Source organism: Chaetodon auriga, chromosome 10 (genome assembly GCF_051107435.1).
Source record: "Chaetodon auriga isolate fChaAug3 chromosome 10, fChaAug3.hap1, whole genome shotgun sequence".
Taxonomy (NCBI): Eukaryota; Metazoa; Chordata; class Actinopteri; order Chaetodontiformes; family Chaetodontidae; genus Chaetodon; species Chaetodon auriga.
The window spans coordinates 1,255,792-1,393,783 of NC_135083.1; the positions used below are offsets into that span (position 1 = coordinate 1,255,792).

A 137,992-nucleotide genomic window follows, 5' to 3' on the forward strand; every position below is an offset into this window, starting at 1 on the left:
AATCAGCTAAAGTTTAACTTGCAGCTAGTTAACTGATCGGTGTGGTACCTTTACGGACGCCTCGTAAACTCTTGTTTCGTCTCGAGTTGTTTATAAACGTTCAAGTGGGTTTAGAGAGAAGTTAAACAAAGCTTTGAAATAAGATTTCTCTACTGTGGAATCAGTAGAGAAAATATGCTTCAGTTGTGAAATCAGCTGACTGTCAGTTAAAAAGAGGTTTAAAATAAAGTGTGAACGATTTATTAAACAAATATCACCATGATAATTCTGGTCATAATATAAGAATAGATGATGCATTAAAATGTACTTTCTGACTTGTCTGGAATAAATCTGACGTTATCACCAGGTGTTCTTGCAGCTGCTAATTTGTGATTTAAAATATCCTCAAATTGACCCATTTGTGTCATGAAGGTGATGATAATGTGGCCTCCCCTGCAGAAAGCCATTTATTTGGCCACTTGCACTATAGATAATGTGCATTGTCACTTTTCGGTATGTCAGCAGCCGTCCTATTCCTGTGGCTTTAGTTTGTTCAGATTTTAGTTGAATCTTTGTTTCAGCCCGTCGACGTCGGGTCACGTCTGTTCAGTTTCCTGTAGATTGAACTGTTGTCTCAGAGTTGGAGGGGAGATGAAGCTTGCTGATGACTTCCAGGTGTTTGTCCTGGTAAACGGAGACACCTGAAGACGCTGAGTGTATGACTCGAGGATGGTGTGAAGCTCTGCGGGTTGAAGCCTCGCTGTGCGCTTTGTTTTCCTGGCTGCAGGCTTACTCAGCGAGCCGCTGCATTATTAATGTGTGACATGGTTTCCATTCAGGGAGGCTGCCAGCTCCGAAACTGGAGCCAGCTCCGAAACTGGAGCCAGCTCGGCCTGCTGCCATCTCTGCCGGGTTTGTTTCGGGTGTGGGATCAGAGCGTCCGCAGAGCCGAAATGTGACCGGCTGCTTTTTTCTAATGACCTGAATTGTGGAAGTGACGCCCCGTTGATGCTCGCTGTGGGCACTGAAAGGATGCATCCACGCTGAATCACCCAGAAACATGTTCCTCTACCTGGAACGTCTTTCTCACAGCGATGTGCACCTCCAGCGTCTCCTGGAATAAATCTCTCTGTATCGATTTCACAAAGCTTTAATCAGGAAACGGCTCCCTGCAGTAAATATCTGGACAAAGGCTTCTCCTGAAGGCAGCGCCTGAAAGTGACTAAGTACATGTACTGAGGTACAATTTTGAGGTACTTTATGGAAGTATTTCTATTTTATGCTGCTTTCTACTTCTACTCAATGAAATTTTAGAGGCAAATACTCTACTTTTTACACAAAGCCTATAGTTATAAGTTAATTTTCAAATTAAAAATGTGCATAAAAAGCAATGATAAGCTTATAAAAGACGCGGCTGAGTGTTAAGCCAGAGGTTCCCAGGCTTCTGCCCTGTGACCTCTCAGAGAAAACCGTGTTTAGTTGGTTCCCTTGTCTTGTTTCAGATGCCTGACGTGAGAAGTTCCACTAAAGAGACGTTTCAGTTTCATTTCAGCAACTGTTCAAATTATTAATATTCAGTCCAACAGATTCCTGAAATCCTGCACATTGAATACTGTCTGACAGCTTCTGTGACTCTCCTGCTTCACCCCGTGATTCGTAGAAGAATGACATGAACTCCTTCCTGTTGGTCCTTCAGCCCGTCCCGTCTGCGGAGGCCAGGCGGCGTCATGGCGTCCCGGCTGCTGGACCGTTTGAAGCGCTCCTTGTTCAAAGACGGACAGGGGGCGGGACCTGAGCAGGAAGTGGGAGGCGTGCAAGACGAGGAGGAGCTCAAAGAGGACGGCTGGGAGGCGGAGCTGGAGGAGGAGGACGAGTGCGTGACTGATCGGCTCGGGGGGACACTGTGCTTCGACAGCGGAGGAGGAGGAGGAGGAGGAGGCGCGGAGGACGGAGCTGAGGCCGACGGCGAGGGCTCGGGGTTCGACAGTGACTCCGACTTCCTGGGAGAGTCGATGGAGGAGGGGCTCAGCAGCACAGGTGAGGAGGTGTTTAGACTGTCGTGACTCACAGGGTCGTTGGAAACTGTTCTGTGATGGTTAAGAATGATTGACGCTAGAGGTCAAAAGCGTCCTGCGAAAGGAAAACGAGTCCTCCTCCCGTCTTCAGAAACTCTCCACTAACACGTGTGTCGCAGAGTCTGGTCACCTGAGCTCTCTCTCACCTGTCCTGTGCAGACACCAGTCCTGTGGGCGTGTCTCCGGCAGCCCCCTCTCCCTCCTCCCTGCTGACCCGGCAGCTTCAGGAGAGCTGGAGGAACCTGCGTGGACTCAGCGGAGGAAGCCCCACCCCCACTGGGAGGCGACTGACGGACAGCTTGTTGTTCGAGGTGACGGACGCCAGCGTGGTGCAGGACGGCTCGTCCAAATATGTGGTGAGTTCAAACATGGTGCTGCTGCTGCTGCTGATGATGATGATGATGATGATGATGATGATGACGATGACGTACGTGACCACAGAGACCATTCAGCTGCTCTGTCTGTCTCCAGCTGTACACCATCCATGTGATCCAGTCCGGCGGCAGCGATAAGACTCCAGCCATCATCACCCGCCGCTACTCCGACTTCCAGAGGCTCCACGCCACGCTGCGCCGCAGCCATGCAGACCAGATGGAGCGCGTCTGTTTCCCACGTAAGTCCTCGTTATATCGTCTGTCTTCGTTCACGCTTTTAGGTTGTCGGTTTGAGTCCTCGGCCTTTGCTGTTTCCTGCTCGCTGAAGCCTAACCGCTTCCTGTTTTAACCTCTGCAGGGAAGAAGCTGCGCAGGAACTTCACGGCGGAGACGATCGCCAAGCGCAGCCGAGCCTTCGAGCAGTATCTGTCTCACCTGTGCTCGCTGTCCGCCCTGCGGGGGGCGCCGTGCGTGCGACAGTTCTTCTACCTGACCGACCTGCAGGCCGGGCAGCTGCTCATCAGGTAACACGCGCGCCGACACACACGTTCTCTCAGCCTCCAGCTCGTCTGAACACTGATGACGAGAGGAAAATGTCAAAATGACGACGATGTGACGCTCGCTTTGATTGGCTGTCACACACAGGGGTCACAGGTTTCTGCTGATGCAGCAGGAGAGCAGAGGGTTGAGTGATGCTTCAGGGCGACACACAGAACACAGAAACAATAAAAATGAATATGAATGAGTTAAACATGGAGCTGAGCCGCGATGAAGTGGCGTCTTAACGGCTCGTCAGGGTCTCGCAGACCAACCTGCCGAGCAGAGAATCACCTCGTTCTTAATCCTCTCAGTCTCCTGCAGAGTGTCCAAAAATAACCAGCTGTCAGTAAAGAACCACAAATAATAAAACTCATTTGATGATGATACTTTTCTACTTTTTCTTCAGTAAACATTTGACTGCAGTACTTCCACACAGTCGTACTCTGACTGTGGGGCTCTGTTACCTTCATACATTCATTTCTAAAGAGTTCACACGATGATGATGGAGCCCATCATCATCATCATCATCATCATCATCAGGTAAATCACTCCCTGTATTGACTTTCCTGCACTAGTGATGCATTTTAAATGAACCAGCCGTGATTGGTTGACCAGAGTAACCATAGCGATGGCTGCTGCAACCTGAACTATGAGGGAGTCGATGGCGTGACGAGCTCGCCGACAGTGTTTGTGTAATTCCTTTCACTGCCTGAAGGGGGAGACAAGCGAGTCAAAGAGTTCTTCCTCTTCCTCTCAGTTTGGTTTGTTTTTGTTTCTCTTCTGTCTTCTTCTCGTCTCTCTGATGATTAAATGAGATCAGACTTTCTGTTTTTCATGCGTAGACTTCGTCTCCAGTTTCGCTGTTTTGAGTCTGTCTTGTTTCGTTGAGGGTGGGACGCTACCAGGAGGCCTTGGGTCCGCTGCTCAACGCCAAGAGACTGCAACACAAACTGGGCTGGGCGAGGTACTATGACAGCCAGGCTCAGGCCCCGCCCCCGGGCTCCTCCCATTGGTTCTACACCCTGGTGGGGCTGTCGAGCTGCTTCCAGGAAGTGGACCAGCTGGAGGAGGCGCGGGATCACTGCGACCACGCCCTCCGTGTCCTGACCCCCGCTGAGACTCACACTGATGCTGAGGACAGGCCCCTCCCACTCGAAGATAAGCCCCACCCACTGACTGAAAAGCAGGACTCATCAAAGCAGCGAATGGACAGGCCACACCCCCTCCTGTTGCCGTTGTTACGGGCGGTGGTCCGGCTGTCGTGGCAGACAGGAAGAGACAAGCGGCAGTGGGAGGAGCTTCTGCGGCAGCTGGAGGAGCAGTGGGCGTGGCTCGACAATCAGCCAACCATCAAAGAGTTTCTGGTCAAGCACAACCTGGAGGAGAGCGAGGGGGAGGGCTAACACACACACACACACACACACACACACACACACACACCGCAGGGGACAATCACTCACAGCGTGAATGTTTGGGCCGCTGTGCAGAACAAACATCTGAGAGTTCAGCCCAAACATTTGGAAAAAAGTTGGCTAATATGTGCAATGAGACAAGAAGAAGAAAGAGGTCACAGAATATTTTGGGAATAAAGTCCTAATTTCAAAAAAATTAATATTTCAAAAGCAAAGTTTCAGATACTCTGAGGAAGAAGTCGTGATGTTGGAAACGCTGCAGCGTCTCTGTGACGTCTCATCAGATTCTGTCTCCTCAGCCTGGCTTCTTGCTCTCAGGTGTTTCTTCCTCACGTGGTCATCACGCTCTGTCTTTCTATGCATCCTCCACGAGCTCAGTCGTGCTTTTAAAGCCTTAACGCAGGTTTTTATTCCAAAGCGTGATTTTCTTCTGACTGCACGATAATCTGAAAACAGTAATAAGAGTCATAAAGGGACAATTTCAGTCCAGCAGACGAGACTGAAGTGAAGGAAAGACGCTCTCAAAGCACAGAGCTGTTTGAAGTGGAGGCGGCACAGCAGCATCACCACTAGATGCCACTAAATCGTGCACATCAACACTCAGCAGATCGGTCAGATGAGATGAACGTCTGGGTCTTCGCAGTGAGCTCAGTGAGCGCCGGCGTCCTCAGAGCCGCTTGAAGCTGCTTCGTGCTCTCGTAAACAAACAGTGTTAATCATCAGAGGTCAAACAAACATGTCGGCTGCTTTTCCTTCCTCATGTCGATTATTTAGCATTTTAAGTCTCGCATTGTTTACATTCACCTTCACTCACTTGCAGCCTTCTTCTTCTTCTTCTTCTTCTTCTTCTTCTTCTTCTTCTTCTCTGCCTTTGCTGTTACGTTGTTGTATTGTTTGTATTGTTTGTTGCTTTGCTGCCACCTGCAGGTCAGTGAATAGCGTGGAACCAGTAGCAGGACGTTCATGTGCATTTGTTTCAGTGCAAAGACAAACAGGCACCATAAAGTCATAGAATGCTGGTTTGAAGCTGTGCGACGTGTCAGAAACTCCTCAGAGTCGCTTCAGACGGCGTAAAGACGATGAAGCTCGATCAGATTAGACACTCTGCAGTCTGCACAGAGAATCAAAGAATTCAAAGAGACATGAAGCACGAATCACCAATCAGCACCTTCCTGTCAAATCTGAGAGAAGCTGTTTCTGAATGTGGCCACTTTTATCTCTTCCTCAGATTTCAGGTTAGATTTCGGAAACAAAGTTGTTTTACTGCACTTTTTAAACCATAAATCAGCCGATCGGGTGTTTTCACCTGCAGTGGACACTATGAATGAAAGCTTTGGTCATCATCATCATCATCATCGTCATCATCATCGTCAGCAGCACCGTCAGCTGACCCTCACATGGCTGCACAGACTTCATCCTGATCAAACTCTTCGTGTTTTCATAGAAACCTGCTCTTCAGACATGAATGTGTGTTTCTATGGAGAGCGGCGGCCTCGGCGGCTCTGCGACCTGCGGCGGGTGACTGAATGAGGGATAAAAATAGACGTGAGCGCTTGGTGAACATCTGACGTGTGGAGGCTTCTCTGGTTCCTCTGAGAGGAAGTGATCAGAACCACGAAGCTGCTGCAGAACGAGCGACGTCGTTGAGCCCGAGCGAGCAGAGACGTTACGGACGATGAACACGTGTTCGCATCAAGCTGCCCGCTGCAGGAACGTGTCCCATCACCCCTCCAGACGTGATTCTTTCTGCTCAGTTGTCCCCCCGCCGCGACGTGGACGGACCAGATGTGGCTCCAGCAGCCGAAAGCACGACGCAGCATCAGAAGTTCCGGCTCTGTGACCTTCAGCCTCCTTCAGAGCAGCTCCATCATCTGTTCGAGAGCGTTTTCCGTTTCCGAAACATTAAGGTTTTATTTATTTTTAGGCCGCATTCCTTCACATTGAGGTGTTTTAGTTTAGTTTTTCCCTGAGAAGCGAGAATCAGTCTGACTCAGCAGGTCTGATCTCCTCCGTCATTCGTCGTCACTGAACATCAGACCTGTCTGTGAGCTTCATGGAGCCCAATCATCTGATGTGTTCTGTCCCGTCTGAGCTGCATGTTTGTGTTCGTCTTCAGCGACTCTTCTGACGTCGGTCACTTCAGAAATGTTCAGAGTGTTTTGAAGCTGTTTGAAATGCTCGTTCAGAATTATCCTGAACACGCACATCAGGTAAAGTCACCTGTTCAGGTGAAGCATGTGATGCAGCATCAGACGCTCTGACCTTTCAGCCTGTGAGGTGTTTGTATCTTTAAAAAGCTGTTTTTCAGTCTGTTCGGCTGCTTTTCCACTGACACAAACAGTCAAAGGTGAAGCTTCAGGTGTGCTTGCAGTGGAGATGCGGCCGTCTGCGCAGGTGTAGCAGCGCTGCTTCATAGAGCGACGTACAAGTATATTTTATGGAATAAATTTGTTACAAACCGCAGATTTCTGTCGTTATTTCTTCATGTTTGTCACAGAAGGTTTCACGAAGCAGGAAAACGTCTGTTTGTGGACACGTGAACGTCGTCTCCTGCTCAGCTGATTCATTCGACCATGTGTTCGGTTCCTGAGCAGGTCTCAGGTCTGTTCTTAGAAGTAATTCTAATCCTCATCTTCATCTTCATCAGTCCGCCTCAAACTCATAGAAACATAGAAAGACGCAGGCAGACTGGAGTCTCATGGGTAATTTTATGATCCTAAATTTTCAAGTTACAACTAAATTGGTTCATCTTGAAATTGTGTTTGGCTCTAATTATTGCGATACCCATAATCCTCAGCTGGAGAGGTCAGCTGAAGGCACCAGGCACGTCAGAAAGCTGACTTCACTTTAATAATCACGTTCCAGCGTCCCAGTGAGTCAACATGCAGTGACACCTGAAACCATAGCAGCTAAATGGAACCCAGCCGTCGTTCATCCGATCACACCTGTGCTGTGACTGAGGCCTCCAACAGTGATTATTAGAGTTATCAGGTTTGCAGACTGAGCTTTAATTTGAAGCTCTGTGGTTGGAGTTGACTCTTCTTCTTCTTCTGCTGTCTTTTCTGCGTCTGTTTCTGTCGTCTGTGCTGATGACTCACCCCGGAGGGTTTCATAAACACGAACCAGACCTTTGCTTTCACAACCGTGGACGCCCGAAATACGTCCTCCTACTTTACACCTCTATTTTTATTCATTATCCTTCAGAGCGGTGACATAACGCCGTCCTCCGGGCGGAAGGTGGGACAGTTTCGTAGGACAGAAGGTGATTCGACCGCACCTGGTGGATGATAAAGATTAAAGCTGCTTACAGGTGGGACAGGACTGCTCAGGTCAGGTGAAGAGCTGAAGGTGGACCAGGTGTGGCAGACTTTCAGGGAACGCTGCAGTCGCTGCTTTGGCTCATTTCATCAGCCGGTCACTTAATTCAGTCTTAGTTTAAACTCGTCTTTCATCCAGCTGTGAGTGTCTCACGTCCTCGTTAAGTCCTGAGTGGAACCTCTCGTCTGTCCTGATGTCCTTTGTCCCTCACAGTTGCCGCTGAGTGTCTTTTTTAAGACTTTCTGTGCAGCTGTTGTAATTCCATGTGCCGACCAGCAGAGGTCGCCCCGCTTCAGCCACTGATGCGATGACGCAGTTTGCAGTCAGAGTCCTCAGGTCAGATGCAGACGAGCAGACAGACGGTGGACTTTAGTCTTTTGTCCCAGCCTGAAGACAGACTGTAAGACGTGTTTTGATGTTTTCTGGCTGAACTGTCTGAAATCAGCTCAGGACAGAAACATACCTGCGCTCAGTCCAGGTGCTTTAAATGTTACTGCTGCTGCTTTCAGCTCAGTCCCATCGTCCTCCACAAAACATCACCATGGTTACAAGGCCAAGAGCTGATGGAGAAACACCAGTTGCTATAGAAACGGTCACGGAGCAGGACAGAAGAGCCAACATGGCCGACAGAGGAGAGCGCTGTCAGTCAGTGTGGACGGTGAGTTTAGGATGAAGGAGTGAACAGGCGCTGATTCAGGATCAGATTTAGAGAGTGATCAGAGCCGGAGGAGGCGTGAACGTCTGCTCTGTGTGTGTGTGTGTGTGTGTGTGTGTGTGTGTGTGTGTGTGTCTCCAAACTCTGTCCAGTGTTCTTATTATTTCTGGAGCTGCGTCCTTTGAAGTCAGCGTTTGTTAGTCTGACGGTGCTTTTCTGAATGTTTTTCAAAGTTTCAGGCCGGATGGTAAAAATCATTTTAATCTGATTTAATGGAACAAGTCTGTGTTTACATCCTGAATTCAATCAAACGGAAAGAAATCACAGCAGTGTTTAATAAAATGATTTAGAGGTTCATAATTTACTGCAAAGTTTCTGGAAAAAAAAAACTTTTTCTGTAATTTGATTAACTTCCAGTTAAGAAATTCCAGTTAATTGGTTTTGTAATCTGTAAAGTATTTAGTCAGTGGACAGAAAGTCAGCAGAAAAAGAAGAAACTTGTTTGTATAAATGAACTGATATAGAGAATAATAAATTATTAATATCTCTTTGGTTTTAAATGGAGCTTTTCTTTTATGGACGTTTGTGTTTCCCCCTGTGATTTGTGCTGAATTAGAGGTTTTTCTTTTCAGGAAATTCCTCAGAAATAATTTCTCAAATCATTCCAATCATTAGGAAACTGCAAATATGAAATAATGTTATTTGAACATTAGAATTTAATGGAGGACAAACTGATGTGTTTTTTAATGATTGTACGTAACGATGTCGTGATCTGGAAATACGCTAAGTCTTAAATGAGAGCTCGGCCCTCGTCCAAACGTCAGTCTCTCAAAAGTAGCTTCGTCAAGTCTACGATGCCCCTGATGACATCATGGTGATGTCATCAGGGTTATTCTCACTTGACCTTGAAAACTTTTATATTTCAGACAGCCAGAGCTACAAACTGGAGTCTGAAAGCTGTTGACCAGGCAGGAGTCTGATGAAAGGCTATCCAGTTGCATCATGGGGAATGTGGGACTCAGTGTTTGTGGGTCTTTGACCAAATCCTTTGGACAGACAGCTGAAGACACACGAGGACGTTTGAAATGTTCACAGTTTACTGACAGCGTTTACATCAAAGGTCTGCTTCTGCCGCTCAGAGCAGCTTCCTGGACGTCAGGATTCATGTACATTTGTGAGGTCACAGGGTGCATGAGATCACAACAGAAATACAAAAACCCAAAGCCAGTCGCACGACGCTTCCTGTCTCATCACACACACACACACACACACACACACACACACACACACACACACACACACACTCCCTCCCTGACATCATACAGACACAAACCTGAGCACAATACGTTAACGGCGTGGTTGTACAGAAGGACTCAGTCCCTCAGAGCGGACCAACCACAGACTGCAGGCCAGTACGCCAACCAGACCTCTGATTATTGCACACAGCCCTGAAAGACACCAAGAGTCCAGAGCGCAGACTCAGGACCAGATTGACCAAACCTGAAGACCTCAATCATCTCACGAGCCTTCAGGTTTTCAGAACCTGAAAAGAGTTTCTTTAAAGACGTGTCTCGCTTTTTACTTTCCAACATTTATCTTCAAGACCAAAAATGTTTTACAGAAATCTTTAAAGTTAAGCTTGGTTTATGCTTCTGCGTTGCGGCGACGCCGTACCTACGGTGTACACCCGACGCCGTCACTGAGCATTCATAGTTCTGCGTCGAGGGAACGCGTTGCTCCACAATTCACCGCCAAGCCGCTAGGGGGGTGCAGCTGTGTCTTTGTATGGTTTTGGGGGGCTCTTGCTGCCGCGAAGAGGAGTTGTAGAGGTGGTCGTACTTGCGTACCTCCTCGATAATTCTTTCTTCGGCTTGGTCCAGTTTTTCTTGTAGCTCTCACCACAGAAACTTTGAAAATGGCGGTGTTGTTGTGCTGCGACCATAGGGCTGCGACTGAACCGGAGATTACGTTTTGAACGGACCAATCACAGTCCTCGACGTTCACGTCACGACGCATCGACGCGACGCGTATTCAGGATTTTTTGGAGGTGCACGTCAGGCTACGGCGTAGGGTCCGCGTAGGGGTCTGCGCAGAAGCATAAACCAGGCTTTAGATTTGCAAACCGCGACAGCCTCAAACCCTCTTTCATTGATTATTCGACATTGTGGGTCACTAACGTACTCAGTTTTCTTGAAGAAGTGAATATTTATCTCATGTCTGTGTGTTAAATACAGAACTGGAGACAGGATGTAGTTAGCCTAGCTTAGCATAAAGACTGGAGGCTGCAGGTTGACCTGCTAAAATAAAAAAAATACATCCAAAAGTTCAAAAGTCAAGTCAACACGTCGTGTCTCATCAGTTTAATCTGCACATAAATGTGACAGTTTGTGGCTTTAGAGGGAGTTTCATGCAGGAACTGCTTCTTGTTGGATGGCAGCAGCTTCCTGAAGTCTTGGCCCAGAAACGGCCCTGTACCGTCCTGCCAGACCAACGCCAGAAATAATTCCCCCTTAAAACCACAAACTGTCGTTTTTGCCTCTTTGTGTCAACGTTGAATTAACAAGGTAAACATTTTAATCAGCACCGTGTTCACTGGTGTGATTTTGGGCTGTGGTTGGTGCTAGGCTAGCTGCTAGCTCCTGTTTTCAGTTTTTATGCTAAGCTAGGCTAACTGTATTCTGATTCCAGCGTCATACTTAACACACAGACATGAGGTTAATATCCTAACTTTTCATTTGACTTTCATAAAGACAGAATGAGCACGTTTCCTCTTCTAAGTTAAGAAATATGAGGAATCACAGTTAAAACATGAAATTTCCCTTTTTAAGAACCCTTTTAGGTTCGCGTCAGTGGGGGCTACGTTTGGAGAAGGACTTTGGCCTCGGACGGACGGACGAAATGAGCTAAGAGAAATATCAGCTAGCTGCATGCTCACAAAGTTAATTATTTTTTCATCCAGCTCTTGTTTGTCAGTCAAATTGAGTCAGTCAGTTAACGAGCTGCCAGCCTGCGCTGGTGAATTGGCTCGTCCACGAGGGTTCATAAATGAGTTTCTATGCAGTTTTACAGCATCTCTTCCTCTGAGATATACTTGTCAAAATAAAAGCTCAGGCTGTGAAATAACAAAGTCTTCACCGACTTCAGCACTTATGACACTTTGGGCAATCGTTGAAATGCTTGTTCTGTGCTATCAGGAGTTAGCATGCTAGGTTTAGACTGTAATAATAAAGCTTCTTTATGCTAACAGTTGATTGTAAACATCTACGTACAGACACTAGCATAGCAGGATGTTGGTGACAAACAGAATCTACTGGAGGCGAAATAAAGAATAAAGTATATAAAAAACTAATATGATTATAAAATAGACTTTTACATCATACAGTGATCATTTTTCTAGATTGTCCACAAACCAAAGTTACACAATATCTTTGGCTAAACACTACTAACAAGTTAGTATCAAACTTTATATTATCTTTCTTACACACACACACACACACACACATACACACAGTTTAGAAAAAAGAAAATTAAACATATTCATTCGACGAATTCAACTTCGTGACCTGAAAACTGTCTTCAGGCGTTCATTTCTTCCTAACTTTGACAGAATATGAAAATAAATGGACATCTTCTCATTTTTAACAAAATTGCATTGAACAGTTTCATTATATAACACATTATTACATCATAACGTTTAACCCTGATTAACATTTCTCAGATTAATCCGACCCTTTCTTTTCAGTAGTGCCTGTAATCATATTGGCTTGTTGCAGCCCTTTTGAGTCCCACCAACAGTATGAGACTGATGTTCTGCTGTTGTGATGTTGTACTCCTTCACTCTTCACACAGAACCAGATGACAGACTGGATTTAAGAGAATCTGATCTGGATCCAAGTCTCGTGGTTATTGAAAGATTAGAAAGTACCATCATTTGGCTGAATTTGCTGCTTATGTCTCATTTTGTAACTAACATGGTGTTGTGTGTTAACACTTCAGGGGTCCATTTCGTGTTTGCACAAATGTCAGGAACTGGAACATATAGACAATAACGTCAAGTCTAAGTCTGGACTTCGACTTTATTGATCTCAGTTTTGGTAATTCTTTCAATTTTTATTAAAAGAATAGTTTGACATTTTATGAAATATACTGTTTTCTTCCTTACTGAGAGCATGTATCCATTAAATAGGAAGCTACAGCCAGCAGCTGGTTAGCTTAGCCTGATATAGGTTGTTTGCAGATGATGTCACATGGCTCTTCTGTTGTGGCGTGAACTGCTGATGGAGGGCCAGAAGTGATTTTCTGCACAGGACGCTCTATAACACTCACTCAAAATGCTGATGTTTTGTGTCGTTTACAGTTGCTCAAATCAAATCGATCAAACCAAAAAACCAGGAGGCACTTTTATTGAGTACCAAAAGTTGAAAAATGCAAGAAATTGAACGAAAAACAGCAGAAGAAAATGTCTTGTTAACTGTCCACAGTTGGGAGGAGTCGAGTTGGCGAATGGTGTAACATTAGCTATTGTTTTAAATCTGTGGTGAAAGATTTAAAGTAACAGCTACAAACAACACGACAAACACTTGTTAAATCAGTGTGAAGTTTTTCATAAGACAGCTGAATGTTAATAACGTACTCTGTCTTGTTTCGCGACGATCCATGTCTTTAGCGGCGTTTCACTGGACCTTTGTGAGCGGTTAACCAAGCAAACAACGATAACGTAAACGTCAACAGTCATCTCGGAGCACTTTGGTATCGAGGTCGTGGACCAACCGCTAACAGAAAAGTTTTTTGCCTCCAAACTTTTGTCTGAATGAGCAGCTAGTTGTTTTATCTGCTGCCTCAACAGCAGCAAATCTTTCAGGTGAAAAATCGCTCGTATTCATAACGTAAGAGTCACATCCAACATATGTGATTTTCTGTTTGTACCTTTCTCTCATAACTTTATCTAAATTAGCCCAGTAAGAACTTCCCTCCATCTCTTCCACTGCAGTTTTCATTTCTGGCCCTCCGTCTGAATTTAACATCACGTGACTGAAAACAACCTATTTAACGTACAGACATGACTCTGCAAGAAAGCAGATATTTCCCAAAATGTCAAACTATTCCTCGAAATTTAATGTAGAGTGATGGTTTCTGACATGTGGGACAATCGGCCAACTTTTATTTGCTGAACAGATCTTTAAATCCACTAAATGCAGCAGAATACTGGGAAGCCGATAGAAGTCTTCTGAATAGAAACCCAGGTGCTGCATGGAGACTTGTGAGCCCTCTCTCATTTATGTACAGTCTGTCTGTGTCAGTGCGTGGAAATTGAAATGGTAAACCAGTCAGGACAAACCAGTGAAAGTGGTGACTAAAACAAAACGGTCTGGTGAAACAGCTGTTCGATCATAAAGGTGCAGAAATCCTCCAACACGCTTACAGTGAGCAGAGCGTCCCAACAGTTTTATGATTTCAGAGAGTCGACTGTGACGTTTTATGGCACAGAAACAGAAACAAAGGCAGTAAAACCAGACAAGGCAACCGAACCGATTGTGTGATTTTTCAGGCCAGTCGCAGGCGATCTGGTGCATGAAGAATCCGACCAGTTCATCCCGTGAGTCTGTTAACTCTGCAGAGTCTGAAGCCGAAGCAGCGACTGGCCGGAGCTCATTTCTATAGTGTTGGTTCAGAGGTCCTGGTCTGACTGTAGTGTTGGTAGTTCAGACTCAGTCAGTTTCTCCAGGGTTGGTTAGATTGTCAGATTCTGGTCATTTCATCTTCTTCTGCAGAGAGCTTGTCGGTAATTTTCCGCCTGAGCTCCAGTAGAAGCTTTGGCAAAGTTTTTCAGTTCTCCCATTGTTCTTATGATTCTCAACCCATTTGAAGAGATTTGACACGTCAGCAAGCAAAAGTCAGATCTTCCTATCAGACAGGAAATACCATGACTGAGATCGAGATTCACTAAGATTGCAGCATTAAGTCCAGTTTAATTGGGTTTTTGTAATCAGCTTCGTAAAAGCTTAAGTTGTACCAATTCCGTTATTGGCTCTATGTCAGAGTATGTTTTTTACATTGCAATGCAACATGAAAAGGACATCGGACATGAGTATAAACACAGCAGTGTCACACAGCTTTTACTGTCCTTTAGCTCAAATTTTGGTTGTCCAGCTTCACATTGAGGGTTGATTCCCTCAGGTTCTCACCAAACTGCCCGCATAAAAAAACATTTCTAGCTAACAAGCTTGCACATGATGTTTCTTGAACAACTTTTTTTTTTATGTTTCTGGACTTCTTCAAATAGAGATCTAGATTTCAGTAAGACTGCCTGATTAAATTAAGTACGTTTTTGAGCTTATGAGCTAACTACACTGCAGGTTTGCCAGTGAACAGCTAACCATCTGAGCACTAAGTTTGGTGTTGTGACATCGAAGGCTGTGGACCCAGTAGATTCTTGGACGACTGACAGTAAACATGATAGTGTCAAAGTGTCTTTATGAGCATCTGCAATTAACTGCTGTGACAGTAAACCTGTTAGCACAGGTGGGAGGCCAGGTGCTAGTGACAGGTAGGTTACTGAGTTGTGTTGTTTAGTGAGCTTGTTGATTGGCTGCGTTCTTAACGTACACGTACATTGCCTACAAATAGATACAGTGTTCAACATAATGTGATCTATATGTAGACAGACGCATGACTGTGACCTCGGTCGGCACAATTCCACCTTAAACATGAACGCGTTTTTCTGATTTGGTAATTTTAGTGCATCCGCCCACCTCGATGCACCTCGGATGAATCTGGACCTGAGTGTTGGTTTGAAGATTTCCATCAATGAGCAGAAACCAACCGTGGAATTGTGTTTCAGAGGTTTTCCCGTCAGACCGTTGTGACCGACAGCAGAGGGCTAGGACACAGCTGACTGTCACTCTCCACCCGTGTCCCATGAGTCAGCAGCTCCTCCACTGTCGTCCAATCATCAAGCAGCTTGCTGTTCCTCAGTCGGTTCTGCTTCATGTGGCTCAGTTCCAGCACCGTCTGAGATGACAGCGAACCCTGAAGCCCCCCGGCCTGCTCCTCCCCACCCCCTCTCCTCTCTCTGAGTTGCCGCGACAGTGCCAGGTGGCGTCTCCTTTCGGTCCGGCTCCAGTATCGCCCCGTCCATCGGCCATCCTCCCCTTCCTCCTCGCCTTCTCTCTCGCCCTCTCCTCGCACCTCCTCATCTGTTGTGACCTCACTGCGTTCCCTGGCCAATCGGTAAGCTCGGGCTCTAAGCAGCTGGTTCCTGACGGACTTCTGATTGGACAATCTGGAGCGGGGAGAGGGTGGAGAGTGAGGGTTTCGTTGTGGGGCTCCAAGTGTGCTATAGAGAGGCCCAGAGGAACCTTTAAAGTTGCTAGTGCAGTTCCCGAGAGTTTGACACCCACGCCAGTCTGACACACCACTGGATCCAGATCCAGGACTCTTAGAGAGGGAATCCTCCTCTCTGCTCCGGTTTGCACCCTGACTGTTTCTCAGTGCATTCTGATGATTGGTCAGACTGGTTCTGTCTATGCTGAGGTGACTGCTGGGGTGGCAGTTACTGGGATAACTGGCCCTGCTCCTCGGCCCCAGTGTGCTGCTGGCAGTACCTGGTTGGCTGTTCTGGAGTCTGTTTCTCAGAGCATTCGGATCTGGCATGTTGGGGTGACTGGCCCTCCGGCGCCGCTGTCCTTCACTCAAATCTGTTATTGTATGACTCCGCCCTGGAGCCTCCATTATCCCACCTCCTCCCTGCTGCTGCTCCAACCACAGCGCCCTCCGCTGGCAGGGCTCAGTACGACAACCTGCGAACAGAGAGAAGTGATCAGGTTCTGAGTATTACATTGAATTGCTAAATACACAAATCTCCACTGAGCCATTACAGCAAGACCTCATTGCCGCCAGTGCCGTAAAAACATGTTGGACCACCTCACAGCATTTCATTGCCTGAATGTAGCTGCTGCTGCTAGCTCATCATATGCCTGCCTGGAAACAGGACGATGCATCTGGCCACAAAGACCTCGGTGAGGTGAGTCTCAGCAGTTATACAGCAGTTTAAAGATTTGTAGAGCTTTACAAACCAGCAGAAGGTGAAGGTGGGGAGTGGTGGCGAGGTAAGGTGGGACTCCTCTCAGCTCTGTGGAAGTGAACTGTTGTGGTTGTGCTGTTGCCCACAGTGCAGCGGGATGCCTGTGGTCCTCCAGAATGAGTCACCGGAGTTGTCTCTGGGATGGACTCCAAATCCCAGCGTCCCCTCTGTTCTCGAGGGGAATGGCCTGAACGGAGGTGGTGAGTTTGTCGATGGGCGTGGTTCCCATGAATTTTATGCAGTCTTCTGTGCTCCCCAGTGCTGACACTGTGGAAGCCGGAGTCGCTGGGTTCAGAGGAGATCAGGGACTCGGAGGAAGAGGAAGAGCCTTGGGAGGAAGGGGTGTGACCTGGCAGTGATGACATGGCGTCTGTCTCTGCTTCTGAGAAGGGCACCCGGTGGTTTGGGCTGTCAGGTCCACATCCCAGCCCGCTGTCGAGCTCACTCAGGGGTAGATATCCAAGAAAGCGGTCAGACCTCCAAGGAGGATGGAAGTCAGACTAAAGAGAAAGAGAGAATTTAAATTTCTTATTCATATTTTATTAAGTTCATTATTAGGCATGTCCATAGCCTGCACTGAATCAGGAATCACATTTACAAAAGGGGAACGAATTTGAAGAATTTGTCATAGATACCGTTTCACAAAGTCTCTAAAGTTTCTCTTAAACTCAACAACTCAGAAATCTCTGGAGGACAGAGATCTGATCTTGATGAGGATTAAAAGAATACCTCAAAAATGCCTTGTTTAAACGCAAAGGCAAGATGGGATCTTTATTTATCCAGAAAACGGATCCGGATACAGAGCTCATTCTATTACCAGGTGTAAATGGGGTCAGACATGTTGCTGTGAAATGATGTGAATCATTGAAATGAGCTACCTGTCTGGGGAAGTTCTTAGGCTCCATCTCTTCTGTGTTGTAGCAGCCAACCAGACAGCTCTCTGAGTTAGGCTGGTAGGGCAACATTTCTGGAACCTGGAATAGAAAGAAGATCAGAATGGAAACTGGTGTAAATTGATTAGTGTATAATAGTAATCTGTAAACTGGATTGAATGCACACCAACATAAAGTACAATACAGAGTACAATAGAAGACAACACAATAATCACCTGGTAGTCCAGTCTGTCGAGGTGATCTAAGCTGTAGGAGACACTGGGCAGGTAGTTATTACCCAGGTGCTGGTCATTCGATGATCTGGGCAGGTAGCCATTTGGTTGATAGACTTCTGATGACATCATCATGTGACTATTGGCAGAGTATAGGTCAGGTGACACCGTCATGTGACCATAGTAAGGCCTGTGTGGAGGAAATGATGATGTTTGAAAAGGGGGTGATGGCAAAGAGACTTTATCAGGCAGACAGTGTTCAGCCTTCATGTGGGTCTGTTTATTGATCAGATGTTATGAATAAAGATGGTAAATCCATGAGATGGAAATTCCTCCATGAATATTTATTGTCGTCATCCACATGTTTAATCACAGCATGTGTTGCACTGACAGCTGTCACAGCAGAACAAGCTGCCACCCATGAATATTAATAAGACTTGATGCAACATCATGCTGACCTTGCGAACTGAACTTGCTCCCAAACACTCAAGTAAAGAATATGTTCTTCGATTTTAATCGTGGGTAGACAGAAGTAGACGTCTTGTTTTCAGACCTTTCTCTTCTGTACACTTTAGTCCATTCCAGCCTTTTTCATTCATTCCAAAACTCTTCCCCATCTCCCAAACTTGTACCTTGTCTTATACTTTTACCTCAGTCCCAAATTATTTCCCCACTCCATACCTTTTACAGTGGTTCCAAACTTCTAATCATTCATTCATTCATCTTCTTTACCCGCGCATCCCATTTCGGGGTTGCGGGGGGCTGGAGCCTATCCCAGCTAGCAATGGTCGCCAGCCGATCACAGGGCAACATACACAGACACACAGACAGACAACTCACACACTCACACTCACACCTACGGACAATTTAGAAACCAATCAACCTAATGAGCATGTTTTTGGTCTGTGGAACCAGCAACCTTCTTGCTGTGAGGCACGCGCACTACCTGCTGCGCCACCGTGCCGCCCAAACTTCTAATCCCTTTTCAAAAATTATTCTCTTGTCCCAACTTTTTACCAAACTCCTAACCATTTTACACCCAACTACAAACCTTTACTCTGTCCCCACTCTTTGATCATAGTCCTGAACTTTTAGATAATTTCCAGTTTTTGTACGCTGCAAACAATTGTTTACCCAGTCAAGACTTTTGACCTCTTTCCCAGCAGTTTGTTCTACTCCCAATTATGTAACACATTTTTTGGTCATTTACCAATGTAGGAGTCCTTAATCAAAGTCCTAAATTTTGATCTAAGCTGTATCCCAACATCTTGACCCTTTCTCAAACCTTTACTCCAGCCTGAACCAACTTAGTGCATCATTTTCACTCTGTTGATCTACTTATCCTGATCCCATTTGTTTACCTCACCTCTTACTACTTACCCACATTCGTAACACATGAGCCCATTCCCAAAGTTTCACCATCGTTCCAAATTCCTACTTAATTTCACTGGTTTTACTACAGTTACAAGCCTTTACCCAGTTCCCAGTTTTAACCCTGTCCCAACTCTCCCAACTGTTACCGCATTTACGGGCCTTTATCAATTATTTGGCAGTATTAATTTTATACTCTTTGTATATAATGTACGTGAGCCTTCTGTGTTTGATTTTATTTTGTGTCTTTTTTATTCTGTTTGTTCTACTTGTCCTGTTTTTACCTCTCCTTTTTATTCTTTGTTGTAAGGCAAGAGACAGCATGGGATAAATACAGCCATATCTTATTGTATCTTATCTGTTTACTCCAGACCTAATAATCACCTCAGTTAGAAACATTTTTCCACTCTGAAACCCGTTACCACAGTCCTAAGCCCCATTATTGTGTCTCCAACCCTTTCCAAAGCTTCATCCAAATCTGTGGCTTTTAGAATTATGAGTGGTTTTGGCACCACGGTTCTCTATTTGCATGTATTTACTCAAAGCCACTTAATGCTTCACACAAGAAGAATTATAAAATACTCAAACAAATAAGAAAAGCATTGCTAAGAATTCAGATGTTTGTTGCTGTCTCCTCAGTTTCCCCAGAACGACCCCAGTCACATCAGTCTGTCCTTGTCCCAAACTAGTCCGGAACCCTAACCTAAGCTCTGTAGCCTCTAACTTTGTACCACAAGCCTTGCCCTCCCCCACACCGTCTTGTACCCACCCTGTGCTGTAGCCGTCCCCCTGGCCTTCCTCCCCCTCCATCAGTCCCATGGCTCTCAGGGCCTCCCAGTGTCTTTCTGTCGGAACGCTGCACTCCATCGCACAACGAGACCGCCGCCTCCTGTGGCCGTGCCCCCTTCTTCCCTCCACCTGCATAGTGATTGGCTGGCCATACTCGTCCACAAAGTGCAGCTCCTCCCGGCGTCGGTGGTGAGAAGGATCGTGAGTCTTGGCCTGACGAGAGGGAACACGACAAGTAAGATTTCTGACTGTACTCACACATCACAAGGAAGTGGAAGTAAGAGGAAAGTTCATTTCTGTGACTTCCCAAAGATGCAGCTTTAAGAAAGTGTCAGAAGCAGGTTGGTTTGAAGATCTTCGATGTGACATATCCTGCTTCTGCTGTGTAACACTCAGGTGTTATCTGTAGTATTGATGAAGGACAGAGGCAACAGAAATACACAGTGGCAAAGTGGGAGTTTAGCCTCCAATACAAGGTCACTTAGTTCTTTGCTTTCTAACTTTTTGGCATGCCCGACTACAATTGTGTTACATAACTGGCCGATGATTCACACTCTCTTTATATAAAAAGACCAAAGATTGAGCCATTATGTGCGAGTTGGACCCAGGAAAGACGAATCTGCAGGTTTCTGTTCCAGCTGAACTGCAGTTGAAGGTGTGCTGATGTCAATTAGGGTTGGAACCACATTCTGCAGAGCCTCAGCCCTCCACGACAAAACTCGAGCAGTATTTTAGAGTAGCACATTTACTTCACTTACTGCGTGTTCAGAGTGGTCTGACCAAAGACCAAAAAGACCAAAAACAAGAGCTTCTTTGAATATGTAAACGTTTGACTGGGTGTCAGGAGGTAGAGCAGATCGTCCACCAATCAGAAGGTTGAGGGTTCAATCCCCGGCCCCTGCAGAGGTGTGTATGTGTGAGGGGTTTGTTGGTTTGTTTGTGTGGTGGAAAAACACAGCTCCTTTACTGAAGTACTGTACTTAAGTACAAGTTTAATGTACCTGTACTTTACTTAAGAATTTCCATTCTGTGCTGCCTGAAAATTCTTCTTCACTACATTGTACTTCTTAATAGCAGCATGTGTAATGTAATTATTCAAGGGTTCAACTAATTTCTTTTTGACTTACTGCTGAAATGACTGCATTAAGTACACAAATAATACACAAAAGATGAGGCACAACCTGTTATCGTAGATAAGATATGTTTGTTAATATATATACTAAATAGAAAAAAGTGTATGAAATAGAGCTGCTTTTGGGCTCACTTAATCATTGTAGAATTTTGGATTGCATGTGGTAGGTTATGATAATAGGTTATGATAATAAAATATAATGTTATGTAATATTGCACAGTAGGAAAAAAGGTGATATTGGCATTTATATTACATATTACATAATAACCTTAATTACTGTTTTAATTACCTTAATTATTACCTTAAACTGTTAAGTACTTATGGCAGTAAAATGTCAGGTATTGATTACTATGGATCATCTTCATAAATATACTGAGTGAGGCTCTAAGTTTACAGGAAAAACACAGAAGGTCTCAACTGCAAAATGTTAGCGTGCCACCATTCTGTCAACTCAGTACATAAAAGGACAGCTCACACCCTGAAGGACACTCCGTCACTACGCCTGCTGAGTCTGAGCTACGACCGAACTGTAAGTGTGGAGGTTTATGTGAGAACGTTAAGATGCAGTGAAGTTAAAGAGACTCGCTCTGAACAGCAGCATGATGTAGGTCAGGATCCTGCAGCAGCCCTCTGCAACCCCTGGACCAGTACTGGAGTCTTTACACTCTCAGTGCAAGGCCTGAGGCCAGACCCACACACACACACACACACGCACACACACACACAGAGTACACATTAACAGAGAAACACACACAGATACAGAAAGACGTGCACACGTACATAAACAACCAGTTCATACATGCAGAAGCAGACACACAGCTGCACACAGAGTGATGCGCTGCACCCTGGAGAAGTGTGTTCCGCTCTGCTGCACTTTGACAGTAACACAGGCTGATCTCTCTCTCTCTCTCTTCATGTATTTGCCGCTCTCTCTCTTTCTCTTACAGTTTTTCATGAAGCTTTGACTCAATTTTCACTGAGGCTCAAAGTGCAAAACTCTGCAGAATGTGACACTCCTCGTCCTCAGCACAAAATCACCGTTAGCACGCAAAATTAAAGAAAAGTATCAAACGCAGCGAGCTTTGCAAAACTGCACCACAATATTGGATTTGATCCTGTCAATTTAAGTTCACAGCAGTTTAAAATGAACTGATCTCTATCAAATCATCCCCTTCAGATCAAACAGAAAGACTTTCAGCCTGAATTCTGTTCAAGTGTCTTAAAATAATGTAAAGTAAGAAAACTCAAAACATCACATGTAGCACACAAGTACAAATAGTTCACTGCATGACGCATTCATGCAAACACGTCCAGCAATGAATCAGTGAATCGGTTCAGTGTGACTGTGATCTTCCTCGTGATCCTCCTCAGCTTCACTGTTCACCCTGCGGCCGGACGAGCGTGTTGATGTTGAATTTGATGTTGCAGAGTTTCATGAGAGCGCGCCGTGGTCGACGCCGGTTAAAGGTTGTGGTTACTGCTGAATAAATTGCGGTGACGAGGCCACTGATACACTCACTCCAGCTCAGGGAAAGACTGTAGTCACGGTTTGGCACGACACGCTCGTCCACCACCTCAGCAGCCACAGCCTCGTGTCTTTGGACAGACTTCAGGCCTGAGTGATAAAACGCAGCCCTCTGATTGGTTCAGCCTGGCTGTGCAGTGAGCTGCAGACGCAAGAGGTTCCAACAAAAAGTTGAACCTCCTCTTTTACTCTCTACCTCGATATGAAGGACTCAGTGCTGCTGCAGAGGCAGTTAATGTTACTGTTAGGTGTGTACTCAGTATTAATGTGATATTTATGGATCTTCACCTGCAGTATGAATCAGATGTGTTGAAATGTGCAGTACTGTAACCTCTTAACATGAACAAAGCACTCGCTCAGTGTCTGAATGATCTGTTCATCTCCATTGTGCCATATCTGTCAGGCTGGTGTATAACAGAAGTAACTTCATGTTAACAGTGAAAACAAGCTTCTACCCAAGTTTAAAGGAAAAGGCTGGAAAACATGTAGCTGAAAACAAAGGACGCGTCCGAAACAAAGACGTGACCCTGGACGGATTCACGCGCTCTTTGTGGGAGCTCGCTTCGGTGCGCCGAGGCTGAACTCGTATTCTTCCTCTGACTGTTGACGCTGGCAGATTGTGAAGGATTCGGGGAAAATAGATTGTGTGAGTGATTTGGATGAAGAGGAGAGTCAGTGAGTCACGTTTTCTTTTGTTCGCAGCAAGAGTGTCGAAAAAACCCTGAAATATTCTGCTGCACACATGATGATTAGAAACTGGTTGCTTCATTTTGATGCAGAAAAGAAGGAACGTTTGACGTTTCATTGGACTTACTGTGATTCCCGTAGGTTGTAGTCATCTCAGTCTGTTGGTGATTTGTGAGTTTGGCCTTGAAGGTCTGAAATCAGATTCTTTAGGTTTAGTTTATTGTTTCTAAGCAGTCGAAGCTGCTTTCTGCTCTGGTTTATCAGAGTTACAGCAGCTATCAGGATAGAAAATGTTCTGTACATCCACAGGCGACGCAGAGCCGTTCGTCCTGCACCACCACCCATTTGTGTCAAACTGTCAATGTCTGTACAATCAAATGACGCAACGTCCTGCTGCCTTACATCCTGCCAGCCTCACATCAGACGCGAGCGTGGTCCTCCCTCACAGAAAACACACCATTCAAACATTTACACGCAGCTTGAGCGACCACGATGGAAGATCCCCGCTGATCCTCGCTGAGACAAACCTCAGCTGTCACCTCGGCTCGAGGCGGTTTTTAATAATCAGACTCTACATAGTGGGCTCAGACAGGAAGTCGCATCATGAGTGGGTAGCATGGGTTGGATGGTTTGTTCAGGTGACTCCACTCTTATCAGGTTACACCTCAGGAATGTTTTGCACTTTGTCTCAGTTGTAAAAAGTGAAGCGGTGAACCTGTCGCATCTCTCTGAGCCTCTCTTGATCCTCCTCTCATCTCTGCATGAGGACTGACGTCTGCTGACTGTGTTCCATGTCTGGTGTGTTGTCTCAGAGATGGGGTCACCTCAGCAGCCATCACATCGGGTTATGATCTCCGTCCTCCGTCTGTCTGCAGTGTGTTGTTCTGTCTGAGCTCTGATCTGTGTGTGTGCCACAGGAAGTCATCTGATAAGGTGTTTGTTTACGTGCAGCGCGGCATCAGCGCATCGAGGATCAAACCTCCTCTGACACGCGTAGCCGGGTAATCGCGTGTTCCAGCGTTGGGAGACGAACGTGTGCCAGAAAACATTCGTCCTGCTGTCGTCGCTGCAGATTGTTCCGCTCTGCGTGTCTGAGAGCGTCGAACCGCAGCCAGTCGAGCCTTTTGATCAGCGAGGCGTTCAGCCAGGAGACGCGGCGCCAAATGAAAACGCAGCTAAGCTACGAGCTCTCGACACTGATCATCGCATTGGAAGAAACCTCAGATATCCACCAACAGCAATTACTGAGATGTGGCTTCACGCTGTAACAAGTAGAGAGACAGGAGGAGGAAACACACACTTTCCAAGAAAAACTCATTTGTGAAGCGATGCTGGAGCTCTCTTCATCATGTGTCCTGCTCAGGCTTTGTTCAACAGAATCATTGAGCCCAAAACCAAGTCGTCCTCTGCCTTTTGGCTCTCAGGCTGATCTGTTTGCTCTGCTGCTCATGGAAGTCCTGCCCGGCTTCCAAAGACACAAAACTGTTGTTTGTGGAAAAGTGGGTTGATATCAGCTTCAGCACAAAGTCATTAGGAACAATGTGATGAAAACTCCAAACTGAGTTCATTATCAGGTCATTTAAGACTCATCACTAAGTCAGATGTTCCCCTGAAATGTTCTGTTTTACACATAAATAAGAAACTTCATCAAAGGTGACACTAACAGCCAGTAATAAAGAATGTGCATCATTTGTGTAAAATTCAGTTGGACAGATGGAGTTTAGAGCCGACCACCATCGTCACCAGACGACGGCATTAATACTGGATGACTCTGCAAAACCCCTGATTACATTCACTGATGTGGTTCTCTGGTCTAAAGCCAAACCTGTAAAGGTTCTTGATGTGGTTCAGGTCAGAGAAGGATCCGTGCAGCACAGATGGTGAAGCTGATGATCAGTGATCAGTTCGCTGTCAGTTAACTGTCCGCCTGTGTTTTGTTCACAGCTGCAGTAACAACAAGTGTTCTGAATTTACAAGTCAAATTAATTCTTTTTACGTGGAACAAAAACACAAATCACACATTTGCTGTCCAACGTTCAACAGCTTGTATCCTGAGATCTGAAAAAACAAAACCTTTAGCAGTAACAGTTGCTGCAGCTCTGAGTCACACCTCCGACTGGCTTCCTCTCCACAGAGATGGCAGCTGAGGCTCATGGTTATTGTAGTATTTAGAGCTGTTTACCAAGACTAGCAGTGTAAAGCCGTGCTAATGTGCTAATGCTGAATGGTGCTTAGAGCTCAATGCTAACACGCTGATGTGTGTGGTGTGATAGTGTGCAGATCCTCGCCAGGCTGACGGTAAAGTCGGTGGTGAAGACCACAAAAACAGGCATTTGTCCATCTCGTATCGTGCCTAGCTTTAGTGGACCATAACACATCAGGTTAATCTGCAGATCCAGATCAAGATGAGACCAAACCGTCCTGTGGATGTCAGTTTTTGAGACACGACAAAGAAGGAAATGTGGCCTGCGCCAGACTGGGTTCGAAATGGCGTTTGCTACGTGCTCTCTCGCAGAAACAAGACTCTAAACTAAAGGAGTTGTCGATCACCTGCGCCCCCTGCTGGCCGGTTCAGAGCAGTGAGGATTCAGCAGTCAGTAAAACAGCTTTCTCAAAACTGGATCATTGCAACCACCAGAAGTCCTGAACGTCCAGTCAGAGAAGTGCACAAAGAATATTTGGCTGATGAGGCTAATAGTATGCAAAATTATCCATGGACACACACACACACACACACACACACACACACACACACACACACACACGACCAAAAGCATGATCACTTGCAGGGTTACACCTGGCAGAGATAATTAGCTCTGAACACAAAGTCCAGCTGAGGCCGACAGTCATTAGTCATTAGGTCTGCAGGCATTAGGTCACAAAGTACTGAACACGTTCAGATGTCGACCTGATGGTGGCGCTAAATGAAAAGTTACTACGGTTCATCCTGTGGGGAACATGAACACCTGAACCACATCTCAGGACCATCCATCCAGGAGCTGTTGAGATATCTGAGTCTGCGCCGAAGAGGAGGCTGAAAACACGATTTCTCAGAGAGATCGATGGAATCAATAGAAGATAATCGACCGAGACTCAAACCTGTGGAGTGGGTTGGTTTTATGGGAAACTCGTTTGTTTGTTCAGGAGCTCTGAGATCTCGTTTGTTTGTTCAGGAGCTCTGAGATCTCGTTTGTTTGTTCAGGAGCTCGGAGTCATTAAAAGAAGAATTTATAACGGAGAAAAAAAACTGGTCACGATTCTGTCAAACTTTTCAGTTCAGTGAAAACAGCAGCTGGACATTTAACTGTACAGATGAATGAGATGAGACTGATGAAGAAAACACACACACACACACACACACACACACACACACACACACACAGATATAGCCTTTAGCCTTCAGTCATCAGAGCTTCTCCTTCATTTATTGTCTGGGTTCACTGTTATTATGTGGGATATGTGTGTGTGCGCGCGCATGCATTCTTCTGTGTGTGTTTGTGCATGTGTGTGTGCATGATGCATGTCCACAGTGATCTAACAGACGAGGTCATCTCAGCAACCATCACATCTGGTTATCTACTCTCTCTCTCTCTCTCTCTCTCTCTCTCTCTCTCTCTCTCACCCAAAAACACACCTGCAGGGGGTCACTCACCTTTGTCCGAGTGAAACGACAACCCATCCTGACTTTTCCTCAGACAGAAAAATGGAGGAATAAAGGCTGAAAACAGAAACGAAAGACGGAGGAAGAGTAGGGAAAGAAAGATGAGGAGATCAGATGAAAGAAGCTGCAGAGGAGAGGAAGGAGGTTAAAAAGAGAGCGAGAGAATAGAAAGAGAGAGAGAGGGTTTGATGAGCCTCGTCCGCCCACCAGCTCACATCTCCAAACTCTGATAACCCACAATCCTCAGCTAATCAGCTCTCCTCCTGCACCGCAGAGCAAACTACAGCTCCCATGATGCCGCGGTGTAAACAGCAGCAGTGGCAGCAGTCGGTGGGCAGCAGGTCCATCGCATTAAACCTCTCTCTCTCCTCAGGAATCAGACAGCAAGACGGGCGAGCGAATGGCAGCAGCAGCACAGAGAAGGGCGAGCGAGGCAGAGAGGCTACTGAGAAACAGAGAGAGAGAGAGAGACAGAGGTGTGAAGAACAGAGCTGTCCCCATCTGACAGTTTCTTCTTCTTCTCTCTTATTCTCCTGTCACTCTCTCTCTCTCTCTCTGTAGCTCTGCTCCCACCAGCCAATCACAGAGCCCGGATGCAAGGAGGAGGGGAGTTGGATGCTCTGATTGGCTGAGAGCGGCATCAGTTTGAGCATCCATTCAGGGTTTTTCTCTCTCTCCCTCTCTCTCTCTCTCTCTCTCTCTCTCTCCCTCTCTCTCCCTCTCTCTCTCTCCCTCCCTCTCTCTCTCTCTCTCCCTCTCTCTCTCTCTCTCTCTCTCTCTCTCTCTTTGATCCATCCTTCTTCTTCCTCCTCCCATCTGTTTTCTTTACACCTCCATCCGTCTCAAAATGCCTTCCTCCTCCTGCGCTTTCCCCGGTGTTTGTGCCCCCAGCCTCGACTGATGCTGATATCCTGCTGTGTGTGTGTGTGTGTGTGTGTGTGTGTGTGTGTGTGTGTTCAGTGTTGACATAATGTGCGTTACCGTGTGATTTAGCTTTTTATGTTTCAGGTGATTCATGATTTTCACTCTAAAATGAGACATTCAGTGTTCGTCAGTAACACTGTGTACTGTGAGTACATGTACGCACACTGTACATATCTGGCTGCTAATTATTGCAGTACTCAAAATATTTCATTCGTTTCAGGCTGATAAGATAAAAAACGCTCTCAGCTTTTCTTACATTTTGAAGAAGGCTGAATAGTTGACAAAATAAAGCATGATTTTTAAAATTAATCAGATTATTTAAAGTCGTTTTGGAGACTTTTATTTTGGTGTCAGGTGGGACTTCAGTGTTTTAAAATATACACACCATGTGATGTTTCTTCAAGCTTCACGCTCAGAACATCCAAATGATCGGAAACAGTGAATTCATCTGAATTTAGTTACTCACTAAGAACAAAAGCCTGAGTTCATGCAGTCTCATTCATGGACCCTGAATTATGCAGAACTTTCAAGAGCTCTCAGAGTTATAAAGCTGCTCTGTTAAACGGTGGCGATGAAGAAAGATGATGAAGATTGTTGTGGTGAGTCTTCCTCCTGAGAGAAGAATGAGGTTGATTACAGAAGAGTGAGAGGAAGAGTTACGCAAGTCAAATTAATGCGGCTTAATGAAGCTCCGCCGACTCCAGGGAGACCTGAACACACCAACACACACACACACACACACACACACACGCTAACACGAGCTAACATGTGGCACACACACACATTAACATACAGACATACATGCCCACAAATATAAACACAAACGAGGTCATCAGGCTCCAGGTAAGTCCGGTGTTCAGCCTCCGTCAGCTCCGCCTCGGCCTCCAAACGCTCCGCTGCCTCCAGCCGAGAGTGAAACGTGAAGCTAAACGTGAGCTCAGGTCATTTCCTGTGCTTCAGACACCGTTCGTATTCTCTGTCGCACAGTAAAAATATATAACTTGATTATTGCAGCTTTAAAACCCGTCACACAAACTAACTCTGTACTCAGATCCTGTACTTAAAGTACTTATACCACAGTGTTGCACGTAAGAGTCCTGCTTTGACTCCAGTAAAAGTATGTAAGTCTAATCAGGACAGTGTTCTTGATTACTACCTTTATAAAACAGCTGTTATAAATAACTCACCAGCCAATAAGAGACGTGCCTGAAGTCCAAAGAGTCAAACTATTTTTGATTTCCGTGAAACTGAAAGGTTTCATCAGTTTTTCTTGAGAGACGTTCGAAAAGCTTCTTAAAAACAGAAGAATAAACTGAGAATTAAGTCAGAAAAAATTCAGATTAAACTCAGATTAAATTCAGATTAAACTCAGATTAAATTCAGAATAAACTCAGAATAAACTCTCAGCATTAACATCTTGAAATTCTTTGTTTTTTGGACGTCAGACTTAAAGAAACTCAGTTTGTGATTAGAAAACCTCCAGGAGGAGAAGAGGAGTGTGGATGGAAGAGGAGGGGGGGGGGGATGGAGGGATGGGGGGGGCAGCCAGAGGCCACGTCAGTATTCATTGTCTCTGGCTTCACTGACTCCCCCCTCCTCCTCTCTCTCCTCCCTCTGCTGTTCTTGAACTTTCTCTCCCTCCGTGTCACTTTGGAACTCAGCTCATTTCTCCATATTTCCGTTTTTCCACATCTCTCTTCTTCTTCTCTGCCTCCGTCCCTCTGACCTCTCCTGTCTCTCTGTCCTCCAACACTTTGTCTTTCGGTGCAAACACACAGCCGTCCTGCCAGGGGGAAGGTTGTTGGTGCTGAGCTCACCTGAGGCCCTGCAGAGCTTCACGCTCCTCTAAACCACCATCACACACCTTCTCTGAAACCTCTCTGGACTGTGACGCTGAAGAGGACAGGAGCCTCCTCCAGGAGGAAACAGGAAACACACAGCTGAGAGTTTGACTCAGTTAGGAGTCATCACAAACCTGGAACATCACGTGAAGGAGCGCAAGCAGCTGAAGGATCCGCTCAAAGCCTGCGGATCCTAAATGGACCTTGGATTTGGTTTCTTTCTTCTGCTTCATTGCAGTCCTTTAAACCTGCCGACTCTGCCGATCCCAACCATCTGTGAACACCACGGGACAAAAGGTGAAGCGCGGCCTCGGGTTCAGCATCACCCTCCGGACAAACTTCACGCTTTTCTGGACGCTGCTGAATCTCAGAGCAGCGAAGTTAAAACCGTTTTCCTTTTTGTCCGTCCGGCTGATTTGTTTTCTGGCCTGTAACGACCTTCACAGCCACTCGACCCACTGAGGACTTCATGGACGGTTTCCCCTGGAAACCCAGACTGCCTCGTCTCATCAGAGACACATAAACATGTACACATTTACAGCACTGTAAACGCGCGCGCACACACACACACACACACACACACACACACGTCGGACTCTTGTGCACAGAGTGAAAGAGTGATGGAGGAGATGGAGGACGAGACCAGAGCGACGCTCACGAGAGGAATACAATCAGACAGATCATTTTAATAGAAGAACGGAAATGCTGTTTAGCTGCAGGGAAGAGTCGCACACGCACACGCACACACACACATGCGCACACACGTGCACACACAGCCTCTCAGTTCGCAGTAAATGCAGCACCAGAAATAGCCTGAGAGCAGTGAGAGCAGTTAGCAATGAATATTTCAGCTCCTCTCTCCCTCATTTTTAATCTCTCTCATCCTCCACGTTTGCGTTTTTCTATTTCCACCTCCTTAAACTTTTAATCTTCAGTCTTTCCATCTCCACCTCCTCCCTCTCCACAGTCAGACCGTCCTCCTCTCTCCTCCTGCCTGCCCTCCATTTCCACAGCTCTCAGTGCGGAGCAGTAAACGAGGAACCTCTGTCATTAAAATAACCAACACCTGCCGATAACAACGTAATATTTAATCGATTAATCGGCGTCACAGCTGCTGTGATTGGACGAGCAGACGAGGCTCAGGCGCTTTATTTCTTACAGCCACGTTCGCTGTCCTCACTGTGTCCCAGAGACAGGAGGCGCTGTGAGCCTGTGATTCAGGAGCTGCTAGTAAATCCTCTGGTGTAACTTTGATGTGTGAACACACGACGCTCGTTAGTGCAGCCGTTAACGTCAATGATAACCACTTTAGAAGCACGATCACGAGGACAGCCGATGAAGATAACCACTTTATTTTGTCTGTCACACATTGTTGAAGCCTCATATCCACCTCAGAAAAACGTCTAGATATGAAGCTTTTACTTGTAATACAGTGTTTTACACTGTAGTACTGCAAAGTTTACTCCAGTAAAAGCTCAGAGTACTTCTTTCACCACTGAGCATCAGTTCCTACATCCACACTGATCTGACAGTCAGCAGAATGATGAGACACTAAATCAGTGCTGGGAGGAAACGTCTTTGTTCTTGATGAATGACTTGCAATGATCTTAAGACAATGAGATTAAAATGATATATCATCGCCGCTGCGGTCGCTGTCGTCTTTCATAAGAGGCAGAAAACGAGTCGTCTGAATTCATCCTGCAAGAGAAGCATCACGTGAACGAAGACTCGATCAGGACAAACGGACAGAGTGGAGGATTCACTGTCAAAACGAGGAAACACGGTTTATTTCTTTATTAATCTTATATACAGACATTTACAGCAATCTTTGCTAAAGTAAATGAAGATCGTTACGGTAACTTCCTGTTTTCTAAGACAGTGTAACAGAGATATGTCAGTTATTAGAGACTCTGTCCAGTTGTAGTTCCAGTCTGAGTATATGAAGTACAGTAGATATACGAGTATTTGCTGAAAGAAGAAGCAGGGTCGTCAGTTTGACACAACAAACACGCTTCACAAATCATCTCCTGCATTTACAAAACACTAAAAACAGAGTTTGGCCGGATGTTTCGGGGGTTTGTCCACATGAGACGGAGCTGTGTGTTTGAATCCACCGTCCACCGGCGGACATGAAGAGGGTCTGAGAGGCACTTCAGCTCTTTTTGGTTTTCAGTGCAAAGGCTCTGCAGCTCCAAACGGCCGAGTGCGTTTACACAATCCAACAGTTTAATGTCACAAGCAAACCATCGCGCTTCGTCTTTAGCACATTTCTGGCTCAAAGCTTTGGTTTTACTGAGGGGAAAGAAAGCGTCGCCTTGAAACACACGGCGTGATTTAGAGAGCGAGACGTGAACCTCCTGCAGACCTGAAGCTCCCAACATCAACCTGTTTTTGTTTACCTGAGCCTTCACTCAGAGTGGATGTGGGGTATGATTAGCCTAGCTTAGCACAAAGACTGGAAGCGGAGGGAAACAGCTAGCCTGGTTGCAGAGCTCTGAGTCTGGTCTCACAGACGGTGGTTTTGCATTCTTCGCAGCTGCACGTTGGAGTGTTTTTGAAGTTGAACTGGGCGGAGGCAGGCTAGCTGTCTCCCCCTGCTTCCAGGCTTTATGCTAAGCTAAGCTAAACACGTCCAGTTTCCTGAAACAGGACAGGAACAGGAAATGAGTAAACGCTGATCATTTAAAGCTGCTCATCTTCCTCTCAACTAAAAACCCAAAGAACTGAAGCTGAAACTGTTTCCTTCACATCAACACAACATTTAGTGCTCACTGTTGGTGAGATCTTTGTATTCCAGGCAGGTAGAAGCAGGTTATGCACACGTTACGTGACCCAGATCTCGGCCCAGACTACATGCAGATGTTGTGAAAATGGCATCCGTTTTCTGATGAGTGTGAATTATTAATTGACCCATATTACTCTGCGGGGGGGGGGGGGGGGGGGGGCGGATTAACGAGGCGATGTGCAGTCAACACAGGAGTGATGAGGTGAGCCTGAACTCGTTCACTCCTCCTCCTCCTCACAGCCTCACAGTCAGGATCCCAGTCAGACAGGCTAACAGGAGAGACGGTGAAGATACTGAAGCAGCGTTCAGAGTAACTTTGTTCTTCTGGTATATTTGTGCTGTTACGTCTCTCTCGTCCTTTCTCTCCATCTTATCTGTAGTTTCCTTTCTCTCCTCCTCTTCCTCCTGCACCTCTCCTTCAACCTCCTCCTCCTTTTTCAGTGTTGTTGAGGGGACCTTTGGGGGTTGGGTGCCCGGTGCAGGGGTGGCTGGTGGTTGGGTGTCCTCAGAGTCCAGTGCGGAGGTGGTGGTGATACTGGGAGTACTGGCAGTAGTGGTGGTGGCAGGCTGGACGTACGGCTCAGTTGTGGCAGGAGGAGGAACGAGCTTCTCATCTTCCTCCTCTGCAGGCTGGAGGGAGGGTTCGAATGTTGATGGAGGAGGGACAATTGTCCCCTCCTCTTCGTCCTCTTCCTCTATGTCCTCGTCGTCCTCCACCGTGTCAGCAACTGGAAATCAAACAGAAGGAAGTGATGTTTCAGAAGTGTGTCATGAACTTCAACGATTAGAAATTAAATGTTTAATCTATAACATGTCAAGAAACAGTCCAAAATGTTCTGACAGCCCAAAGCGTGTTCAGTTATTCAGTTTGCAGTCAGACACAAGAGAAATGCAGCAGATCTTCATGTTGAAGAAGCTGCAACAAGGTTTGTTGATAAATGACTTCAAAGATTGGTTGATTGTTGAATTAGTCGGTGAATACGTGTTTGTCTCTGCCCTCCAGAACGACGCCCGGCAGCAAACTGAACCTTTCAAAGTGTGACTGAAGCGTCTCAGCCTGGTGCTGGATGTGTGTCTGCACAGAGGAGGAGGTGTAATCAAAGCGTGTCGCACCGCAGAGGTTGTTTTCACACTTCTGGAGGTTCTCTGGACATCTGGAGCACCAGTCGCCTTCGACGTACGGCCTCTCGTCTTCATAGTTCCCCCTGTTTAACACGCACACGTCAACAACACACTGAGCAGAAGTCTGAATATCATGAAACACGTTATGATTAATAGCCTGAAAACCTTCATCCATACACACACAAACACAGTGAGTCCTGTCCACAAGGGGGAGCTCTTGTTCCAGCAGAGCAGGGACTGTGAGGTACAGTGCAGGTGGCAGCCGAGGCAGTATCAACAGTAGTACCAGTAGTACTACAAGAAGTAGCTGCAGTTTTAGTTGCACTAGTAGAAGTAGTAGTACCAGTACTTCAGTTAGTAGAAATAGTACCACTAATGGTAGTGGCAGACAGTACGAGTTGTAGTAATAGTTCTAGTTGCAGCAGCAGACATTGCAATAATAGTAGTAGTAATATAGTGGTGGTAGTAGTAGTAGAAGGAATAGTAGTGGTATTTTATTAGTGGTAAAGTTTACAGTAGTAGAAATATAATGTGCTTTAGTAGTAGTAGTAGTAGTAGTTGCAGTAGTTCAGTTAGTAATAATAATAGTAGGCGGATCAGTAATAGAAGCAGTGATACTAGTTTTAGTGGTAGTATTAGGTAGTAGTAGTTACAGCAGCAGTAGTAGTAGTACAAATATTAGTGACAATACGAGTAGGTAGTAGTATCATAGTATTACATAGTACATAGTTCCAGGTAGTAGTAATAGTACTGTGGCAGTAGTAGAACAAGTCATGGTAATAGTACTAGTACTGTAGTAGTAGCAGTACTGACGCTGGGTAGTAGTTGCAGACGAGGAAGGAGACTCTCTCCCACTCCAGTCCCTCCATGTTGTTACAGAGATGGAAGGCACAGCCGACTCTGTGTGTGTCTGCCCACACCATCTGTAACACACACACACACACACACACACACACACACACACACACACACACGGTTCGGATCACATGACATACACAGGCGTGTATTAACGTGTGTGTCGTCTTTGTCTCTGACCTGTGTGTAGTGTCCACACATCTTGTCTTCATCACAGCTGTTGTTGTGGAAGTCATAGTCCAGGTGTTCTGCAGGAGCCAATTACATGACAGTACATCGCAGTACTTTATAGTACATCACAGTACATCACAGTACTTTACAGTATATTATATTACATTTAACCAGTGCTGGAAAAAGTATGCTGATCGTTTATGTAAGTAAAAATACCTCCAAATGAAAATACTCCATGACAAGTCCTGCGTAACAGTACAGAAATGGTATCAGTGTACTATAAAGTACTATATGTAGAAGTAATATAAAGTTACATAAAATGAAAGTACTCAAGTCAAAGTAAAAGTAGCTAAATATGAATGTAAGCGCAGTATTTGAGTAAATGTCCTCAGTTGTTTTCCACCACTGGAGACATGCAGAATCAGAGTACACAGAATACTGTGTAGAATACTGGATGTGATTCTGTGGTATTAGTCCAGGTTATCACCCCACGTGATGTCATCGATCGACTGTTTTTGTCTGGTTATTAATGCTAACGAGTAGCCTTTAGCACGTAGCAGCGACACAGCTAACCTGCAGATGCATGACTTGATATTCTGAAGTTATTCTTGAACTTTTTTTGGCCACTTTGATGCAGAAGAGCTGAAAAACAGAGAACTTACATGATGTAACCTGTTTACGAGTCATGTTTCATTGACTTTTATTGATCTGCCTTTTATAGGAGACAGTCAATAAGAAAAGGAACAAAAGGTGGAGACAAAGAAGAGAACTTGTCCTTATTTTGACATTTTGACTCGTCATCGTGGGAATAATGGCGGCTCTGTTTGGTTCAAGTGTCTCAGTGAGCGATGGCGGCGTGACAGCGAGCCAGCAGGGACAAAAACTCCGAGACTGAAGCCGCTGAATGAATTCACTCGTCGTTCAGTGTTTCATTCTACATCTGTGGTTTTTCTCTTTGTGTTACATGTCAAAGAGTTCTGCTGTGAAAAAGGCCGTCTGTGTCCACCTGATGGACGTTTGTCCAACCTTCACCTCCATCGGCTCTTTAGCCGCTACATGTTCTGCGTTCTTCGCCTGGTAGTCGTCGTCTGTCTGCCGTCTGGGGCTGAAGCTGAATGCATAATGAAAGAAATGTGGACCAGGTCTACAAACACACCCTGCAGCCTGATGAACCGACTCACCCAGAAACCACTTCTCCAGGGCCTCGCGGAGGTCCAGAGGCCCGGTGCCGGCGAACAGATTCTCTCCGGTGTCCTCCAGTTCTGGGTTGTGGTTCCAGATGCATTTAGCAGCGTAGCCCTCTGCGATCACCTTCAGGCTCGAGTCCCATTTCTGCAGACACCAAGCAAAGTTATTCAGAGCGGAACCTCCTGCCTAAATCCTGGACCCTGATCAGACAAACCCAGCTGTGGACTGAAGAACCAGACGCTTTTTCAGGAGATCTCTGGTGTAGAACTTTCTGGCCATGAGAACGAGAACATGCCGATGTTCTGCAGGCATAATTACTCCCATATCCACCATTTTCATAACAGAAAGATGTGTGATTTTAGCATCAAGTCAAAAAATGTGATAAATGAACTGTGAGTTGAGCTGAGATTAAACCCTGACTAAGTTTCCTGACGACTGAACGCAGCGTCTGCTGTGGGTCCAGCCGATTAAACGGGAATTAACAGAAGAACTCAGAAAGTTTTCTCGTTTTCCGTCGTGAATCTTCTCACGTTGTCTCGCACAGAGAAGCTGAAGTTCTGCTGTCGTTCTTCACATGAAAGCTAACGCAGCTTCATTTGATGCGTACTGTTCACATAGGAAGCGTGACAGTTCACGTCCCTGCTGAGTTTTCTTCCTCCACATTAAACCTGCTTCTAATTAGAGTTTTAATGTGTTATTCTATTGTGAGGCTGTTTGTGATTTGTTCTTGATTTAAGGCCTGTCAATAACTCTCCTCTCAGGGAAAGTGATAAACAAATATTGTTGGGTTGTTTCATTATTATTACATAACATGTTTTATGTGTCTTGATTATAAAATCGACCACAGACCTTCATGCTGACATCAGCTGATTCTGTGATGCTGATGTTTCCTCAGAAGTTCATTTGAGAGACAAATAGATGTGACATTTAATATCATATCAAGGGAATGTGCAGAAGACAAGAAAGGGGAAGTAAAGAAACATCTGGCTTTCTAAGCGGCACTGCGTTTGACCCCGACTGACACGAAGAGGCAGGAAATCATCCCTGTCACGAGCTCAGAGACGCTTCATGTAAAGATTTCTGTCCTGTTTGTCTTCGTACAGATAAAACCAGCAGCCGTCACGACACCAGCAAGCCTTCATTTCATCAACCCGACCTCTGACCCCGACCACCGCCCGACCCGAGGTACGTGTTTCCTTCCCATCATGCCCGAGGCCTTAACCTCACAGTAATTTCCTCTTCAGAAACCGATGCAGGCGAAGGTGGAGCACGAGTGCGCTGCAGGGACTTCTGATCTGACCTCTAACAGAAGAAGCAGCCAGCAAGCATCTTCACATACTCTGGTGTCGCGTTTCAGCGGCGTGGAAGGACAGACGACACCCTGTTTGGGATGATTAGGTAGAGATACTGTAGTAAAAGGTAAACAAATGCAGGACTTTTACTTGTAGCAGAGTACTTCTGTGCTGTGGCTCTGACGTGGAGGTCTGGTCTGAGCTGAGCTCTGCACAGTTTCAGACACGCAGCGAGATCTGAGTCGCTTCGGGAGAAACTTTGGTCTCAGATTTAAACATTAATTGCTGCCACATTAGTAAAGGTTCATGTTTTCATTGGATTAAACAGTTAATGTTGCACAGCAGCGCTGCCTCTGTGTGTTCTCGACTTCTCATATGTACTAATCTCACTATACCTCAGAGAAAGGTAAGAAAGTCATCGTGAAGTCTGCTACAAGTTAGAGTGTTTGCTGGGAAAAGAGAAACTTACAAATAGAGATCAGAGTTCAGTTTGTTCCAGCTCCACGGGGCTGAAGAGGCTCCAGCAGCTTTAAGCTAATTCGTTTTGATGGCATGAACATACGTGAACATGTTTGAGCGCGAGGTCGCCCACAGTTCCTCCGTAAGAGTCCGAGAGGAGGACCAGGGTGGAGACAGAGCTGTGGGTGCAGGCTGATGTGGAGTAGACGCTTTGTCTTTGCTGATTCTGTTTGCTGATGTTTGTTTATGTCTGACAGGATGCAACAAACAAGCCGACCGCAGAGCTCGCTGCCTGAGGCGCCGCGTGACAGCGGGCGAGTTCACTCCTTCAATCACTCATTCATTTCAGTCACAGTGACGGAAGCATCAGGAGGCTTCAGACAGCAGGTCACACACGGCCGTTACAGCTTCACCCTGTGGACGCAGGATCCACCCTGTGGACTGACGTGTGGTTGGTTTGTGTCTCTTTACAGCGTTTGTTGGCGATGGGGACGGCGTGGACCGTCAGCAGAGTGAACTTTACAGTGAACATGACGCGCGCTTGCGGCCGATTGGACAGAAGAGACTGACGTCTTTCGTTTTGAGTCACTGCTGCAAAGACACCAGAAGAATGAACAACAGGACTTTGGCTGAAACTTTAATATTCCTGTGTGTGTGTGTGTGTGTGTGTGTGTGTGTGTGTGTGTGTGTGTGTGTGTTTATGTGTGTGTTTATTTGTCCAGTAATGACACACAACACAAACAATAGTCAGGGGTCTCCTTCGCATTCCTCTCTCTCTCCAGGCTCTCTCAACATCTGGTGTGTGTTATGACTTTCAGGTCATGGACATGGTCATATAGTAACACCCTTACACACACACACACACACACACACACACACACACACATACACACACACACACACACACACACACACACTCATACGAGCCATACTGCAGGCCATCTGGTCCGTTAGCAGCTGATTTTTTGGTCGTTGGTGAACTCTTCATCACAGATCTGATTGGTTTTCAGTACCTGTAGACTGATGAGCACCTTGACTGATGCAGCAGCTTCACTCAGCGTCCTGAGGACACACCTTGTCCTCAGGAACACTCAAGGACTGTACTTAAAGGGCCAGTGTGCAGGACTTAGTGCCATCTAGTGGTGAGGCTGCAAAGAGCATCCAACTGAGCAGCCCTTGCCTCACCTGTGTTAAAAAAAAAAACCTATGGTGGACACAGAAGTCCAAAAAACATGGAAGTCTCTGTAGAGTCAGTGTTTTGTCCATTCAGGGCTACCATAGAAACATGGCGGTGCAACGTGGTGGACTGTGAGGAAGAGGAGCTGCTCCCTCCATAGATATAAAGAGCTCATTCTAAGGTAAAGGAAGCACTAAAATACTTATTTTCAGTTGTCTATTAACTAATAGAAACATTCTTATGAATAGTATATTTCATTTCTGCCCATAGATCCAATAAATCCTTCACACTGGACTTTTATGTACAATAAGGTATTTCCATTGTATGCTACTTAATACTTCTCACTATGATTTGGAGGCAAATATTGTACTTTTAAGGTAATAGATTATAATATGTTACCATAGGCAAAGCTCCCCAACATTATATATATTAATTAAAATTTGCAACCGCCTGCTAACAGCCTGTTAGCCTGAATGAATGAAGCTACATTTGAAGAGCTGATGCTTTATTGCTGTTCTGTGTTGTATTTTGTTACAAATTTTCTGCACGTTTATTCAGCTAACCATCAGTCTTATCGTGATATGTCATGGACAGTGTGCTTAACGTGGGATCTGAACACCACAGAACATACATTTCACGCTCGGAATTTGGACGCTTTACACATTACCGCTGTTAGCTAAAAGCAACCGCTGTTAGCATGTCTCCGTTGCCGCTCTGAACTAAAGTTAGTCTGATGTCCTGAAACCTCTTTGATTGAATGATTGAAATGTGACGTTTGTTGTGTTTGAGATGTTGTTTTTGCACCTGTAAGTTGTGTTAGCATGCTAATATTAGCTTCATTCCTTGGGTCACATGGCCGTACTGTTGTTATCTCAGACCATCAGTGTATTTTATCCTGCCGTTGGCCTGATGAAGTATATCATTTTCCCCACAGATGCTTGTTAATTTTGTTTTTAGCATTAGCATAAGCTACACCCTCTGCGTACATCGCAGTCCTGCAACAACAAGCACAAAACAAACCACTGGTCTGTTTACGGCGTTGAACAATGGAGGCTTTTGTTTGGAACGGATCACGCCAGCTATTCAGTTTAATACAATTTTATGTGATTATATTACTCGATGTAATTGAATCTGTTTATTGCCATGTTTTGTCAGTGGAGACTGATTTCGGCTGCTTTTTGCCAGGTTGACCTCACAGCAGATGAGGTCGTCTTATCTGAGCGGCTTCACCCTCTGGAGCCCACAGTGTCGTCTTGCAGGCGTTTCTGCTGCGCTGTGATGGAAACAGTTGGCTGGAGGCGCCGCTGTGACATAACTGTAAGTTTGACTGGAGCTGCTTAGGAAAATGTTTCCTCTGGGTTTGTTTTTATTGGTTTCTAAGCACCAATAGTGAGCAGCGTACAGCGCCGATGCTGAAACGCGAACAGCTGAACGCGGCGCTGCCGTTGGACGGCGTCTCCCGCGGAGAGGATTTACATTCTTTCTCTGCAGGTCTGGTTTCTGGTTCTGGTTCAGGCTCGCGGGCCGCGATCACTCCGACTGTTTGTTTTCATCTCAGCCACAGCGGGAACCTCTGAGCCGGTCGACATCCACAGATTAAAACTCATTTCTTCTGCCAGATCATGTGCTGCACCAGTTTGATCTGGACTGGTCAGACTTCTCTCAAACTGGTCACAATGGGCTCTCATTTTTATCCCTTTGATGTGAACTGGTTCTCCTGCTCACACTGGTTACTTTGCTGTTCTATCAGTGAAACTGGTCAGACTGGTTTCTCTGCTGTTCCTACGTAACACAGACCAGTGTTAACTGAACTGGACAGACTGGTTTTCTCTAGTCAGTGCAGTACTAGTTGCAACTGGTCAGTTTTTATCATTTCTGCCTCAACTGGTCAGACTGGTTTAGCAGTGTCAGTCACTTTGTTCTAACTGGACAGACTGGTTTCAATCAGTTTTGTTTAAACTGGTCAGATTTGTTTGTCAGCCTGTGTTTGTTTTGGTTGAACTGGTCAGACTGATTTATCAGTTTTTGCTGGTTTTGTCTGAACAGGTCAAACTGGTTTTTCTGCTGTTTCTAACATTTATTTTTTCCTGAACTGGTTAAACAGGTTTTATCTGCTGGTCAGACTGGTCTCAGTCCAGTTTTCTGAAAATTTGGTCTGACTGGAAAGTTTGTTACCTTCTACAGACAAAACAGAAATCTGTCTCCTGTAATTTCCTCCCAGTTCAGCAGACTGACCTTCCTCGTCTTCCAGCTCTGTCCTCCTCATTTTACAAACACTACCACTTCATTCTATTTTTCTCCCTCTCTATCTATTCTCATCTCCTGCCTCCTCTTTTTCATCCTTCCTTCTCTCCTTCCTTCCTTCTTTCCTCCTCCTTTCCTTCTTCTTTCTCTTTCTTTCCAGTTCAGCTGAAAAGCCGAAAGAAAAACATGAGTATGGAAATGTCCCAGTGGGGCTTCCATACGAGTGGAGACCGGCTGAGACCTCTCCTGATTCATACACACATACACCTACACACACACACACACACACACACACACACACACACACACTCCTCTGGGTGCTCATTCATTCACTACCTAATTTTCATTTCCCTCTATCTAAACACTGTTCTTCGTCTCTCAGCTCTTTCCCAACGGCCTTCCTCCTCCTCCTCTGTTGCTCAACGCCGAGCGCTGACTCCCTCCCTGTCTCCGGATGATTTCTCTGCTGCGTTCCTCCTCTGACCCTCGTGTTATTAACTGGAGGGAGTCTGCAGAGGGAAACACCCGCCTGTTACTGGAACCCAGGCTGCGATTTACTCAGCGTTTCTGATCACTGTGGCAGCACTGATTCAACGTGGCAGACCCACAAAACCAGACAGTCCTCAGCTGCTAACCTGTGCTAATGAGCATCCTGTGTTAGCAGACTGCCGCTGCACTGCTGCAGGTATTTAGTTAGAAACCAAAGTATTGCACAAATCCAAATTTTGACGCTCGCTGGGTTTTCACAATTCATCCCGTGGGAAACATGAATGTCTGAAGCAAATCTCATGGCAATCCATCCAACAGTCGCTGACACATTTCACTCTGAACCCAAAACGCTGACGCTGTGGTGCCAGAGGAAAAGTTTAAGGGTCGTCAGAGTTATCAGGATAAATCTGGTGATGATCAGTGTGTGGATGTGGAGATGTCAAAGATAAGTGGGCACCATCAACGTCTGTACAACGCTCCGAAGGTTATGAAGATATGTCAGGAACAAAGAGGAGGACAGACAGACCAACTGAGCAACATCTCCATCCACCTCTGTGAAGCTAAGAACAACAGCGCCCCCCTAAGCCAGTCAGGTAAACTGAAAAAGCTCCTCTGCAGCAGTGATCAGCTCCTCATCACCAGTCGCTTTTTAACAACACACAGCTTTAACACGAGCAGCACTGTCCACGTGTCTGCCTGCACGTTGTGCTTATGTTGAGGACTGAAGAGTGAATCCAGGCTGATCAGGGCTGAACGGTTCCTGACCGACACTGAAAACTTCCACATTTGGGTGAACAAGGTGACACTGGAGGACGTTGCTGTTAATGCTGGGATCACGTCAGGAAACGAGGCAGCTGCTTCACGTTGTGGTTCCTTCAGTCCACTTCTGACCTCACTCCATGTCCTGATGTGCTGCTCCCACTGCTGCTGCCTATATTTTCTGCAGATGTGCACAAGCAAAGCTCCACAGGATTGCTGGATTCTCAGGCTGATCTTCATGCTCACATGGGTGCATTGTTTAAAGAAGGTCTCTGGCAACGATTTGTTCCTTTAAACGTATTTAAAGTTCGATAAACCAAGATATTCGTGTCATGGCTGGCAGATGTCCTGAGGCGTCACCTGAGTTATTCATGGGAAGATATAAGACAGGAGACTTAATCTGTCATTGTTTGATGAGATAAAACAGCCTGGATGTTCAGATGAAGAGGAATCTTATCACCCTCACCTTTTAAAAACAGCTTGTTTCACCTGGTACTGATGTCCAATCAGGGCCTCAGGTATTCTACAAAGGTTTTTGTCCAAGTCTGTGTCGCTCTTTCACAGTGGGGGGGGGGGCAACAACTGGCAGTTCAGTGAACACAGCTAACATAAAACAGCAGCGTAAAACAGCTTTGGAGGCTGTTTTGTTTTGCTCCAAACTGAATGAAACCACATTTAAACACTGCTGTAAACTTGAATCTTTAAATGGGAAAACCCCTCCACAGTCCTCTCCCCTGAAGTCCAGCACCATAAAAGCATATCGGTCGTCAGCGCAGCTCCATACGGAGTTAAAGCAGCCGAAGCTTCTCTCTGGTCCACCGACCAAACCAAAACAACCAGCCAGCCTCAACCTGCCCGAAGCTCCGAGACTCAAAACCAACACAGAGATTTAATCTGACCTTCAGTTCACCTGAGAGTCCCACGCAGAGACACGAACTGTTCTCAGAGGCAGCGCCATGACAAAAAACGTTTACATGAAGTCTGTAATATCTTTACATGAAGCAAAGTCACATGATGAAAACTAATGACAGCCGTGATGCATGAATTTCCATCTAATGTCAGCCTCTGCTGCACTGCAGCATTAATGTAGCATGCTGACATGGTGTTGTTAGCATGATAGCAATGCTAGGTATTGCGTAATGCTATCAAGGTAGCTTTGCAAATGTTACATATTGACATAAACATACACTAACATGAGATGACAGAGGCTAGCTAGGCCTGAGCATGCTAACACACTATACGCTCAATGCTAAACATTGAAATACTAGCCTACATTTAGCATGCCACTAAACGTGCATGCTAAATGTTACATTTTCAAACAAAATTATCCAAAACTTTTCCAATATATGTGTAAAATGTCAGTATGGCATTAACGTGAACATGTGTAGTAACAGGTACTGTAGCAGGTTAACATGCTAGTTTTTGTACGTTAGCATTTAGCTCATAGCAAAGTGGAGCTGATGCTGTTTAAGTGGAGCTTAATCTGGTCTGAATATTTGCCCAGTCTGACGATCGTTCATTGGTGTATGTCACTACATTTTGTTTTTTATTATCATCATGTTGAGCTCTCAAACTAATCTAACATGCTACTGACATCTCACCAAGAAGAATTAAAGGAAAAAGACCATCTTAGGCACCCGTTAGCATGTTAGCATACAGCTGAGCCTGACGAGCTCGGATGTTTTCAGCCCTTCAGTCAGTCAGACACTTTTATTTCTCTGCACTTCCTCTTTCCTTGTCTCCTTCCCTCTTCTCTCTTTACTCATTTTCCTTTTTCATCCACCTCCAGCTTCCTCTTTCTCACCACAACATTTGATCCAGACCTCATCCTGTCATCTCTACTTCAGCCGTCACACACATCCCTTCCAGACCAAGTCACATAAACTCAAAGACTAAATTTGCTTGACTTTTCAGAGCGCTGTTGATGGACGCTGTAATCCCACAATACAATGCACAGCAGAAACAGAGAAACAACTCGCAGCTGGAGACAGTTAACATAAACTGTGGACAGTGGTGAGACGTCTCCAAGAACAGATATACTGTGCTCCATGTCTGCAGACGCATCTTGATTTCTCTTTGGTGAGTTTTCAGGGTTGGCAGCAGCGTTCAAACATTGCAGCCTGCAAAGATGCAGTTCAGGGTGTCACTTCCTGTTAGTCCAACAGTAAGTAAGTTCATTGAATATGATTGAATATCAGGACATGATATATTCTGTGTCACAGAACTGGTTCAGGGGAGGTGATGCCAAAACGTGGATTTGATTTGATACCAAGGAAAAGATCAGAATCATCAATATCAATGCCGACACTTTTTATTAGTAAACACAACGCACGGATTGTAATGTAGGAGAGGTAGAAGTAGTAGGCTAGTGCTGCCTTTCAGTCCTGCCGGTCCGAAGGATCAAACCTACGACTTTACGGTCACGAGCTCACTCCTCTAACGTTCACGCCACCGCTGCCCCGGCGTGTGCTAATTCACAGTAAACACAAGCTTCGGCTGAGGCTGATGGGAATTTCAGGAGCTGTGCGGATCACCAAGTTCAGACGGGTTCATCCTCTGAGGAACACCAATGTCTGCGCAAAGCCTCATGGAGATCCGTCCAATGGCTGTCGAGATATGTCAGCGTCGTCGTCCACAGAGCGGCTCTGCTAACGTGGCTAAAGTGTTTTTCTTTTTGTATTAATCTTTATTGATCCTGGTTTCAACACAGAACATGACTCGTTTTGGAAGAATCAATACTTTATGTAAGAGTCTGTCTGGCTCTAATTAGGACGGCTCGTGCAAAGTTGACATTTTTACATGATGAACGCACTAAAGAAAAGTTTAGAGAGTCACTAAAATCAGAAAGGTTTACAGAAAGTTTAAAGGTGAACTGGACAGATGAAAGTGTTAAAGAGCAACAGATCAGCTGATGTTTTCCTTGTAATTGAATCTGAGGACTGTGGCTGAGTGTTTTTAGAGATGGCCGTAGTTTATTATTTGCCTTCAGGTGACAGACAGATGAAGAGGAGGACAGGAAATATGAGGAAGATGACAGCAAAGGACCAGATTCATACGCAGGATGCTGCTCATTCACCACACATTTCCAATGACTTTCATCACAAACACAAACAAATTCCTGATATGTGCATCGAGTTAATCTGCTCACCAAAAACCATATTTTCCCATTTCCCACAGTTCGATCCCTCCAGATGGTTTCGGTGTGACTCGCTGAGGTTTGGAGTTATTAGTTCATCCACACACAATCCGGCTCAGTGGCTGATTTGTGGAGCTCTCAATGCTTCAGAATTAGATTAGCAAAACTCAACAGCGTCTCTTTCCAAGTATAATGACAAGTCTGTGACACGCTGAGGTCTGAGGGTTCTGAGGGACGTCAGCACGCTCATCGGAACCTTCTGCCGTCGCATGCAAAGGTTTGTCTCTTGAGACTCCGCGTCCTCTGGCTGTCCATGTAGTTTGGACTCTGTGTGCTCATTAATCTCCTGTTTGATAGTTTACATTGATTGCATTGATGGTGTCAGGCTGCTTCTTAAGGCGCACTGCAGGTTGTGAACTTTTATACGATCCTGATCGAGAACGTGAAGGTGTGTTTGATTCTGACGTTGAGACAGTTTTTGTCTGTTGTCTCGTCCAAACGTACATGAGGATTTTTAACACAAAGCTTTTTTCGTCCGTTTTTATCCTTTCATTTACACACAAGCACACTTTTTGGAGCTTTTGAAAACTCTTTCAGGCTGAAGATATTCAGAAAGCGTTGACGTGCAGATGGAGCGTCTCTTTGTTTATGTGAGGAGACTTTCTGCGATGGCGGACGTGGTTAGACAGTGCCGCCGCTAACGTTGCTAACAGGACTTTTGACCTGTTTCGCTTCCACTTGAGGAACAGATGCGTCAGAATGAGCTGCAGAGGTCACGACGCAGACCTCGCCAGTTTTGACGAGACCTGGTCAGACCTCTAGTTGCAGGTAGTCCACTGGTAGCAGCTTTTTCTGTCTTCTGATTGGCCAGCATGGGTTTAAGCTTTGGGTTATATCGCCCCCTATTGGTCTGGCAGCTTGTGACAGCTTAACGTGGTGCTTCTGTGGACGGGATGTTTTTGAGAACTAAAGTGGAAAAGCCTGTTTTTAATAACACCCCCCTCCACGTGGACCAGGTCTGCTGGTCTTTGTCACTGCTGCCTGTCCCAGCAGGACACTTTAATGTTGACAGTAAAGGCCGAAAAAAAGTCTGCTGGCAAATTTCAGCATGAAAATGAGTTCATGCTGTGATCATAGATGAGATTTAAGTGTTAAATCAAAAGCAAACCGCCATTAAATCCATTTGTTGATGGTTGGAGTTGATAAATTGCAGCATGACTTAAACGTTTGGACGTTTGAAAGACTTCTTCTCCAGTGTGACACAGCTCTGACTGCAACCACGGTTAGTTTGCTGTTTGCTGGCGCTGGAGTTCACTCAAAGATGAGTCTTCACGTACGTATATGAGACGACAGGTTAGGTTTCAGTGACGTTACAGTCGTCTTCACGGCTGCGTTAGTCACTTCCTGACGGTGTTGACGCATTTGTCATTCCACAGTTACTAAATGAAGAATGACTGTCAGCGTCTGCGTCTTCAGTATTTCTGTATTTCAACTGTTTCGACACTCAGTGCTTAGAGAAACGTCTTCAGACAGGAAACTCGTGTCGGCAGCTGTTTACGTGTGTTACGAAAAGCTGCATCGTAGTAAAAATAAACTTTGAGTTTTTAATGACCAGATGCTTTGTGACTGACCTTTGACCTCTTGACCAACATCATAATATTTAGACTGTGTTTTAGTTGTTTTATGTTCAGTTATTATCTTTTTGCTGTTTAACGACCTGAAACACGACAGGATGCACTTTTCCCCAAAGGATTCAGCCTGTAAATCAACATTTGAACCTTTCATTAGTCATCAATTAATAATATAATTTTCAGTTTTCCTTTGACTGGATTATTAATTGCATTTGTGCCTTTTAATGAGGAATTATTTCACAAACACACACCTGGAGGATTAAATGAACGAGTGAACTGTACTCAGATTGTCCTGCCTGTATTTCTCCAGCTGCAGTCGGAGAGGAAACCGTGTCGGACATGATGTATTTGATTTAAAGGAGAATATCAGCTCCTTCTTCTCTCTGCTGGTCAATGTCTGCTCGAGGTGACGTTGAATGTAATGTGAGCTGATGGTGTCTGAAGCTGTGCGGGCTGCAGGTGTCTTACCAGAGGCAGCATGGCCGAAGCACTGGGAGAAACCTGTCCTCTGTAGTGGTTATGAAGCTCCACCAGCAGCTCCTCCTGCTCCTCGCTCAGAAAGCTCCAGGCTCCAGGAACCACCAGGGCCCCCAGCAGGAGCCATGCCCAGAGACGAGCCCCCCTCGGCGGGCAGAGACACTGCCGCTCGGACCCCCTCCTCGGCCTGGAGCTCCGCGAGGCTCGATCCCGGTGAGCGGTTCGGGTGGAGGCCCCCCGCTGGGCGGAGGCCCCCTGGAGCTCCGAGAGGCTCCGCTGGTGCATAATGAGAAACAGAGTCCTGAGGGATGAATCCTCGAGTGGTCGGTCCAGAGTCCAACGGAGTGTGTGTGTCGATCTGTGTGTCACAATGATCGGCTACTGTGTGTGTCTGTGTGTGTGCGTGTGTGTGTGTACAATAGGCCACTTGTCTTGTCTGTGCGAGTGTGTGTGTGTGTGTCTAAGAGTCAGTAAAAGTGTGTGTGTTCCCTCCTCAGTGCCTCTCACTCTCTGCTCTGCTGATCTCCCTCTTTCTGACCGGCTTTAAGAGAGAGAGGATCCTCCCCTTCACACACACACACACACACACACACACACACACACACACACACACACACACAGAGTTCACATTTCACACACTGCACCGACTGGTACGCACAACAAACACCCCCCCCCCACCCCCCAGCCCCCCCCCCCATCCTCTTACTCTCCATATTCTCCATGTCACTCTCTCCTCCTCACCCCCCCCCCCCCCCCATTTCTTCTTCTGTGTCTCATTTTCTTCTTCTTTGTCTTCTTCATTGGTGTGTCACAGATTTTCTTCAGGTCCATATTAAAGCGGCGCTGCGTGCTCACACATACACTTCATGTCACTGGTCACAGTGCTGGTTGTACACTCTTTCCTCGTTCTGTCTCTAAAGTTTGTCTGAAGCGAACATGAAGCTTGTGTGTCCTTTAACGTCACTGCTAAAGTTACAGAAAGCTTCTCTCTCTGTTTCCCCAGATATCAGTCGGGTTTATGTCCAAATTCTGAGGAAATTTTAATCAAATTTCCAGTAAATCAGCAGAAGAAAACGTGAAATAATGAGTTAAAGTTTTATTTTGTTGGCTCGTCTCTGCATCCTGACCTCTCTGTGGCGCTTTAAAGTCACCTGACTTCCTCCTTTGCTCCCGTCGCACCTCCTACAGCTGCTAGAAAAACAATAACTGTTTGACTGTGGCTCTTGAGTCGGTTCAGCTAATTTGATGAAGTTGTAATTGTGAGTCACAAAGCTTCAGCTAAATTCATCTGATTGGATGCAAAGAGCTGTTTTGCTCCACTAAAAGTGAACCAGCTCCAACCGTCCATGAAGACCATGAGACCATGAGTGGCCTGGAAAAAGCTGGTAAGTGGATCTCAAGCTTTGTCAAACAATGATTTCCATGAATAATTAGCTTACATGCTAATGTTCAAACATGCTTTTCTTTGTTTGTGGCTTTTGAAGCTCTTGTGTTGCAGCTGAAGAAGAAATCCTGAAGCCTGAAATCTGTGATCAATAAAAAGAGGGAACCACATCATGGACAGGGAGGAGACACAGCTGTCACATCTGTGAGTAACACGTTCCCCACACGCAGGACGTGAGCTCAGGGGACAGCGAGTGGGACGAGGGGGCTCAGCAGCACTTTGACACGGAGACGCGTCTGACGGAGGCCGCCTGAAGCTGTCACAGGCGAGCAAATGAAGCGTTCCCCTAATCACGACCGCCCAGTCCGGCCTCAGCCTCAGCAGAGTCATCAGCCACCACCAGTGTCTGGACCCCCCGGGGGTTCATCCTGCTGCTGCTGCTCACGCCGACGCCCCCCCATTACAAAATCTCCCTGTAGAGTCTGAGCGCCAAAGACTTTCTGTCAAGACTGAATTATCACATTTCATCTGTTGTAATAAAGAATTATCTTTATTTCAGTCACTCGTCCCTCTGGACTGAAACATGAGCGAATATCTGAAAGGACTTTAACCTTTTACAGCCAGTTCACTTCTATTAATGCAGTTTCTTCTAGGTTTCCCTCAAACGCATCTTTTCCTCCAGTCCCAGTTCCCCCAGTGAGGACACAGGAGAGACGGTTTGTTTCAGTAGAGTCACTGTGGTCAGTGGATCCGCTCGCAGCGTTTGACACGTTTGACTTCTGAAGGAGTGAAGAGCCGCAGAGGCTAAGCTATCGTAGCATGTTAGCTGTGTGTCACTAGTTGATTGACAGTTAGCAGTTAGCTTTTCACTGTGTATTGAATGAAATGATGAACACTCCTCTCATGTGTCTTCATCAGGCATCCAGCAGGAACAGGAGCACCGGGACGGCCTCATGATGGGGACTGGATCGACTTCCAGGTCAAGCTGTCAGTGAAGGGAGCGGGAGTGTGTCCCGTTACAGCAGGTGTGTGTGGACGATCACGTAGCTGCAACTGTCAACCTGAGAATTAATATCAGAAAATCATTTCTAAAAGTGCATTCATACATACGTATAGTGTGTGTGTGTGTGTGTGTGTGTGTGTGTGTGATCCTGTGACTCACGGTGTGAACGCTTGTTAAAACTGTGTTTTCATTCTTTTAGCCAAACACATCACATCATAACACACACCCAGCTGTACCCACAGGCTCACATTTCACTGTACAACACATTCCTCACGGTGTGTGTGTGTGTGTGTGTGTGTGTGTGTGTGTGTGTGTGTGTGTGTGTGTGTGTTTTGAAGAAAGCAGAGTGGGTGAATGTATGAAACTGAATCCTGTGGGTCACCGTTTGCTCCATAACACCAGCCTCATATTGACCATCTACAGGGAGACACGGCACATGTGTGTCCTGACCTCACACACACACACACACACACACACACACACACACACACCAGACAACTGACAACTCCAGTCTGTCGTGTGAAGGTTGAAACGACTTTGCCAGTAACTGTGATAACTCCAATTTAACATGAACGCAGCATCAGAGTGCTTTTATTTTTATCAGTATTTGAATTTATTCCTTAAAAGCTGGAGTGGAAACGCTGGACGTTCAAGAAGAAGTGAAAATTCCTGCACAAAGTGACGTCCGTGAACGCCTCCTCAGTGAACAGCTGAAAACATCAGAGGTGTGTGGAGGATGAGGAGGCTGTAACCTTCTTCAGATGAACACATGAAGCTAACGGACATATCAGCACTTTGACTGACGCCGTCGGTGTGTTTCTCCTTCTGTGGTGGTTTAACGGCATCGACCGTACAATTATCTCCACCTGCTGCTCATCTCCGTCAGACAGTGAATGATATTCACACAACAGTGCTGGATGGAAACAAGCATCCATCAGCATTTTATTCTGCTTGGACGGAAGCGTGACTGCTGAGTCTAAAACTCGACTAAAACAATCAAATTTCTAAATCTGACTAACAAATGAGCCGACAGCGGAGCTTCAGCCGCTCGCCTCCCTCAGATCTTTTTTCCAGATCTGTCAGACTTGCAGGGTGGAGTCGGAGGTCCGGCGTAGGCTTGTCCTGTCGTCTGCTCCAGCTGGAAGGTGGAGACCGGCCAAAAACAAGTGTACTGGTGTTGGCTGTGATGTGAGGAGTCTCCTCAGCGTTCAGTCACCTTTCATGCTTTCATGTGTTCATAATTCATCACCTCATTGATCTTCATTCTGTCTCTTTCTGCCGTTCAGTTCTGCTAAAACAAACATGTTTAGATGATGCACTGACACCACACGCAGCACGATAATGACTGTCAGGTCTTTGAACGCCTCAGGAGCACACCGTAAAGCGATGCTGGCGCGGTGGCCGCAGGCGGTACTGCAGCCTCATCATGTGACGCGCGCTGTCTCCATGTGCAGGACAGTGAACACGTGTTTCTCTCGTCAGGATTTGATCCACTGAGTCCAGAAACGTTTGGAAAGTCGAGAACCCAGCTCGCAAAGTCTGGCTCCCAAAACGTTCTGGGAACCTTATTCTTCGGTTGTGGGAACGTTCATTGAACACAACGTTCCCCAGATGGTAAAACAGCCTTTATGGCTTTTAAAGCTAACGTTATTATTATGTTCCCAGAACGTTCCGTGAAGGTTGATGGAACGTTTACCCTCCACGTTTTTCTAACGTTATTGTTTTGTTCTCTGAAGGTTGTTGGAACGTTGCGTGTTAGCGTGGGAGTAGCTGTGTCTCAACCTGCTAAACTGGAGGAGGACTCCCCTGAACGCTCTCTATGGGCCAAAACCAGTGAGACCAGTGAGCAACTCTCACTGGAATGAATGCAGCACCGTCTTTGTGCACTGTTCCTTACCTGGCAGGTAAGGTGTCAGAGGCGGAGCTGTTGGCCTTACAGGTGTGTTGAGGCTGTGCTGTGTTCTCTCTGTCGGCTCGAGCGCTCGCTGGGGCGGTTTGCTGCCGTTCAGCCTCTAATCAGGAGGCCTCCCTTTGGACGTATTCTGGACACAGCCAACTGGGAGGAGACCAGTTTTGATGGATTGTATTTCCCACCTTGTCTGGAAGCGCCGAGGTCCGTCTGCTGCCAAATGGATGAACGTCTGATCAAAGCCGGCGATCCTCCGAGGGGTCGAGTTTACGGGTTGTCCAGACCGGAGCTCTGTGGTGGGAAAATGATGGTTTACGAGGAGGAAGCGCTCCTCTGAAGATCAGGAGACGGCGAGTCAACAAAGTGAGAGTGAGACTGGACAGACACACAGACAGGAAGCAGTGTGCACAAGAAACAAAGACACAAGAACAACGGAGGAGAAGAAGAAGAAGAAGAAGAAGAAGAAGAAGAAGAAGAAGAAGAAGAAGAGATTTTACTGGAATTCCCCTTCTGTCACATACTGGGACTGATGTTAAACTGGGCCAAGAGTTATATCCTCCATACCTCCCAGCTGCTCTGTGATGGGCCTGGCAACACACACACACACACACACACACACATCCATACATCATATGAATAGTATGTAATTGTGTGTGAGAGCACTGAGCCCAGCCCATGTGATTCTGTTGTCATTGACTGGCTGCTAATGGCTAACAGATGAGTGTGTGTGCGTGTGTGTCTGTGTGTGTCTGTGTGTGTGTGTGCATGCATGTGTGTGTGTTTGTGTGTGTGCAGGGTGTGGACCCTCTTGGCCCTTCAGAGTATGATTAGTTTGGGGACCCGGAGCCAAATCTTACACACACACATGCTAACATTATGCAACTTCTGATCAGGCCAGTGTATAGCATAGCGTGTGTGTGTGTGTGTGTGTGTGTGTGTGTGTGTGTGTGTGTGTGTGTGTGTGTGAGAAACGAGTCCCCTTTATCACCGTCATCATCTGTTCCTGGACCCGTCTGCACTGCACGTGCTCGCTGATGATGTCATGGGTACAGGAAGTTGACCACTCCTTAGAGACGATGTCAAACCTGCAAACGCCTCGCCCAGTGCTCAGAGGGCCGGGCTGCTGGTTTCACTGGGTTCTTACTGGGCTCATCGGTTTTTCTGCTGTTCCATGGTGTCACTGCTCCCATGCATGCCAGTCTTCTGGCTGGTTTTATTGGGTCAGTTGGTTAAAGTTCAGTGGTATTACTGGTGTGACTGGTCTCAGTCGTGCCAGTACTCTCACTGGTTTTACTGGTGTCAGTGTGTTATTTGAACTCGCTGGTCTTTTACTGGTGCTTCTGGCTTCACTCATCTCACTGGTTTCACTATTTTCATTGTTCTCACTGCTCTAACTGGTTTTACTGGTGTAATTGTAACACTGTTACTGGTTCCACTGGGTTCATTACTTTCACTAGTCTTTAGATTAACTAGTGTTACTGGTTCCACTGGTCCTCTGCGATTCACTAATCTCAAGGATTGACTGGTTCTTTTGGGGGTCCTTGGTTATACTGGTTTAAAATGTCTTCTCGGTTGTGCCACTGGGTTCTCTGGAAGTACTGGTTCTGCAGGGTTCATGTTCTGCTGGTTCCTGAAGTCACTGGCCATGCAGGCATATCAATGGTGTAACTGGTTTTACTGGTGACACTGTTACTGATTTCACTGGACTGGTTTCATTACTCTCATTGCTGTCACTGGTCTGACTGGTTTCACTGAGGTCACTGGTTTCAGTGTTCTCACTAGTTTTACTCATGTTACTGGTTTCAGTGGTTTCACAGGATGTCTGTTTATGTGCTTCTCAGTAGTGGTTTTACTGGTCCCGTTGTTTCCACTGGGTTCACTGGTTGAAATGATTTAAGTGGACAATGTTTTGTCTTTGGTCATGACTGGATTGGTTTCAGTTACAGTATACTCGCTTTGCAAATTATACTGGTCTCACTGGTTTCACTAGAACGTTCTGTAGTCACACCGGTTTAGCTGGTTTGGCAGTTGTCATTAGTCACTGGTGTCACTGGTGTCACTGGTGATTCTCTGGGAGCAGATTTGGAAAATCTCCACAGGTTAACACTTCACTGTCAGCTTCTTTGTGTTCATCCGGGACTGGGACTTTCCCAGTTTGTGCTGGTTTCAGATCTGTGGATCCTGTGAGAACATCTCATCTGGTAAAACTCAGCAGGTAATTCAGCTGAACCATCAGGAAGCTTCACCTCCGTCCGCTGCAGTTAATAAAAGATGGCGGCACGTCTCCATCTGCATCCAGTCATGGGTTCATCCTCGGTGAGTGGATCCACATTTCACATCTTTTACATCACAAACAGGATCGATTTCTGTTCATGATTATCGTAAAGAGGCGCAGATGTTGGTGTTCAGCACTTTGACCTCATTTCCTGCAGGTATTAATACGGAATCTGAAGTGTTACCCGGATTAGGGAAAACGTGTTCATGCAGGTAGAAAATGTGCCGAGTGATTGAAGTTAAAATGTGATCCGTCCTACATTTTAATGCTTTCATCTGTCAGATGGAAATCCTGTAAAGCCCCCCCCCCCCAATGCCTTAAATCTGATGTCCTATGGAAACATAATGCTTCTTACCTTCATGTGTCCACATGTGACGTTTACATTGTTAGATGGTAAAAGGCGTCACTTCATCAATGGCAGAGATCAGTTTATCAAACTTTTATTATAAAGAACATTTATTTTTTCTCCTCCTCAGTTTCCCAAAATGAACCTCCTCTGCTCTCCTTTCTGCGCCTCCTTTACTGGTTAAATGTATTCCTTTTTCTTTATCCCGTCTTTCTTTGCAAATGCAAAACTAAACTATTCAGGCAACTTTGAAGCACAGCTGGAATCTCTAACACAAAGAGTGGAAGCAGGGGATGCAGTTAGCCCGGCTGTGTCCAAAGCTCAAACATGTACCTTCAATTAAAAAAGCCTCAGCACCTCATGGCTCGGAGGGTGGACGTAGAGAAGGTGTCGTGGACGCAGTTTCACTGAACTGATCGAAGAATTTAAGTGCGTTTCACTGGACCTTTGAATTCCAAGAGGAGATCAAAATTCAGGCCGAGTTAAAGCTGAGCTGCAGAAAATCCCCTCAGACTGACTTCAGGCCTGCAGGAAACAGAGCAGCTGAGGCCGATTGCATCACCACATGTTCTTCTTACTGATGTTATTGTGCAGAGTGTGGAGAACAGAGAAGGTCCCGAGCCAACACACAGGACAGGAGGCTTTGTTTGAGGAACACTTCTCAAAATAAATGTTTGCAAAATGATGTGCAGAGTGCCAGAAACCGAAAAACTCAATAAAACACAGGATCAACCAGAGAAGTTCTACTGTGGAACCAGAAAAGTGCTGCGAAAATGCAGGTTTATTCTATTATTATTATTATTATTATTATTGTGGGCTCTGAAACACTGTTATGTTGGATTTTGTATTATTTAATTTTGGAAGTTTAAACTGAAGCAGCTCACAGAGCTGTCAGTTTGTGTTTAAGCGCTGAAGATGAATTCTGAAATGATGATCGATGTGGGAGCCTGAAAAGTCAGCTGACGTGTAAAATACTAAAGTAGTTAAAGTGTCGTTTGAGGAGTAAGAGGTGAACATGTGACTTGAACTGTGATTAAGAAAGTTTGCAGTCGGTGTGTAAGAAATGAAGCAGCTGAACTGTCACAACAGAGAAAATGTTATCGACGGAAGCGAAAGCGCTGACAGTCAGCTGCAGACAAAGAAATGGAAGCAGTGTCAGTGGATGAGCAGCGGCTGAAAGCAGCTGAAGTGTGTGTTCTGTAAGAACCTGAGGTGAAGGCATTGTTCTGCACAAAGAACCAACAGCAGCTAAAATGTCAGCTGAAGATTAAAGCTGACAGGAGTTCAAATAAAAATAAAAAACAGAGTTTAAAATGACGTTGAAATATCATAAAACAAGTTAAAGTGATCACGTGTTCCAGAGTGAAAACAGAGACAGAGTAGAATCGAGTAGAGTGACAGCAGAGTGGAGACAGAAGTATGAGGTTTCTAATCTGTTTCAAAGACTTGTTTGGAAGGAAGTCAAGTATAAACTCACAGCAGTTAGTCATGATTCAGTCATCAGGGCAGACAGGTCCAGAAACACACCCGGGGGGGGGGGGGGGGGGGGGGGTGAGGAGGGAGGAAGAGAGAGAGAGAGGGAGGGAGGAAGGAAGGGAGGAAGAGAGAGAGGGAGGGAGGAAGGAAGAGAGGAAAGAAGGGAGAGAGGGAGGAAGAGAGAGAGAGAGGGAGGAGGAAGGAAGGAAGGGTGGGAGGGAGGGAGGAAGGAAGGAAGGGATGAAGGGAAGGAGAGAGTGAGGAAGGAAGGAAGGGAGGAAGGGAGGGAGGGAGGGAGAGAGGGAGGAAGAGAGGAAGGGATGAAGGGAGGGAGGAAGAGAGAGAGGAAGGGAGGAAGGAAGAGAGGAAAGAAGGGAGAGAGGGAGGAAGAGAGAGAGAGGGAGGAGGTAGGAAGGAAGGGTGGGAGGGAGGGAGGAAGGAAGGAAGGGATGAAGGGAGGGAGAGAGTGAGGAAGGAAGGAAGGGAGGGAGGGAGGGAGAGAGGGAGGAAGAGAGGAAGGGACGAAGGGAGGGAGGAAGAGAGAGAGGGAGGGAGGAAGGAAGAGAGGAAAGAAGGGAGAGGGGGGAGGGAGGAAGGAGGGAAGAAGGGAGGAAGGAAGGAAGGAAGGAAGGGAGAGAGGAAGGGAGGGAGGGAGGAAGGAAGGAGGAAGGGAGGGAGGGAGGAAGGAAGAGAGGAAGGGAGGGAGACAGTGAGGTAGGAAGGAAGGAAGGGAGGAAGGAGGGAGGGAGGGAGAGAGTGACGAAGGAAGGGAGGGAGGGAGGAAGGAGGGGAGGGAGGGAGGAAAGAAAGAAAGCAGAAGTAAAGGAGGGAAAATAGACTAGGGCAACCCAAAGAAGGAAGGAAGGAAGGAAGGAAGGAAGGAAGGAAGGATAGAGAGAAAGCAGAGCGAAACTAAAGAAGGGAAACAGATTAAAAGTGTGAAGAAATTCTGCCCTTTTGTGATAAGGGAAGAAAGGAGGATAGAGGAAGTGTAAAAGAAAGTAAGAAGGAAATGTATGGAAGTAAAGAAGGGAAGAAAGAGACAAAGCAGGAAGGAAGAAAGACGCTGAAGGAGGAAGAAGATAATGAAGGTTTAGGAGTAAAAAAATAAGGCAAAAAGAGAAAAAAGTGGATTTGAAAGACAAGTAGAGTGAAAGAAGAAGAGAAGAAAGGAAGTTATGAAATGAAAGAAGAATGAGGAAGGGAGGAAGAGAGAAGGAGAGAGAGAGGGATGAAGAAAGACAATAAACATTTTAATGGACAAAAGAGGTTCGAGGGTCAAAGAGAAGAACCCCACCCATAAAGAGAAGGTGGGGTGATGTCAGATGGAGAGAATAAGAGGAGGGGGAGCAAGAAGATGAGGTAGATGAGAAGGGAGGGGGGAAAGGAGAGGAAACGAGGAGAGGAGAGGATGAGGAGAGAGGAGCCCCACCCTGAATGACGGAGGAGGGGATTTCTGCTGAGGCCAAATGACAAACAGAACCAGATCAGAACCTCCAGGAACACAAACAGTGCATTCAACCATCAGACCTCCAACCGCGTCCTCATCACAGCCCAGCAGCACGTCTTCAGGTCCTTTACTGCAGTAAAAGTACTAATACTGCGCTGTTAAAATACTCCAGTACAAGTAAAAGTCCTGCACTGAAAAGCTTATTTAAGTAAAAGTATAAATCAGGGAAAAAAGACCTTAAAGTATTCAAATACTGAGTCATTCATGCTGCGTTCAGGTGTCCAAGTGAAAAGTGAGGAATGAAACGATCAGTTCACACCGATTGATCAGTGAAAGGAGCGTCAGACTCTGTGAGGAGCTCTGAGGTCTCAGTTAGAGGACACGCAGCGAGACAGACCTGCTGCTGCGGTCAGAGGACATGAGACAGACCTGCTGCTGTGACCAGAGGACACTCAGTGAGACAGACCTGCTGCTGCCACCAGAGGACATGAGACAGACCTGCTGCTGTGACCAGAGGACACTCAGTGAGACAGACCTGCTGCTGCCACCAGAGGACATGAGACAGACCTGCTGCTGTGACCAGAGGACACTCAGTGAGACAGACCTGCTGCTGCCACCAGAGGACATGAGACAGACCTGCTGCTGTGACCAGAGGACACTCAGTGAGACAGACCTGCTGCTGCCACCAGAGGACATGAGACAGACCTGCTGCTGTGACCAGAGGACACTCAGTGAGACAGACCTGCTGCTGCCACCAGAGGACATGAGACAGACCTGCTGCTGTGACCAGAGGACACGCAGACGTGTAACCTGAGCAGCTCTCTGTTGTTTCTGTGGTTGTAAACATTGCGAACACTCGGGCTGAACGCGCTGACTCATGGCGTCCACGCTCAGACCGGGTGGACATCACTGAGCGTGTGGGAGCCGAGCGGCCGGGGACATGGACGCTCACCAACATGCAAATGAGCGAAGGACTCAGGACTTTCTGTGAACACTGAAGTTCAGGCCTCGAGCTTCATCCTGATCTTTTCTTTCACGTGTTTCAGAGTCTTACAGCTAAAAATGACTGTTCACCATGAAGAATGCTAATTTTAGGCGACTGCCCTCTAAAGCACCTCTGGAGGCCTCATCCAGGACCCTGACCCGGGTGAGAAGCCTCAGACTTGGCTGATGAAGGATGGACACTTTGTGCTGCTCAGAGTTCACATGCTGCCCCCTACTGGCAGAGTCACACACCTGCAGCCACAGACGGACCGAGCAGGACAAAGCGACGTACTGACGCTCTGCGCTGACGATGACGGACGCCCGAAGCGTCGTGTGAGATACTGGATTCAGATTCTTGATCCTCGCAGGAATCTGATTAAATAAAATGTGACTGTATTAAATAAAATGAAACACGCAGGTCGAGCTTCTGGGTCGGTTTGAAAATCCAAACAAGAATCTTATTTTCACAACAGCTTCGTTCTGTCAGTGAACAAAGAAGAAGAAGACAAATGGCAACAACAACAACATGTTTAATAAATAAAAACACATTTCACCTTCAGGTTCAGCGAACAACGCGTCCTGAGCGTCTTCATCGCTGCAGCTCGTCCCTCGTTCAACCTGACCCGGATCAGAACCTGGACCCTCGTGACTCGGTTCTCCTGGTGTTTGTTTGTGTCTCTTCCCTGAAAGTTGACATGTCAGAAAACGTTTTTCACACGTGTCTGGAGTCACGTGTGATCCGGGACGGCGGCTCAGGTGTTATCTGTGAAAACTTGTCCCAGGATGGCGAGTCGAGCGCTGAACGGCTGGACGGGGCAGGACAGCAGGGGGGGCGTCTTCTTCTCGCCTGGTTTCAGTGCGATGCTCTCTGATTGGCCGGGGGGGTGGCCTCCTGTCTGTTTGGGCGGCGGCTTCGATCGGCGGCTGGACGTCTCCGCGGGCTGCGATAGGCTGAGCAGGATGTCTCGGAGCTCCTGGCGGTCCTGGGCGTGGCGGCTGCAGCAGTAGAGCGCCGCCGGGTCGAGGGGGTGGGCCTCCGTGTTGAAGATGAACCCGCCCGCTCCTAAAACGCACTCCCCCCCTTCGCCTCCCTCCTCCCAGGACCCGTCGCCCTCCGTCCCGCCGCCGTGCAGGAAGTGGGCGGGGTCAAAGAGCAGGTAGAGGTACTTGATGGTTTCTGCGAGGAAGAAGGACTCCATCCTGTTGTCCAGCTGGTGGTCTCGCAGGTCTTTAACCTGCAGAAGAGAAACGACACCGTTTGATTGGCTGTCCTCTGCTCTGTGTCTACTGCTGACAGGCTGTTTGCACGTCACGTCGTGCAGGTGCAGGTGGAGGGCAGGAAGTGATTCTCTGCACAGGAAGCACTTTGACACCTATGCTCTGCCTCGTTTACGGTCGCTCAGACAGCGAACACTCGCAGAGCGGCTAGCGTGACTCGTAGCGTGACTCGTGACATCACAGCACGCTGAAGACGAGTTCAGAGCCAACGAGCTTCCGACTAAACTTGACTGATCTTACCGTGGCGTATCCACAGGGCGTCTTGGCGATCCTCTCTATGGACTCCAGAGCATCGAGGCCCAGCTGGAGGTAGGTGTGGTCACCTGTGGCCCTGAACAGGTACATGGCACTCTCGATCAACTCTGGAATAAAGGAACGCAGTGGCCTTTGAATTACAAAAAACTTTATTTAAACGGTAACACTGCAGCTTTGTGCGCTGACGTGTGATTGGCTCTCTTTTGGACCAGGTGGACTGACCTGGTCTCAGCGGGTACCCCTCTCTCTTGTCCACAGTGTAGCCCTGAGGGATGCTGTAGAACTCCGGCAGACCTCCGAACTGTCTCCACACGGAGTAATAATTCTGGAACGTTCTCACTGCGCTGTCCAGGTTCCCCAGCAGAGACTGAAACACACACACACACACACACACACACACACACACACACACACAGGAAATGACGATCTAAGACGTGAGCTCAGGAAAGCGTTTGTGTTTTCTGTGCGGACCTGCAGGCCGGGCCAGAAGGCCTCCAGAGACTGGAAGACCGGCATGGAGACGGTTCCTTTGTGCATCTGGACCCACAGGTACCAGTCGTCAAAGCGCGTGTAGTTCTGGATGGCTCGATCGTACTCTGAGGAAAGGCAGCACACGGATGTAAGCGTGACCTCGCCGAAAGCACGAAGCCTCTCAGCCGCTTGATTTTCAGTCTTTAAGTCTGTCATCCGGTGGAGGCGTGGCCTGGGCGGAGCACCTGGGCGAAGGTATCAGAGGCAGAGGGAGCAGGTCGTTACCCAGGAACATGTTGAGCAGCTCCTCGTCCTGCAGCATGATGGCTCCTTTCACCAGGTACTCGAAGTAGGAGTCGACCCCCGCTCCGATGCCGGCGTCCTGAGCCACCCACTTCTTAGACAGGATGTCGATGTGGTTCCCCACCTGGACAGGTGAGACACAGAGAGAGACAGGTGTTTGTGTGGCAGGAGGCGGCTTTCTTTTGTGGCTGCTGTTTGCGGACAGACAGGTGGACCCGTTACCAGTCCGATGTCAGATCTGGTCTTCCACAGCGCCCTCAGGGCCCGGCGAGCCACGTTCTCAAACGTCTCGTCTCCTGTCAGTCGACTCAGCGTGGCGAACTCCAGGATGAAGGTTCCCACGCCGGCGGTGCAAGTGACGGGTGTTTCGGTGGGACTGACGCCGTTCAGGAGGTTGACCGTCCCGTACGGCATGCCGGTGGCGGTCTGGAACGCTGCGGCCAATCACAGAACACGTCATCCGTCAGTTATTTCCATTATTGATTATTGATTAAAGATCAAAGTAACGTCTTCAGACTGCGTTTCCTGTCTGAGCAGCAGTCCACACTGCAAAGCTGGAATCAACCACTGCTTGACATCTGCGCCCGATCAGTGATGTCACTGATCATCGCATCATCAAAATAGTTGCTGATCGATTGATTGTTTCATATGACTGTTGATGTGATTATTGGTGGACTGAAAGACTCTGAACGGGTGGGGTCAGCGTACAGATCTGCCCTCGCTCCACCTCACACAGGCTCCGCCTCTCGTGACCTCTGATTGGTCCTGCTGTTGCGGATCGTTTTCATACCTGGAAGCAGTTTCCTGGCGGCGTCCTCGGCCATCCTCAGCAGCGGCCCCGAACAGGGCCAGCCGGGCTCCAGCTCCATCCCCGCCCGACCTGCCAGCAGGTGAGCCGACAGCAGACCGCCCACCACTACACACACACACACGCACACGCACACACACACACACACACGCACACACACACACACACACACACACACAGGGCAGTTTGACTGTTAAAGACTGGTGCAGAGACGTGACCTCTGATTCGCTCAGCCGCGTTCGTACCTCTGATGTTGGTTTCGAACACGGAGGCGTTGACGTCGATGTCGAAGTCTACGGTGTCCTGGAGGAGCGACGCCACGCGCTGGAACTCTGTGTGGTTTCCCAAAACCTTCAAAGAACATTGTGAACGTTTTCACATCAACACGACTTCAGCCACTGACCCTGAACGCAACATCTGTTCAACACTCAAGACGCCAGAGAGGAATCAAACGTTCGCCTCTGCTGACGATCGGCTGTGACCTCACATCTTCACAGTATTCATGCTTCAGCTGAACAAGAACCAGAACGTCTTATCTTACCAGCAGAGTGTCGAGAGCATCAATCAGAGTGAGCGAGAAGCTGTGGAGGAGAGATGGACCACGACAAACAAGGTGTTAACATCACAGAGCTGCAGTCAGCAGAGATCAGGAGTGCTTCATCCTCAACATGCAGCGCCACGGTGTCACCTCACCTGCCCCAGGTGTCCTGTCCGTCACAGGTGAGCGGGCGGAGCTCGTCGTAGGGGAAAGCGTTGTCAAGATAACTGTTGTAGGCGTGGTAGAACATGGCTTTGATGCGCTGTCTGAAAAAACAGCAAAGTGTCCTGTAAGTTACTCGAGTACTCGAGTTACTGTTCAGATTCCTTCCTGTCCAGTGAAAAGCTCGTATCTCCACATGTGTTTTTAGCATCATCTCAGAGCTGAAAACAGCCTGTTTTTCTGAGCTCGTCACACTTTTTGGAGATACGTGGTTCTCACAGGACGGCCACACTGCAAACGTGTGATGATCTTCTAGAATCTGATGCATTGATGAAGATTAAAGCACCAACAGGATATAAAGGAGCTCAATGAGCTCAAACATCTGCAGCAGGTGTATTAATCCACAACCTGCGGATAGCTGATAATACTCAGATAATTTGACTTAAATAAGGTTTGAATGCAGGATTTTTACTTGTTGTGGAGTACTTTCAAAGTGTAGTATTGGTACTTTGAAGTACAGGATGTGAATACTCCCTCCGCCACTGGAGCTCACTGTCTCTGTTCACCTGTGTGTCGGTGTGTCTCGGGGTTACCTGGCGCCGGCCATGTCCTCCTCGGTGAACTGTCGGCTCGCCGCATCGTTCAGCAGCCAAACAGCCAGCGCCACGAACACGGGAGCGCGCATGTGGGGACACGAGGAGGGCCGGGACAGAGACACGAGAGGACACGGACACAGAAAACACGACAAAACATCAACAACTACAGAACGCTCAGGAGAATCTACTGCCGCTGCGAAGCTGTCAGGAAGTGGACGATGTGCGCATGCGCCGTCCAATGTGCTGACGAGAAGCTAACCCGAGCTGCGTTCAAGAACAAGCCGCTTCTGCAACGTTAGCGAATGTAAGTAAATCATTAGAAACCACGAACAAACGGAGGGAACCGGAGCCGTTAGAGGAGGGCAACGTGAAAATATACAAACGTGTTGTTATCATATATCATATTTGAACACATTTTTTTCGCTTATATGACAGTTTGAGCTGCATTCAACATCAAACCGTTTACAAACGTTGCATACGTGTGTTTTGGTAACACTTCGTAACAGCATTGATAAGCACTATATAAACATTTAACAAAATGTAATTTTTCCAGCGAAAAGGCCAAAACATTCAGTTTTAATTTCTTAACTGATTTATTTATTTATTTTTTTTGTTAAGTGAACATATTTGAATCACTTTGAGATCTGAGAAATAATATTTTCTGACATTATATAGACTAATCAATAATAAGATTCATCAAGAAAAACCTGGCAGATTCATAGATAATGCCTAATTGTTAGCTGCAGGCCTAATTTCAGCCCTGACAGCAGCTGTTTGGAGCCGAAATCGAGCCAGTGTCCATCTTTCAGTGCAACGTCAATGAAAATACAGAACAACCAAATTATTTGAATGTTTCTGGCACCATCGCTTCCTCCGTCTCACTTTCTTTGCATTTTTAGCCATGCGTGGCTCAGTCTGTCTGTCTGTCAGTCCACGCTGAAATATCTCAATGATAAATAACAATAATAATAATAATAATAAACTTTATTCAGCATTTTTCATACAGGAATCGCAGCTCAAAGTGCTTCACATGAAAGAAATCGCATGCACCAAGTAAGTGCTTTACATAGAAAAAGCAGAATGGACATAAAACAGATAAACAATGAATGTAAAATAAGACGGAAATTAGTATAAAAAATAATAATAAAGACAATGCATAAAACCTCACAATGAACTATTCAAATCTAGGTAAAAATAGAGCAGAATAAGGATAAAAGTCTGTTAGGGCGAAGCTCTAAAGAACTCTTCTTCTGGTGTTTCTGCCTTCTTTGGTTCTCAGACATCAACAGAACCTTTTTCTTTTCTGCAGACACCGATTCACCAAACGTCTCGATGACACTGAATCAGGCGTTTCACAGCCGCCTCAGAGCGTCTTCTCATGGACGTCATCTCACTGTGGGCCTTATCTGCCTTTAACGACCCACCGTGACCCCCAGAGGCTTTATTCATAATGTTACAGGAAGTCAGTGCAGAGCAGCTGAAACTGGACTGATGACACATGATCTCCGAGACTGACGTCAGGCTTTGTGTTTGTTTGAAACCAGTTTAACTCTCAGTCAGAAAACCAACAACTGTTCAAGACCTTTGATTAAGACACCACGATCAATCAGACGCTGAGTTTAGTCTGAGGTCGCTGACGACTTCAGTCAGATCAGAAAGAAGAAAAGTCTTCATTTGCACTGAAACCATCTTTTCCAGTTTGTCACTGACGGATGGAGGCTGGATATCGGTTTTACAGCCACTGCAGGTGTCTGACACGCTGTCAAACAGCTGCTTTAACGATGCTGGAGGTTCAGGGTGAACACAGGAGCTGGACTCAGGGACAGTCTCAGGTCGATCAGCCCTGGGAGTTCCTTTGAAAACACTGATGAATGTCTCGGGGACATGTGCTTCGGACATTCACGGTTCAGGACGGATTCTTATGATATGCCAAATATTTGCCAAATAGAGCCATTATTTGCATAATATGCAAATTGTATTGTTTCTGAGCAGCTCATTTCTGTGAAACCTGAACTATTTCACCAGCTGCAGGTCTGCAGCGGCTCATTGAATAAACAGAGAGCGAACAGAGATGGACAGAGTTCTTGTGCTCATCGTGGCCGCGTCAGGCAAGTCTGTCATTGCTTTACATACGTTTATACTGTTTTATCACAGTGCTCCGCTTTTTCCTCGTGGCTATGAGACCTTGAGCCTGTCTGTCGCTGCAGAGCTGTGTGCTGCCGCGTCACGTCTTCAACATCAGTACCATGTTGTTAATGAGCTGAAGAACATCACTGAAGCGATGAGCTACTGCAGAGAGAAGTACACCGACCTCGCCACTATAGCCAACATGGAGGACGTGACCATCCTGAACAAGATGGTGGACACAAGCGCGATGAAGAGCCATGTGAGTTCACTGTTCAGCGTGTTGACTGACTCAGAGGTTCGTTTGGATAAATGTTTCCTGTAACGTAGCTCGATATCTTAACAATAAGTTAACGATAACTACAACAAGTTAAAGGAAGGAAGGAAAAAGAGAAGATGCATCTAGTTTCAGGCAGTTTGTGTGTTGGAGCAGGAAGTTTATTGCTGGTTCTGAGTGACTTGATGCTTGAATTTCCACTGACAGGAACAGAGCTGCTTCACTGAAGTGAGAATTTCATGTTTTTTAGTCTGGCTGCACTATGTTTAACATAACTGTGGGTCTCTGACATATTTTTACTTGTTTGAAAAATGTTGGTAAGTGAGCTGAGGCGATCCTGTTCTGCTGCTGCTTCCAGTACGCCTGGATCGGACTGTACGACGACATCAGCAGCTGGAGGTGGTCACTGGCAGACGAGACGCTCAAGTTCAGCAACTGGGACCTCCGTCAGCCGTCTGGCTACGGGAGTCAAGAACATTGTGGTATCATGTATGATACCGGACGCTGGCACGATTCCACCTGTGAAAGCACCATTCTAGCGTTGTGCATGGATGTCACAGGTGAGCAGTCGTGGACGAAGCACTCAACCCCAGTACTTGAGTCAAAGTACAGATACTAACTAACCAAATATTACCCCACTACAAGTCAAAGTAGCTCAGCCAAAACATTACCCGAGTAAAAGTACAAAAGTAACTGCTTTTAAATATACTCAAGTATTCAAAAGTACATGCTTTAAGAATGACTTAAGTACAAGTAAAAGTACATTTGCATAACCCGTTCTGCTGCTGCCTTCAGCGCCTTCGTTCTTTGACACGCGGAGCGAGCTGGAAGATGAAGTCCTCGTGTTGCTCGCTGTGCGTGCGTGCGTGATGACGTAGATCCCAGCTGAGAGCGGGTTCTGTGATTGGTTCCCTTCTGTGAAGAACACAGCGTGTGGCCAGGTGTGTTTTAGGGAAGAATAAGACAAAAACAACAACAAGAGCTAAAGTAAAAGAAAGGAGTCCTTCCCAGCCTTCTTCAAAATGTAGAGCAGTAGAAAGTCAAATATTTGTCTTTGAAATGTGATTGAGTGAAAGTAAAAAGTATCCAAAAAATCTGATACTCAAGTAAAGTACAAAGAGTTGTTCACCGAACACTCGTCTTTCCAGCCCGCTGAGGGATAAAGACAGTGAACAGTTTCAGAGCAGACTGATTGGAGACATGGGCTGAGCTCAGGTTGTGCACTGGTTAGCTGTGAGTCGAAGGCTTTGCTTAATACTCAATGTTACGCTGATCATGTCGATGTCGCTCTTTAATGTGACTCTAAGCTGTGGCTCTGAACGGATTCATCGTGGCTCTAATCCTGCCTCAGACCGGACACACAACACATGGCACATTACCCCCGGCACACCGTAAGTACAGCAGTTGTTCTGTACGCAGCACTTTGTCTATTTCAGGGCCGAATGTGACGTTTGTCCTCACCGGCTCACCTATGACCTGGACTGAGGCCCAGAGTTACTGCAGGGCCAACCACAAAGACCTGGCCACTGTGAGAAACATGCCAGAGGTCCAGAGGGTGAAGGAGATGGTGCCTGCAGGACACGCAGTCTGGATCGGCCTTTTCAGAGACTCCTGGAAGTGGTTGGATGGACGTAACTCCTCATTCAGGTACTGGAATCAGGAAGCAGGGGAGCCTAATAACGACGTTGGGAACGAGTCTTGCGTGGTGGCAGACTTCTTGCAAAATGGAAAATGGGCAGACTGGAACTGTGATAGGAGAAAGCCATTCATCTGCTACAGCTGTAAGTTACCATTCACCTGTCCCTTAAATGTGGATTTAGGCTTATTTTTAGGCTTTATTTTATTTGCAGATGCAGAAGAAGAACTCCCCAAAAACAACAAATGAGGAGAAAAATGACATCCAGAAATATCAAGTAACGCATAGAAAAGACGTTTTAACTTCCATGATGTTGATAATGTCTCTGAAATCATTTGGAAAGTTTCCATGTTTTTCTCTTCCGCGTGACGATTATTATCCAACCAGGAATGTTGTAACTGACGCAGTTTGTTTTTTTAAGTCACGTTTTCAAAGCAAGTGATGAAGGTGAGGTTGAAGAAGAAGAGCTCTCTGGATCTGAACGACCCTGCTGTGATGGAGGACATCCTGAAGCAGGTAAATCTGAATGTTCTGTTTGCAACGTGAACACGTATGTGTCGTCCTCACTGTCAAAAACATGCCAACGATAAAGCAGTGATGGCCACATGAATGTGGACACTAAAGAGTGAAGCAGGGTTCTCTGTGAGTGACGTTCAGGAAAGCAAACGTTTGGTGTCTCAGCTCAAACAGAGGCTGAAGGATCAGGGGGTGACCGAAGAGGTCAGACTGAGCTGGAGGACGCAGCCGGACGGAAAGATCTTCCACAGAGATGAGAAGAAACCAAAGAAGAAGAGCAAGTGTCCAAAAACAGACGAGCTTTAATGTCCGGATTTTCTCTGTGTTCATTACAGATTTATTTCCTTCATCCTTAACAGAAGAATATTCTGTCAATACATATTTTGCTGTTGTCGTCCTGCAATTTCTGTTATCACCTTAATTATCCAAATAATTAATATATGTGCTATTTCTACCGACATCAGGAGTGACGACTCTTTGTCTTTTAAATGGTTGTGGTTGCAGAAGTGAGGCTGCACATGAGCTAAGTGCTAATGTCAACATGCTAACACAATGATAATTGAAACTGGTCTGAACATAAACCTGGAGGAATGTTAGAGTGTCCAGGAGTGTCCTGTGTGTCTCTGTTAGTCAACGCTCACACGTTACACCTCTGTTCACCTCATGTGGCCCCAGGTCCAGTTTTAATGCTTTATTATATATATTTTACATAATTAATAAAATACGGTGCACTGATTACTTTTTGACTACTTTTCATACTAAAGAACACATTTCTGATAATTCTTCTGTAATTTTTTCCTTCAATAAAACTGAATGCAGGACTTTTGTGTTAATAGATTGTTTTTTCATTGTGATGATGCTTCTTTTGCTGTAGTAAAATATTTGAATACTTTTTCCTCTGCGGCTCCTGATCTCCCTCCCTCTGCCTCGACCAAACTATCCAACAGGATTCAGCAGCAGTAAATTGTAATAAACACGTTAATGCAGCAGCAATATTACTGACAGATAAATAAAATCACTGACAGAGAACACTTTACTGCAGCATGAGTACTTCTACCTTAACCACAGTTTTGAATGCAGGACTTTTACTTGTAGTGGAGTATTTTCAGATTGTGGTATTACTGCTTTAACTAAATGGTCTGATTACTTCTGCCACCGCTCACAGAACATTATGTCGTGTTTGTTCTTGAACGTTTTCATAATGTTTTATTATCAGCTGCATTATCTCTGACAGCACGTGAATGTAACACGTACACGTCATCGCGTTCCGCTGTTACCATGGATACGGAGTAACCACCGCGCTCGTTCAGCAGGAGCAACGTTAGATGAACAGAAGAGAGCAGCTTGTCCAGACGCCTCCTGTCAGGGTTTCCAGGACTGAGTGAGTCAAACTTTCACATGTTCGACGGAATATTTCGATATTTTCACTCATATTTTCTTTACTTACGTTAGCTTAATTCAAGATCTACAACTTCGGCGATTTTACCGATACGGTTGAGCATATTTCTCCAGTCTCACTCAGTATACAGAATTTGTTGGTATAATGTCCCGATTTTGTTCCATTTATCCACCTGTAATTCACTATTTTAATTAGTTTGTACGTTACCAAACAGAACACTTTGCCAGCTGCTGCGTTCAAGTGCAGAAAGACATTTGGGTTCCGGAGGGACTTGAACATGACATGAACCTTATTATCTGCAACTTTATACTTTTCCTAATTATGTCACAGTGTTAAAATATATGAGACCATTCGACTTTAGACTTCAGACTGCTTCTTTATTGATCCCAATTTGGGAAATTATTTTGTTGCAGTAGCAATTAAACATACAGACAAACACAGAATGCATACAAGATTTTTTTTTTAAAAAAGTAACAAAAAAGTGAAAAAAAAAACATAGAATAGGAATACCAGCAGTGAATTTTACTAAATATACAGTTATATGTATTATGTATATATGTATAATACATATTATATAATATTATAATAATATAATAAAAAATACAATTGAACCAAGGATATAAGCAAGTATTTACATTAAAAAATTGTGGTTTCAGATGATAAATAAACCTTAAACAGACCTTAAACAGATAAATAAATGCAAACTGTAGACTGTCTGTGCAGTACTGCAGTAGTGCAGATAATATGTAAAATACCTGACATGTGTCTCCCGGTAGAGGACCTGATATATGGACATGTATGCAGAATATGCAGGATGTAATCTGAAGTGTTCACACCATCTATGTTTGGTTTGTTTTTTAATATCTTTATACCTGTCGTTGCTGTTCTTTAAATGGGGGAATCTACTTGGCATAGTGTCACAAACATGACAGTATTGACTGATCATGAGCTGCTGTGTTTCTGATTGTATGTGGATGTATAAGCTTCACTTAACATCTTTAATACTTTTCTAAAAGATGGAGACTGTACCGGAGTCAGACAGCGAGGAGCAAGTCAGACATGGAGAGACGGAGGAGGAGGAGGAGGAGGAGGAGGAGGAGGGCAGGGAGCTGTCGGAGCTGGACGGGACTCTCAGTAACCTCCATGTTTCAGCTCCTCAGGAGCTTCTGTGAGCATCCACAGCTTGTACACACACCACACACACTCACACACTGAAGGAGGCCAGGAGTTCGTCAGTGTGCCCTCAAATTGCCAATTGCTCTTAAAATGACATTTAGGGTTTGAACAATCAGTCATTTCAAGTTAGAATGTAGCATGAAGGGGCTAAAACTTAACTTATTGTGACCACCGGACTCCTTCTGGGCTCCTTCAGGTACAAACATCTGAAACATACAGTCTCAGTGGTCAGTGGCTGATCTACGGTCACAGAAGCCTTACTGACAGTCACAGCTTTGTGATGAAGGTCATCAGACCTGATGTCTTCACCTGCTGTCCGTCACCAGCCTGAACCTGGAAGCAGACGAGTCCTACAGGATCAACTCCCCCGGCGAGCTCCGACTGTTGGCCGTGGCAGACAACTTCCGCCGTCAGTATTCGCACTTGTGTCCTGAACGCAAACCTCTGCTGCTCTGCCCCGTCAACGAATGTGGTGTTCAGGTAACACCAACAGTCCAGCTCGACTCACCAGGCCTGTGTTTGCATCATCTGTCTTCTGTTTGTGTGTTTCTCTGTCTGATACCTGTGTTTTTTCTCGTATTCAGAAGTTTGTGTCGACCACTCTTCGGCCCACACCAGCAGTCTGCCCTGAACTCTACACCTGGGAGGGCTGTGCCTCCTTTGTGGCTGACTTCCTGTCTCTGGAGCCTTTGGAGCCGCCTGTGGACCTGGTCAGAAAGTGCAGAAACAAGAATTTGATCCACTTGTTTTACTGATTATCTTTTCAGTGTGTCTGAGCGACAGTGTGTGTGTGTGCGTGTGTGTGTGTGTGTGTGTGTGTGTGTGTGTGTGTGTGTGTGTGTCTTAGCCCCGGTACCTGTTCTCCTCCACCTCGGTGCTGCAGAGTCAGCGCGCCACGTGTTTTGAATACGCCACCCTGCTCTGCAGCCTGCTGCTCGGCGCTCACTACGACGCCTACTGCGTCAGCGGCTACGCCGTCAAAGAGATGTGTCTGCTCGACCAGAGCCTGCAGGAGTGCCCCCTGCTGGACACGGAGGGAAAGGTCAGTGCTGCTCTTGGTTCGGTGCACCTCACTGCACATCTGCTGCGCATATGAACGGACCTTTGATTGACAGACGTGAGTGTGTTTGTGTATGCAGAGTGTGATCTCAGAGCAGGAGCAGCAGGAGAATAAATATGCAGTGAAGCCTCTGAGGGAGCTGAAGAGTCACTTTCTGATGCAGCAACAGAAGAAGAAACAGGATGCTGAAGCTGCGCTGCTTCAGAAACAGAAACCACAGGAGGTAACGTGACCTTTGTACTGTGAGACCAACACAGAGCAACAGCAGGTTCCCTGTTAGGTCGACACAAACCCTCCCTCCTTTCACCTCCTCTTCCTCTTCATGAGCAGGACGGTGAGCGGCAACCCGCTGACCCCCTGAGAGGACTGCGGGTGCACTGCTGGGTGCTGGTGCTGTCAGGGAGTCGGAGCATCCAGGAGAACTTCTTCATCGACCCTCTGACCGGGAACAGCTACTCCACCGACGATGACAACTTCCTGGGTGTCGAGAGCGTGTGGAACAACCTCAACTACTACGTGAACATGCAGGACTGCAGGAACAGCTGCACTGTGAGTCCACGACAACTCCAGACACACAACTGACTGATGCACTGTCAGTCACATCAGTACAGACAGGTCTGACGTTAAGTCAGGAAACAGCCGTCATCAAGGTTAAATGGTAAATACACTGACTGGAGTGTGTTATACATGTGCCTGTGTACAGTATCTGCTTGTGTGTGTGTGTGTGTGTGTGTGTGTGTGCGCAGGATATGCTGTATGACCTGGAAGATTTGAGGATGTGGGAGCCCGTCTTGTTCGGTGCAGCCAGCAAAAAGCAGCTGATTCTCTCCGTCCTGAACAAGAAGGAGAATAAGATGATGAACAAAATCAACAGTGACGAGGAGGTGTGTATGTGCATTTTTCTGTGTGTGTGTGTGTGTGTGTGTGTGTGTGTGTATAGTGGACATTTGACTTACAAGCAGGACTCAGAAACAGAGAAAGTTGGATTGAAATGAGGTTTTCAAAGCTGAGGAACACAGACATCTTTAACGATAAGGCTGTTGATGTTTCATCTGATGGATCTTCTTCCTCTGAGCTCCGTTAAAACACACCAGTGAGCCTCGCTGGTGTTCCTCCATCGCCGTGAACACACACGCTGTTTATTCTGACAGTGTGTGACAGTGAATTAGCTGACTGTGAACTCGACATTGTGTTTTTTTGTTGAAGGAGGAGGAGCAGCACAGAGTTTTTGAGATGCCCAGATCCTGGATCAGCCACATCACGATCTCCAAAAAAGGTGCAGGAGCAGCACAGGAGCTCTGTTTGTGTACTGTTTGTTTTCAAGGCCAAGCTAGCATCATTCAGATGAAGTGCAAAGGTGTATGTGTAAGTGTAGAAATACATGATCAGTGCCAGCGTCCAGTCCGAGTCTTATGCTTTTGTCTTCTCAAACCCAAACATGTCCCCTGATGTTGGAAATCCTCCACAAACCGCTGCCTCGCCTTTCTGACTCAGACCTGGAGACCAGCTGGCCGCAAAGAACGAAGGTGACCCGCTACAGAAAAGCAAAGCTGGAGAAGTTTGCGGCGTACCTGAGGTCGGACGGCCTGGTCACACGACTGACGAGATACGAAGACCTGGACTGTGAGTGAGGACACGTCTGACTGCCCACTCAGGGTTTGTCTGTCATCATGTGGAGAAGAAATGATGCACGGAGGGAAGCGGCTTTGAGAGGCTTTTTACTGTCGTCCCTGCACACTGAAAAACATGAAGATGTTCATCTTGTACTTACCTGTGTGTGTGTGTGCGTGCGTGTGTGTGTTGAAGGCACAGAGGTCGTCACGGTGAAGGAGTGGTATCAACACAGAAACGACCACCTGGAGGAGAGAGAGGTCAACAAGCTCCACGGCGTCACCACAGAGCGCTTCAGACATGGACGAAGGTTCCACCTCTTATGTAAATCTGCTTCCTGTCGCCGTCCACCTCAAACCTCACGTCAGCAAAGACACCTTTTAGACTACCTGTGCAGGAGGGCGGGACGTGAGTGACGGCGTGTTGGTGTCTCTCAGTCCACAGCTTCACTGCTCGGAGCGCCCCCACCCAGCGGCAGATGGAGTTCAGCGGTGCGCGTGTGGACGGTCTGGTGCGGCGGGTGGAGACAGCAGGTGAAGTGACGGAGATCTTTGAGGGTCGGGACGACTTCCTCCACTACCGGCACGTCGTCTTCGATCAACGCGTCCGGTTTTCAGAAGCACACTTGGGCGCAGATCCGGACGCTCGACCACTGCAGGTAAGATATGTAAACAGGAAGTCAAAGAATCACTGGAGCCGTTTGTTCATATGCGTTTGTGTGTTTTTCTCTTATTTTCCATCTTTTTGTTCTACTTTTTCTCCCCAGCGTGGCATCAATAAAGTCTTTTTGTCTTTTGTGTGTGTGTGTGTGTGCAAATAGAAGGTGGTGGAGCGTTTCCATAGGAACAGATCCAAACCAGCCAACCAGGACGTGGCCGAGCGAGTGTTCCTATTGGCTCAGAGGCGGATTGAGGTGACCTATCACTTAGAGGATGGCCGATTCATTGCTTCAAAGAGGAGCTTCATCAAACCACGAGAGTCGACAGAACAAAAGAAGGCGGAGGACTTCACTCCTGACCTGGTCTCCAGCTTCCAGGTACAGACAGCAAACACAACAAGAGGCGGTCGAGTCTCTGAGCTGCCTCTGGAACCAGACGCTCCAGTAAACACAACCTTTGTGTCTCAGGTTCAGCTGGACCCACCTGAGAAGCCTCTGAAGACCCTGACTCTGTATGAGATGCTGCTGGACCTGATGAAGGATGAAGAGAAGGTGCTCCTCCAAATCAAGGAAGCTGAGAATGAGGTAACGTGAAGGCCAAAACGGTTGAACTCCCCCTAATTAAGGCAGTGAAACTTTCCCAGTTAACCACCAGTAAGACCCCATGACCAGGTGACAGCATGATGAACCTGGAGGTGCTTGAGTTCATGGTCTGAGTCGGCATGAATGTTTCTGCCATGTGTGCAGGTGAGAGACATTTTGTCCTGCAGAGAGCAGGAAGAGCGAGACATTCAGCTTCACTTCTCACCATGGACGACGACAGGAGCCGCCAGGGCCCGCAGGCAGAGACAGGACATGGTACCACACACACACACACACACACACACACACACACACACACACACACAACAATACAAGACAGCCACGCACACATCGATCACGTGTCAGCCTTCTCTCTGCCGCTGCAGGAGCGTCTGGCTGCAGAGGAGCAGAGGTGGCTGCAGGAGAAGGAGAAGGACATTCTGGCTCCCCTCCTGATCCGACTGCACGACGCACAGACGCTGAGCGCCGAAGACGCCAGGCAGCTCCACCAGGACTGTTTGGCCGAGTTCAAACAGAGACTGGTGGAGCACGCCAACCTCATTCAGGAACGATATGAGAAGGTACCACACAAATCCTACAGAGAAGCCTTGTGGAACAGGAAGCGAGCTCCTCAAGTCACATGGTCTCACTGTGTATACGATGCTCAGCTGGTTTCATCCCTGAAGGCTGAATATACTGGAGTTTATAGACATGTTTGAAGTTTATATCTGCAAAGAAAGCAGAACAGGACAAAGACGTCTTGCTGTTATCAGACTTTCTGCGAGCACGCTGACATGTCGATGGAAACATGTGTTCAGGAGACTCAGGAGCTGCAGAAGAAGCAGCAGTGGTTCCAGAAGAACCAGCTCACCATGACGGGACAGCAGGAGGAGGAGTACCAGACCGACTGCTCTGAGAGAACGCTGCGAATACGTGTGGCCAAGAGGCGGCTCAGCATGTACTGACACACACACACACACACACACACACACACACACACACACACACACACAGATCATCTCCAACCCACAAAATACAATCAGACTTTACAGAGAGCTGAACTTCTTTTCATCTCCTGAACAGTTTAAAGTCGTGTTGCTGTGACAAACAGTGTGTGATCATTTCTGTGTGTTTGTGTGTGTTTGTTCCAGGCACAAGGAAGCAGCTCCTCAGAAGTACCGGGCTCTTGACCAGAAGCTCAAACGGGACCCTCGACTGTCCCCTCACCTGCTCAGCTGAGACTCACGCACAGGTTGATCCAGAAATCGTCCTTCACACACTGTTCCTTTCTCTTCCTCAGAGTCAGTCATACACAGTATTTCCGTATTCAGTCAGGATGATCCAGTGGAGCTACGAAGAACACTGAAGATGTTTCTATTGGAGGACTTTAACATGTTAACGTCTCTATTATCTGTAGGTCTGGAAAGATAGATAAAGATCAAAAGCAAAGAGGAAAACTGTACTAATTATTAAAAATCTGTCTGCAAGTTTTTGTGTTGTTTGTGTCGTCTGGCCTTCAGTTTGAATGATGAAGTTTGTTCTTCAACACCTGCATCCATGTCAAGGAGCCTTCAAAAGCAACGGGAAATTTGCTTTGGATATTTGTAGTCCTTGTGTGTGCCAGTGTTTTAGTTACCCCAGGTTCATTAGCGCTGAAGACCTCAGAGACAAGGCAGGTTTCATGTCACAAAACTCTTCTTCAGACGGGATTCAGGGGTCTGTTTGCAGACCACGACCAGGTGACCAGAGAGGGTTCATTCAGCAAAAGACAGAAGTCAGAAATCTGTTTCGGACAAACATGAAGGAGTCATGCAGATAATAGTATTCAGACTTTCTTTGTGGCTGTCAGAGTCACTGTTATTTTAGTCAGAGTCAATAATCATACAGATATATCTTAATCTCAGTACAAATCCAGCTTTCCGTTTCTTTAAATGACCACAAATTTTACTTTGTTGACAGTCAGCTGTAGACAGTGAAGTGTAATGATCAGTGCTGCCTCTGGGTGTCGCTGGTGAGGTTTTAAGCTGTGGTCTTAGCAGTGCATCATCAGTCTGTACTGGATGTTCGTTGTGTCAAGAAAACAAGTGGGATTTGACCAAATTTAGTTTTTAATGATGTCACTATTTTTAATTAAGGCTTCTGGTATTTATTTCCTGTATTTTCCAGCCAATCTTGCTGTAGTTTTTTTTTTACACGAGGTGTAAAGCAGTAGGTTTGGGGACTGTCAGCCCTAAAGCTGCTTTACAAATCATCTATAAACCATCAATAATGGCAGCTTTTCATTTGTCAGAATGTGAAAAATTCCATCAGCAGGTGTCCTCCTTCGCCGTCTTTGTGTGCTCAGGCGTTCCTCACTTTTTAGTAAGAGTAATGGCTTTATTTCAACCCCCTGTTTACCTCACACTGTATTGTAGCTGTTAATTACTGACAAGTGGTGCCCTTCCATCATTTCCGCAGAGGTTATCTTTGATACAGCATCTTAAATAAAAGCCCGGCATCGGTATGTATTTTAATGTGCAATGACATTTCATACTAGTCATAATCATCAGCGGTATTGGTTTGACAGTGTTCTGTTCTTTTCATTGAACAGTGAGACCAAGGCGCTCATGGAGACCCAAACAATCCTCCACTGGTCCGACAGATAAACACAAACCAGCTGAACCACTCGCGCATGCGCTCTGCAGCCATCACAGTATGAAGAGTGCACAGCACAAGTAGCGCCAGAGGTAAACAAGCTTTTGTGATACTCATTCACACATTTAACGCTCATATTTACATTTGAACAGCGGAGGCAGTTTTATAAAGACTTCAGCTTCCATGACAGCTCATTTGCTGACGTAAAACTTGAGTCCCTTTGCAGCTGTCACTGTGACTTTTCAGACTGAGCTAGTTAACCTCGGCAGAAGCTAACAGTTAGCCGTGTTAGCTTATCTGTACACAGTCAATGGAGAGAATATACAACTCCGTTTAACTGGACGCGCTTCGTGAACAACTTCAGATATTTGGTTGTCTGCTTCCCGCTTCCGGTGTAGTTTACGAACGTGTAGTTTCAATCATTTTGCGTATCGTCCGAAGACGTTGCTTGGAGCTCTTTGAAGCTAGCACTAACACAGATAGCGTTAGCATTTTAGCTACTGTCAAATATCTCAGTGGGCTCCCGATGGGCGGGGCTCTTTCTCGAGCGACAGCACAAACGTCCAATGTAAATTCTGAATAGGCGTCATTCGTGACTTGTCGACCAATCAGCGTCTTTCACGGAGGAAGGCGACGGATCAGGAGCAGACATGTCCAAAAGAAGAGTTTCTTTCATTGATTAAACACTGCTGAGTTTTGACATTGAGGACGTCGAATCTCTGCCCATTCAAACGGCATTTTCGGAAATGTAAGAAAGACAGCCAAACAGATGGAATGCGACCGTTATCTTGGAGACGTGAGCGCCATCCTGTGTGTGTCGTCATCACGTAGTTCAGGTACAGCAGGCTGCAAAGTCACTGAAACAACTCTGCCATCGTTTTAATGTGGTCACAGAATTAAAACATCTCCACCCAGAGCTCACAGCAACGCCTTCTCTATTTATTCACGTTAACGTCATGTTTAAGAAACTTAGCACCAGAGACGATGCGCGCGCTCGCGACGTGTTCCAAGTGTCACCAGGCGCGCGCTTTTGGAGGAAGTTCAAACAGGCTGTTATGACGATGATGGTGATGATGATGATGAGAGTGATGTGTTTTAAGTTTACGTATCGTACGGAAGTCTGTGACTGTCAATATTAAGAAGTTAAATTCATTCCTAATCTCTCATTATTGATGGAAATGTACTGGAGTAACTTCTCCTCTGCCAGATGAAGACTCCTCCGGACAGGTCAGGAATCATCTTTGAGGTCGGAGCTCAGCTAGAAGCCCGAGACCGCCTCAAGAACTGGTCTGGACCACACGCACAGGCGCACACACACACACACACACACACACACACGCGCAAATGAACAAAAATAATCTGGAGTACTGAGAGTTTTTGTTGTGATGTACAGACTCTGGAAGCTAGATGTTTGTTTCTGTCTTAGATTTATTTTAAAGTTTCTTTATGTTTTAATCCAACTCTGCTCATTTTATCTTTTGACAACATTTTTTACAAACTTGGAAAATCTCGTCCTGCGTCACGTTGTCGTTCCGTCAGGTACCCGGCCACCATCGAGAAGATCGACTACGACAAGGAGCGAGTCCTGGTCCATTACCGCCAGTGGAGCCGGCGACATGACGAGTGGTTTCAGTGGAGCTCGCCGTACCTGAGGCCGCTGGAGCGAGTCAGCCTGAGGAGGCAGGGCCTGAACCCGCCATGTTCACAGCCGGTGTGTGTGTGTTTGTCTGTGTGTTTGTGTGTGTGTGTGTTTGTCTGTGTGTTTCTGTATGTGTGTGTTTGTCTGTGTGTGTGTCTCAGTCTTCTGCTCTGTTGACTCTGTTGGACTTGTCTCTCTCTGTCTCAGGTGTTTGTTTCAGGTACGAAGGTTCTGGCCTGTTGGACAGACTGTCGTTTCTACCCAGCCAAAATCCTCAGAGTGAACAGAGACGGTGAGTCTCAGTTTCACACCTGATGTCGTGTGATTGAAGGTGATGGTGGATCAGCGATTAGTCGATTCATTGACGAGTAACAGAAAGTAAGCTGGAGCCGTTTTATCTTTAAAGGTGTCCATCAAACAAATGGTTGAGACATTCTCTGGTTTCTGAGCGTTTGCTGCCTTTTCTTCTGTTTCATATAAATGTAAATGGACTTTTTTTGGGGTTGGACTGTTGTTGAGACAAAATGAGACTTTTGTTGACTTCACTACCTCCTACAGTGTTTTTGTACGCAGATGTACTTTGTTTACTTCACTGCAGCCCATCAGGTTAAAACAATTAAAACATTTTAATTGGGGTTCTGCACAGACCGAAACCTGAGACCGAGTCCCACCTGAGCTGAGCCAGTCTGACCTTCAGGTTTAAGACCGGAGTCATCGTCATTGTTCTGTTACTGAAGTGATCAAATGTTCAATAAACTGAATGAAATGCTACCAGCTGCTAAACCTGTGTGTGTGTGTGTGTGCGTGCGTGCGTGCGTGCGTGCGTGCGTGCGTGCGTGTGCGTGTCAGACTCCTACACAGTGCGTTTCTATGATGGCGTCGTTCGGACTGTGAAGCCCACGAAGGTCAAACCTTTCCAGGAAGTAAGAAATATACACTTCACTTCCATTGGTCTTCATCTGACTGGCTTCACCAATCACAACTCCTTTGGTTTTAACTGTGTGTGTGTGTGTGTTTGTGTGTGTGTGTGTGTGTGTGTGTGTGTGTGTTTGTGTTTGTGTGTGTGTGTGTGTGTGTGTGTGTGTGTGTGGTGACACAGAAGTCCAGATCTGAGAAAAGTGCAGTGGGAAGCGAGGGATGGGAGGAAGGGGAGAGCGAGGACGAGGAGGATGGCGGAGAGAGAGAGGAGAGGGAGGAGGAGAAGGAAATGGAGAAGGTGACATCAGAGGAGAAGGAAGGATCTCAGGAGGAGGTGGAGGAGAGGAAGAGGAAGGCAGAGCCTTCATCCTCCCATCAACCAGCAAAGAAGAAATCAGATGACTGTAAGTTACATGAACTCTGACACCTGTCACTATTAGAACTGATCCTTCGCCAGTGCTGAAATGCATTGTGGGTAAGGCAAAGGCCCTGACAGCTGATTGGCGTGTGTGTGACTTCATCAGACAGACAGCTGAAGACTGTCAGTGTCTGGAATCATGTTGCTGATGCTCGTGATGTTGTTCTCTTTCAGGTCGGAGCAGCGGAGCTCAGAATGAGCCAATCACAGATAACTCCACCCAGCCAGCTCCTCCTAACCCCGCCCACATCGACAGAGGTAAACGCCGCTGCAGACGTTCTCTGTTGGCCTGAACGTAAGACGGCTGTGAACACGAAGCAGCTCGGCTCTGATGTCCGTGTTGTAGTCCTTCTGTGACAGCGTGTCGTCTCTGCTGTGTAATCTGTCTTTGTTCTTCTGTCTCAGACGTCCTGTTGGAACGTCAGGCCCACCTGCCCACCACACACAAGTTCAGCAGAGAGCCACGTAAGAGCACTCGAACGCCACACACACTGGACAGCAAGTCCAGGTTCGATATCCACGACTGCACTGACACACTCAAACACACACTTTGTCTCTGTCCTCCTGCCTGCACCTCCTCCCCTCTGTCCTCCTGCCTGCACCTCCTCTCAGTGTACAGGGTGATAAAGAACCAGCCTCCTCCCATCCTCTCCATCGAGTTGGACCACAACCCCTTCAAGTGTCCTGCAGAGGGCTGCTCCAAGTCCTTCAGGAAGGCGAGTCTGCTGCACTACCACATCAAGTACTACCACTCTGAGCAGCAGCTGGACGAGCGAGGCGGCGAGCAGGAGGCGGCGAGGTAGGTCAACAGTTCAAATCCCAGAGCAGGAGCTTTACAGAAAGTCAACCGGAGGAACGTTGTGTTTAATGCTGGCTGGGTTGTTGCAGGAGGAAGCGGTCGTCTTCTAAAGGGGCCGAATTCAGTTCAGACGTGAAGAATGAGGACCAAAGCGGTACCTGTCACCGTGAGGACGGGGGGCACAGCATCATGGGAACAGGTATGCATGTAGTACAGGTACCCAGTATCAACTGATAATGTCCAAGTTTAAAATAACATTATGGTCATCATCAGGTTATTTTTTCTCTTTCCTGTGCGATCTCAGCAGACGTGAAGAAGGAGGGAGGAGGAGAGAAAGCAGGAGGACAGGACAGAAAGGAGAGGAAGAACTTCCTGAGAGTCAAACTAAAGAAGAAGAAAAAGAAGAAGAAGAAGAAGAAAAGTCAGTCAGGTGAGAGTCAGCATGTGCATCAAAAAGCAAAACGATCATCAGTGTGTGTGTTATTATTAGTTTTAGGAGTATTAGAGTACTGACTGTGAGTACTCAGTGGACCCTCTCTGTCTCCTCCTCAGGACTCGGCAGCAGCGATGACGAGAACTCAGACAGACCTGCGATCAGTCTGAAGCTGAGCGCCGAGCACGACAGCACACACATGCACGGTGGGAACTCACTCACACACATACACAGACACACCTGTACACACATGTCACAGGTGCTTCGTATGGTCATTTTTCGTCACCCACTGTCTCACCGGAGTCCCGTCTCCCTTTCAGCGGACGACGGCAGTGACTGGTCGACACTGACCGCCGAGAGCGGTGAGGACACGCCCTCTTGGCCTGTCGCTATGGAGACAGAGGAGTGTGAAGTGGTGAGGTGTGTGTGTGAGGTGGACGAGGAGAACGACTTCATGATCCAGGTAAGACATGCACGCACACACGCACACACACACGCACACACACACACACACACACACACACACACACACACAGAAAGAAATACTAATCCTGTCTGTCTATGTGCCTGTGCCTGTGCCTGTGTGTGTGTGTGTGTGTGTGTGTGTGTGTGTGTGTGTCTGTGTGTCTGTGTGTGTCTGTGTGTCTGTGTGTCTGTAGTGTGAGTCATGTCTGTGTTGGCAGCATGGCACCTGTATGGGTTTATATGAAGACAACGTCCCACACAACTACATCTGCTACTACTGCAGACACACTGCAGGTAGGACGTCTCACCCTTTCTGCTTCTACTAGTGTGTGCTGTTTTCTCTACTGTGTGCGTGCGTGTGTGCGTGCGTGCGTGCGTGTGTGTGTCTCATCCTGTCTTCACTCGTGTCCAGGTTGGAGGCGGGCTCAGCGCTTCCTGTCAGAGCCTGATTTGCTGGTGTCCGGTCACATGTTTGGCCTGTCGTGCGTGAAGGAGAACTACTCGGAGATCAACGCCTCCAAGATCTCACACACGCGCCACCTGCTGGCGCACACACACGGCCTCAATCAGGTCCTCAGTGGGCTGCAGCTCCAGATCAGCCTGTTACAGTGAGTACAGTCACATCAGCGCCTCAGTCTGAGTCCACGCAGACACGTACTCAGTCCCTCTGTCCCTCTGTCCATCTGTCCCTCTGTCCATGCAGCTCTCCATCCCACCCTGATCTGCAGCTGTGGAGGCTGCCATGGAAAAGAGAGGAGGGACCGAGATCGGCGTCCTGCCCGAGAGGAGAGACTTCCCTCTGTTACGTCAGCAGTGAGCACTGCTACCAGAAGCCCGGAGCATCATGGGAGAAATCGGAGGAGAGGGAAAAGGAAAGGCAGGCGGCTGCAGTGAAGGAGGAGCAGGACGCTGAGCAGGAGGTAAACAGGAAGCAGATGGTCTCCGTGTCCCGGTCAGCGTTAAATAACCTTAAATTCATTACGTTTCCGTCTTCAGTGTCCCTCATCGGTTCGCCGTGAACAGGCTTTGGACTGAAACGTTGATGTCAGTATTCAGGTGTTACCTGCTGGTCGCACAAGACAAACATGTCAGCGCTGACCTCACTGAGATTCCCACGTTCATGTTCTGCTCAGGATGAACTATGATAGCTTAACGATCATCTGACTCGTCATGTAGCGCCATCATCAGGCCAACATTTTAGCTTGTGCTTTTAATTTATGACTAAATACCTGCAGACTATTGACACTCCCATCAGCCTCAGCTGTAGTCTGTGTTTACTGCTAATGAGCAGATGTTAGCATGCTAACAAGGTGCTTTCAGACACGACATGATTTGAGCTGCTGTGTTCTGTGCACATCTGACGAGGCGTTCGGGGAAATCAGGGAGGACAGACCAAATTATGTTTTCAAAACGTCCAGCAGAATTACTGCGTGATTTAGTCAGCTATGAAGTTGTATCGTCCCGTGAAGCATGCGTTAGCGCTAGCCCTGCTAAGCCATTTAACAAAGCTAAGATATGTTAATAATAAGGGCAGATATTTCCTACCTTTAAGCTCACTTACATGCCTTCTTGGTTGGAAACGTGTTTCCTCCCGAGGTCTCAATTCATGTGTAAACTTGTGTTGAACAGTTCAGGGGATTCAGACACATGCAGTTATAGCTTTTCCTCCATTTTGGCTTCTTTGCTCGGCTGACTGCCTTGCACACACTTAGCTTGATAAGCCGTCGTAGCGTGACACAAACCATTGGAAATAACATGTTTCAGAGTGCAGTGTGCTGCTGTTATCTGAAAGGGTGAGCATGGTGAACATTACACCTGCTGCACTCTGTATGATGACGTTAGCATTTAGCTCATAGCTCTGCTGTGCAGCCTCACAGAGCTGTTAGCTAATCGTGATGTCACGTGGCGGTTCATGGTGACCACAGGTGATGTTAGGGATGGAAAAGACGTCAGCTGGTGTGGAGTTGAAAAACGAATCTTAGCTCAGAGAGACACAGAGAGTAGCTCTGCGGCTCTGAGCTCTTGCTGTTGCTATGAGACCGGCCAAAACCAGCTCGAGGCGCCGCGCTCATTCTCGTAATCGTGGGATATTTTTACACGCTGGCGCTCTGCGAGGGCCGTGCAGAGAGCCTCAGAGAGCACGGCTGTCTTTTAAAAACACCAAACAACATGTTCTCCTCCTCCTGCCACAGCAGTTTGTTAGCTTAGCCGTCAGAAGTCCACCTGGACGGCGGCGTCTCAGGTTTCCAGGTAGATCTGTGAGCGACAGCACACCAACTCTGATTCTGTCTCTGCAGGAAATAAAACATGAGGATGTCAGCAAGACACCAGCTGACGCCGCCGCCGCAGACACGGCAATGCGCTCGGACACGCTCGGAGACGCCTGCGTGAAAAGAGAGAACCACGCACACGCGGAGGGCCGCGAGCACACACACACTCAGACACACATGCAGGAGCCTCGTCCGGCGTCTGTGGCCGAGTGTCAGCTGAACCTGCTGGAGCACGTGGAGTCTCTGCACCGCCAGATCAGCGCCAGGATGGACCTGATAGAGCGAGAGCTGGACGGTAACACACACGCGCACACACACACACACACACACACACACACACACACACGACCTGATGAAGTGCATCAGTCAGATGTGACAAGTATCTCATTAAACTTGATTAAAGACAATCTGTCTCGCTCTCTGTCTCTCTCTCTCTCTCTCTCTCTCTCTCTGTCTCTCTCTCTGTCTCTCTCTCTGTCTCTCTCTCTGTCTCTCTCTCTCTCTCTCTCTGTCTGTCTGTCTGTCTCTCTCTCTCTCTCTCTCTCTGTCTCTCTGTCTCTGTCTCTCTCTCTCTGTCTGTCTGTCTCTCTCTCTCTCTCTCTCTCTCTGTCTCTCTCTCTGTCTCTCTCTCTCTCTCTCTCTCTCTCTCTGTCTCTCTCTCTCTGTCTCTCTGTCTCTCTCTGTCTCTCTGTCTCTCTCTCTGTCTGTCTCTCTCCAGTATTGGAGTCCTGGTTGGACCACTCGGGCGAGCTCGAGCCTCCCGACCCTTTGTCCCGGCTCCCGCAGCTCAAACAGCGAATCAGACGGCTGCTGCGCGACCTGTGCACTGTGAGACGCCTGGCGGTTTGGCGCTGAGCCTTCTCACACCTGAAACTCTGACCCCTGACCTTTGACCCCGCGAGTCGCCGCTAGCAAACACAGACTGGCAGAGGGGGCTCGCGCAGGAGTAGACAGACTTGTGGAGAGCGACGCTCTGAGCCTGGAGGAGCGGGGGTCTGTCTCCACAGGACAGAGGACAGCGCCCCCTCTGGTGGACTAAAAGTGCACCGCAACACGAAGAGGATGCCGACATTTTTTTATAACCTGACCGTTAAAGGTACCAGAACATTTCCCAAACCGCCTCCAGCAGGATGCGGCGTTCGACCACATGACGACGACAGGTGTGATTATTGATTGATTGATTTGGGCTTTTTTTTGACGAGCTGCTGTCATCCATGTCATCAGGACACGTCTGAACGACTCGGTAACATGAGTGACTGAGCTGACTGAGGCAGGAGATGTCAGAGCGTCAGAGTTTGGACTGAATGTTAACACCCGTGATCCATCGCAGCGTCCAAGCTGTCAAACAAAAACCTGACAAACACACACACAACTTAACTTTCTGAGGGCATCTGGGTAGATTTTTGAGGATTTAGTGAGAAAGATTTCTACAGTGATTCTTTTATAAGTTGGATATTTCTCAAGGCAGAGATTTTGTAATAGTACTAGAATTAGTACTGACTGTAATAACCCCGTTTTTAAACACACAGGGTGGAAAATGAGGCCTCACAGCAGAAAGTAGTGAAGCAAAGTTCATTTGTGCGTCGTCTTGAAATCTGTGGTTCTAAAAGCTTCGTGAGCTCTGACACCAGCCGGGCCACCGCCATGACTCTGTGGGCCGTTCGCTCCTCTGAGGCGTTTCGTTCTCAGGATTTTTCATCATTTCATTCAAATAAAAGTCCATCAGAGCTAACTAGCTTGCTACCTGTTAGTTAACTAGCATTAATTATCAGTTAACGAGCCGGTTGGCTTCATTGCTATTGTGACAGCGTGTTGATTTAAAGACGTATTTGTACGACGGACTGCTGCCTCAGCGTGTGAACCACGCCTCTGCTGTGCATCGGTTTGTACACTAATGCAGAGGGTTTCATTTCACTAGCTAATAAGCTAATATAGCGTCTTTCATTGTGTAGATTTGTGTGTCCGTGCTCACCAGAGTTCAGCTGGATGTGAAGTCTGCTGCCGTCAGAGGACACAGGGGGCAGGAGCCAAAGCTTCAGAGCTGAAGTCCTGAACGCTGCACTGAGTGAGGCCTAAACAGAAATTGTTCAGATGTTCACACTTCTGTTGGCACAAACACGACACGCGACACTGAACATATAATCCGACTTAAAGCAGAGCGTTGACAGACTCTCGAACCTGGATGGACGTGTGGACGGTCTACAAAGACGATTTCCTCAGTTTCAGCCGGACTCGGCTCAGCTCAGCTCACAGTTCCCTCTGCCTTTTCTCTTTTTGATATTTCTTTATCAGATTTTAGGCGAACTCTTCTACTTTTCTAAATTTATAGCAGTGCTTTTAATTTCTTTATGACTTTACCAAGAAAAATGTAAATGAAGCTTGTTAAAAACAGTGTTTGAGTGGACGCAGGAGCTCGTTGTTGACCTTTGGGAACAGTTTATGGATCAGTGTGTGAAGCGGCGTCTCACTGCCGCCTTCGCCGAACAGCTGGCTTCTGATAAGTTGTTTGTCTGTGTGAGTTCTGTTCCTTCAGATTAATCTCGGCACGCTGATCGTGAGCGCTTCTGTACATAGAAATGATTCGTCACAGACGGAGAGCGCCGCTCGTTAGCATCGACGTGCAGGTTTGCTAACAGTTCAACAAACTGTTCAAAACTTTCCTCTGAACTGACACACAGACAGTTTTAAAATGTAAATACGTCAAAGTGAATGTTTTATACGCTTGTGTAAGAAGCTAACTGTATAAAGCTGTAGATTTATTTTGATAGAAAACTTGTGATTGGTTGGTTGGCGGCTGATCCTCACGGCGTTCACGGCCTGCAGTTATTGTGAAACTTCATTTCTTTCAGTTTTGATGCTGTTTGATTTCCACTTCATCTGAAGTGAATTCTGCTCCAGATGGTGCGTTCAGGCGCTCGAGTCTGAGTTCATGCTCAGACTGGCTCACGCTGCAGAGGCGTCCTGCTCATCTGAGAGATCCACCTGAACGCACACACCTGGTTTGGTCACGTGATCGCTGTCTAGTTTTCTGAGTTATTGAGGATCAGCCCGAATGCAGCACGAGTTCGTGCACCTGAACGCTTCAAGGTCAAACTTTTCTTTTTTACTTTCACACTTTGTTTAAAGCATGAAAAAAAAAATGTTTTCTGACTTTGATTAAAATTGAAAAGTTCCAGTCGGTGTGGATGAGTCACATTCAGCATCACAAACATGGTGCTAAAACTTAACCCTTCCATGTATTCTAGTGTACAAAATTACAGAAGTCGCCCTAAAACACCCAATTAATGAATGACTGTACAGTTAAGCTCCACAAAAAGCCCATAAAGATGCACAAACATTAACAAAGACATGACTTCATATCACCATCATACTAATGATGCATTTTAGCTGAAAGTTACCTTCAGTTCCTGTTGTCATCTTTATTAAACAAAGCTTTAACGTGCAGGTTAGAGGTTAGTTGTTAGAGTCAAGCTTCATGCTTCTGTTTCATTACACGCTTTGAATATTAACCACTGAAAGTAGCCCCAAATAAAAGCCCGCTGTCCTCCCGCTTGAGTTCAGGTTGATTCAGAGCTACAGTGAAACTACTGAGCCAGAAATAAAGACGTATTTGAGAGGTGTTTTCAAAGATTTACGTCTTCAGTAGGAACCAAAATGTGGGATAACAGCAGCCTTCAAGACAAAACACAGCATGGCCGGTTCATAAGTGTTTCCTCTGCAGCACAGAACAGGCCTGAAGTGTGTGACAAGGTTCACGTGGATCAGGACCCTCCCAACACTCCCAGAGCGTTTCTTAAACGTCGTATATCCACAGTGAGTGTGTGTGTCTCACTGATGCAGTGTAAAACCTGTGTGTGTGTGTGTGTGCGCGCGCACACACACAGGTGCAGGTTTGAGCTCGAGCTTTGATGGATGACTTCATGTTTCTTTACCGCACACAGTGTTTGTTACACACAGTCCAGTCAGACAGATGGTCTCACTGCATGTTCACAGGCCACCAGGACACTCCCTTATGCCACTGTGTGTGTGTGTGTGTGTGTGTGTGTGTTACAGTAACCCTTCCCTCTGCAGTACAGTCCATTGAACCAAAGCCTGAATATGGATTGAGTTATGGATCGGTTCTTTCTGTGCCTGCAGGGGTGGAATCATCGGTCGGTCCGTCCGTCTGACTTTGGTCCAGAGTGAAACATCTCAACTAACATCAGATGGATTAACACGAGCTTTGATGCAGATGTTCTTAATCCCCAGAGGGTCAATCCTGATAGTTAGTGACGGACCAACACATCAAAACATTCACCTGTTACACGCTTCATGACAGGATACTTCACAAATGCTAACAAGCAAACATGAATATCATAAAATTTGCAGGTATTTTAAGTTTAGTTTGTCCTGGATGTTGTTGCTGGATGAAGATTCATACGATGACCAGACCAGCAGCTTCTCGTCCAGCCTGAGTTGAGCGCCTGTATTCAAGCTCAGTTTAACTTCTTTAGAAAATACGATTATCTGTTTCTGAATCTGTCGTGTAAACCAAGCGAACACGACTTTAAAGGGTTGTCTGTAGGTTCAGACTTGGTTTTAAGGGTTAAATTAGAATTAGCTTTAGGTTAGGCTTAGTTAAGCGTTTATTAGCACAGATTGCACAGTACGAGGTGTTTATTGGTATTATTTTTCTTATTTCCTCGGCAGAACCTGGAAGTTTCAGGTGGTGGTGGTTGGGGGTCCTCAGGGGTTGGTCCATGTCTCCAGGGGCCCAGAACTCTTAGCTTCACCCCTGAATACTGACAGGAAGTAACATGTCCGGTAAAAGGAGCTCACACAGTGAACAAACTACAGAGGCGGTGGAGGAGCAGGAGGTTCAGACAGTCACCTCCTCCTGTGGAGCGTGCGCGTAGCGGGAACACTCGGCCTCACTCGACGCGACACCTGTTGTGGTTTGACCTCGTGACCGTCCGCTGAACGAACTGGCCGTTGTTTACGTGACGTAGCTCCGCCCCTGAAGGTCCGCGTGCGGTTGACAGCGGGTTCAGTCTGACAGCAGCCTCGCGACCAGCTCAGCTCCCGCTCCACCCGCAAACCGTCCGCGTTAACGCGCCTACCAGCCAACCAGTTGGATTAAACCGGTGAATTAAGTCGTTTCTGGAGCTCACGGCTGTCGGTGAGTAACGTTAAGTAACGTTCAGTCCAGTAGCTGTTAACGGCTACTAACCGAGTAACGGCTAGTTAGCCAATTAGCCAGCTAACGACCAAGTGTGCTATTAGGCTAATTGTCGCGTTAACGCTAACTAGTAAGCGAACCAGATTAGCCCAGAAAGCGGGGCTCCTGTCTTCTATGGCGATGGTGTGTTTGGTTACAGGTGTGTGTGAGAGCGTGCGTGTGTGTCGCTAACGAGGTGAGACGCCTCCCATAGTAACAGTTGCTAAGCCCGAGCTGTCTGTCTGGATCTGACATTAGCATCCGGGCTCGTTAATTAGGCAGCGTTTAAGTTAATGTTAGCTAACCGCTAGCTTATCCGCAGAGACTCGTGTGTGTGTGTGTGTGTGTGTGTGTGTGTGTGTGTGTGTGTGTGGGCGGGCAGCAGAGACAAGAGCATCGGCACAATCAGTTCAGCATGGAAACACAACCCCAGTTCTGAGCAGAGCAGCCATCGATCAGTCGATATTTTTGTCAATCAGCCATTTTCATGTAAATTTACTGCGTCTGAAAAATGTCAGAAGCGTCTTTTTCTACAAGAAGCCACCAGAAGACAAAATGACGTCTCCAACAATCAGCCTGTTTATCGTCTTCCTCCTCTGAAATTGTGTTGTTCAGTTTGCTGTGAGTACGTCTGTTTTATTTTGATCATATTCTGGAATTGAGGTTCACGTGGAACGTCATCCAGGTGTCCGATCATCTGCGTGCAGGTGTGTTGTTGAGCATGTTCACGTAATCCACGTGGTTTTCAATGTTATCCTAATTTGGTTATATCCCGGATTTGGTGCATGGAGCATAGTGAAATTTGGTTATTTCCATACATGATGGCAGAATCCAGGATTCTGATTGGCTGTGTCTTTCACTTCCGAGTTACGTGGACAGTTGAGGATGAACTAGTTTGGTTTCTGGCTTTGTGGACTCACAGCACTTAAGTTTCTGATGGATTTGGCATCTTCAAAAATCTCCAGTAACGGATGATGGTGGCAAAAATGAATATCTTTATGATGAAATGCAATTTTGTGTATTTGATGTTGGACTTTGAATATTCCAGCAGAACATCTCACAGAACATCTCACAGTCTGTGCAGTGAGCGCTGATCTGACCGGCAGCTTCAGTCAGTCAGTGAGCTCGTTATCGGTTTGGGTCAGAGCCAGATAGCCCACAGGAAGCTCAGCATCCATCCAAACCACTCTGCTGTTACCCAACCTGTCTGCCCACACACACGCACGCACACACACACACACACACACACACACACACACACACACACACATAGCTGGATGGCCTCCTGGCAGAGAGATCACTGCCTGTTTCCATTAGATTCACATGTTGGATAACACAGTTTTACAGACCACACAGGTAGACACACACACACACAGACAGACAGACAGACAGACAGACAGACAGACAGGTGGCAGAGCTGGATGTTAAAAGCAAATGTTTTATTTTTATTCGTGTGACCAGGGATTTGTCAGGTATCACAAAGTCTTTAAAGGTCTAAAGGAAAAAGCAAAACAAAGTTCCTCAATGCTTCTGTTATGTATTTAAATTTCCAATAACATAATTACTTACTGTCAATAATGTTAATGATCTGTAATTGATTTCTGATGTACTTCTTCAACAGTCTCATTAATTGGCAAAATTGTTTCAGTGACTGTAAAGAAGCCTTTAAGACGAGGAACTGGTCAAACTGTATAATCACATTAGCAAAACCAAATCCCAGACAGGTAGACAGTTACCTAAATAACTCTGTCTAACTCAGCGTGTGTCTGTCTCCTCGTTTGTGTCTTTTTTAATCTGTCTGGCAGGCGTGTCTGTCGGGTTGACTGCCAGTAAAGCGTCCCTATGATGGAGGAGCTTCACGACGTCCAGCTGACCGAGATTAAACCGCTCCTGACAGGACAGGTGAGCTGGTGGGCGTTAGCCGGGGTCGTGGCCTGCACTCACATGCTGCTGAGAAAGATGGACGCCCAGGACTTAAAACATCATGCTGTCTGAACTCTAACAGATGTGGTCAAAGTACACCAGAATTTTTTCAATATATCTGACGTCAACACGTGAATAGAGGAAGACTCAGTAAAATTATCTCTGATAAAATGACTTACAGGCAGCTCAGAACATTGATGACAAACAATGTCTCTCTGTCTCCTCAGAATGGGAGAAATCTCCAGGACTTTGACTGTCAGGTGAGTTCAGCACCAACACGTCAACAAACCTTTGACGTCAAAGTGAATAAGATGAAGACTCTTCATCGGAGACGTCGACTCGATTTTGATAAGATCAGTTTCAGATTTCAGTATCATGTTTTTCAAAATCGGAATATGAAACAGATGTTAGATATACTTGAAGTGAGTCAGTGTGTCAGACACAAGAGGTGCGCTGCATCATGTCATAATATTAGTATAAATGTGAATATGGTGCACATCTTTTCATGCCATGATATTAACAGCAGTGTAACGTGTTGACCTATTTATGTCATAACACAGCGAAGCAGTGGGCTGAATAACACTGCTGCTGCTGGTTCCTCTGCACGAGCTGCCTCACAGAAAGGACTTCAGTCCTGTCAGAGAACATTAACACACTGCCGTCCTGTAGCTAAACCACTGGTGGAAACTAACTACATTTACTCAAGTACTGTATGTAAGTCCACTTTCAAGGTACTTTGAGGTATTTCCAATACAGTTCAGAGGCAAATACTGCACTTTTTACTCCACTACATTTTTTCGATAACTTGAGTTCCCAGTTTTGCTGTTCGTTAATACAAAATGTAAACAACAAATAAATCATGATATCATTAATCAATAAGCCTTTATTGGGAATCCACCAGCAGCATCTCAATAATTCAAGTTTGTTCCTCCTTTTACAGCTGTAGCATTAAACAGAGGAACGCATCAATAGTTAGAATCCAATAATACACACAATATATATTTGTTAGGTTTGATACCAATCATTGGTTTTTACTGGATGCAGGATTTTCACTCAAAACGCAGTATTTCTACACTGGTATTCTACTTTTTAGAAGAAGATCTGAGTACTTCTTCTTCTGACTGACTGATGAGACGAGTGGTGACGTGATTATCGCTGATTGATCACATTGTATGTTTGTTTCTTGGTAAAAAATCAGAGAATGTAAAGACAAATGGCTCGAAGAGTCAAATTTAGCAGGAGATGCGTGAGGGAAACTAAATTTAGCTGGTCGACCTTCAGCTCTCACAGATATGGATCAGCAGGGGCCGACGTCAGCGCGGCGGGTCAGTTTGCATCGACGCCTCTGATCAGAGAGTTATTTTAAATCAGAGGACAGAGTAACAGCTCCGCCTCTGTCACGCAGCCAAAAACAGCTCGTCCAGGAGAGTCTGAAGCTCCAAACACAGTTCCTCACAGCCCTGAGAAGACAAACACAAACACTAGAAGTTTATTCTGGTCAGTGTTCAGTTTTTCTCAGTGGGCTGTCCAAAATCCAAAATGTCCAAAACAAAATGCACACGTGTCAGAGGGCCGTCTGTCTGCGCCTCTCTGTGTGCTTGTCCTGCACACGGGACTGATTTCAGTCCTGTAAACATCCTCCGCTCTGCTGTAACGTTTCCATATCAGGCAGTCTGAGCAGAACAACATTTCATTAAAAGCCAGCGCAAGTCTCAAGTGGCTCCGCTGTGATCTGCTGTTTGTCTTTTCCAATTTTCAGTAATTGGTTGTGAAGTGTGATTTCCCTGCGGGGTGGAAGGAGCTGAGGAGAGGAAGGGAAGGAACTGAGGAGATGAAGGGAAGGGGGAAGGAGTAAAGGCCAAATAAAAGGGAGTTTAAGAAGAAGACAACATGAGAAAACCAGTGAAGGATGGATGAAGAGCAGCAGGTGGTTGGCTGTTCACACCTTAAGACCTTACTTCTCTCAGCCAATGACAACAGAGATTATCCTCCTTGATCCGATCACACCCGCCCCTGTTTCCCTTTACTTGGACTGAGACTGGGCTGAAGGACAACAGCACTGCTGCCCTTGTCTCTTCTGACCTCTCTCATCTCTGTTTATGAATCCTTCTGTCTTTTCTCCTCCCTGGTCCTCCTCCTCTGTCAGGATGTCTGACTCTCTGGATTTGCACCAGATCTCCTGTTCTGTAGGAGACGGGGTGGTGAGTTAGCCAGTTAGCCATCGTTAGCCGGCTCTCTTCAGTCACGCTTTGCCAGCTACTAGCTTACACAAGACAGCCTTTTAGCCAATTAGCTAGTTAGCCTGCTCATGTCGCTGTTAGCTGGCAGACAGCAAACTGTTTTACTCGCCCTCCTGTATCCTGTGACGGCAGTCAGTCACATTTTGTTCAGAACACCTTCATTAACATACATGAAGACATGAAGGACAGAATGAGGAAGTCATCATCACAGCTTCAAAACAGGAAAGACTAAAGCAGATCTGCAAAGAAGAGATGTCAGATTAAAGTGATGAAAATGATTATCATCGTGTTCTGTTTTTAGCAATTTAAAGATAATTTCAGAGAAGTAGCAACATCCTAAAATTCATCTCCATCTCTAAGTCTGCGAGCTTCCAGTTTTTAGTGTTTGCCTCGTTGCAGGCCGCCAGGAACATTTTACAGAGGTACAGGGATGAAAATGTGTCGGCATCCTCACATCTGAAGCTGCTCCAAAGAGCAGCATCAACTCAATGTGAAGTCCTGGTTTGGGAAAAGCTTGAACGTCACTCACAAATGTTCTGTGGATCCTCGATTCTGCAGATCTGCAAAACTGGTGCAGTGAATTTAAAATCAAGACAAACGTTCTCAGGTGTGTGTGTGTGTGTGTGTGTGTGTGTGTGTGTGTGTGTGTGTGTGTGTGTGTGTGTTCATGCATGTGAAGAGGCTGAAGCTCCGTGAACAGAGTCTGTCAGGTGTTTGTGTGGTCAGTTCCTTAATGAGATTACTGGACAACACGTGAGCCCGTAGAAGCCGCTCACCTGCCTGTTTGACTCTGTACCAAAATACATGAAGTCACACCTGCTCCACAGTCTGATCTCTGAACAGCTGAACCATGTCCTGAAGCTGCCATTGGTGCGTTCGTGTGCACAGTGGATGTGCTTGTGTTTGTCATGTCAGGACGACGTGTTGCTGCTGTGGAAGTCGCCCCCCCCGCTCCTCCCGAGCGTCATGGCGCTTAATGAGGCTCCTGCTGAAGTCTTTGTTGACAGGATGCTGTTTGTTTGTTGTGTGTTGTGTTGCTCAGGAACATGATGTGGAGACAGCCCATGGCGTGCTGCACGTCACCATGAGGGGAGTTGCGAAGGGCAACCGACCCACAATCCTCACCTACCATGACATCGGACTCAACCGTGAGTCACAAATATTTACAGCCATCATGCAGTACATGTACCACAGAGTTACAGTACAGACGAAAGCATCCAAGATACAAGCACCTAACACAGCAATTCTGTGTGTGTATGTGTGTGTGTGTGTGTGTGTGTATGTGTGTGTGTATAGATAAGTCTTGCTTTAACAGCCTGTTTAACTATGAGGACATGCAGGAAGTGACACAGCATTTCTCAGTCCTACATGTTGACGCTCCAGGACAGCAGGAGAACGCTCCTGTGTTCCCCACCGGGTAACACACACACACGTGCACACACACACACACACATACACACACCGAACAAAGCAGCACAGCATCCTGGGTATAAGCACACATGTAAACGAGTCCTTTGTCCACTTGGTGACACGCACACAAATGTTTTCTCCAGGTTGTTCATAGTTCATGGTTGTTCTTCAGAGCTGTCACTGTCATTAAATACCTGCTGTGCGTCTGTGGCACAGGCGTGAAAATAAAACCTCTGCTTAGATCCCATCTGACCAACAAGTCGACTGCTGGCACAGCGGCCTGATGAGAGGAGGGAAAAGTGAAAGCTCAGGGAGTGACTGCAGCTCTCCTGTGTGAAATCAGCGTCTCTGAATGACACAAACAACAAGCGTTACCTTTTTGTTTCGCCTGAATCTGACTTTGATGTTGATGCTCAGCTGAATATCTGAAAAAGCAGCAGTGTTTCCAGGTCCTCTTTTGAAACACTCAAACCCACATGTTTACGTCCTCCTGAAGGGAAGTCACCTGAAACAACCCCTTACCTTCTTGTCTCTTGAAACAATGATAATGGTGAAAATGTGTGTGTGTAGGTACCAGTATCCCACCATGGATGAGCTGGCTGAGATGCTGCCGTCCGTCCTGACGCAGCTTCAGTAAGTCTGCCGTCGTCTTTGCGACAGTCGTAGTCGTGTTAGCAGAAGTTCCCGTGTGCGTAGCGGATTCGTTCGCCCTGATGAGTGTGCGTCTGTGTGTTGCCATCAGGGTGAAGAGTGTGATCGGTATCGGCGTTGGAGCTGGAGCCTACGTCCTCACCAAACTGGCTGTGAGTGCATCTACTGGTTTACCAGCAGACTGATGAGTGCTGAAGCTCTGTGAGCTCATATCGCTTTCTCCTGCTGCTGGCTGGGTGACGCTGATGATGATGATGATGATGATGATGATGATGATGACGATGACGACGACACTTCCTGTTGTGTTTCAGCTCAATGAGCCAACTCTGGTGGAGGGCTTAGTTCTGATCAACATCGACCCCTGTGCCAAGGGCTGGATGGACTGGGCTGCCTCTAAGGTGTCTCACACACACACACACACACACACACACAGCTGAATATAATGGAAGCGTTGGTACATTCAAGCATATTGAAGGATTTTTATTATTTAAACCAATTGAAGGTCCATTATTGACTGAACTTGAATCTTAATAAACTCAAGGTCCACGTTCCAGGTTTTTCCAGGGCTTCACCGTGATAACAGGTGTGATCAGTGATTGGAGTTTGCTCAGATGTCTCAGAGTTCAGTCAGCTGTTCAGACCTCAGCTGATGTCTAAGCCGTGGATTCAGCTGAACAGTCAGCTGACTGTACACACTGAAGGCAGTTCAGCTTTCAGTTTAAGTGTAATAGATGAAAACAGTTGAACTGTCAAGTGAGGAGTTAAATGTTGTCGTGTGGAAACTGAAATTGTCTGTTGATGAATACGTACAGAAATATGATATTAAAATGTGACGTTTTGTTCGCAGCTGAGCGGCTGGACGAGCAACTTGGTCGACACCATCATGGGACACCACTTCAGCACTGTGAGGACAAACAGGAGGCAGAGCTTTACAGGGACAGGCAATGAATCCCCACTGAACCGCTAACCGCTGTGTGTGTGTGTGTGCAGGATGAGCTAACAGAGAATAAGGAGATCATCCAAACGTACAGACTCCACGTCTCTCAGGATATCCCCCAGGAGAACTTGGCCATGTTCTACAGCAGCTACGACAGGTAGGAACAGCAGAGTGTGTGTTTAGATGAAGCAGTTTAGGTGTTTCACTGGGGTCATGTGGCTCAGTTAGCTGGTATTGAACCATGTTAGTTGTTATTAGGAATTAATCAGGTGAACAGAATTCTGCAATAAAACTGTTTTATGAGCTCAAAAGCTAAAACTTTGTTATCGTCTCCGCTCTGCATCCTTCAGAGTGTTTTTCAAATTCACCTCAAAGACTCTTACAGAAAGTGTCTGCAAGACTCAGTCTGTGTGTGTGTGTGTGTGTGTGTGTGTGTGTGTGTGTGTGTGTGTGTGTGTGTGTGTGTTAGTCGTACTGAGCTGCAGATGGAGCGGCCCGTCCCTGGTCTGAATGAAAACACGGTCATCACACTCAGGTATCATTTGATTTATCTTCCACTGATTTAACTGATAAAATTTACACTGACACGTCCTGTGACAGCATGTCTGACTCTGTGTGTGTGTGTGTGTGTGTGTGTGTGTGTGTGTGTGTGTGTGTGTGTGTGTGTCAGGTGTCCTGCTCTGCTGGTGGTTGGAGACACGTCACCTGCTGTTGATGTCGTGGTGAGTGTCTGCCCTGTTTTCATGACAGCAGCCAGTGTGTGACGTCACATTGCTGTAACTACATAATGTGTGTGTGTGTGTGTGTGTGCGCGCGCGCGCCCTCTGCCCTGCAGGTGGAGTGTAACTCCAGGCTGAACCCTACAAAGACCACCCTGCTCAAGGTACCTGTCTGTCTTCTGTCTCTCTCCCTGCATGACTACCTGTCTTGCTCTTCGCTGCGCTCTCAGGTGTCATCAGTTTGTTTACTGTTCGTCAGGGGGTTAGACTTAATGTGGAGGATCAGAGTCCTTCCTCGACCCGAAGCGGTGTTACACACATCTGAAGATGGAGGAGGAGGAGCTGAGATTCAGCTCCTCCTCCTCCATCTTCAGATGATGCGTCATTGTGCAGCATGTTGTGTGGTCGACTCCACTCAGGGTAAGTTTTAGTCGTCATTGTAGCGCAGTCTCACCAGATGTTGTTATTCTTTGTCTCTCCACTAGATGGCAGACTGTGGAGGACTTCCTCAGGTGGTCCAGGTGAGTGTGAGCCCCTTGCTGTCTCATACTGTGGACTTAAAGGTTAGGTTTGAGTCACTCCTGGCTGTGATCCTTCATCCTGTCCACGCTGGCTGAGTAAAGACGAATGTTCTCTGCTAACGCCCATCAGGAAAACACTGCACTAAAGAGAGTAGAAGAAGAAGAAGACACACGCTTGATTTGTCTCATATTAACTTCAGCTGTGTGTGTTCTTTCCTCAGCCTGGAAAACTAGCAGAGGCCTTCAAGTATTTTGTCCAGGGGATGGGTTACAGTGAGTATCTCCTTTTTTTATGTATATATTTTTAGTGAAAAAACTACAAAAGACAAAACTATATTTATACACATTAGACATCGTCCCTCATTTCAATGCCTCACAACCCCAGACACACACACACACACACACACACACACACACACACACACACACACACACGGACTAGTCTTGTGCTGTTGTGGGTAACTAACAGTGGTACGATTGCGCCCCCTGCTGACAGCGGATTGTTTCGAATGACGACTGAATTGTTAATTACTTCAAGCTTCATACAAACCCTTGTACTTACAGTGAGTGTCTTTGAATGTGAGACTGTGAGACCACACACCTGTGTCTCTGTCTGTCCTCTACACACACTTCTCTTTTCCACGTGAATCCTGGAGATGCTCGAGTTTCTTGAAAACTACTTTTAACGAACATGACTGAGGTTGACTTCTCTTATTTTGATGAGGTGTTTGAAGCTTCCTGTCAGTCTGTGTCTCCACCACAGTTTATTATATGTCCTAACCTGAATTATGTCTGGATTTGATGTGTGTGTGTGTGTGTGCGCGTGTGTGTGTGCGCGTGTGTGTCTGTGTGTGTCTGTGTCTGTGTCTGTGTGTGTGTGTGTGTGTCTGTGTCTGTGTGCATGTGTGTGTGCGTGCGTGTGTGTCTGTGTCTGTGTGTCTGTGTGTCTGTGTGCGCGTGTGTGTGTGTGTGTGTGTCTGCAGCCTGCCTCACTAACTGTAAGTAGCAGTTTGCAGTGTTGTACACTTCACAGCAGTGAAGCAGCTGGATTTCCTCCACACACACAAATGCATGCTCTGTGTGTGTGTGCGTGTGTGTGTGTATGTGCATGTGTGTGACACAGACTGCGTTTTATTATGACTACAGTTATTTCTCAACCTGTCCTCCTCCTTCTCTGCTCTTCTTCTTCCTCCTCTCTTTGTCTTCGTTCCTCCAGTCCCTCATGTTGTATTAAACCACCTGAGCAGCCAATCAGGTATCAGGATTTCAACCAGACTATTAAACCCACCTCCTCAGCTCCATCTTTTTTTTTTTGTTACTCCCTCCTCTTGTCTGTCTGTCTGTCTTTGTGTGTGTGTGTGTGTGTGTGTGTGTTTGTGTGGGTGTGTGTGTGTGTGTTTGCATGCCATTGATCAGCTGATCAGTGTGTTTTTTCCCCTCCGCAGTGAAAGTGACCAGCAGGCTTTGCTGCATGCCAACACACTTCAGCTCCGTTCACACTGCAGACTCCGTGACATGAGCTGAGGACAGAACAGGACACATCATGTCCGTTTGCGTCCCTTCCCCCTGCGACCTGGAGCCCCCTGTAGCATGAGGTGACAGGAAGCTGTAGGCTGCACCCGGCTGACCTCCGGGGAGGGTCGGCTGCTGGTCCCGTGGGGAACAGACCGCAGGATGCAGCGCAGTCATTCCGAGCTTGACCTCAATCCAAATTTGACTGCAGGTCGTTGAGTTTCTGCCGTGGAAAAGGCCAAAATGTCCCCTTTGATCATCCTGAAGTGTCAAATCTCCGTTTGCTGCTTCCTCATTGTTGTTTGTTACCTCATGATTCGGATTTGACGCCTCAGATTAACACAGTTTGGAGCTTCGGTGTGAACAGAGCCTCAGACTCACCGTCATCAGATTTGAATCCAGCTGCTCGGTCACAGCGTGGATGATTCAAATCGGCACGTGCTGATTGGACGGTGGGATCTGTGGACGACCTGCCGTCCAACGCGATGGTTCTGCTGCTAACAACACATTTTGTCTCTGTCGCCCCCCAGTGCCCACAGCTGGTATGACCCGGCTGGTTCGCTCCAGGACTCATTCGGCCTCCAGCGTCGGCTCCACAGACGGCGTCCGGAGCCGCAGCGCCACCAACACGCTGCCGGAGGGCGCCAACTCCCCCGAGCACACAGCAGCACAAACCATTGAAATGACTGCGTAGGACTGCTCCTGCTCTGTTTTCTCTCTCTACTCCTCGATTCTTCTTCTCCTCTCCTCCTCCTCCTCCTCCTCCTCAGATGCTGTGTGCACACCTCCCTCCCTCTGCGATGCAGCCAAACAGTTTTGTGTTATGGTTGTAAAAGTTCTTCTCATCGAACTGAAAAGGTCACAGCTAACATCTTGTACAGTTGACTGTTGTCAGAAAAGGTTTGGGGTCAGCGGCGGCCATGTTGGCTCATCCCATTGGACGCTGAGGTTGGTCCACACTTTGACTCCTCCCTGCGTGGAGGTGATTCTGTGATGTACCTGCAGAGTTCAGCTTGTTCTTATTTCTTTACGGTTGTGTCGTATTTCTGCAGTCGACTGTTTTGCTGTTCGACTCATTTCTCCTCCTCAGTTTTGTCCTGATCCCTTCTTCTTCTGCTTCTTCTTCTTCTTCTAATCATTATTCTTCTGTTTTGACTTGTTGGTGATGTCGGTTGCAGTGAACCTCGTTTCTGGAATGATGAACTCTTTTCCTGCTCATAAGATTACAGTAACTTAAAGAGGATCTTTCAGTGAGAGTGGAGGTGCACTTAAAAAAGCAGTTTTGATCTCAGTTCCACTGCTCTCCTCCTGGAATGCCTGAAAAAAGATCAATTTATGAGTGATATATCCTTAAAAACTCCAATAAGAAGCTGCACAGGCAGAACAATCTGAGCAGACTTCAGGGTTCAAAGCAGTCAAACGGTGTTAAAGTCAGTCTAATAACAGACTGGAACTAAAAACTGGTCCTCAGAATCCTGAACAGGTTTCAGCCTCTCTGCTCCGGACGTTGAACGTGACAGATGTTTGTTGAACATGACAGATGTTTGTTGAACATGACAGATGTATGAGCTCGTTTCTGTCTGTCACACTTTGAATTCTTACTACAATTACAATTAGTTTCTCTCTTTTATCCAAAAGTGTGACTGAGGACATCTGATAGATCCTGTCTGACCTGGTTTTGCTCATGTTTCATTGGCTGTCTTTTCTCTGGTATTCCAGGCTGTGGACGGTTGTCATTGATTAGTAAAATCTCACTGAATCCTCTCGCCTCCTCCTCTGAGACAGTGAGCTCCGGTGCTCCTTCTCTGCTCCTGTGCTTTGGTTGTTGGAGGCGCCGGCTCTGTGTTCGTTGGCCGTCTGCAGCATGCTCGCTGTGGAGTCTTGGCATGCAGACCTGCAGTGGTTTCAGTCCTGTGAGTAACTGACATGTCGTTCAGCTGTGAATCTTCCTCGAACCTCCACGTTAACTCTGAATGTCCTCCACGCGCCGTCTCTGGATGGACGGCTGCCGTCAGCTGACCTCACTTTCTGGGATCATTTTCTTAACCAGTAGTTTATCTGAAAAGTAGAAAATCACTAAATTTGGATGTAAATGTTTTTCACTGGACGATGGCAACATGATGATTATTGATATTTTTATCAGTGATGGTGAGTGACGACTGCATCTGAACTGTCAGAGTCAGAGAAGACTCTGATGACCGACGGTCCTCGAACCTGTCGGTCAGAGTCTGACAGGCGGCCTAGTTGCTCGTCCTGCTGATGGTTTCTGTAGTTTCAGACAGTGGTGCTGAACCGTTCTGGATTGTTCAGGCTCTGCCCCCTGCTGGAGGGCTGAAGAACAGCTGCCAGAGCAGGAAATGACTCCTGGTCTGTCAGCATCCGCCATGTCAAAGGCGATCAAAGACGTCCTGAAAACAAAGACACGGTCCGAACTCAGGACGACTTTTCTGAACTGAAACTCTGATTCACACAAAGTCAAATATTTAGTTATTCTCTATATACTCTGACTGTAATTCTGCTGCCTGTTACTGTTTTTAATATTTATTACAACTGTTACTCTGACATTTGTACTGAAGCTTCGGTAGTTGTTCTGTTTTCTGACCGTTGTTGTTCCCTGACTTTTAATGTAAACAAGGTTTGTAATGAAATAAAGCTGGTTATCCAAAAAGATGCTGTGGCCTGAGTGTTCTGCACGGGTGGAAGAAGTACGAATACTACCATGTTACATGTTAAAGTACTGCATTCATAATCTTGGTGTAAACAAACAGAATTGTTAACTGTCCCGTCGATGGTTCTGTCATACAGCTACAGAAAAACTACAATTTCACTCAAATAATAATAATAATAGACTTAATTTACGGTTTAATGGTTGAACAAGGAGTAAATTATTTCCGGAGACAATGAGACAAATAAAATGAGACCATTAAAACAAACTAAAAACATGCTTCTTCTGAAAGAAGACACTAAAGTAAATCAGTAAAATGAATAAAAAAAATCAAACATGTCAACACTAATCAGTGAAAAAGTGATTTATTGTCAAAAAGGGGTGGTTTTTTTTTTTTGGTTTTAACATTATTTTGTTTCCTCAGACAGACACCAGGCGTCTGCTGGGACATCGGGTTGAAACAGACCCGATCGAGTCATCAGTTCAGAGCTGCTGGAGAGCGTTCGCTGTCACGAACGGCACCTCAGCGTTAAACAGAAGAGCGGCGCCGCGAGGACGCAGCAGCACCGGCTCGGGGGAGCGGCGGATTCAGCTGGCGGCAGGCGGCGCCGTCTTACTGCAGAGTCGACCCAGCAGACCGGCCATCTGCAGCAGAGAGTTCACGCCTTCAGCCACCCGCATGTGAGTGAAACCAATCTCCTGGAAGAGAAGAAGAAAACTTCAGGTGAGACGCTCAGAGTCTCATTTACCTGGAAGATGATCTCAAACAGGTCAAAGGAAGAGTTCAACATGTTGGGACTGATTCTGTTTGTTTCACAGTCAAGTACGATTGTTTCCAGTCTAACGTCTGTGCTGGATATGGAGCCGCAGTCAGAACATTGTTAGCCTAGCTTAGCATAAAAACTGGATTCAGGGGAAACAGCTAGCCTGCCTCTGTCCAAAGCTGAGGAATACAGCTGCCAACACCCCAAAATGATCGGTTTACAGTAATGAAACTGAAAGCAGCAAATCCTCTGTGCGTGCGTGTCAGGGGGCGGAGCTCTGCCTCACCTTGATGAACTCCAGTTTGAGGTACTCGGCCATCTGGTACGTTTTGCAGACCCTGAAGATGTTTCCGATGATGTCCTCTGGAGAGTAGCCCAGCGCCCACAGCTGCTCCACCACCTTATAGGCCTCGTCGATGTTCCCGTCCACGCAGTGTCCCAGCATGCTTTTCACCAGCAGGGGGTGGGGCTCGTCGCACACTTTGAAGACGTTCTCGCTGTTGATGTAGCCGAAGCCGGAGTTGGTGGACTGCAGGTTGTTCAACGCCTGGAAACAAAAACAGGAAGTCAGCACAGCTGTCTGTGAGCCGAGCGCCAGGCTCTCGTCTCACCTGTCCCCTCACCTGTCTCATGTCTCCCTGAGCGGTGAAGATGACCGCCTCCAGCCCGTCGTCAGACACCGACAGACGCTCCATCTCCACCACCTCCTGCAGCCGGGCCAGGATCTGCCCGTCCGTCAGTTTGGAGTAGCGCAGCACCGCACAGCGAGACTGGATCGGCTCGATGATCTTATCCGAGGCGTTACAGGCCAGAGCGAAGCGCGTCGTCTTTGAGTAGATCTCCATGATCCTCCTCAGCGCCTGCTGAGCTCCGTCCGTCATGCTGGAGAGAGACGTTACAGATGTCAACTTCCTGTTTGCTCTGTTCTGCTTCAAACAGCTTCCAGAAAGCAACACAGAAACGGCAGATCGAAACCAAAGAACCTGAATTTGAGCTCAGCTTAAACCTTGATGTAGCTTCTTAGAGGTCAAACTGATTCTTGGCCTCTTAGAACGAATCACAGTCTACTTGTTGTCGCTTTTCTCTCAGTGTTTATCATTTCATTTGTTTATCATTTTCATTTTTCCCTTTGATCATCCAGTGACCGCTCAGATTGGTCTTAGGACCCCTTGCAGGGTCCCGACACCCATGTTGGGAACCACTCACTGACCTTAAAGGCAAAGTCAGGAACTGTCCCCCAGTTTGATGGTACAGCTCAGTCCCCTGATGAAACACCTGTGGTCTCACCTGTCGGCTTCGTCCAGGATGATGATCTTGTGTCGTCCTTTGGGCAGCGTGGCCTTCTGCTGAGCAAACATCTTGATCTTGTTCCTCACCACATCGATTCCCCTGCAGACACAGCAGACACATTCATTAAGGCATCTTTTTCACGCCAGCGGGGCTCAGAATGTCCTGAGGACCCTCACCTTTCGTTGGACGCGTTGAGCTCCAGCACAGCGTCCTTCATGGAGGCCCCCAGCAGAGCTCGGGCCAAACACAAGATGCTGGTGGTCTTTCCTGTGCCTGGAGGACCTGGATCACAACAGACAGGTGTGACTCTTCTTCTGTGAGTGAGTTTACCTGATCTGACGTGCAGCGAGGCTTCCTGTCATAATAAAAGCTCGTTTGTGTTTGTGTTTGTGTGAGAGGAAGCGGAGCATCACTCAGATCAGGTCGTTGGTTCGATGCTCGGCTCCTCTGGTCCACATGTCCAGATAAAAGCACTTTACAGATGCAGACTGTGACAGCAGAGGTTTGTCCACACTGACCTGCGATGATGATGTTTGGGACGTTTCCCTCTCTGGCGAACACCTCCAGCCGGCTCACAGTCTCCTCGTTCCCCACGATCTCGTTCAGCTTCATCGGACGGTATTTTTCCACCCAGGGCAGCTCGTACGTGTTACCGGAGCTTTTGGCCGAGGTCTCCGCGGCCTCACTGTCCGCCTTTTGTCCGCCTTCTGTCGGTTTCTTCTCGCATTCAGCGTCCGCCATGTCCACGTCCATGATGAGCTCTGCGTCTGTCCCTGCTGCCTGTCAGCCCGCGAAGCACAGGCGGAACTTTTCCCTCCCTGACAACCACATAATAGCAAACTGACGCCTGATTGGCCGAGCGTGCGTTTTTGATAGCGCTGATTGGCCGAGAGTTTAGCTCTAAATCTCGCGATATTTCTGTCCACAGGACTTGAAAAAGACGTCGTAAACAAAACAAATAAAGCATTCATCATAAACACACAATTAGGACATATTTAGGATTATAAATCGTTCAATTATTCAGAGTTTGAAGAAGAAGACTTCTCGTCCAACGGCGCTAGATATGTATAACAAGATGTATAAAGAAAAATCAGGTGCTTTGAGTGAAATCTAATTAGAATCTATGAAATACTGCAGCAGCTAAAATATAGGAATATAATATGTCATGAAATGTCATGAAAAATAAAATACTGCTGTGATAGACAAGTGACAACTGGTTGCGGTGGTTGTGCAGTAATGTAGAAAATGTATACATATATAAAGTGACATCTCTGAATCAATAAAGTATTTTTCTGTATGTATTTAAATCCCTATTGTTTCAGAGATTAAGGCGACCCGCTTCATGCAATATTTGTATAAGGATTTAAACCTGCATTAATTGTTTTTAGGGGCAGTGCAGCAAGATGTGAACGCATCACTGACATGTATCACATTGTAAAGTTGATAACTTCATGATGAGCTTATTAACAAACTAGTCTTCTTCCACATCCAGCAGACACAGAGCTACATCGCCCCACCTGATGAATGGAAGTGCAGTATTCTCTCTCTTTCAGCTCTGTTTTGGTCTCCACCAGCTGCTGGTGAAAATATCTGGCTCTTTAGCTGCTTGATGCTGCGCTCTGTTCACCAGCTGGTCTCTGCTAGTGAACACATAGTGTTCCCTGTGTGCTCCTGTAATGATTTATACGTATATTGCTTAGTATTTGTATTTTTGAGGCCTCGAGCCGGAAGTCGTCATCGCTCGAATCTGAACCACTTCCTACTTCCGCAAACACAGTTCTGTGAAGCTTCCCCGTTTATCGGTTGATCAATGCGGCGGTTGACTTCTGCCTTTCGTTTCCTGCCTCTGTTTAATATTTTCAACAGTTCCGACATTTATGAGTGATTGATTAGCATCATGACGGCCAACAGCCGCTGTTCCGCCGCGGAGCCTCCGGGCCTGGAGACCCAGCGACGGGAGATCGAGTCTCTACTGCGGGAATGTGAGCTCCGCGCGGGGGACAGTTGGTGAGAGTCCGCCCGCCTGCCGCTCGGCTACACACACATAAACACACAGTGACAGGGCTGACGGTTAGCATCACACGGCTAACGTTGCCTGTCGGTTAATAACAGGTTTAACGACAGAGTCAAGCCGTTTTGGTGTCGGTGTGAGTTTGTTGGGACACTTTAGCGGCTCGGTGTTGGGTGTTAGCCGCTGTCGCTGCGTTAGCTCATGCTAACCAGGCAGACGTTGAACTGACCGTTAGCCGGCGCTGCTAACGTTAACGCTAGCATGTCACCCAGCTGGAAGGATATGTTCAGGGTCGCCTCGTAATTCCATTTGGTTTTATACAGATGTGTACCTCCCAGATTATTCCTGTCACGTAATCATAATTTCACATCTGAGGCGTTTAGAGTCATGATTACTGTGGAGGAGGACTGCAACCAACGAATATATCCATTTTCATTTGATCTATCACTATAAAAAAGAATGAAATATGTCTGTCACAGTGTCTCTGAGCTCAGGGTAATGTCTTCAGGTCGCTTGTTTTCTCTGTCCAACAGTCTAAAACAAAGAAATTAACTTTATGATGATAAAAGCAACAAATTCTTCAGAATTTGGAAGAAAGAGAATTTCAAAGAAATGTAGGAGTTTGACTTACACTATTTATAGATGATTAAAATTGTTGGCCGCTCGATTAATCAAATAATAATTCTGTAGTCACAGACATGTGGTCGGTGTTTCCTCTCAGATAAACGAGGAGGGAAACGCCATGTTGGTCACAGCCGGCTGATAACTGCAGTCTGAGGCCAAACGTATCTGTGAGCTTTAGGATCCAGTAACTGTTTATCTGCTGCCGTTGAACAACGTGATCAACAATCCTGATGCACATCGCTCAGTTTAGTTTCTTCACTCCTTCAGACCTGTGAGCCGTACACATGCGCTGAAGGACAGTTTAGGGTGGAAAGGTGGATTTGTTAGTGCTCTCTAGTGGACACACTGATTCTAAATGAGCTCAGAATCTCTGCACAGCATTTCTTTTTGCTTATCAGCTGACACACAGACAGATATCATATCTGCACTCAGCTGATCTGTAATAGAACCTGTGAGATGAAGGAAACGCCTTCGATTAGAGAGAAGCTGAAGCTGAGCCTTGACGGTTCAAGAGAAGAAGAACTTTGCCATAATAAATTATTCACAAAACCGGAAAAACTGAAGCCGACTTCTAGTTTCCACGTTTAGTCCAAACTGAAGGAAAACTCAGACATGCTGCTCTCGCTGACTCGAACAAACTGAAGCAGATTCTTCCACTTCGGACCGTCGCTCGTACCAAACACTGCTCTTCCTTCGCTTGTTGTCAACACCTCTCTAAATCACAGAGCAGGTCAGGAGCCCTGAACGCATCATTTACTTCAGAGGTGTTTGTTTCCTGCCTGTGATGCTTTCTGCTCTGTCTGTCTCTGTCTGTCTGAGATGGACTGATAGACAGATTGTTAGTGTTTTATCTTTAATTCGGTGGCAGGAAGGCGAGTGGAAGCAGTGATGATCATTCTAAGAATGAACGTTGACGATAGCTGAAGCTGTTTGTCTGTTAATTGATCATTTAATCTGCAATTGAAAAATCAGTGACCGTCACACTCACAGTAGACAGACAGACAGACAGACAGACAGACAGACAGACAAACGCAGACAGACAGACAGACAGACAGACAGACAAACACAGACAGACAGACAGACAGGCAGGCAGACAGGCAGGCAGGCAGACAGACACAGACACAGACACAGACACAGACAGACAGACAGGCAGGCAGGCAGGCAGACAGACACAGACAGACAGACAGGCAGACAGACAGACAGACAGACAGACAGGCAGGCAGACAGGCAGGCAGACAAACACAAACAGGCGGCTGAGCGCTCAGATTCATTGGCCGCTGTGGCTCAAAGGTTTCCTGTCTTTGTGTTGTGGTTTCAGTTTTAGTTCCCCATCTGTGATTGAGTCTGTCCTGGTGAGTTCAGGTACCCTTAGTAAAACTCAAGTTTAACATAAGACTGAAGTATTGCAGCAATTTGAAATTTTGGTTATTATTGATTAGTTGCATCATGATTTTTTCGTTTTTTTCATTTTCTAAAAAGTGTAAAAACAAAGATATTAACTTAAAAAACCATCGGACCCTGTGCAGACCCCTCAAACCTCCCTGTTCTCACTGATGCTGTCCATGGTTCTGATGATGTTCTGGATGGTTCTAATCACCTGCAGAGCCTCCTGTCCCAAACCATGAACAGCACACACGTTTTTGCATGTGTCGAGCCGTACGTTGTTCTCTGTGCAACACTGATGGAGTCCTCGCAATACCAATTCTGTGTGTGTGTGTGTTGCAGGTACGTGGTGGAGCGTCGCTGGTATGAACAGTGGAAGGAGTTTGTGGAGACCGGAGACCAGAACTCATCGTCCTTCCCCGGTCAGATCGACAACACTGAGCTGTTTGAGGGTCAGTGAACGCCTCGCTGCGCCTCATGACGTCATCACCTGAACACACCTTTGTGTCTGTCTGCTGATCTCTGAGCCTCGACTGATCATCAAACACCTGAAAACAAACCTTTTCCACGTTTAGTGTTATTTTCTAGTTTTAATATTATTTTCTCTAAATATGAAAAGCTGTGATTTGAGGAAATGATGGTGTTTCTGTGATGGAGGGTCGGTTCAGTCAGCAGCTCGAGCTTTGACGCGTCGCTCTGTTCCGTCTTCAGATCTGGACTCGTATCACCTGAAGGAGCGTCTGGTGGAGAACGAGGACTTCATGCTGGTCCCCGCCGAGGCCTGGCACAAGCTGCTGGCCTGGTACGGCATGGCAGACGGCCAGCCGCCGCTGGAGCGCAAGGTAGCATCGCTGCACGCCAGACACACGCCAGACACACGCCAGACACACGCCAGACACACGCCAATCAGGTGCTGGTGTCATTTACTTACTGTGTGTGTGTCTCAGGTGGTGGACCTGCCCAGCACTCTGAAGGTGGAGGTGTATCCTGTTGAGATCTTCCTCTGCCTCCACAGCAATATGGACAACGTCATCACTTCACAGTTCAGCCGCGCCGACAGCATACGTAAGTGTGTGTGTGCGTGTGTGTGTGTGTTTGTGTGCATTGTTTAGAGCATCAGTGGACGCTGCAGCGCTGAGGTTTCCTCCACTGAAGCTCCAGACCAGGAAGAACAGACCAGACACAAGTTAAACACTCAGTGAGTCATTTTCCCAATCCAACCAATAACGTGTGTGTGTGTGTGTGTGTGTGTGCGTGCGTGCGTGCGTGCGTGTGTCTGTGTGTGCATGTGTACGTGTGCGTATGTGTGTGCAGACTCGATCCAGAGGGCCATGTGCGACGCCTTCTCGGTGCCTCCGGGCTCAGAGTGCCGTCTGTGGATGAAGAGTTCGGACAACAGCTGCGAGCGTCTCAGGAACGTCCACATGAGCGTGCTGGACGCCTGCTTGAGCTCCGGGATGGTGAGGACAGACTCGTCTCACGCTCGCTGACACTTGGACACTCATGTCTTTGATCTGTGCGGTCACTGAGTGACTCACGTGTTGCTTTAAAATCATTTAACTTCCTCATAGCAGCAATAACAGACTGTCCACGCAGGGATAAGCTGGAACATGCCTGTGTGTGTGTGTGTGTGTGTGTGTGTGTGTGCGCGTGTGTACGTGTGTACGTGCGTGCGTGTCAGACGGTGATCATGGAGACGAGGAATGCTGACGGCACCTGGCCGAGCTCCAGACCTCAGATCATGTAAGAACACTCCTTCTCTTTCTCTTTCTGTTCTTCTGTCTGTTCCTCTTTTCTTTCATTCTCACTCGTCTCTCTGTGTGGACGTGTGTCTTTGTACCTGTCTCACTGTCCTTCATTGTCTCCAGTTTGCTTTCAGTTTTGTTTCCTCTGAACCTCCTCTCCCTCCCTCCTCTCCTCTCCTCTCCTCTCCTCTCCTCTCCTCTCCCTCCCTCCCTCCCTCCTCTCCTCTCCTCTCCTCTCCTCTCCTCTCCCCCCCCCACCCCCACCACCCACTCTTCTTGCTCTTTCTTTCTGTTTCCTCGTCCCTCTGTTGTTTTCTCCTACCTTCATTTTTGCCGTTACATCCAAAAGGTCAAAGGTCATCTTCTCTGTGACATCATCATGTCCTGCAGAAACTCTTTTCTGTCCATCAGTCAGGACCTGAAGGACAGACTGAGTCCGTGTCTGTCGTGTGCTCTGATCCTGAATCAGTGTCTGATGGTTCAGGTCTTCTGCTGTCGTTGATCGTGTGTGAAGCAGTTTGACAGTCTGCAGCTTCTCTGCAGCAGCGTCCATGTTTGACGCCTCGTTGTCCGGCAGAAGCTGATTGGCTGAGCAATTTGCTTGCTCCTCTTCCTCCTCATGTTTTCCATGTGAGCGGACTGTGAACCTGAGCTGATCTGGGATCAGTCACGTTCGCCCTCTCTGACCCGCTGTGTGTTCTGCTGTCAGGAGGAACTCTGTGGAGGAGCAGGACTCGTACCGAGGACAGCCGGGGGTCTGCGGCCTCACCAACCTGGGCAACACCTGCTTCATGAACTCTGCTCTACAGGTACGACGCACACACACGCGCGCGCACACACACACACACACACATACAGCAGAATAAGACCAAAGTCAGAAATAAATAACGTCTGTTCAGGCTGTTTTTGGTCGAACATTGAGGGACACTGTTTGTCTCACGGTGGACATCCTGGAGTTGGTTTGGGTTCATTCTGACAGCTGAGGAGATGCTGAGTCATGTTAGTCTGACGTCAACCTTCCACATGCTGAAACATGTAGGTCAGGTGATGTGGACAGAAGCTCAGCAGGTCCAAACTTCATGTGGATCTGAAAATCCTCTTTCCTTCTTTAAACTGACCCTGGTCTGACAGCAGAGAGCCGCGTCCTCTGGTGTCCTCTGGTGTCCTCTGATGGTGTCATGATGCCAGTGGATCATTAACACCTGGCTGGTGTCAGTGTTGCTCCTCAGGTTTCGTCACAGACTGAAGGAGCTGAAGGAGACGGACGTCCCTCCGTCTGTCCAGGTGTCCTTCAGTCTCTCAGGTGTCCATCAGGTCTCAGGTCAGCTGTGTTAAACAGCTTCACTCACCTTCGCTCTCATGTTAACGTCCAGCTCGCTCTGCTTTGTCTCCTGCTGTCCCTCCCGTCTCCTGGTCCGTCTCTCAGTGTCTGAGCAACACGCCTCCTCTGACCGAGTACTTCCTGCTGAGCTCCTACCTGGAGGAGCTGAACTTCACCAACCCTCTGGGCATGAAGGGGGAGATCGCCGAGGCCTACGCCGACGTCATCAAACAGATGTGGTCTGGGAGACATTACTCTGTGGTGCCACGCGTCTTCAAGGTACTGAACTGTCCACCAATCAGCTGCTGATGAGGCGGCGGAGCCCGCAGCCAACAGAAGCTCTTAGAAACACTTAAAGCTGCATTCAGTCCAGTGGAACAGTTATCTGTCTTTTTTAATTAATTAACAGTTTAATGGTTATGAATGCTACCTGTGAACCAGGTGAATAATGTGTGTGTGTGTGTGCGTGTGTGTGCGTGTGCGTGCGTGTGTGCGCGCGTGTGTGTGTGCGTGCGTGCGCAGACGAAGGTGGGTCACTTTGCGTCTCAGTTTCTGGGCTACCAGCAGCACGACAGTCAGGAGCTTCTGTCCTTCCTGCTGGACGGGCTGCACGAAGACCTGAACCGAGTGAAAAACAAAGAGTACATCGAGCTGCGAGACGCCGACGGACGTCCGGACCAGGTGAGCCGCTGCGAGCGTACCTGAGCAACACGCTGAGCTCAGCCTCGCCTTTCCCTTCTCTGTGGCTCACACGTCTCCTGCTCATTTCTCTTCTCTCCTTCCTGTCCCGCAGGAAGTGGCCGAGGAGGCGTGGCGTAACCACCGCCGGCGGAACGACTCGGTGATCGTCGACACGTTTCACGGCCTCTTCAAGTCCACGCTCGTCTGTCCGGAGTGCCACAAGGTCTCCGTGACCTTCGACCCCTTCTGCTACCTGAGCGTCCCGCTTCCGGTCAGCAAGGAGCGCGTCATGGAGGTCTTCTTCGTCTCTCTGGACCCCTACGCCAAACCTGCGCAGGTGACGTTTCTACCTGACGTTGATGTTTCTCTGTTTCTGTGGCTGAGCGCCGTGACGCGAGCGTGACGTCAAGCCTCTTCCTGTGTGTCCGCAGCATCGCGTCGTCGTTCCCAAAGCAGGAAAAGTGTCTGAACTCTGCTCTGCTCTGTCAGAGATGACCGGCGTGCCTCCCACACAGGTGTGTGTGTGTTTGTGTGTGCGCGCGTGCGTGTGTGTGTGTGTGTGTGTGTGTGTGTGTGTGAGATGATGTTAAAGTCTCATTTTCAGCTGATGTTCATCAATATTTTGTGGTTGTCGTCAGCGTTTGTGAACCTGTGAAAAAAACTCAGTGTAACTGAAGTGTGTGTGTGTGTGTGTGTGTGTGTGTGTGTGTGTGTGTGTGTGTGTGTGTTTCAGATGGTGGTCGCTGACGTGTTCAACCATCGTTTCTATAAGATCTACAATGCTGACGAATCCCTGAGCTGCATTCTGGACCGAGACGACATCTTTGTGTAAGAAAACGTTGTTTGCTTTGAGCGGCGAGTTTCCTGTCGGAGCCGCGATGAGTCACGAGTTTGGTTCTCCCCGTGCGCAGGTACGAGCTGAGCGTGCCGGAGGAGCAGCAGGAGGAGCAGGTGCTGCTGGCGCTCTACCTGAGGGAGCGCTCGCACTACAGGGACTACGGCTCGGGCAGCAGCTCGTACGGCACCACGCTGTTCGGTCACCCGCTGCTGCTCAGCGTGCCGCGCAGCAGCTGCAGCCGGGAGGCGCTCTACAACCTGTTCCTGCAGAGGCTGGCGTGAGCAGCACACACACACACACACACACACGCATTCACACACACAGATATAGAAAGTCCATCAAAAACGCTTCAAATTGTTTTTATATTTAAGTTTTTTTAGGTTTTTGTTTTATTGTTTGTGTGCGTGTGTGCGTGCGTGCGTGCATGCGTGTGTGTGTGCAGACGCTATGTGCGACCTCCCGACCCCTCTGAAGAGTTGGAGGAAGAGGAGGAGGAAGATGATGATGAAGAGGAGCTGTACAAGACTCAGACCAACGGCGTCAGTGACGGTAAGGCGCAGGCTCGACGTTTGTTTACGGACTCGCTGTCGGTGAAGGTGTCGCCGCCTGCAGGCGGCTCTCTGCTCTGCTGCTCCTCTCTGATTGGTCCTCTGTTATGTCCTCAGACGAGGAGCAGGAGGATGTGGAGAAAGCCGGCCCCTCTCAGACGGAGCCCTCCTGCAGCGACGCGTCGGCAAACAGCCAATCAGACGACACCGCCGCAGCCGAGCCCCACCCCAATCTCAACCACACGCAGTCCTCGCTGGACCACGACGAGGAGACCAACAATGGGTCCGAGAGCCAGACCGAGCCCCTCTGCAGCGCCGACAGCAACGCCGCCACCGACAACGGCGATGATCCCTGCGAGAACTCCAGCGGGACCGGCGAGCTCGGCTCTGAGCAGCCGCAGCAGCCCAGGGACACCACAGAAGAAGAAAAAGAAGAGGACAAGCAGGAGGAGGCGTGCTCTCCCAGCCCGCCAGCCAATGAGCAGCCAGCCAAGAGGAAGGCGTGTCGCAAGAGGAGGAAGAGTCTGTTCACCATCCAGGCGGTCAACTCCAACGGGACGACCGAGAGGGGGACAGGAGAGGGAGGGAGCGCCGTGTCCTTCACCTGTGAGCCTGAACACACACACACACACACACACACACACACTGAGGTGCTTGATCCTACGCTGAAATATTTAGCAGATGAGACGCGGCGAGAAGCTGCAGGTCACATGACGTCTGAATAACTGACCCCAGGTCTGCTCTGTGTGTCTGCAGCTCAGCCTTACGTGGCCATCGACTGGGACCCAGAGATGAAGAAGAGGTTCTACAACGAGAACGAGGCCGAGGTCAGTGTGTGTGTGTGTGTGTGTGTCTTTGTGATTCTGATTGATCAGCTGATCTGCTGAAGCTCTCATTGATCTGATCATGTTTGAGCTTTGGCGACCACTGGCAGAAAACCTGCTGATGGGCAGAGCTTCATGTCCGTCTACTCTTCTTCTTCTTCTTCTTCTTCTTCTTCCTCTTCTTCTTCTTCTTCTTCTTCTCCTCTCCCTGCCTCGTCTTCCTCCTCGTGTGCAGAAGTATGTGAAGCACGCCAGCATGGAGGTCCCTCAGCAGCAGACCACCGTTCAGCTGCAGGAGTGTATCGAGCTGTTCACCACGGTGGAGACGCTGGAGGAGGAGAACCCATGGTAACACACACACACACACGCACACACACTCACTCTGCCTGCTGGTCATCCACAGGTGAGAAAGGTGTATGATGTGTGTGTGTGTGTGTGCGCGCTCGTGCAGGTACTGTCCGGTGTGTAAGAAGCACCAGCTGGCCACGAAGAAGCTGGACCTCTGGTCTCTGCCGGAGGTCCTCATCATCCACCTCAAGAGGTTCTCCTACACCAAGTTCACCCGAGAGAAACTGGACAGCATCGTGGACTTCCCCCTCAGGTACACACACGCACACACACACAGATATATATATACACACACGCACACAGACTGTGAACGCTGAAGCCTTTGTGTGCCGCTGTTGCAGAGACCTGGACTTCTCTGGCTGCCTCCTGAGGAAAAGTCTGTCCAATGGGGAGCCTCCGAGCCGTTATGACCTCATCGCAGTGTCCAATCACTACGGAGGACTCAGAGACGGACACTGTAGGTCCCTTTGATTGATTTTTCAGCTTTTTCTTCACAAAGTGACGTCGAATCAGAAACTCTGCGTTCATGACTTTCCCTTCACGACCTTGTTCCCTCACTGTGTGTGTGTGTGTGTGTGTGTGCGTTCCTCAGACACCAGCTATGCGTGCAACAAGGACAACGGTCAGTGGTATTACTTCGACGACAGCAAGGTGACCTACGCCAGAGAGGACCAGATCGTGGTGAGTGATGAGGCTCCGCTCACACGTTAAGGTCACATGTTCGTTTACGTGTGTGAACGAACACGGACTCACGTGTCCATTAGCGTCCTGATGGCGGTCTTAGAGGTCGAACCTGAAACGTTCACCTGCTCTGTGATTAAGGTCACGGAGAGGACGTGTTGGAGCGTGACGCAGCTCTAAATAAAGCCTCTTTGATGACACGTTTGGGTTGTGGGAGGCGGTTTAAAGGTGACCCGAAAAATCCTGACATCAGTTTAAACTTACTGATCCGGTGAAGAGGGGCTGGACCTGACTGGACCGGACCGATCTGGTCTGATCTGGTCTGGGTCGGTCCATGTGAGAGTGTCCTAATTCTGCTCGTCCTCACTGACTCTTTGCCGTCTCCTGTCTTCCGCCCTTCAGACCAACGCCGCCTACGTCTTGTTCTACCATCGACAAGACAAGATCCGAAAACCCACCCTGCCCGCCCCCAGCACGAGCCCCGCCAACGACATCACTTCCTGCAAAGATGACGACACGGAGCTGGGCACCGCCTCCTACGTCACCATGGAAACGGACTAAACGAAGCCCGGAGATTTGGTTTTAATTCTACTTGATGGTAATTTATTTGTTTGGGTTCTTCGTCAGAGGAACGGGCCTTTTCTCCTCTTTGTCTTCTTGTTTTTTTTAATTTTGGAGTTTTCTTTTTTCCAACGACACTTGAACGTCTCTGCCCCCCCCCCCCCCCCCCCCCAGCTCGGCGCTCATCTGCTGAGTTTTGGGTGAAACGCGTTCGTTTCTCTGCTCGGGCGTAGAAATCAGCCTTCGGGTGAATTTGGTTTCGGCGCCGCTTCGATTCTGAAATCCAGTTTTTAAAACACTGACGCAGTTTGAAAATAAACCCTGATCACGTTAAAAGATTCGCTGTGATGGTTTCTGCTCGACGGGATTCAGCAGAAACGCATGAAATGGAGCAAGGAGCAGGGGATTGTGGGTAATCAGAGGATGTTTGTAGCAGGTAATTTAACAGTGAACAAAGCTGCCGGATGAGAATGAACCTCTGTGTATATTTTGGTTGTTTTTTCGCTGGTATTTATTTTTTTAAAGGAGTAATTTCACGTCAGTTTTTCTTCTTCTTCTGTTTTTCTGGAGTGATTCTGATCGACGGGTGCAGGACATTGAGATGCTTATTTTTCATATTTATAGATGAACTTTGTATTCAGGCGAACGGGCCGAGCGGCAGGAAGCTGTGTGAGCGAGACGTTTCTCTGGAGAGTATTTTTGTATCTTACTGTATTTCTGTGGTTCCTGGGCGGGGCCGGAGGGAGGCGGGGCCAATTTCTTTCTTTGATCTTCCCTGTCAAATATCAGATGAAAATATTTTATTGTACTTTCAAGCTTTTGATATGAATAAAAGAGGATTATTATCACGACGGTGAGTTTTTAGGCTTTCCTTTTGAAATGTTCTGTGTTTTCATCAGTGACTGAAGCGTTTTAGTCAAACAGACTCGCAGCAGTTTGTCCAGACGAGGACGACTGCAGGACGTCATGGGACGTCCACGTCGTCCCAGCGTGCAGGTGTGAGGTCACCTTACTGCTTTCATGGACGACAAACCCGAGTGAGAAACTGAACACCCGACACAGAGGAGAGGACTCCAGTCAGCTGTGATGGCACCTTTATTGACCTCACTTCCTGCAGCCTCAGCTGGACGCCGTTACAAAGCGTCCGTCCTGCAGGTGAAAACACAAACGCCTGCTGTCTTTTAAAAAGCTCCTCCCACAGTTCTGTCCTCCTGAAACGTCCCGGTCGTCTTCAAATGCTGCATGGCGCCGGGGAAACGTCTTCCTGAGACTCGTCTGGTGCAGAATCTGCTGGTTTGTGAAACACGCCGCCGTTCTGGAGCGTTCAGGAACTTTTCTAGAACTCGTCTTCTCGGCGTCTCAGAGTCTGGATTCTGTCTTCTGGAACACTGAACACACAAAGACTCCAAATACCTGGACGATCACTGATGCTACGGCAGGTCGGAAAGCTCTGGAAAAAGAACCATTTAAAGATCAGGTAGCTTTGTGTTCATCACGAGAATACACTAAAGTACTGCACTGTAGTATTCTCAGTAAGAAGTACTGCACTGTACATTTCTGAGGGCAGTAATTCAGAATTTGGTGTCTCATAAAAAGACAGGAAGTGAGCGAAGCGTCTGACTTCAGAGCGTTCATGTGTTCTGTGTTCCAGAAGCTTCTGAATGCTCGTAGAACCTTCTAGAACGTTCTCGCCTCCTCAGATGTTCAGAGTTCTACAAACGTTCCCGGACCCTCCAGAGCTGGCGGGTCCTCGTCCTAGAACATGGTGGACTTGAGGTCTTGGCTGAAGAAGTTTCCAAAGTTGAGGTCTTTGGACATCAGCTCCTCCTCCACGTTCTCCAGCGCCCACTTGTGTTCCACGATCTCCAGCGCCTCCCACTCGCTCTGCGGAGACAAACACACGGTGAGTCCAGAAAAATAACAACGAAGGAGTCCCGCCGAGACGTCCCCGAGGACACGGTGTCTCACCTTAAAGGCCTTGTTGGGGTCAGGGGGCATCGCCATGGCAGCACCCGTCATCTGGTCCTGCATGATCCGTGATTGGTCAGCAGCTGTGAGCGAACACCAGATGAAATCAGAGACAGGAAACTTCTCGTCTGTCTCTGCGTCTCTGGACGTCTTCTTCTGATCGACTGTTTCTCAGCTTTTGATTTTCAAGCAACCGATAAACTGAACATTTCTGTTCACTCAGAACTCCACCAATGAAAATACGTCCAAGTTTTTCTCTCAGTTTGTTCATAAAGCAGCAGAGGATCAGAAACTTTTGTTCATGCACAAAAAACTACGATCAAATCTGATCGGTGACAAACGACCTGAAGTGTTTGACAAAGACTCACCGTTGTCCTGTCCCAGGATGAGGCTGTACATGCTCCTCAGTCCAAACACGTTCAGGAAGTACCAGGACGCCGAACTCACCCTGCGCGTGCGCGCGCACACACACACACACACACACACACACACACACACACACACACACACAACCAGTGTGACTTAAACACAACACACAAATACACAGGAAAAGACTGGAGAAGTACTGCGGTGTTCACTGTCTGGTGAGTGTTGCGTTCGTGGTCTATTGAAGTGCTGCATTCAAGTCTGGTGAAGTGTTAACTGTCTGTGAGTGTTGTGTTCACTGTCTGTGTGTTGCGTTCACTATCCATTGAAGTGTTGCGTTCAAAGTCTGGTGAAGTGTTGTGTTCATTGTCTGGTTGTGTTCACCGTCTGGTGAAGTGTTGCATTCACTGTCTGGTGAAATGTTGCGTTCACTGTCTGGTGAAGTGCTGCGTTCACTGTCAGGTGAGGTGTTTTGGTGCGTTCAGTGTTGATTCGTACCAGGAGGCGTCCAGTGACAGCAGGTCTATCCCTCGCTGTAACATGGGCTTGAACCTCAAGGTCAGAGGAAACGGCACCTTGGCTGCATGACGACAACAAACACACGACGAGCAAACGTCAACAAACAGGCGACGGTTTAAAAAGGCTTCACATGAGCAGAGCGGAGCGAGATTCTTTACCCTCCTGACAATCTGTAAAACTCTGAATGAACTTCAGTCTCTTAATATGAGTTTTTATAATCCAGACTTTACTGAACAAAACGACGACTGTAAACAGTGTTTCCTTCAACATGGCCTCGCTCGCTTGCTCACGCACGCACGCACGCACGCACACACACACACACACAGAGGACTGTTTTTTTTATTCTAACTCACTGATGACGAATCCAGAGAAGGCCCAGTTGATCCATCCACCAATCACAATCATGGGGAGGACGTTGGTCAGGTTTCCCTTCATCATGTCTGTCAACATGCTGGTGTCTGCAACACACACACACACATTTTCAATTCTTCAATGAGAATGAAAAAAACTCAGGATGTCACCTCTGAAGTCCAAACATACCATAATAATAACTACCAACAAACACTGAAGCAGTCATCCATAACGCCACAGAAGACTTCCTGCGGGGTCGGCGTCATGGAGGTCACTTCAGGTTTGTTTCAGGTCATCACGTCTGAGCAGACTTTCATCTTTTTCCAGCTGTGACTGAGCAGTTTGTACCTGAGTTCTGTGTTTCACTTCTCCAGATTTGTGTATTATTAAAGTTTTACTCGTCCACGTTTGTGAGCGCTCACACAGTGGATCACGATCCTCGCTCGGCCGGGAAAGCCTGGGCTGACGTACTGACCTGATGACCGGTCACTGCGACGCGATGCCGTTTGGCTCAGTGAACACACACACACACACACACACACACACACCTGTCATGGGGTTCTTGGGGACGACCTTCCTCTTGACCTTCTTGAAGAAGCCGGTCTCTGCGTCGTTGAAGTAATGTTTCCTCATCGCAAAAGACTGGAACAGAGAAAACATGTTCACACACAGCAGCTCAGAGCTCGCTCTCTCTCTCTCTCTCTCTCTCTCTCTCCGGGGAAATTTAGTCGTTACAGCCAGCAGGTTACAAAAAGCAGGCACTGAGGCACAAAGAGGTCAAAAATTAAAAATCTAAAAGTTTACAAGATACAGAATAGAAAAAAAACGATGTCTGTGTACATTTGTACAGTTTATTAAAAACAGTAAATACCAAAGCATCCTCCTGCTGTAGAGAAGTACTCTTGGTAGTAGTCTTATTTGAAAAACTGCTGACATGACGTGCTGTATTGTACTTGAGAAAATACTATTTGGTTTGAGAAATACTGGGTTTACGTGTGTGCACAACATACAGAGTTCATAAAAACACAGCTGATAAAATGGATAGTAAATATCTCAGTGAGAGCGTGAGCTCACCTGTCGGGGAATGTACTTTCCATTCTCTCTGAGGATGCGGCTGCGCAGGAGCACCTGGCTGAACAGAAACACCAAGGTAATGTCAGATTAGTGGCCGAGCAGCCGGCCAATCAGAAACACAGACTGTGTTCAGACAGGAAACACAAACGGAGGAGAGCGAGCGCATCCTGCCCCGCCACGCCAAACCGGTGACGTACAAACTGAGTTTATTACAGGTCAAACTTGAGTCACCTGTCCGACACCTGCTCCAGGTCCACCTTCTTGTCACTGTGGAGCAGCTGGGTGACGTAATGACGGATGATCCCGACGAAGAAGGTGATGAAGACGATGGGCAGGACCACCCACAAGCGAATGCTGGAGTCCAGCAGGAGCTCTGGACCGGCCATCGCTCTCTGTTCAACCAGCCAACAGACAGAAACACAGACGGGCGACGATCTGAGGGAGGAAGACAGCTTTGAGTCCACAGCGAAGCGCCGAACCTTCTGGACGTTTGTATTTATCTTTGAGAGACGTTTCTGTGCAGCTCTGCGACTCAAGCGATGGACATTGACCCCAAAGACACCTGCAGTGTCACAGCAGCCAGGTGACAAATGAGGAGGAACCAAAACACATCTGAACTAAACAGAATAAGGAAAAGGTTGAGAAGACATTGTCTCAGCACGGTGTCATGTCTCGGCATGTCCCTCTGCTCATGTCCCACGAGCCGCAGCCAATCAGGAGCAGGTGAACACACCTGGTTTAATCGATCAGGTTAAGATGAAAACATGTCCAAACACCAGGACAACACAACCTCGTGCAAAGGAGCAGTAACTTATTATTTTCTGTCTACATTTATCATTTTCATTCGCTTGTTGTCCACAGACAAACTGTCGTTGCCTAAAAGACGGACAACACTTCGCAGCACGACGCTCTCTTTTGATATGACCTATACACCGTTCACTCGGTCCAGCCTCAGTGACACATTAACTTTTGGTAATGAACTGACCTGTTAGCGGCAGCAGAGGGCCTGGAGAGCGGCTAACCAACACACGACGATCGAATACAAATGAAGCTGCAGCCGTTATTTAAGCGGAATCAACTGTAGCTAAGCTAACCGCTACTAACATTTGGGCAAGCTTCATTTAACAACAGCTAGCTAACGTTAGCATTAGCCCGTTTCCCTGAATAGAGAGTTGGCTAAAGACGCTAGCCGGCTAACTGGGCTAGTTAACGTAGGTCCTCTTTCGCCTTTAAATTACTGTTTCTACGAACCGTTTGTTTCAACGACAGTCCAGTTTGTTTTACAGTCGTCAACGAGCTGTAGGTTTGTCAGATTTTTCACAGTTATATGTTTAAACATGTCACGTATCTCACCACATTTATGAACTTTGAGAATTGGCAACACGACACACACGTCCCGCAGTGTATGAGACGAAGCACTTCCTGTCCAAACGGAAACACGTGACAGAAGATACAGAAAATACTACAAAATAAACCGTATTTTTGTGGAGCTTTAATAAATTCAAATTCAATTCCCTAACGCGTTATCGTCAACGAATCAGCAAAAAAAGGACAAAACAAAAAAAACATGTACAGATGTGCAGCAAGTGGTGGAATAGAAAGTAATGTTAGAATAAAAACATCATATCATACCAGTCGTTATCAAATCTCACCTTTCAAATTAAAGGTGCTTAGTTGGCGTGTGGATGGCTTCAGGTGTGATACAGTGACACCTGCTGGTCTCATGTGGGGGGATTTCTCTTCTTCCTGACGTTTGTGTCCAGGGGGATCTACTGATAACACAGTGAGCAGATACTCTGCATTTTTTTCCTCCACTGAATCTTTTAGCCTGCATCTGCCCCTTGATGCAAGACAGGATGTGCACACAAGACCCTGCTACACGTGTTGAGTTTATAGAACATGTGGAAGGTTCTCTGAACATTTGTTGCATTGGAATAATTTCATTTCAGGTTTAAGGGAGAAATCTGATGAAAACTGCTCAGGAAACTGGAAGCAGAAGAATTCATGGGACACTACATGCAGTATATGTAACACTTCAGCACAGACACAACTAGAAAATGTACACTAATAGACCTGCAAAACAAACAAACAATTTGTGGTTTGAAGTTTAGTGCTGGAACTGTTACTGAACAACAGTGTGCGAGTTCAGTTTTCTGAAATCTTGTCATCACAGTGAGGTTGCCAGGTTTGGTACGTGGTCTGCAGAGACTGATGGATAAACTGTTTTTCTTTGAGGAATATTTCCAGCAGATGACTCTGAGAACAACCTCAAACTCTTCTTCTGTGTTGAAGAAGTTGAATTTTGGACAGAGCCAGCCGATATGTTTCCACCTGCTTCTTTATGCTAAGCTAGGCTAATCATGTCCTAACTTTCCTTGAAACTTGTGATTTTTGGTAAACTTCTAATTTCACAATGCTGCTTCTGAAGCACTAAACAGAACACCTGAAGTGTGCGTGTGTGTGTGTGTGTGCGTGTGTGTGCGTGTGTGTGTGTGTGTGTGCGTGTGTGTGTGTGCCACTCAAACAAAACAGGACACGTCTTTCCATCAACATGAACAGATTTTTTTATATCTTTAGAGCAATAAATATTTCCACTTTTTCCATATCTCTGCAATTTCAAAAACAAAGTACAAGTAATATATATTTATATACACAGCTAAAATTTCCATACATAATTTTTAAAATAATGTCGTCTCTGTTGACACATATTTGACACTGTACTCGTACAATTTTACAAGGACTATTGCAGTCTCTCTTTGCTCTACATTATAAACAAGAAATATTTTTCCATAAAGCGGTCCATTGTGTTGTTACGTACAACTCAGACCCCCGGTCCATCGCCCTTGTATAGATACACACAATACAAACTGCCTTTACACCGGAACAGAAGAATCCAGCATTTTTAACTTTATCTGAACCAGATCTGAGGTGCTTTAACTTTTGAAAATGTTCCCTGTTTTGCCTGCAGCAGTCAGACCACATCTGTTTCGATTGGCATCAAAAAGCAGACCTTCTGTTCCTGGAGTAAACTCAGCCGGAGACAAACTGCCCACTGCGGAGCAAAGTGAGTACTCGCATTATTTTTCATATAACGATGGTTATGTACATTCATGTTTATAATACAGTTTCATTCAGTGCAGATACTGTAATAAATACCACATGCAAACCGATAGTGGAGAGCAGACCCGGGCAGAAAAAAACATATTCAAATAGAGCATTTAAGGACCATACCTGGGTTTTTGCATGATATTAAACTGCATTTACAGTACATTACTTCTGCAAACCATGCCATACATTTACACTGATTTCCTACCATCCAGGCAGCCATTGACTTTAATTTATTTCAATGAAAATCTACTTGCAGAGACTCGCATCCAGTGGCAGGTAAGATCATCCATCAAAGGAAATTTGCCTCTCATTTGAGAATCTACTGTTGGTTGCTTCAAGTATTGCACTGACGAGCTTTGTGGTCAGCAAACCGAGAAACCCAGAATTAATAGAACAAGCAAACATGGGTTTTTGGTGCATTTACATGGTTGTCCACTGCTGTTCTGCAACTGAGTGTCAAAACTAAAAACAGCCAATACTTATTTTTGTTGAAAACACTGCTGCAAATAATGGTAAGATTGACCTCAGAGTGTGTAAACTGGGGTCAAAGCACAAAAACACAACTCAGAACCGAAGTGAGAATGATTCACCAGGAGGCCGAGACCGTGGCTGAATACGTGTTCAGCCTCAGACATCCTCCCACAGTCAAACACCGTGACACGGCGCTTGGACCCCGAACAAATGCTGACAGCGTTGGATCGTCTGTCTGCAGAAAGTGACACCGAAACCAAAGTCTGCCTGGAGGAAGGAAACCAATTAAAAAACTGAGGCATGATTTGAAAAAGGTTTGGCAGTAATGTAAAGTAGATACGATCTGTGGTTCACGGCATGCAGAAGCTCGGGCATGGAGCTTTAAAATGGGAACTTCAGTGAGGATGCGCTTGATTGAACTTGGGCACGCAGTGGAACGGCGTGAAATGTTTTGTAATCCCTTACGAGGTAGGTTTGATCCAGTGCTCCTCGAGAACTTTGTTATTTTGCCAGGTGATTTCTGGATTAGACCTGGACTCACTGTACGGCTCCTGCAAAGGGGCAAAGTGTTTCTGTCGGTGACTGTAGATACACGACGGGGACCCAACGGTCCAGGATTCCTAGCAGCTCAGCATGTATAGTTTGTTTGTGTGGTTTTTAAAGGTTGTTTAGTAGCACAAGTGTTTCCATTAAAAGGTTGGCGAGAGGCTGTTTGATGATTCACAGGTGCGTGTTTGCGCAAGCATGCAGGGATGAATGAAAGTAATCATCACAGTTTGTATTAAAAAGATTAGAACATATTAGTTGTATGTTAGTCACAGAAAATTCTTGGTTTGTTGTAAACATTAGAAATGAAAAAGGTCTTAGTATTTCCATAAGATGCTCAAATCAGAAAAGAAAAAAAAATCATCTCACACTCGAAAGCACATAACAAAATTAAAAATGCTAAAAATACAAAACAGCCCAAGGAGTACGTTAGGTTAGTAGAAGCTTGTCACACGACAATATTGATAATAATATCAGTAGCACACTCTAAAAAGTCAAAGGGGTTCTTCAGATTGAAAACAACAGGGGACCCAAGATGGTTCCCTGAGGAACTCCGTCAACCGATTATAATCCTTGACGGTGTTTCCACAAACCTCCAACACAAAAGGCTTTTACAAAAAACATTTAAGGGATTTTTATTGTTTTGTTTTTCTACTGAGGAACCCGGAGTTGCTCAAATAGCCTGAAGAACTTTTGGTTTTTAGAGCATACATTTTGTTAATTCAAGCAATTCTGAACCTTAGTTACAGATCAACGCTGTTGGCCCCATTGAAAATAGAACACACTGTACAGTTAATATCTACAGTCGGCGCATTCACGTAATCACAAGGAAACTGAAAATGTGTCGGTAATGTTTGCATTCAGAACATGAGCAGAATTTCCCATCATCCACCAGTTAAACGCTGGTAAATATTTCTACGAGGCTGACTAAACCAGCCGCTTCGACGGGAAAGCAACCAGCACTGAGAGGTTTATTTCAAGTCAAAAAGGACGCGTGGCTGGTAAACCAGTTCAGTGGTGGAGGAACTTTCTACCAGCCATCATGGGCTTCCTGCCCTGACATCCTCTGATCTCGATCGAGTGGAGAGAACGAGAAAACACACGTTAACACTCGTATGGTAGGTTTAACTCAAAGTGCAAAAATAATGTGTATAAATGAGTTTGTTCAAGAATATTTCGCTGCGTGATGTGACGGACTCCGGCCCTGTGAGATGCTCGCAAGTCCTTCAGGATGAGAGTAGGTCCAGTTTTCAGGTTCTTTTGTGTCTTTGATGGATGGCGAGGGAGACAAAGGCCTCAGTCCTTCAGCCAGACTTTAAAAATGGAGTAAATGGCTTCATCTGTTACTGTGAATGGATACAATCAATCAATATATTACTGGTGTAGATGCTGAATTGTCTTCATATTCCAAGCTGGTCATTCACCATCATTTCACATTGGATCATCCCTCCGTCTGAAGGCACCTTAGTCTCCATTTCGCAATAGAAGTAGTGAAAGTGAGATCAAACTTTGTTCACTTTTAAGGTCATCAGAAGTGTTGAAGAGCTCACATCCCACTGAGAGAAAATAAGTCTGGACTGGACGGGAAATCAACCATCTTGTTTCATCGGCCGAACGCTGCTTGACGTCAGTCTGCAGCTGCTGATAACGACTTCATGAAGCTTTCTGTGATTATCATTTCTCATTATCTCTAATAATCAAGCTTCTTCAGTTAGAAGTTCTACACAGTTTCAGTCAAAACCGGCCTAAACGTGACGTCAGTGGACCGTTAAACCAACAGTGTGAGGCTGAGATATCAAACCGTTATCTTTGGCTAACAGTCTTAAAATAATGAATGTAAGCAGCACAAAAACGTCATTTATTATTTTAACTGAAAAATAATGAGAAACTGATTGTTGAGCTTGCAACAACTGAGAAGAAATTAATAAGAGCAGCAATCAGTCCCGACGTCAATGGGAAACGTTTGGTTTTCTCTACATTTTGGTTTCGGAGATTTGACCTTATTCCACATCCATAAATGTTGTTCGTGTGCGTCAGCTGACTCCATGTGCACTCCTGCTATCTGCTCCTCTCTTTCCTGATGGGTCTCCTTTTATTTGTAGTTTTCTAACTTTCTCTGAATGGAGGTCTATGGGCAGAGGCGGCGGCTGCATGTTGTTCAGACAGCTGCAGACACCCGTCAGCTGAACACCCTCACACGAGTTTCTGTTCGGACGTGAATACATCCTTTTTATTTTTGATTTCCCGCCCAGTTCAGGTAACATTTCCAGTTCTAAACCTGTTGAGAAATGTGCAGAGTTACATCATAAGAAGGTCTCGTTTAACGTGACCTGACATTAACCCTTTGATGACTGTGTTCAGGTACTGCTGCTCCCCGGCTTCATCAGAGGCAGACAGGCCGGACTGCACCCTGTTTGGCACCTTTCAGCATAATCTCCCTCTCTGGCAACACAGAGGTCACGAACAACACGGAGCATGAAACACAGCTGACATTTATCATCATTTCTGAGAAACTCTGGCTTCTATCTTTAAATATCAAGGGGAAACTTGCTGAGGATCAAATAAAACTCCTTTCACAAGAATAAATTACTGGGAAAATGACAACATCGAGCGTAAACCACCCCCATTTTAAAGTCCCAATCCAAACCCACGACGTCGCGCCTCCTGATGAAACCCTGTAATCCACAAACACTAAAGGCTTTTAGTCATTTTTGCAAAACACTAAAGGTAAAAAGACACCTGTAGTTTCTGTATTTATGATGGCTTATTGAAAGTTTATTGTCCATGTGGAAAGTCTTCAGTAACCTTCACTAATGCACTTTTTATGGTCAAATAAATGCTGGATTGGGGCTTTAAATTACAACAAATCCCTCCCCCTGCATATAGGATTTTCACCATAGACACACTGACACTCATTAGCTATTGCACAGGTCATGCACGCCTGTCTAAGACACAAACTGCACCATATTAATGCGAACCACTTCTGCTTCTCAGCAACACCTCATGGCTTGTAAAATGTCAACAACCAAAACAATGGTACGAGTTTTTGTGCGAAAAACAAAGCGGTGCAAGACGAGTGTGATTTTTGGAATACAGTCAAAGGACTCATCGCGTTCTCTGTCCAATCAGACAACACCGCACATAACAGGCACTGTTCCCTTCACGTCTGGTCCCGGAACCATTTGTCCGCTAAAGCGACTCACGAATCTCACTCACGGTATGACACAAAGACGTCCTCTGTCAATGGACACGTGTCCTCTGGAGTCCCAGGCCACCTCTGAAGGGCACCGTGGAGGGAAGAGGAGGAGACTTTGATCAAGGCGGGAGGACACAGTGGGAGGTTTTCATCGGTGGGGGTTTATGTTCTCCATGTGCAGGTTTCCCAGCGAGCGTCTTCCAGGATGTGAGAGTCGCTCTACTTGTGGGGGAAGTGGATGTGAAAATAACACAGACTGAGTAATTTCCTCTTCCCTGCCCTCAGCGCTCTCCTCCTCACTAGGCGGCCATTTCGATACACCTGCACTTGTCCTCCTCCTCCTCCTCCTCCTCCTCCTCTCCTCCTCCCCCTCCTGCTCCCTCTCACGACCGCCCCCCGTTGGCTCGCTGCGGGGTGGCGGACCACCGCCCTCGGCTTCTGCCTCCTCACACGACCGTGCTGATCCGGCTGACAGGTTTCGATTTGGGGCCTCCCCCTTGGCCTCCTCCCGCCCCTGGGTGGAGGGAGAGCGGGCCGGCCGAAGGGGGAGGTAAGGGGGAGTGTGGAGGGGGAGGCGGGATAGAGCTGAGGGGCGGGTACTGGGGTGCGTAGGGCTGCGGGGGCGTCTGGCTGACGAGGCGTGCCGAGGGTGTCTGGGGCGGCGGGGTGGCGAAAATGAAGTGGGTGGAGGGGGAGGCGGAGGGGGAGGGGCTGAGGGGGGAGTGTGTGTGCACGGCGTGGTTGTGAGAGTGTGTGTGAGCGTGGGGGTGGGGCTGCGAGTGCGAGATGGTCAACGGGAGCTTGCCGCCTCCACCCGGCCGTGCCGCTGCAGGGTGCGAGTGGTAGAGTCCGTGTGGGGTAGTGGGGGTGACGGGGGAGTGAGGGGACAGCGGCGGGGGCGTGATGAAGCCCATGTTGTAGCGTGCGTGCTGGGCGGTGCCCTGCTGCACCCTCTGATGCTGCTGGGTATGAGAGGGAGCGGAGCCTGGCGGGCCCTGCCGCCGAGGCGCAGAGAACCTGTGCGTGAGGGCGTGGTGCTGCGGGACGCTCTGCACGTGGTAGCGGTGGTGGTGGTGGTAGGGCGGGGGCGGCGTCTGTTGCTGCTGGTGCCCAGTGACACTGGCTGCTCCTCCTCCTCCACTGTTGCCGTGGCAGTACTGGGCGTGCAAAGCCTGCAGCTTGGACGGCCCCCCTCCCGTACCTCCTACCCCTCCAACCCCTCCCGAGTCCGACTGGCCGAGGTTGGGCGATGGGGAGGGGCATGGGGAAGGGGAGGATGGGTGGGGGATGGGAGGCGCGGGGGCGGGGTAGTGGGGGGGTGACGATATCATCAGGGGACTCGGTGGACCCTGCGGAGTCGGCGACGTCATCGTCAGGGGACCAGGAACTTTGCCTCTGCGGCTGCCGAAGAAATTCCCCAGCAGGCCGCCGCCAGTCGGGCCTCCCCCACCCGCCATCCCTCCTCCGCCCCCAACCCCTCCCCCGCTCACGAGTGGGGAGGTGGTGGACCCCCCCTGGTTGTGACAGAGCCCCGGCCCACCCCCCACCCCTGTACCGGGGCTCTGAGTAGGGCGGTGTGGCCGGTAGGCTGCTGGAGACGAAGGGACCATCATGGGGCTGTAGGACAGACCTCCAGCAGGCAGGGGGCGCTGCTGATGAGGCCGAGGGCTGCTAATAATGGAACCCTGAGAGGAGGAGGAGGGAGGAGGAAGAGTTTGACACGAGTGGGTGGAGACAGAATGAGATTCAGAAACGATGTATTTTAAAATAAGCAGATCAGAGGTTTTACAGGTTTTAGGTTTTGCAGCCGCTGATTTCACCTCGTTGCAGCATGTTTTTTTTTTTGGTCAAAGCCACGTTTTCATCACAGGATGGTGACGCGCTGAAGATCAGGGACAGCTCGAAAACTCTTTCTTTCTTGTGGGTGCGTTCACTAAACCGTCGGCTCTGACCTCAGACTTCGCTGTTCTACTTTGGTCCAGGTGTCTCTGCGGTGATTGGACCGAGTGCTTTGAAATGTGCTTCAGACATTCGTGATCTTCGAAGGACGAACGGCAACAAGTTTGGTGTCCCCTTAAATTTTCATCTAGCACCATCATCAGGTCAGAGGTTCAATTCCCATCAGCCTCAGCTGTAATTTTCCGCTAATTAGCCAATGTTAGCACGTTAGCCGCATGAACTGCACGTTAGCTGCATATGAACTGGAATCAACGGCTGTTTGACACCTTAAACTTCATGTCTTCACCGAGTTAAACAAGCAGATTTCAGGACAGACATGCAGGAAATGAGAAGAATCAGTGAAGCAGACAGAGACAAAAGACGGCGTCCTGGTGGACACGCTCGACACATCTGCAACATACCTGCTTTGATCACGTCAGGTGTCTGTTGCTGTGTGTCTACTGTCAAACTGTTAGTGGACTGTCTGGGACATCCAAAGCTGGAATAAAGACCCTGAACAGTCGCATGTTTCAGCCTGAGCACCGAGGACGCGTCACAGGACACGAAGACGAGGACGTCCCACACACTCAGCGCTCATGAACCACACAAACATGCAGGCAGAAATACGTCTGCGATGAGCTGCAGAGGCATGCTGGGAGGTCACATCACGCATGCTTTCCCCACCCCCACCAAACTTACTTCGATGGTACTGTCCAATGACCCCACACTGTTCCTACGACCTCGCTTCCCTGTCACCCAATCAGAATGAGGCAGCGTTAAAATCTGTTCTGACACGTAAACCCCTCGAGCCGAGAGACGCTGCAGACGTGAGACGCATATTTCCTAAAATCATGAGCTATTCAAACATTTTCAGTCGTGGAGTACATTTACTGAAGTACATATACATACACATACATGCTTCCATTTAAGCAGCATTTGAATTTAGGACTTTTATTTGTGATTTCCTGTAACACAACGTGAGTCTGACCCTGATGTTGGTTCATGAACATGATAATATTGATGGATGTTAGTGATCAGCATCAAAAATCAGCTGCAGTGATCCATGAAGTGAAATCATTTCTACTTCATGTTGTATTTACTGTCGTCGTCCAGTAGGAGGCGACAGAGCATCACGGCACATCAGACTTCCGTCTGATTGTATTTATTACCAGTTCAGATTTCATCACTATTTCATCGGTTGCATAAGAGCACAGATGTAGGTTTGCTCTGAGTCACAGAAATCTGCAGCGTTACGACAGAAACAGTAAAATATCCCATTTGCAGAGTTTCAGTCACGTCTCAGAGGCTCCACACAAACGTGTGTACTGTTGTTTCACAGGGGAAAACATGCAGTACAGCGCTCACGTGTCAGGGTGTGTACTTGTACTTGTACTATAATAGCTGCCATGAACGATCGGTGTACTCCGCTCACCTGTTTCAGAGAGGTCTCTGAGGGAGGAGCTGAGCGCCGTGCGTTTGAGTCCATCCACCGAGGCGTACGTGTCATCGAGGCTCGGCCTACCCAGAGTGCCGTTCACCACCTCGCTCTTCACGGGGCCGCCGCCGGTGTTGGACCCCGGCGTGCCCCCTCCTCCCGGCCCGCCCCCCGTCAGCACGCCAGGACGCATCACACCTTTCTGCTTCTCGAGCTCAGCTGGAGGGAAGAGAAGGTGAACGCTGTCATGTGACAGACGTCTAAAACTACTGTCAGTACTATGAAAACTACTACGACTGCTACTACTACTGCTACAGAAACTGCTGGTGCACATTGTAACAACTAATACTTCTGTAAGTACTACTTCTACTGGCCCTGATCTTTCATGTACAACAACTACTACTACTAACGCTAGAATACTACAAATTAAATACTACTACTTTAAGTTTCAAGTTACTGCCAAGGTTATTAATGAAGTAACGTTGGAGCTTGTAGTGATGCTACCACAGCAGCTTCTACCTCGAGAACTACTGGAACTACATCCAACCACTGCTATCAGCTGCTGATACTATTATGGGTACTACTACTACTACTGCATTACTAGCAGTACTGTTGCAGGAACACTTACACTCCACCCTGTACTTCTCCATGTCCTGCACCTCTGCGATGCTCTCTCGGAGGTCGGAGGTGAAGCGCGCTCGGTCCTGCTGGCTCGGAGCCGTGAAGACGATCAGCACCTTCCTCTCTCCTCCGGGATTCGCCGACGTCAGTCTGATACCGTGAGGGTAGTCTGAGCGACACACACACGCACACACACACAGGTTATCCCCATCTACAAACCGGCATTCCAGATATAAAAGGGAAACTTGAGTTTTACGGGAAGGAAAACTAAACAAGAGTTCCCGCCATTCTAACGGCTCAGTATAGCACTGCTTTGTTTTGAGCTAAATGCTAACGCTAACATCCTCCCAGTGACAGTGTAAGCTGGCATTTATCAGGTACGTTAACATTTGTTAATGAGCACTAAACACAAAGTATTGTTGTGTAGAATGTACATATACATGTAGTAGATTTTATTTCTTTTTTAAATTCTCTTCTTTGTCTCTTTTTATATTCCTGGTAGTATTGCTGCTGCCTGTAACGCCCTAATTTCCCCTACAGGGCGTTAAAGTCTTATCTTATCTTATCTTATCTTATCTTATCTTATCTTATCTATTAGCTCTCAGGTATTTAGTCCTGAATCAAAGTGCTGAATTGAATTCATAAAATTCAGTGAAATTCATCCTCTGGGGACCAGAAACGCCTGTAACAACCCTCTGAAAAATCCAGTGAATAGCAGCTGAGATATTTTGGTCTGAGCCAAAGTGGGCCGATCAATACCGCCACGCTCGATGAAATCTCAGCTGATCGGCTTCATCGTCATCCAAACGCCACTTCCTGTTTCCTGAGCTCAGAGAGAGCACAGCAAATACAGGAAAATGATGCAAATGTTGAATTTAAAGTGTGTGTTCATGGAGGACCCTGACCCCGGATTAGTGAGTGCGCACACACACACACACACACGCACACACACACACACACACACACGCACACACACACGCACGCACACACGCACACGCACGCACGCACGCACGCACGCACACACACACACACACACACACACACCTTCTTACCTCCCTCCCACATGATACACACACATAGATAAATGTGCCCACCCACCCACAGACAACACACACACAGCACTCACCCATCCACCCACATACACACACACACACACACACACACACGCACACACACACACACACACACACAAACACACGCACACACACACACACACACACACACACACACACACACACCAGCAGTCCATGTAAGATTGTGCTGATGAATCATATGGGACAATCTGTCCCGGTCACAGTCATCACCACAGTCTGCCAAGTCCCATTTAGCTCCAACTGGAGAGGCAGAACTGTCAACAACAACAACAGCTAAACAAAAACAACCAACAAACTGAAGAGCGACCGCGCTGACCGCGCTGTCAGCCCGGACACCGACGAGCCCACAAATAATCACTAACAGCTGAACAGTGTTGACCTCGTAATGTGATGCAACGTAATGAGATGTGATGCAACTGAACCGAGCGGAGCTGAAACTGAACCTGAACACAAGAATCTGAGTGGAGGCTCGTAAAGCGACTGATTCCATCCATGGAAACGATTCTAATTATGTTCATTTAACACCTTCACATACAGCTTCCTGCTCCGCTCGAAACGCCGCGCTGGACGTCTGAGTAAACAGCTGCCGTGTTTATGAGCGAGCGGACGCCACACATCGTTAGAAAGCTAAGACTCATGTGACTCGAGTGATGGAAACCTTTTCAAGATACGATCACAACAGCAGGGACAATCAACAAGCAAACAAACAAACAAACAAACAAACTGTCAACTGACGCCTCACAGCAATCCACTGACCGTAACACAAAAAGCCAATAGGGACCGACTGCACAGATGCACAGATTGTTATTTCCCTAAAATTCAGCCTGACAGATCTGGTATCCATTGAAACTTTGGGATCTGAGTCGACTTACATCAACCTGTACATTTGCATCAATCTCATCTGTGTTTGTCTCTGATCTGAGGCCATTTTTCCACCTCCGAAGCTCTGATTGGTCATCTGTTTCTCCAACCAGGACAGACGACCAGACCCATGTGAATCTATGGAGGCCATCGACCATCTGAGAGCAGCTCTGATGGAGAACGCTGGCAGCTTCAGCATCACTGATGGCTGCGTTTGGACGTCTGCACCCCTGGAAGATGCTGAGCTGCTCTTCACGGGGTTAAAACGGGACCTGAGCGTCAGGTCGGCCATCATCCTGTGGGCTGTTTGTTTATCCAGCCTTTCTGAAAATGGTGGAGATGTGGTTTTGGAGCTGAACTCTTCCGCGAGGCAGCCTGTTAACAGGTGCTGAGGCAGATTTGAAACGCCACCAACTCCAATCTGCTGCACACGACCGAGAGCCAATTCTTCTCTGCTGAAATAGAGGCTTGGAAAGCACACACACCCACACGCTCAGACACACACACGACTCTGTATACGATTGTGTTAACATCATTATTGAAAAATGTGTCGGTTGAATGAGTCATGTTTGAGGAACCCAGCTAAGCAGCAGCCTCGTTTTCAGATTGACAGTCATATATTTAGGAAATCCTGTGACATGCTTCCACTGTGCTTCTTTGAAACGTGCTGTTGGTGTTTTCAGCGGAGCAGCGACGACACTTCTGCACACTGACGGTGCCTCGCGTTTGACGAGAAGGCTGGCAGACACAGAGCAATTTCAGTAATTGGAGAGAGAAGCAACGTCATGTTTTGCCAAGTGATTATTAACAGATTGTCGAGAACATTTCCAAGTGGGACAGAGTCTCCAGTTTTTGGTGCATATTTCAAGAGTAAAATCGAGCGCGGTGCTTTGAACAAGCTGTGGCGCACTAGTTAGGACTTCACAGCCCCTGGACCCAAAAATAACCTGCTGCAGCCTCGAGGTGCCCACGAACCCAACCGCTGCCGAGCTGAAGGCGCCTCCTGCAAACACAGGCTCCGTACGAGCACCTCCTGCACCCCCGGCATCGCTTTGGTCGTGTCGGCTGTGAGTTTACCGTCACTTTAAACGGCTGATAAACACTCAGCACCTGGGTTCATGTGCAGGTTCGTCCTCACAGGTGTGTTTCACAGAAAGCGAGGATACACCTGAACCTACAGGACAGGTCAGGTCCTCGCCAGACTCTGCAGACTCACTGTAAGTTGCTGCTAGCATCTATGTCAGAGTGTGTGTGTGTGGTGTGTGTGTGTGTGCGTGTGCGTATGTATATCTGCATGTGTGCTTTTCAGCGGGCCTGCTGACTGCGGGGTAAAAATAGAGTCGAGCAAGTGCAAGAAAGAAATAGAGAGATAAAAAATAAAATGGAGAGAGGCTGAGACAGATGGACGGAGCAGATGGACGAGAGAGGCGGAGACAGAGAGAGAGAGAGAGAGGGACGGGGAGAGAGCGAGCAGCACTTACAGGTGTTCTGGAAGGTGTGCACCTGCATGTCCAACAGAGGGAATGATTGTCTGAAGTTGTACGTCACCGAGGTCTTCTTCTTCTGGAAGATCTTTGTCACCTGAGGAGGAGGAGGAGGAGGAGGAGGTGGAGGGAAAAAGTCATGGCAGAGAAGGGAGGAGGAGGAGGAGGAGGAGGAGGAGGAGGAGGAGGGAAAAAGTCATGGCAGAGAAGGGAGGAGAAGAGGAGAGGAGGAGGAGGAGGAGGAGGAGGAGGGAGCGTTTGATTATCTTCATTTGTTTCCTTTGTTCATTTCCAGGTGAGATGTTTCTAAAATGGTCTTTCCTCCACAGACTGAACGTTTCCCTCCACTTGTTTCTGTCACACTGTAAATGAATTAAAAATCATCCAGAAATAATGAATTCAGGCTGAATCTCAGTCAGAGTCACCGTAACGCCCTTCGAATCACTGAATCAGAGCAGACAGCTCCGGTCGAGCGCTGCTGCCTCACGACTCATGAGCTGATCCGCAGGAAGCTGGTTCACGGCGTCTGCCTCGACCTTCACGTGACCTTTGTATCGCATTGACCCCGTGAACGCCGGGCTGTCCTCGCTCCCTTTGAGATATGAATGTGCATATGGAGACCCTCCACCAGGTGACGGTGGGCACGGCTGGACGTAAATACATGTGGGCTCCTGTTTGCACCGCAGCTTTGAAAACACATAAAACTCTGGACTACTGTTGGTCTTAAATGAGTCCAGGAGCTTCGGCGAGCTGCGCTGATTGCAGCAGTTTGTTTATGTATTATGTATTAGTGTATTACGTCTGTGTGCTCAGACTGAGTAATGACAGGGAGGCGTGCAGTCAGCGTACAGCGGTTTGATCACAGCTTGTTTGCTGAACACGGCTGCCCGCTGCGGCTCAAAAAGAGGCTGAAGCAAAACACTGAATGTACCATTAAAACCCAAACGAGGAGCCACGAGAGGCTGGAACAGGAAGCAGAGCTGCAGAGTTGGGATTGTTCCTGTCAGGATACGCGGAGACGTCTGAGTCAGCGTTCATGTAAAACACATCGATTAAGGCAGCTCTGAGAGAACGGAGTCATTAACGTATGTTCAGACCTCTTCAGGTTCTGCAGGCGTTCCATCAGGATTCAGCATTAACCGGCTGGTTGAACACATACTTTCTTTTGTTTCTCAGATTTTGAGTCCTGCAGAGAATCAGTGAACCTTCACGGGAGGTGACGGGTAAACCCTGTTGACAAATCCTGCCTGGGTTTCCTACTTAAGTCTCTGTGTATTTGCATTTTCTCTAATACGACGTCAGACTTTTAGACATTTCTGGAGCGCAGCATTAAACAGGTCCAGAGCATTATGGGATAAAGCGGCTCTCTGGTGACGCACAATCACTTTATCTCCCACGAGAGAAAATCCTCTGAGAACCTAAACTTGTTCCAAAAGAGTGCAGAAACACAAACACACAAAGGGACAGTGTGAGTGTGTGAAACACGCTAAAAGACTGACGGCAGTGAAAACACACACACACACACACTGACACACAAAGCGTGCGTTGGTTACCATCAGCAGGTCGTTGAACAGGAAGACTTCTCTCTGGTGGACGCCGCTCCTCTGAGCTCTGTTCGGATCTGGAACCTCGAACAGCTGACAGCAGCACACCAACCTGCGATGGGGCAGGGACAGCACCTGCAACACACACGCACACGCACACACGCACACGCACACGCACGCACACACACACACACATGCACAGTGTTATTCTGTTAAGTGTTATTCTTTAAAGTCAAAAACAAAGGTTAGTTTTGGTTTCACACATGAAGAATTTTCTGTGATAAATAAAAAGAAAGTTTACTGCATTAGTCATCACTTCGACTATTTTATATATGTGTGTGTATATGTGTGTATATGTGTGTGTATATAAATATAGGAGGACATCCTTATTAATATTGTGTTTTTAATCTTAACCATATAAACGAGTCTCTCACAGATAGTGAATGTGATTAAAGTTAAAAAGTTAAAGAGATGTGTGACACTGGGGGTGAGTCTCAGTTACCAAGGATCACCAAATGTAACTCCTCTGTATTTTTTGGTGGGTACAACAACAGCTTGTCCAGTCGCTTGAAGACACTGGAAGGCATCAGAAATTCCACAGGTGAAAGAATGGGTCTGTGCAGTGATGACACGTGATGACGGGGGAGGGGTCGACCCCCGCCACAGGTTTAGGGATTACATAAAGATGGATAATGACCCCACGAGGACTCCTGTGATACTGTTTACCCCAGCAACATGTCTAACCATGTATGTAGAAGCACGTTGGGTGTGTGCGTGTGCAGGTGTGCATGTGTGGAGGTGTGCGTGTTGTGACAGCCAGCCTGCCCACGCCCTCGTAACCACCCCCCGGGTGCACTGTGCGGCACCGATTCGCCGAGGCTGGATGGCAAACCGTCACAGTGTGTACAGACGTGCACACACCTTCGTATGTGCTACTTGTCCTTTTTTTATGTTTATAAAACAAAAATATGCTGATTAATTGTTAGTTATATGCTACCTGTCCCTGTATGGACACACAGGAAGTTTTCCATGTGCCTTTGAAAAGTTTAATTTAGACCTTAGTTAGTAAGTTAGAGTCCGGGGGTCGACAGTGAGTCTGGCCTCTTGCTTGTCCTTCAGTCTTCTCTCTCGTGATAATGCAGTCAGGATAACTCTGCAGTCTGACTCACAGGAAGGAGGCTGCTGGCTTAAGCCTGCCATTGGTCGACTATTTCAGTCGGCCTTGTCCTCCCCTTCTGCTGTCTGCGTGTTGCGTTCAAAGTCTCCGACGTTACGTCAGACACCAGCATTAAGAACCTCTGAGCGAGCAGCCTGTGCTTGACGGAGGTCTGGACGGTGCGTTCAGGCCTGTTTGGCTCCTCGTGTGTAAAAGAGTTTTGAAATTTTACAAGATTTCGAAGATGTTGAGATGTTCAGGTTTGTTTGAGACGCCGGAGGATCTTACAGGCTTCTTGCCGACCACCATCCTCTCCACCGCCTGGACCTGAGACACGTGGTCATCGTTGGTCCTCAGCTCCCATTTCTGGATCCTCCCATAGATCGCCACCAGCAGGTCCCGAGGGATGTCCTGACCATTATCGACACCTGAGAGAAGACACCAGGTTTGACACGTGAAATACAATGAGGGACAAACGGAAGCTGACTGATGCCATCAGCTGGTGTTACACTCAAACACGTCCTTCCTGTCAGCAGCATTTTAGGTTTGATTTGATTTTCCCTTTCAAAAAGAAGAAAGAATGATTCAGAAGAAAAACGCAGCGATACACACACAGTGTAGAAATACTCTGTTCCAGGTAAAAGTCCTGCATTCAAAACTGAAGCAAAATTACAAAAAATACTAGCATGAAAAGATACTTAAAGCACAAAAAGTAAAAATACTCAAGTTATTACAGAAGGACAATATCTGCCTCTGAACTGTCCTGAAGTATAAAGTAATATAAAATGGAAACACTCAAGTGAAGTACAAGTATATCAAATGTACTGAGGTGTGATGCTGTGAAGTTCTTTCTCAGCGCTGAAGTTTTCACTGACAGCTTCGCTGAAATGCTAATGACTCCCAGAACGGCTCCCAGTGAAGATAAAAGCTCCTCTGATAAGTGAAATAAGCTGAACGTTAATTGAATGTTTCTGAAGCTGGAAATCAGCTTCCAGTGAATCGGACTGATGGTGACGACGAACAGCTGCGGCGTTTCTGCTCTTTAACTTCTGGTTCTACGTGTCCAGACCTGCAGTGTGAGACTGACTGACTGACCCCGCAGGTTCTTGATGAAGTCCTCCAGCTTCATCTTCCTCTCCGGCTTGACGTTGGGGCTGTACATGTCCGTGTTGAGGAGGATGATGGCGAAGGCCAGGATGAAGATGGTGTCTGGATTCTGGAACTGCCGGATCAGCACCGGGTTACAAACACAGTACCGCTGACTGGAGAGAGAGAGAAGGTGTGACACAGACCATCAGGAGCTCCACATCAGGTCAAACCTGCCAGCTGTTCAGTACCTGAAGGCCTCCACCAGCCGCTCCACCCGCTGCGCTTCACCCTGAACTTTGATCTGAGCCTGGAACTTCCTCAGAGCGTCGTCGAGGTCCATCCCTGAGAAATCCATCTCATCCAGGACGCAGCTGCAGACAGACAGATGTTACCTCAGCATTGGACACTCAGGACTGAACGCCGACGGAGCCGACGGCGGCGTCTTGTACTCACTCCAGGACGTCCTTGTTGAACTGCTGCCGGCTGCCCAGGAACTCCCCGATCATCTGCCTGCTCAGACCCTTCCTCTCCAGAATGAACCTGGCGATGCCCACCGGCGTGTCCGAGACGAAGCCCCTCTCGATCAGGTACTGGATCCCCTTCTCCGGCTTCCTGTGGACGAACGACACGTTTCAAGTTCAATCAGTTCTTCAGTTTGTCTTCTGTTT

The 137,992-nt window shown here is 47.2% G+C and overlaps 11 protein-coding genes across 25 annotated transcripts in view; 5 read left to right on the forward strand and 6 right to left on the reverse strand.

The window, feature by feature from the left end:
• The window catches only part of snx21 (sorting nexin family member 21), a 7,488-nt gene extending 645 nt beyond the window's left edge, over positions 1 to 6,843 (forward strand). Inside the window, exons 2-6 of one of the 2 annotated variants that reach the window (XM_076740229.1) lie at positions 1,676 to 2,016; positions 2,214 to 2,410; positions 2,526 to 2,667; positions 2,787 to 2,952; positions 3,858 to 6,843. In XM_076740229.1, the coding sequence (XP_076596344.1) occupies positions 1,707 to 2,016; positions 2,214 to 2,410; positions 2,526 to 2,667; positions 2,787 to 2,952; positions 3,858 to 4,371 (1,329 nt within the window). In that variant the 5' untranslated portion in view covers positions 1,676 to 1,706 and the 3' untranslated portion in view covers positions 4,372 to 6,843. Of the gene's footprint in view, positions 1 to 1,639; positions 2,017 to 2,213; positions 2,411 to 2,525; positions 2,668 to 2,786; positions 2,953 to 3,857 lie in introns of both variants that reach the window. The other variant, XM_076740230.1, reaches the window with a different exon arrangement.
• Positions 6,844 to 9,435: 2,592 nt separating this feature from the next.
• On the reverse strand, positions 9,436 to 26,931 carry LOC143327390 (uncharacterized). The gene is made up of 6 exons (XM_076741693.1): positions 26,698 to 26,931; positions 19,682 to 19,914; positions 17,545 to 17,731; positions 17,315 to 17,410; positions 16,429 to 16,936; positions 9,436 to 16,152 (listed from the first exon to the last, which is right to left on the reverse strand). Exons 1-6 carry the CDS (start codon positions 26,722 to 26,724, stop codon positions 15,206 to 15,208), a joined length of 1,998 nt encoding a protein of 665 aa, XP_076597808.1. The 5' UTR covers positions 26,725 to 26,931; the 3' UTR covers positions 9,436 to 15,205.
• Positions 26,932 to 31,226: 4,295 nt separating this feature from the next.
• On the reverse strand, positions 31,227 to 47,776 carry LOC143327607 (uncharacterized). Its single transcript, XM_076742054.1, has 6 exons — positions 47,248 to 47,776; positions 35,586 to 35,736; positions 34,414 to 34,481; positions 34,192 to 34,301; positions 33,370 to 33,461; positions 31,227 to 32,984 (listed from the first exon to the last, which is right to left on the reverse strand). The coding sequence occupies exons 1-6, from the start codon at positions 47,539 to 47,541 to the stop codon at positions 32,491 to 32,493; spliced, it is 1,209 nt and encodes a 402-aa protein (XP_076598169.1). The 5' UTR covers positions 47,542 to 47,776; the 3' UTR covers positions 31,227 to 32,490.
• A 10,818-nt stretch (positions 47,777 to 58,594) lies between these two features.
• edem2 (ER degradation enhancer, mannosidase alpha-like 2) lies at positions 58,595 to 62,710 on the reverse strand. Its single transcript, XM_076742114.1, has 11 exons — positions 62,492 to 62,710; positions 61,892 to 62,002; positions 61,740 to 61,779; positions 61,444 to 61,549; positions 61,181 to 61,306; positions 60,613 to 60,824; positions 60,373 to 60,514; positions 60,088 to 60,212; positions 59,839 to 59,983; positions 59,602 to 59,723; positions 58,595 to 59,318 (listed from the first exon to the last, which is right to left on the reverse strand). The coding sequence occupies exons 1-11, from the start codon at positions 62,581 to 62,583 to the stop codon at positions 58,836 to 58,838; spliced, it is 1,704 nt and encodes a 567-aa protein (XP_076598229.1). The 5' UTR covers positions 62,584 to 62,710; the 3' UTR covers positions 58,595 to 58,835.
• Positions 62,711 to 69,462: 6,752 nt separating this feature from the next.
• Positions 69,463 to 74,964, forward strand: ccdc135 (coiled-coil domain containing 135). Its single transcript, XM_076741802.1, has 17 exons — positions 69,463 to 69,614; positions 69,949 to 70,102; positions 70,207 to 70,332; positions 70,470 to 70,664; positions 70,762 to 70,905; positions 71,013 to 71,231; positions 71,429 to 71,566; positions 71,889 to 71,958; positions 72,177 to 72,305; positions 72,489 to 72,617; positions 72,731 to 72,951; positions 73,114 to 73,329; positions 73,426 to 73,536; positions 73,699 to 73,809; positions 73,920 to 74,114; positions 74,352 to 74,491; positions 74,685 to 74,964. The coding sequence occupies exons 1-17, from the start codon at positions 69,463 to 69,465 to the stop codon at positions 74,770 to 74,772; spliced, it is 2,538 nt and encodes an 845-aa protein (XP_076597917.1). The 3' UTR covers positions 74,773 to 74,964.
• Positions 74,965 to 76,206: 1,242 nt separating this feature from the next.
• LOC143326985 (PHD finger protein 20-like) lies at positions 76,207 to 86,284 on the forward strand. Of its 2 annotated transcripts, none has more exons than XM_076741085.1 (18): positions 76,207 to 76,259; positions 77,375 to 77,454; positions 77,707 to 77,878; positions 78,014 to 78,098; positions 78,656 to 78,729; positions 78,906 to 79,128; positions 79,317 to 79,400; positions 79,548 to 79,607; positions 79,755 to 79,941; positions 80,031 to 80,140; positions 80,246 to 80,371; positions 80,494 to 80,580; positions 80,695 to 80,837; positions 81,034 to 81,133; positions 81,252 to 81,447; positions 81,543 to 81,759; positions 83,137 to 83,404; positions 83,828 to 86,284. In XM_076741085.1, the coding sequence occupies exons 2-18, from the start codon at positions 77,375 to 77,377 to the stop codon at positions 83,962 to 83,964; spliced, it is 2,349 nt and encodes a 782-aa protein (XP_076597200.1). In that variant the 5' UTR covers positions 76,207 to 76,259; the 3' UTR covers positions 83,965 to 86,284. The 2 variants fall into 2 exon arrangements, with proteins under 2 accessions (XP_076597200.1, XP_076597201.1); XM_076741086.1 differs by having other exon boundaries at positions 80,249 to 80,371.
• A 1,657-nt stretch (positions 86,285 to 87,941) lies between these two features.
• On the forward strand, positions 87,942 to 100,889 carry LOC143326608 (protein NDRG3-like). 8 transcript variants are annotated; one of them, XM_076740309.1, is made up of 17 exons: positions 87,942 to 88,267; positions 90,112 to 90,208; positions 90,457 to 90,489; positions 93,512 to 93,617; positions 93,766 to 93,886; positions 94,450 to 94,512; positions 94,622 to 94,682; positions 94,842 to 94,928; positions 95,378 to 95,434; positions 95,521 to 95,624; positions 95,937 to 96,002; positions 96,138 to 96,189; positions 96,303 to 96,350; positions 96,672 to 96,707; positions 96,929 to 96,980; positions 97,924 to 97,962; positions 98,750 to 100,889. In XM_076740309.1, the coding sequence occupies exons 2-17, from the start codon at positions 90,149 to 90,151 to the stop codon at positions 98,911 to 98,913; spliced, it is 1,149 nt and encodes a 382-aa protein (XP_076596424.1). In that variant the 5' UTR covers positions 87,942 to 88,267; positions 90,112 to 90,148; the 3' UTR covers positions 98,914 to 100,889. The 8 variants fall into 8 exon arrangements, with proteins under 8 accessions (XP_076596424.1, XP_076596426.1, XP_076596421.1 ...); XM_076740311.1 differs by lacking the exon at positions 97,924 to 97,962; XM_076740306.1 differs by lacking the exon at positions 98,750 to 100,889 and having other exon boundaries at positions 97,924 to 98,366.
• Positions 100,890 to 101,232: 343 nt separating this feature from the next.
• On the reverse strand, positions 101,233 to 103,739 carry rfc2 (replication factor C (activator 1) 2). The gene is made up of 6 exons (XM_076741212.1): positions 103,457 to 103,739; positions 103,115 to 103,220; positions 102,936 to 103,037; positions 102,272 to 102,530; positions 101,935 to 102,195; positions 101,233 to 101,583 (listed from the first exon to the last, which is right to left on the reverse strand). The coding sequence occupies exons 1-6, from the start codon at positions 103,689 to 103,691 to the stop codon at positions 101,473 to 101,475; spliced, it is 1,074 nt and encodes a 357-aa protein (XP_076597327.1). The 5' UTR covers positions 103,692 to 103,739; the 3' UTR covers positions 101,233 to 101,472.
• Positions 103,740 to 104,692: 953 nt separating this feature from the next.
• usp11 (ubiquitin specific peptidase 11) lies at positions 104,693 to 115,354 on the forward strand. The gene is made up of 21 exons (XM_076740971.1): positions 104,693 to 104,945; positions 107,299 to 107,408; positions 107,668 to 107,798; positions 107,904 to 108,021; positions 108,271 to 108,416; positions 108,638 to 108,699; positions 109,411 to 109,510; positions 110,128 to 110,301; positions 110,545 to 110,703; positions 110,816 to 111,040; positions 111,135 to 111,218; positions 111,437 to 111,531; positions 111,615 to 111,818; positions 111,984 to 112,090; positions 112,207 to 112,695; positions 112,846 to 112,916; positions 113,149 to 113,261; positions 113,365 to 113,514; positions 113,603 to 113,718; positions 113,854 to 113,942; positions 114,345 to 115,354. Exons 1-21 carry the CDS (start codon positions 104,836 to 104,838, stop codon positions 114,501 to 114,503), a joined length of 3,012 nt encoding a protein of 1,003 aa, XP_076597086.1. The 5' UTR covers positions 104,693 to 104,835; the 3' UTR covers positions 114,504 to 115,354.
• LOC143326921 (ER membrane protein complex subunit 3) lies at positions 114,991 to 120,205 on the reverse strand. The gene is made up of 9 exons (XM_076740972.1): positions 120,135 to 120,205; positions 119,013 to 119,216; positions 118,782 to 118,839; positions 118,256 to 118,349; positions 117,710 to 117,814; positions 117,336 to 117,417; positions 116,840 to 116,919; positions 116,472 to 116,554; positions 114,991 to 116,387 (listed from the first exon to the last, which is right to left on the reverse strand). Exons 2-9 carry the CDS (start codon positions 119,165 to 119,167, stop codon positions 116,259 to 116,261), a joined length of 786 nt encoding a protein of 261 aa, XP_076597087.1. The 5' UTR covers positions 119,168 to 119,216; positions 120,135 to 120,205; the 3' UTR covers positions 114,991 to 116,258.
• A 1,116-nt stretch (positions 120,206 to 121,321) lies between these two features.
• LOC143326825 (IQ motif and SEC7 domain-containing protein 1-like) overlaps positions 121,322 to 137,992 on the reverse strand; it is a 131,265-nt gene continuing 114,594 nt past the window's right edge. For all 6 annotated transcript variants that reach the window (XM_076740774.1, XM_076740776.1, XM_076740775.1 and 3 more), the window contains 10 exons: positions 137,778 to 137,936; positions 137,573 to 137,695; positions 137,331 to 137,497; positions 136,524 to 136,663; positions 135,089 to 135,214; positions 133,533 to 133,632; positions 130,104 to 130,265; positions 129,473 to 129,694; positions 128,740 to 128,789; positions 121,322 to 127,787 (listed from right to left, as the gene is read on the reverse strand). In XM_076740774.1, the coding sequence (XP_076596889.1) occupies positions 126,549 to 127,787; positions 128,740 to 128,789; positions 129,473 to 129,694; positions 130,104 to 130,265; positions 133,533 to 133,632; positions 135,089 to 135,214; positions 136,524 to 136,663; positions 137,331 to 137,497; positions 137,573 to 137,695; positions 137,778 to 137,936 (2,488 nt within the window). In that variant the 3' untranslated portion in view covers positions 121,322 to 126,548. The remainder of the gene's footprint in view (positions 127,788 to 128,739; positions 128,790 to 129,472; positions 129,695 to 130,103; positions 130,266 to 133,532; positions 133,633 to 135,088; positions 135,215 to 136,523; positions 136,664 to 137,330; positions 137,498 to 137,572; positions 137,696 to 137,777; positions 137,937 to 137,992) is intronic.

Coding starts and splice junctions, on each gene's coding strand:
- LOC143326921 (XM_076740972.1), bottom strand. CDS start 119,167: ATGGCCGGTCCAGAGCTCCTGCTGGACTCCAGCATTCGCTTGTGGGTG. Junction 118,350..118,781: donor GAAAGTACATTCCCCGACAG/GTGAGCTCACGC, acceptor TCTCTGTTCCAG/TCTTTTGCGATGAGGAAACA. Junction 116,920..117,335: donor CTGTCACTGGACGCCTCCTG/GTACGAATCAAC, acceptor GCGCACGCGCAG/GGTGAGTTCGGCGTCCTGGT.
- LOC143326985 (XM_076741085.1), top strand. CDS start 77,375: ATGAAGACTCCTCCGGACAGGTCAGGAATCATCTTTGAGGTCGGAGCT. Junction 79,608..79,754: donor CAAGTTCAGCAGAGAGCCAC/GTAAGAGCACTC, acceptor ACCTCCTCTCAG/TGTACAGGGTGATAAAGAAC. Junction 80,141..80,245: donor GCACAGCATCATGGGAACAG/GTATGCATGTAG, acceptor GTGCGATCTCAG/CAGACGTGAAGAAGGAGGGA.
- rfc2 (XM_076741212.1), bottom strand. CDS start 103,691: ATGGACGTGGACATGGCGGACGCTGAATGCGAGAAGAAACCGACAGAA. Junction 103,038..103,114: donor CTCAACGCGTCCAACGAAAG/GTGAGGGTCCTC, acceptor CTGTGTCTGCAG/GGGAATCGATGTGGTGAGGA. Junction 102,531..102,935: donor ATCCTGGACGAAGCCGACAG/GTGAGACCACAG, acceptor GTCTCTCTCCAG/CATGACGGACGGAGCTCAGC.
- LOC143327390 (XM_076741693.1), bottom strand. CDS start 26,724: ATGGGTTGTCGTTTCACTCGGACAAAG. Junction 17,732..19,681: donor GGGGACGGCTACAGCACAGG/GTGGGTACAAGA, acceptor TCCTCCACACAG/GCCTTACTATGGTCACATGA. Junction 17,411..17,544: donor TCGACAGACTGGACTACCAG/GTGATTATTGTG, acceptor TTTCTATTCCAG/GTTCCAGAAATGTTGCCCTA.
- usp11 (XM_076740971.1), top strand. CDS start 104,836: ATGACGGCCAACAGCCGCTGTTCCGCCGCGGAGCCTCCGGGCCTGGAG. Junction 110,704..110,815: donor CCGACGGACGTCCGGACCAG/GTGAGCCGCTGC, acceptor CCTGTCCCGCAG/GAAGTGGCCGAGGAGGCGTG. Junction 112,091..112,206: donor GACCAACGGCGTCAGTGACG/GTAAGGCGCAGG, acceptor TTATGTCCTCAG/ACGAGGAGCAGGAGGATGTG.
- ccdc135 (XM_076741802.1), top strand. CDS start 69,463: ATGGAGACTGTACCGGAGTCAGACAGCGAGGAGCAAGTCAGACATGGA. Junction 70,333..70,469: donor TGGAGCCGCCTGTGGACCTG/GTCAGAAAGTGC, acceptor TGTGTGTCTTAG/CCCCGGTACCTGTTCTCCTC. Junction 70,665..70,761: donor TGCTGGACACGGAGGGAAAG/GTCAGTGCTGCT, acceptor TTGTGTATGCAG/AGTGTGATCTCAGAGCAGGA.
- edem2 (XM_076742114.1), bottom strand. CDS start 62,583: ATGCGCGCTCCCGTGTTCGTGGCGCTGGCTGTTTGGCTGCTGAACGAT. Junction 62,003..62,491: donor GAGGACATGGCCGGCGCCAG/GTAACCCCGAGA, acceptor CTGTTTTTTCAG/ACAGCGCATCAAAGCCATGT. Junction 61,307..61,443: donor GTTCGAAACCAACATCAGAG/GTACGAACGCGG, acceptor GTGTGTGTGTAG/TGGTGGGCGGTCTGCTGTCG.
- LOC143327607 (XM_076742054.1), bottom strand. CDS start 47,541: ATGCACCAGCGGAGCCTCTCGGAGCTCCAGGGGGCCTCCGCCCAGCGG. Junction 34,482..35,585: donor CCTGGAGAAGTGGTTTCTGG/GTGAGTCGGTTC, acceptor TGGCTCCTGCAG/AACACCTGGACTATGACTTC. Junction 32,985..33,369: donor GTGTGAAAACAACCTCTGCG/GTGCGACACGCT, acceptor TTTGATTTCCAG/TTGCTGACACGGTGGAGGAC.
- LOC143326608 (XM_076740305.1), top strand. CDS start 92,329: ATGAATCCTTCTGTCTTTTCTCCTCCCTGGTCCTCCTCCTCTGTCAGG. Junction 94,929..95,377: donor TGGACTGGGCTGCCTCTAAG/GTGTCTCACACA, acceptor TTTTGTTCGCAG/CTGAGCGGCTGGACGAGCAA. Junction 96,708..96,928: donor GACTTCCTCAGGTGGTCCAG/GTGAGTGTGAGC, acceptor TTCTTTCCTCAG/CCTGGAAAACTAGCAGAGGC.